Source organism: Furipterus horrens, unplaced genomic scaffold, assembly GCF_987537825.1.
Source record: "Furipterus horrens unplaced genomic scaffold, mFurHor1.1.pri manual_scaffold_10, whole genome shotgun sequence".
Taxonomy (NCBI): Eukaryota; Metazoa; Chordata; class Mammalia; order Chiroptera; family Furipteridae; genus Furipterus; species Furipterus horrens.
Window position 1 is genome coordinate 78,056,795 of NW_028327180.1, and position 144,179 is coordinate 78,200,973.

Genomic DNA, 144,179 nt, shown 5'->3' on the forward strand with positions numbered 1-144,179 from the left:
GTTACCTCCAGACCCAGCTGAAAGGTTGCCTAGCAACACTCATCAGCCTTCTAGCCTCTAAATCCCTCATTTGTGTCTTACATGCACACAGCGCAGTGTTAGCAGGACCCTGAGCACGAGCTTCCTCCCACAACTCTCCACCTAAAACAGGCCTGACCTGCCTGCATTACTAGCACCTTCTTCTATGCCTGGCCCGTGGCTCCGGCCTGGGCCCATGGCTTCTTCTTGAACATGAGTCAGAGGAGGCAAGCAAACTAAGCTTGGAGCACCAGAACCACCATGTCTGATTGGCACATGTCAGAAAGAAGCAAGGAGGAGAGGAAAAGCAGCTAAAAGCCCACGTATGTCCAGCCAGTGCGGACCCCATCAGCCTGGTGGCCACCTCCTTTGAGATTTTCTCCTCTCAGACAAACACTTTATTTTTCAACCAGAAGGGTCAAAAACATGCAAAAGTGTAAATAAATGAAGTGTTGCTTAAGATCATGTCTAAACAGTGAGCAAAAATAAATATTCTTACTCTACAGCAAGACAGCATGCAATATCCATCTGGGGAACCAGGAAAATAAGAAGCAATTTTGGGGGAAATAGCTCTATAAGACCCAAATTTTCTCTGTGGCTTTCCAGCCACCATGTAAAAGAGCCAAGAACCCCAAACTCATAGCCTCCCAAAGATGGGCCAGAGCAGACGCAGACTCTCACCCCTTCCTTCTGACGCTAGGAAAGCTTGCCAGGCAACCTCCTCACTGCCAGTGAGTACAGATCCCACCCTGACCTCTCTAGCTGCCCTGCCAGCACCTGTCCACTCCACAGATGTCAACTGGAAAACACTGCTTTTTTCCATTTTACTCAAAGAGTATGCCACACTTTCTTGCCTTGGGTCTAAAACCAGGCACCATCTGGCCTCTGCCTCTCAGCCAAAAGTTAAAACATTAAGTATTACATATGTAAAAAAAGCAAAAGAGCAATTTAATCTATGATGAAATACATTTTGATAGTGAAATGAAGACCAGACAAGGGGAAAGAATCCAATCAAGACTTTGTCACTGTGCTGGCCAATATGGTAGCTAATTGGTCTACTTAAGTTTATGTGTAATTAAGTGAAATGAAATAGAAGTAAAAATTTAGTCCTTCAGTGGTACAAGCCACATTTCAAGAGCTCAGCGGACACACGTGGCTAGTGACTACTGTGTCGGACAGCTCAGACATTAAAGAGCATTCCCACCACTGCAGAAAGTTCCACAGCATAGCCCTGCTCTGGACCACTCCAGGGGCAGGCTGTGGTCACAGTGGTCTGTCCCCAATACAGTAGACTCTGTCAACAGACCCTGATGGATGCCTATATGTGCCTGGTCATCACTTCTAAGCTAAGCCCTCAGCCTCAGCGGAAAAACAAAACAAAACAAAAACCTATATTCAATGCCCAAATGCTTCTGGGAATTTTCCTAGTACACCCAACCCTCCCGCCCAAGTGCAGTGTCTTAAGCGGACACATCCCATTAAAAGTCACCTTGTGTGCTCGCTTTGGCAGCACATAGACTAAAATTGGAATGATACAGAGTAGATTTGCATGAGAAGTGTCTTTATAAGAAGAGAAGATACAGACAGGAGAAGACCATGTAAGGATGGAGGCAGAGACTGGATTTCCACAGCTACAAGCCAAGCAAAGCCCAGGGTTGCTTGCAGCTGGCAGCTGCCAAATGTGACAAGTGAGGCAGGAGACAGACAGTTCCTCAGAGCCCCCAGAAGGAGCCAACCCCGCCAACACCTACATTTGGAACTCTGGCCTCCAGAGCAGTGAGAGGACACACTGCTGCTGTTTTATACCAACAGGTGTGTGGGGTGTGTTGCAGCAGCCCTGGGGAGTGAACACAATGGGCAGATTCTAACTGAACAGGTTTCTTCTTCAAGGAGAGGTGCGTCCAGCATTTGTCTGGCCTGTGACTCCCAGCCCAGCCCCACAAGCTCCTTTTGAGCATGCGCACTGAGGAGGCCAGCAGACCGGGTTCCGGGCCCACCCTCATGTCTGATCTGTACCTACCAGAGAGAAACACCTGCTAGTGGTGACAGAGAGAATGACCCCAGGACAGTGAGGACTCCTCAAACAGTGGCCCAGGGAAGGCTGTGGTCCCCTTGCCACTCTCCAAACCCGCATCTGCTCAGAGCCCTTCCTCTGCACCACACCAGGCCAGGCTGCACTCCGCCCCTCTCTTCTCTCCTGCTGCTCTCATTCCTACTTACTCCAAAGCTTAGCTCACACCTGCCCCTGCAGGAAGCCTCCTCCAGCCTCCCCATCTCAGCCTGACAGCCACAGACTGAGGTGGAACGAGCCCTGGGTTTGGGGCTCGGCCCAGCCTCACTAGGAGACCCCATCAGCCATCAGCCTCCGCAACGCTCTGGGCCGCAGTATGCCCACCTGCAGCAGGAGGGCTGAGGCTAGAGTGCCCCGAGGATTTTCAGCTCTCATGCAGCACGTTCGCCAATTTGTCCCATTATTCGCCTTTTTGACCTGGCATGCAATAAATGTTAAATAATAGCAATAATATTAATTATGATAATGAAAGCTAACATTTATTGAGCTAGACAGGATACTGAATGCTTTACATACATGATCCCATTTAATCAATATTTTTTGGATGGATGGATGGATAGGAGAGGAGGGGAGGGGAGGAGGGAGGCTGCATTCTAACCAAGTCCCAGAGTCATGAAGGCACAACTCTTGGGCTGCACCCAGCACTGAGCTTAACTTACACCAGGAGCTGAGGAAACATGGGCGCAGACACCAAAGAATTAACAGAATGGAGACCGGACTCAGGAGGCCTCTTACATCTGAATGGGGCACCCCCATTCTCATAGGTCCATCCACCCCCACCTCCACTCCCTCCCCTGGACTGGAAGAGCTTCCCGGTAAGCGGATCCCTTACAGAGGTTGACCAAGTGTGTGTCTGACTTTTCTCTCCAGCCCGCTGGCCTGAGTGCTCTGGGGCCAAGGTCCACAGGAAGTCAGATGGAACCATAAACCAATAGAATTAGCCCTCATGTCAATACCTACTAGTTGTCAGGGATCCTCTGGGTCACCTGAGAGCCCTCTGAAGTGACCCTGCCCCTCTGGGCGGCCACTTTACACCTTCGCTTGTTCATCTCCAGTAACCTGAGCTCAGCGGGCCTCCATGAGCCTAAGTCCTGCAGGGCCCCAGGGGCCAGGACGCTGCTGTGGGCCTTGTTCTCATTACTCCACAGAGAAGGGGTCTCACCTGCATTACCCATCACTCGTGGGGGCACCAGGGCACAGAGCTGGTTCCCGGGAGGGGCTCAGCTGGCTGGTTCCAAGGACACAAGGTAAACTCAGGAACTTACTGAACATAAGAGCATTGGCTTTCCTTCTCTTGCAGGGCCCCAGGGCAGGCAGCCGAGCCCTGCTGCACCTCACAGAGCCCAAGGAAAGGCGCCTCACGCTATTAGCTCCAATAAGGAAACATTATAATGCTGCGGAGACTGAATTTTCGGCAGACTTGTTTAACTTGGTGATTTCTGAGCCCTCGGCGCTGGCGGCCGCGGGGGAGTGGGCTGCCGGCCGGCCATTCACCAGCCGCTTCCCGAGAATACTTCTAGGCTTATTGAACCAGCGTGAGTCACTCTCCTGCCTTCCCTGCAAATATGAATCACGAATCACCAAAGCGCAAAGCCTGTGACTCAATAAGTTTCCTCAGGGCCTAAAGGGTCTAGAGAGCTGGGGGAGGGAGTTGTTAACCCAGGGTCTCCCCACAGCCTATAAGTGGAACTACCCTGGAAGGCACAGGGCAGAGAGAACCCAGGCAGGTGGAGCATGGGGTGGGGGGGCTGGAGGCGGTGGGGAGCGGGGGGGCACCCACATACTCAGGGCTCACCGCTCAGTCCAGCTGAGAGCCAGGCACCCTGCCTGCTGCCACCCTGGGTCTGCCCTCATGGAGCTTATGGTCAAGGGGAAGTTTCTGAAGGGCTTGGATCCCTGTTTCTCTTTCTTAGCTGGGACAATCTGGGCAAGTTAGTTAACCTCTCTGAACCTAGGTTTCCTGATTTTAATGCCCCCTCACAGAGCCACTGTGAACCTTCACCGGAGGAAGGGAAATGACCTGGCACATCCCTCTGAAACACAGGGAGTCCTCGGCCAGCCCTCACCGAACCTCCCTATTGCGCACAGACAACCTGAGTCTGGCCACCAGGCTCAGTCCCTGGGGACTGTGTGTGGCACAGCTGAGGCTCTGGCTGGAGAGGGCAGCTTCCTGGGTCACCCCACTCCACCCCACCCCCAGAGCCCCAGCACTAGTTCCAGGTCATACTTTTGTTCTTCCTGGCAATCTATAGTAGCATTTCTTCCTCTGCAGCCTCTCTTTCTGGTCTTCTCACCAGTGGGTCCTGACTGCACGCCCAGCCTCTAGGCCTCACGTCTCCCCAAAGAGATAGACTGCAATGAGCAGCTTCCTCCCATGGCTCATCCCACCCACCTTGCTCTCTCTCCCACAGACCAAAGTCCAAAGACTCTTCCAAAGGTCCAAAGAGCTGGACTCTCCTGCTTCCCTAACGAACGGCTCTCCCAGCCCCTCACTGTGGAGTCCCAGGCTGCACACGTCACCTCCAGGGCAAAGGCTGTGCACTGCCCAGCTGGGACTGGGTGACAAAGTAGCCCAGGGTCCAGTGCAGGCATTGAACCCGCACTGTTGGTCACCCTTTGCTGAGACCCTCCATAGGCCAGATGAAGTCCCCCAGTCCTCACAGCAATCCAACACGTCCCGGACACTCACCTCCACCTCAGGGCAAACGGGGCTAGGAGAGGCAGGTCAGACGGCCTGAGGTCACCCTGCAGTGGGCGATGAGGCTGAGGGAGGGATCCAAACCTAGGCTGGAAGGGGATGAAGGGGTAAGACCCTCAGGCGGAGGGACTGCGTGCAGACAGAAGAACCAGAGAGGCCCTGGAGGCTACAATGAGGGCAGCGACCTTCCCGAGGCCTGGTCTCCCTCCGCCCCACACTCCAAGGCTGGCCTCTGATTTGCGGAAGCAGCTTTGTGAACAGCAAACTCTCCTCTCTCAGGCCTTCTCTGCCCACCGGCCCCAACTCCAAGGCAGAGAACTCTGTGCAAGCCCAGTGTACCCACAGGTGGGAGCAGAGCTGCCTTCACTGAAGGCCAGTGTTCCTTTCTGGTGACCGAAGCCAAGCGTGAAAACCTCAGCCTGGCGGATACAGCAAAAGAGTCATGGTGGTGACTGTGTTTGGGTGAACGTGCTGCAGATAAGTTCCTCTGTCTACTCTGGCCTGGTTTCTACATCTTAAATGTTATTTAATTTAAAAATGAGATTTAAAAAGAGCAAATGTCACAGGTGAAGGCAGAGGTGGAAAAGGGGGAAGAGGGAAAAAAAGAGGAGAAAGAGAAAGAAAACAAAGAGGTGAGGGGCCGAGCAGGAGGACGCTCACCTCCAGTGGACTGTGTTCAGGCCCGCCTTCCCCGCGAAGCAGACAGTGACGTTGCTGCCCAGCACAGTGCTGGAGCTGAACAGCACTTCGCAACCATCTAGGACAGAGGTCAGGGACATAGACAGCAGCCACTACATGAGGCAAGAAGACAGAGGCTGGCCAGAAATGGGGGACCCCCCTGCCAGCACTGGGGTCCCAGAGCACAGATGGCACCTTGGCTCTTGGGTCTCCTTGACGACTCCTGCCTTTGAGGAAATGTCTGCTGACTGCAGGTGCCCAGCACCTACGGACCTACCTCCAGGAAGGAAGGTGGAACCCAGACCTCCTAAGGCTCATTCCCAGTGTCATCCTTGACCTTCTGCCCAGAGCAGCCCCCTTCACAGCAGAGACCCTGTATTTCAGCAAAGCACCGCCCTTGCTCCCTTCACGGAGGCCATCACTGGCTCTCCACGAGCAGCGGCCTTGCCCCAACCCCCCACACACCTAGGTGGACCACAGGAGGGGAGGGCTGGTCAACGACATCCCATCATTCCAGTGGAAGTGAAGCCTGTCACCCGTTCCCTTTAATGCCAAGCCCAAGAGGGGCCCAGAAAGTGGCGCATGTGTCAAGACAGGGGCCAATGACACAGGCTAATCACAAGTCCGTGCCGGGGCCCGGAGTCACCCAGATGGTGGAGGAGATTTATGGCCTGAACCCGACTTCCCAGAATCCAATGAAGGCAGGAACGGCGAGAGGCAGACCTGACAGTGCTCCCTTCCAGGTCTCACTGGGAGCCAGTGTATTTTTGGAGGGCTCTGGCCTCGCCTGCTTGCTCTACTTTATTGCTGGCAGAGAGACGGGAAATTTATTACTTTACAAATCATACCATTCACAGCATAAATGAACTGTCTGGCTGCGGCACGCTCGAGCCCAGATGATTTGCAAAATGTCTAATGGTAAGCGGAGTTATGCTATCTGCTTACGGCCTGCAAGACAAAAGCCAACCGTAAGGCAGAGCATCTGCACAGTGTAACTCGAGGCCAGCAAATTGGCTGCGACTCATAAATGTTGGCTCAGCAGCATTACATAACTCAGCGCACTCGACCAGGGACTCGGAGGAACACGGGGCAGTCCCCAAGCCCGGCGAGCCAGCCCTGACAGGGCTGTGGATGACAGGCAGGGCACCCCAGGGGGCTCAGGGCCTGAGGTCAGGGCCAGGCTATGCTGCACAGCCTGGCCAGTGCTGGGGCCTGCTAGCAATCAAGAGGCGGGTGGGCTTCTGGGCCAGCCTGGGAAAGGGGGTGCTAGCTCCAGCCCTTCTCCAAATTCCCTAAACCCAGGCTGGGAGAATGGCCTTGCAATCAGTGGACCCTGACACACACACAAGGTGAGCAGCCCCTACAACCCACAGGGTGGTCTACCCTCTGCTGGTTGGCTTGACTGGCAGGCAGAGAGGACTGTCACACAATCCCCGCTGACAGGCTCAGCAGAGTGGCTTGGATGTAGGACATCACTGGGAGAGAGGGGTGGCATGACACTTAATAATCATCGTTGTCACAAAGCTGTGGAAACCACCTGTGACATGGGGATATCATCCTCCCTGTCACACGCAGGTGAGCAAACGAGGGCTCAGAAGAGACACGGCCCCTGACCAAGCTCATATCGTCAGTGAGTGGCAGAAGGCTGGGAGTCAAGCTTGGGATCCTCTGGTTCTGAAGTTTCTGCGTTTCCCATGATATCTTCCTCCCAGGATCTAGGGTGTCATTTTAAGGCTTCACACCTTCTCACATTGTGCTATTTGGGACAACGCCATTAGGCACTCCGTCAATTACAATTTTTTGCATGCCCAGCAATGGGTTAGATAGAGGTTCCAGAAAAGAGGGGTCTGTGCCTGGCCCCTGGGAGCTCCCAGTTTGATGGTGCTCAGGTGTGAGCCCCGAGAGGCGTGGAGGGGACGCTCTCCAGGAGGCCGGGAGGGGATGCTGACCAGGGCTCCTTGAGTCACCCAAGCTCTGCTGTGGCCCAGAAGGAACAGCAGAGACCTCGCTTCCAACAAGTCTGGGGCCTACCTGCAGCTCGGGACTTAGGTGACCTCCACACGTCCGGAGAGGGGCCCAGTAGAGCTGGTCCATTTGTGGGTGCAGAGTCCGTCCTAAGCTCAGGTGCAGGACATAGCACCAGGAAAAGGTGAACTAAGCTACTGATTCTCAACCCGATGAAGTCTTTGGTTAAAACAACAACAAAACACAACCTTCTCTGAACAGTTGATATAAAAACAGAGAACAGTATTTGAAAACACTTTGATTTTCAAAAATAAGGAGGGAGGCTATCTTATTACCATAGAGAACTTCCACTGCGCCACTTGACAATAAGAATAAAAAGCTGTTTACTCAATACTCACCTAAAAATAGCCTGATTTTGGTTCACAGGCCTTACGAGACACGTGCCTGGCCCACTGACACCTTCTCAGTCCTCCCTCACCTCACACACTCATTCACCTAGTCACTCATTCATGCAGCTCATGTTTCCAGCCCCAGTCAAGACCCAGCAGACAGTGTCCTTTGGATTTTCAGTTCCCTCTGAGTCACACGCCAAGTACAGATCAGACCTGATGATCCCTAGAGAAGCTTAAACTCAGTTAATGGACTTTTCATGGCAATGTAACTGTCACCCTCAGTAAGGAAGCCTATTAGCCACCTGAGTAGTACAAGCATGTCCACGTGAAACACAGGCTGAGAGAGGGTGATGGCACCCACTGCCAGCAGTTGCACCCCCACTGGGACGAACGTTTTCCGCCGTTCCGACCAGGGGCATTGGCACGTCTCCATCATAACCTTTTAGGCATGTCACTAATGCCATGTATGACAGCTGCTCAGGAGAGGTTGCAGTGGCATTCATGGCTGGGTCTGCTTTTTTAAGAGAACCTCTTAAAGCCCAGGAAACTTGGCCCTGACCTAGACACGAAGGCACGAGGGGATCAGTCTGGTCACGGGCCTAAGCTGCCTTGAGCCATGATGGCCCACAAAGAGCCACGAAACTGAAGGAGGTTCTCTGCCCTGGGAGCACACACGGCTCCCTTGACCCCCTGGAAGAGGAAGGTAAACACCTCCTGGGCGAGTCTGAGTGCTCTTCCCAGTCAGGTGCCAGCCCAGCCACACAGCAATCCCCTTCTTGGCACAGCGGTGCAACACAGCCCCTGTGCGCTTGGCTGCCAGGCGCTTCCGTGGGGACAACCTCCCTGGAGCAGCGGCCACCAGCAGAGTAAGGAGGGAGGACAAAGACTCTGAGGACACCTCTGCATGCCTTTGACACAACAAAAAAGGCCATTTGCTCCACAGCTGTCACATCTAGTTGATGATACAAGAAACTAAAAAGTTTCAGGAAGCAGTGGGTTTTCACATGACAGGGCCAGGGGCCCCAGGGAGAAGTAATGGCAGTATGGACCCCATTCCCTGAGAAGTTCACACACTTTTCATCCAACGTCACAGTGAGCTCAGATGAAGAAATTCTGTCCTAAAATTCCCCAACACTAAAGACATCCAAGGCCATTAACCCTCTCGACTACCTGTGCTCTGGAGGGCACCAGGAAGGAGCCGCACCTGGGCCGTGAGAAGGTCCAGCCGTCCACCACCCCCGAGCTCCTCTGCAGTCTCCGACCCCTGCACACCCAGAATGAAAAGGAAGACTCCAGCTTGTCAGTGTCCTGGCAGGGTGCCCTCTCTGACCTTCAGTTTCCTTCTCTGCACCTGGGGGCCATGGCTCTCCACCCAGCTCACCCTGCAGGAGATGCCTCCAAAAGATTCTGCCTCCACACACAGAAACTTGCTGTACTGGTCATGGCCAGGCCCTGCTGCCCCACCCCTGGCCCACTGGCAGCTACACTGTGTATCTTTCACCCTCCTACCTGCCCCTGAGGCGACAATCCATGGACTATCATTGACCTCTGGGTCGGCCCAAGCTGATTCCCTGCCCCGGAACTTTGAGAGGGGAAATTGCCGGAAAACTATAGGGCAGCAGCTGATACAGCTGAAATACACGGCGTTTCCCAAAGCTGGCAGCCTGTGGCTCTCCCCAGGCTGAAGGGACAAAGCTTGGGGTGTCAGTGCAGGGCATCAGCTGGGCCACCATCTCCCACCCTTGAGGCCCAGAGCCACCATGACCCAGAATGTGCCTCCTGTAGTACACACTGAGCTGGGAGTTTGCTGTTGGACCGCAGGTACATGGAAACCCATAGGGATTCCATCAAACTTTTCTCCACTAATTTGGGTCCCTGAACCCCAAACAGCCATTGGCAGGGAAAGAAGGGCACTGAAAAGAGCCAACCATTGCAGCAGGGAGGAATCTGGAACCTGGCCCAGCTTCGTATCCCCCTTCAGAGCTTTGTAACAGCAGATGTCTAGATCCCACCCAAGGGCAACTGACTGGGCAGGTGTGGAGTGGGGCTGGGCACCTGCAGTGTTCCACAGTCCCAAGTGATCAGGATGCTGGGCCCAGTTTAGGAACCACTAGTTCGGGCCACCTGTTCCTTGCCTCATGAAAATAGAACCCCCCACTGTTTAGCTGGCAGAGGACAGTGTTTGGGGAGCAATGCTGTTTTCTTGGAAATTCTACATTAGTCTGAGAAAACCTGTTCACCCCACCTCCTCCTGGAAGACTGCCCTGCTTATGTGAACTCCCTCCCGAACCTCACCTTCCCCACTTTCTGACATCCACTGTTTCCTGTGGTTTTTGGCCTATACTACACACAAAACCCTCATTCTTGGGGAGCTCCCATCCTACTGGGGACAGGCCTGTGTCCTCTAAGGAGTGGAGCCATCTCTGGGCCTCCACTGAGCTCCCCGCTAGGCTCAGGCCTACATGTGGGTTGGGGGGCTGACGGTGGGGAGGGATCAACTCCTTGATGTCCTTGTGGATCTACAGTGGCCGCTGTGGCCTGGCACTCTGCTGGAGGGGAGGCAGGCTGAGCAGGTCTTCACAGGCAGACATACACAGAACAGCTGAGCTGGGGCCCCATGACTCAGCCCAGACACCAGGATGTTCCAGCAAAACCTTCACGCTGCTTCCGAGTAATGGCACTCTGGCGGGAGGGCAGGGGATGGGGGTGGGGAGGACGGGCAGGAGTTGGGAAGGAAGAAGGGAGAAGAAAAGAGAAGGACTTTCTGAAGTCTTTCCAACCCAGGATGGAGACTAGGTCCCCCAGAGCCTGGCCCCAGCTCCAGATGCTGCCCTCCCTGGTCAGCCCCAGTTCTGAGCAGTCCTATGCAGCTGGAAGTGTGTAGGCATGGGGAAGGCCCTACCATGCAAAATGTGCATTTGATCAAGGTTGAAAACGTGCTGTAACATGAGTTCTCCTGATCTATTGGATTTCTGCAAAAAAGCCCTGAACTCCTCACTCAAGTTCAACCTCAGGGCTCGGGAAAAATGAGTTTGTTAATTCAAGCAATTCCCCAGTGGTCAGTAGTTTATACCACATGCTTTGAAACAATGTGGCCTGAGTCAGGGGAGAAGCTGAATGACTTCCTAGGGGAGAGCCAAGGCCTATCTGTTAACCTTGACAGGCTCTGCGGCCTCATACACTAGCTGGCCCAGCTCTCTGTGAGCCCCTCCCGAGAGGCTAGGGGCGGGGGGCTCGAGATCCACAGCTCACACACCCACATGAAGCCGCCCCCACTGTTCAGAGAATGGCAGTGTCGCTACAGCCCTGCCTCACAGGCTGGAGAGCTGGGGTCTGCCATCTCCTGGCTCTCTAAGGGGCCTGGGTCTCCAGCAGGCGCTGGGGATCACCAGGACCATGACCCTGGTCCAGCAAGCAGACCCAGGGCAGCGTGCCAGCCACTGTGGATGACAGGCAGGCCCAGCCCCACTTGTGTGTTAGTATCAGGTAGGAAGCTGTGGGGAGGATCCTTTTCTTTTTCTAAATTTATTGAGGTAACATCTGTTAACAATATTATATAAATTTCAGGTGTACAACATTATAATTCACTATCTGTATACTCTACCCAGTACTCACCACCCAAAGTCTGGTCTCCTTCCGTTATTTACCATATATCTGCTCGTCTTTACCCAATTCGCCCTCCCTCCACCCCCTTCCCCTCTGGTAACCACCATTCTGATATCTGTACCTATTAGTTCAATTTTGTTTTGTTTTGTTAGTTTGCTTGTTACTTTTTTGTTCTTTATTCCACATAGGAGTGAAATCATACAGTTTTTCCAATAGAACAGATTTGAGAGCCCGGAGATAAACCCACACATTTACAGGAAGATCTTTTTTAGCGAAAGTGAATGACTACAGGAGACCTCTGGGCCACCTGGTAAATTCCACTCCTTCACACCATGAATATTTACTGGGTCTCTGTCACAGGCCAGTCTCTCTGTATGAACCCAGAGTGCGTGTCCCATGTGGACCTGGGGGCCTGTGCAGAGAGTAACGGTGACAAGAACAGCAGCCAGCACATATTGACAGCACCCTTCTAGGCCCTTCACAGGTATTAACTATTTAATCCTTAGAACCCTTGAGGTAGGCACAGATCAGGAAACTGAGGCACAGATTATCAGTAACTGGCCCGAGATGATGATACAGCTGCTAAGCAGCAGTCTGGGCATTCGGACTGGGGCAGCCCGGCTCCAGAGCCTTTGCCCTTACCACTGCCTGGGTCACTGTCCTCATCATTAATGTTATGAAAGCATTTGCGCTCCCTGCTATCTGTCCCATCTAAGCACAACCTAGCACCCAGGAAGTGGTCTCCTTATGGTCTGAGTCCAGGGCCAGAGCTGCTGGCTACCCTGTTCTGCCTCAGGGAACCTCAGGCAAGACAGTCAACCTCTCAACTTCTGTTTCCCTTACTTTAAAATGGAAATAATAATTACTCACAAAGTTCTTGAGAGAATTACATGAAATAATGGATATTAAAGTGTTTAGTAGTGTCCGCCAATAGAAGTCTAATAGAAGTTAGTTACCCCTTAATAAGTATGATTATTAGTAACATTACCCGATTACTATATTATGCATATGGAATGCTATATAAGCTCTGAGTGGGCCAAAGTTGGGGCAAATTAATGATATCCATAGCACCATCACCATGCCATTATTATTATTTCCAACTGGGCTCCCATTGCACTTTTTACCTAAAGAAAAAGTATCCTTATTTTCTATCTTGATAAACTGCCCAATGCCCCCCTTTTATCCCCCTCTTCCCCTCCCCACACCCCCACAGCAACCCCGACCTCAAGCACCTGGGCGGCCAGGCATGGGCAATGTGCTGCCACTGCAGGCAAAACAAGGGAAAAGAAACGCTTGCCACCTTCCAGGATTTTTAGCATCAGGACCCCAGATGAACAGCCTGTTTCCTGGCAGAGTGTTCATTTACAGCTCCTTCCAATGAGTCCAGCAGAATGGAAACACCCAAGTGACACAGTGCCATGCTGCTCGGGGTGGGAAAGGGACAGACAGGCCACATTGGCAAGGACCACCAGGAAGGATGACCCATTTCCAAATCCCAAACCTCAACAAAAGCGACCCCATGTGGCCCAGACTCCTGTATCTGATTCTTTGCTCCCACACATGGGCAAAAGGTGAGGCCCTTGAGGCCTGGTCTTGCTGGGTCTTCACAGCAGCCCAGCAAGGTAGGGATTAGTGCCTCCCCACAGCCGACAGCAGGCTGGGGCCAGGGCGGTAGAGAGCCGGGCCCTCTGTCCTCTAGACTCCTGGTCAGGGGGAATAGTGGCCGCCCAGACTGCATGTCTCTGGGAGGCTGAGCTACTCCTCGTGCTGGATGCTGGGCGGAGAGGTCATAACCCTGCCTCCTGGCCAAGTTTTCCATGAAATCATCCAAAGCCAACAGGAGTCCCGGGAACCCTCAGTCTGTGGTTGCGCTTCCTCCCTGGCTGTGGGAATCTTGGTTCCCTCGGGCATACGCTAAGTCCACTCTCCACATGTGCAGGGGAAACGTGCCAGAGGCCAGCCCTTGTTCCCAGACAAGCTCCTGTCCCTGGCAAGCCTGCCCAGTGCCCGGGGCTGAGGCCACATCAGACCTGATCTAGTTGACTGCTGTCTCCCCGGCTCCCACTGAGGGACGGACCAGACATGGAGGGGCTGGCCTACATCCCCAAGGCACCCACCCCAGCCCAGTCCCCCATGCTCTAGATACCAAAGGCCCACAGCTGCACCCCTATACAAATGCCTCGATCCCAGCTCAGCTGTGTGGATACATGCGCTTTTCACATCTGTGGCATCGGGCCCAAAAAAGCCAGCAGCAGGAGGAAGCCGCTGGATGCTGAAGGCAAGCTGAGAAAGATGGGCCCTCTGCCCCCGCCCGTCTGCACAGGGTGGCGGAAGGTGTAGGCAATGGCACTGACCCAGGCCTCCCTGCCTCTGGGAGAAGCCCACTCAGCATCTGGTCCAGCAGCAGAGAGCAGAGAGAGATGAGAAATGGGACCAGTTTCCACTCTGCCAAATCCATTCAGGATGACCCCAGAAGCTGCGAAAAATCAATTTCCTACAGCTTCTTCGGAAGCCATGATTTATTCTCTGAGTGCGCAGAGCCTTGGCGCGGCTGTTTCCCATCCGCTGCTGCCATGCTCCCAGGCCATGAACACGGTCCGCCGCCTCTGCTGCCTTCCTTTTCCCTCATGGCTCAGCTTCACTCTCAGGCATGAACCACTGGGGCCAGCAGAAGGCCTCCCTTGGGAAAATCACACCAGGTGTCAGGGGCTCCTCTCCGATACCACCACATCACATTTCTGGATTCCCAAACCATCTGCAACAGGTCCTCAAACTCCCGTGTTGGAAGACAAGACTGAACTGAGGGAGAACCAGGGAAGACAAGAGAAAGAGGAGCACAGAAGCACTGCTCACCCCTGGGATGACGAGGCAGAGAGGAGACATCAGTGGTGGTGACATCAGTGCCACCCCTCCTCAGCATCAGCCCATATTGACCGGGCACTGACCCCAGGGCTATGCCCCACCCCAACTCCATCCATCTCAGCTGACCCCGTGAGCTCCTGACCTTAGTGGCCACAAAGCTAGCAAGGACCTGCTGATGCGTGGGCAATGCCTGTCACATAGATGTGCCTGTGTTCAGCAAGGGGCACTACTGACCTGGTTGTGCCCTTGAGGGCACCAGAGTCAGAGCTGTGACTCTCCAGTAGGGCCACTGAGCCAGTTAGCCGGCTGTGTGACCTGAACTGAGGGCTTCGGCCTCATTCTCCATCCGCTGTTGCGCCACAGATGCCAGAGCACTGTCCGCAGTTGCTCTAGAGCACTGGGTCTCCAGATGTGGTTCCTGGGCCACCAGCAGCAGCATGACCTGGGAACCGGCATGAAATGCATCCTCGGGCCCCACCCAGACCTCCTGAACCAGAAAGCTAGGGGTGGAGCTCAGCAGGCCAGTTTTAACAAGTGCTCTAGGTGATGCTGCAGTAGGCTCAACCTGAGAACCCCCCCTCCTCTGGATGGCCATAGTGTGAGTGGGGGGTATATGATGTGGAGTGTCATCAGCAACTCTGCTCTCCTTCCGCCCAAGGTGCCACATCCACCTCTCAGCTTGCAAACCTGGGGTAACTCTTCTGCCCCAACGTGCTGCCTCTAGGTCTGGGTCTGGGTCTGGGTTTGGGGTCCTCCAGGGCCCCTACGCCAGACTGGCTACTGGCTGCAGGACCCCAAGCCCCAGGTGCCCAGTCTTGCCATGTATTGATAAATAATGAATTTTATTTATACAGCATAACTAAAACAATATTATATAGCACATACTGACCACATCCCTCTCGGGGTTTTTGCACCTGCTGTTCCCTAAGCCAGAACTCTCTTCTCCCAATGGCACACTTCATTCAGGTCTCTGGGCAATGTCACCTCTTCAGAGAGGCTTGTCCAGACCCTCCTTTCCAAGGGCGACTCCTCATTAGCTCTATCCCCTTATCCAGAAAACTGCTTCTTTGTCTCCAGCTAATGTTATAGTGTATATTTACTCATTTGTTTGTGGGTGAGGTTTTTTTGTTGTTTGGTTTTTGTTTGTCTGTAATCTGTTTTCCTCTCTGGATTATAAACTCCTGGGGGACACAGATTTTACCTGTCTTGTTCACTGCCACATCCTCAGTCCCTAGGACATGCCTGTCACACAGTAGGAGCTCAATAAATATACTAGTAAATGAATACATACACAGAGACAAAAATCATATTTATCACTCTTGAACATGTAAAAAGCTAAAACAAATTTGCAAATTAAATATAAACAAAATTGGATGGTAGGTTTTTCTAAAGTTAAATGGTCAAGAATGAGTTTAATATTAATAGTAAAGAGATATGGCCTCAGGCCAGTTCTGCCTCTGTGTTTTTATTTCATTAATACTGATGCAAAGAGTTAATGTATGCAAACAAAGCGGCCTTAGTAACCTAAAGGTTTTGTTCGCAGGAATAACCAGCTTTAATACAAAAACAGAGACCTGCACCCAAGCCTACTGCACCCATTTTAACAAGGGCTCACTTGATCACTCTGTCGAGCTGCGCTGTCCACTAGAAGCCACATTAGCCTACGCTAGTACTGAAAGCTGCCTTTAATAGGCTCAATCTCCCAATCCTCTTTCTAGAATTCTCTTGTTCACTTATTCCCCAGCACAGTGACTGCCAAGAAACTCAAGCTAGGTGCCATGTGTCAAGCTGAGGCCCTGGCCACCAGCAAACGGATGCCTCAGCCTCTGGCACTGCCCAGGGGTGTGTGCTTTGTTCTACCCTCATGGTTCCCATCTCAGCTAATGCAACCAAAATAAACTTCCTTTGTATAGTGGGCCTCGGCTGTGCTTGGCCTTCCCTTGAAACAAACATAAGCAATCAATTACACCAACACCATCATGAAGACACGCAAAGTGTTTCTTAAGTGACACAGCCGTATCGGGTGGTCACAAGGTGGGTACCCAGATAATATAGAGCAGATCTTACACATTCTGAAGGAGAAACAGGGCCCTAAGACCCTAATCTTTTCTCCTACTAGGCACCTGTTACCAAGCACTCCCCCCACCCCCCACCCCCGCCCTTCTGCTCCCCTGCCCGGGAACACAGCCAGGCATGGATATGCTGAATTCCAGCATATGACTACACATGAGCTTACCAGCTGAAATGCAACTACCCGGCCACCAGGGGCTGTCAAAGTTCTGATCCCAGCCATGCCCGCATGGCCCTGTGAACCAGCTCACTGCACTCACACGGGTTTTTCAATGGTTCCACACTTTTGGCACATGTGAGGGCTTCCCATGGATGAAGACATGATGAGTGCCAACAGTTTAACTAAAAGTTTATGGGAAAGGAAAATGTATATTTGGGAACACTATATCCACTCTCTCAAGTTTGGTTTTTATTTCCCCCACTAATAGGGACAAGAGCACCATGATTCTGTTTTATGGGGGACTTCCAAGTCCTGGGTGACAGAGCTGCTGGTTGCCTGCAGGGGGTGTCCTTCAGCAGCAGGGTTGGACTTGGCGCCCTGCCCACGTGCTGATCCTGTTATTGGCACCTATCCTCAGGGTGGGTGCCAAGACCAGCCACCCCTGAGATCAGACCCCAGGTTCAGCTGGTCAAGGGGTCAGCTCACTCAACCTCCTGCCTGTGCACAGGCCCCTAGCACAACCATGGGACTTGACATTCTCCTAAGACTCAGCTTCCTGTGACACCCAGTCTGAAGCAGAAACAACCTTCTCATCCATGCCTTCCATCAGCCCTCAGTCTCCTCCGAGGAGGGTCTCCAGCACAGAAACTGTCCAGGGAGGGAAATCTCTCCTTAGTCTGTACCTCTGCACGCTAGAGGAAGCAGTTCTCCCAGAATCTCTAAGGCCCAGCTAGAAAACCAAAATGCAGGCTGCTTGCTGTCCGTTTAAGTTGAGGGCCAGCTCCTTACCCTCCTGGTGATCAGCGTCTCTCTCTCTCTCACTCCCCCCCCGCCCCCACACACACACACTGGCAATTGCAGCCTCCTGCTTCAACAGTCTCCAAGAGAAGGTGGAAATGCCCTGTTTGCCAAGTAAGTATTGCTCTGGGTCAGTCACCTCCACTCACTGCTCAGGTGTGAGGTGGAGATCGGGAGCCTACCGAGACAAAGGCCTGGCAGCCACAAGTTGGAGGCAGTAGGCAGATCACCCAGGTCATGGCACCAGCAAAGAGGGACAGGCCCAGGACTTGTTCAGTGGCAGCACCATCTCCTCCCAGGGAGGGAGCGCCCCTTCCAGGAGCCCCAGGGCCCAGCCCGGGGCCCATCCTCCTCTCAGCTGACCCCAGAGAGGCCTCTATGCTCTTCCATGTTGCCAGTGACTCTAGCATTCCCATGAACAGGCTCTGACTTTCAGCTCAAGTGCCCCCCGAAAGGAGACTGGGGTCCCAAGAAGAGGAGGGGCTTGTCCATGCCGCCCCCCCAGCTCCACTCTTAATGGGAGAAAAAAATCAATCCTCCCAGAAAACATTTGTCAGTTAATGTCTACATTCTTTCCCCATCTCTTTACTAAGAAGGCTTTCTCTGGAGAAACCTTCTTGACAATCACTGTCATTAAAGGAAGGAGGATTTAGAAATGACAAGTGTAAGCAGCCTGGTCAGGCCACCCGCCACCCGCCTCCACGGCAAATCTCCCGTCCAGCTCCCAAGGCAAGAGGCCGAAGGGCCGACCATCCCGGGCCCAGCCCCACAGGTGAGGGTGCGGCACCTCGAGCCGTGAACCCCCAGTGACCCCAGTGGGTAGAAAGGGCAGGCTGGTTCCTGCCTCATCCAAGTCACGGACACAGTGAGAGGTGACGGAGCACTTCGAGTGGGGAGGGGCCCCGGCAGTCACCCCACCTTGACCCAAGGGCACCTCAGAGAGGTTGCTAAGCACAGGGCCTTGAAGGGGGGATGCTGGGAAGATCCTCAAGGTGCGCTCCTAGACAGGACCCTCAGGAGGGATCACCAAACAGCACAGGGCTCGGTCCCTCCTCTCCACCTCCAGTTACTGAGCACTTTCTATGTCCGCACCAGGTACCAGGCCTGGCCCGCTCCCTCCATCCAACCCTCACAGTTCATTCCCAATTAGCAGAGGCGCCACCTGAAGCTCAGTTTGCTTAAAAAATGAGTAACGGAATGGGTCACTTAGTAGCGCACCCGTGGTGCCAGTCAGCAGGTGGCAGGGTGCTCTCAGCTACCACTTCCTGTTCCTGAGCCCAGCTCATCCTGAGTGGGGAGAGTAGCACCTCCTCAGGCCTCAGGGGCTGGCAGGGGGAAAATGGCTGAGCCTGGCTGTCCCTAGGGCCACTGCCCTGAGCCAGCCCTCTTCAGAGCTGGTGTCTACAAACCGTGGCCTCACCCCAGCCTGCCCCACCCTGGTCTAGCTCCACTCACAGGCTCCGTCCACATCCCTCCCCACTTTCCTGAAGCACATCTCTGGCACCGGTATCCCATCTGCTCCGAAACCTTCCATGGCTCCCTTTCACAGACTAAAGTCTGGGCAGGGCAGTCACTGAGGGCCTTGTATGATCAGGCAGCCACCTGTCCTCCCTGGGTATCTTTTTGGGGACACTCTGCAATATATACACTCTCTCCCACTCAGATGGAATTATCCACCGAAGTCCTTGTTTGGCCTGTCTCTAGGTGCCCACAACTGCAAAGGTGCACAAACCTGAGGCTGCTGCCCAGAGCTAGCGAGTGTGAGGAAGCGTCAGGTGAGCTCGTCAGCCAGGGGCAGGGCGGTGTGCGAGGGGACTGTGTGCGCAGACAGGCAGGCCACCAGCCTGGGCAGAGGGCACTGCCCCCTCTCCTGCAGTGGCGCCCTGCAGGACCCCGCACATGCTGCCTCTGTCCTCAGGAGGAGGGTGGCCCTGCCATGTCGGCCTCCCAAGGCACCTCCCCAGCGGGCCCGGCGCTGCTGAGTCAACCCTCTCCCACACAGAGCGCAGCACGCTCAGATCCGTACAAAGCCACGCAAGCACAACCGCGGCTCGGCTCTTGCGCAATGTGGTGGTGTGTGCTTGGGGATTTTCTGTGGCCGCACCCAGGGCAGGTATTCGAACACGCTCACCCCAAGCTTGGAGAATGGCAGCCGGGGTGGGCCGCTGGGCTCCAGAGAGGCCCCTGAGACCTCGCAGGGGGCCGCTGGGCGCAGAGATTCCTAGGAAATGTGCGCCGCAGCAGCCTGGGCCCAGCAGAGGCCCCTCCAACAGCAGGCCAGCCTCTCAGCAAGGCCACTGTCCTCGCCATGCGCCTTCATCGGCCCACCCCACTCTGCTTCCCAGAGCCACTGAGGTCCTGGAGGCGTGGGCCAGGCAGGGCCACCAGCCTGAGCTCCTGCTCTGTCACTGGCTTGGAGGGACATGGGGAAAGTCCTTGTTCCTCTCTGGCCTCTTTCTTCACACAGGAAACGGAAGCTGGGACCAGGCGGCCGATTTTCTAACTTTGTTCCTGGAAGCCCTGCGGCCTCATTTGGGGCCTAGAAGTCCCTCAGAGCTGAGCCTTCTGTCACTGGTGCGTAACCCTGGGCAAGTGTTTCTCCCTCACTGGACAGCATTCCAGCCCCACCCTTTCTTCCCACCCAGATACAGGCTCCCAAGAGCCTACAGGAAAGGAAGTTGGGGCCAGAGGCCAGTGGGCCCTCCACCCTGGGCAGGGCAGGGCAGGGCAGGGCAGGGCGGGGTGAACAAGAATGGACTGACAAGCTGGCCAGTCAGCATGTGGGTGCTGGCAAGGGGCTTCAGGGGCCAGCTCTGACCCCATTAATAAAGGAACCGCAGGAAAATGGGTCACTACTTTAGCTGAGAACCTGGCCTCTAGAAGACAATCCTGGTGGGATGGCAGACAGAGGACCCTGAGTCAGCCCTGGAAGTCACCACCAAAGCCTCAGAGGTCTGGGGACCCCACAGGCAGAGACTGAGTTGGAAGGCCAGAACAGGCATCAGGTCTGACCCAAGACACCCCCCCCCCCCCAGGAGGCCTCTTCTGCCCCTCACCCCTTCCCACTGCAAGAGACAGGCTGGATCAGTCAGGGAAAAAAAGCCCATAACCCACACCCAGTGAGCCATCAGGGTGACATAGTTACGAAGCTGGAGGGGCTGCAAAGACAAGCAGGGGACAGTGATGCAGGGATCAACCTTAGCAAGAGAAAGCCAACACCAACCCCCAGACGAAAGTGCTTCCAGAGCCCAGAAGCCAGGATCACCCAGTAGGAGATAAAGCAAGTGACAGGTGGCGCCATGGGGGAAGAGCACTGCTGCAGGAGGTGGTGCCACCCAAGCCAGAGAGAGGCAGGAGGTACCCTTCCCTTCCTGCCCTCCAATCTCCTGTCAGTGCCTCCCAATGCCAAACCTGACCAGGGACAGTTGGCAAGGAAACCTGGAAACTGTAGTTTGCAGGGCCAGCCTCTGTGCAGACAAACGAAGCACAAATGGATCTGACAAGAAAAAGGCAAATGGCAGCCACCCAGCCCCTCTCAGACTCCTACCTGGACCCCTCCAGACCCTGCACAACTTCAGGATGCAGCTAAAACCACCTTTCCTTGGGAAAGCTTGGTTGCTGGTCCTGGGCCTGATCTCTTTCTCTCTGGCCTCGGTCCCCCTGCCCACATGGGGTCCGGGCAGGATGCCCACGCCAAACTCTCCCTGATCTCAAAGATGTCATAGCAGCTCAGCAGGCCTCTGTCACAACTGGGCACTAACACTGATGCCCCCTTTTGCCCTAAACTTTCCAACAGGGTTTACTTCCAATAAAATCTTTTTTTCCCAAATGAAAATTCCCAGGCCTTTGCTTGGGGGGAATGAATATATGCTGCTCTTGTTGCTAAATCATTGGCGTGCTCCCCAGTGAACTGCTGCGGGCCCAGCCTGACCTGGGAGGGGACAAGAGCTGGGAGGTCCGGTCTCACTGCCTCCAAGGCCTCCCTCTGAGATAGGCATTTTTAGAGCCAGAGACCCAGAGGGAAAGACATTTACTTCACCAATACAAGGAGATCTGGCCCTTTCCCCACCCACCCTGCCTGTCCCAAGCCCTGTGCCCTCCAGCCTCCAAGGTCAATTTTCTCCAGCTCTCTTTTCCCAACACCAGAGGACCTGAGAGTTGCATTTTAAAAAGAGTCCTGATGCAGTCAATCCCCCTCTTATTACTTCTCTGCTACCTCCCAAACAAACACTAAACAGCAGAGCCAAAGAGATGAGGCTGCTAGAGACAGCTCACACTGGCTCATGGGGACTTAGCGTTCAGTGACATCACGCTAATAGTCTGAAACTGGCCACAGTGGGACCATTTACACCATGGAAATCGGCAAACACTTCAGATCAGGGCTCTTCTTCTTCTTCCTTCTTCTTCCTTCTTCTTCTTCCTCCTCTCCCTCCTGGAAAGCAGGTTGTTCAACACTCACCAGCACACCACTAAACTGGGCCTTTGACATTTGGGGCAAAAACTGCCACCACCAGCACCAACTGCAGCCTCATGTCCTGCCACCTCCTCCCTCCCACCCTCTCCCACCAGCTGTTCACCAGGCCCACCAGGCCTGCCTGCCAGAGCTCACACTTCCTCCCAGAGGGCACGGGCAAGCTTCCGTCCTGAGTCCAGATCCAGGTGTGCAACCTTGAGCAAGTCACTTCCTCTCGCTGTCCCCTCACCAGTGACAGGCAGATAGTAGCCCTGGGCCATGGTGAGTATGAAATAAGAGCCTGAGTGTTACAAGCTCCACCAAAACAGGGTCACCCCCTTCTCAGTCCAGAGAAATCTTTCCATGCCCCAAGGTTCAGCCTAAAGCCCACCCTCTGGTGAAGTCGGACCTGTGAACCCAGCAGAACTCGCCTATTTCCTCCTGGGCAACCCACTCCTTGTGACCATAGCTTAGTGACATAAGATCTGAGCCCCCTGGGAGAGCAGGGCAGGCCGCCATGGGAGTGGGGGTAGGGGTGACTTATATGCAGCTTCCATGAGAAGTGGGGTAACAGGACTGAAGTTGCAGGTCCCTTTGTGTCCTCACCCGCAGACAGGGAAATCTGTGCTCCCTCGATGGCTAAGACACCCCTGCTCAGGATAAGGACACTCCCTCCTTGCCTCATGGGCACCTGCAGGCACCTGCCCAACAGCGGCAGGAAGTAGAGGCACAATGTGGGCAAGTGGCCTCATGTGAACTCAGGGTGAATCAGCCTCAGAGAGCTCACCTCCAACCACCAGTCCATTTGCAAAAGTGAGGGAAATGTCTAGAAGATGGCACACCCATCGGTGTGTGGATGCCACTGCCTGGCCAGCCCATGGGAGCTCTCCTCTCTGTGGGAAACCCAGTTCAACACTCACCATGTGCCCCCAGCCAAGCTCGGACGAGGCACTGAGCAAGCTGAGAGGGACTGATGTCACTTAGACCCCTCAGAAGGTCAAGGCCAGGGCTGCACTCACCTGGCTTCCTGGCAAAACTATAGAAAGGTCACATAAAGCCCCACTTTCCCGAGAAGTGCTCAGCAGCTGGCTATTAAGTGTCATCACTTACTAGCTGTGACCTCGAGTGAGTTAACCTCCCTGGGCCTCAGTATCCACCTCTGAAAAGTGAGGGCAAATAGTATCTCATCCTGAGTAGTTACAAGCAAAGGAGTGCTTCAAGCAGTGTCAGGCACACAGTAGGCACTTTGTACATGTTAGCTATGGTTCCTGTATTCATTACCCAATTTACAAAAGAAGAAAGGGAGCTTTAAAAGAGAACCCAGCCCTGGCCGGTGTGGCTCAGTTGGTTGGAGTGTCATCCCATAGATGGAAAGGTCACAGGTTCAATTCCAGGTCAGGGCACATACACAGGTTGCGGGTTCAATCCCCAGTCAGGGCACATATGGGTGGTAACTGACCAAAGTTTCTCTCTCACTTTGGTGTCTCTTTTTTTCTCTTTTTCCCTTTCTCTCTAAAAGCAATGGAAAAAGAAAAAGTTCTCAGGTAAGGATAAAAATAAAATAAAAGTGAAAGGGAACCCAGACAGGCACCGTTTGGAGTTTTGTCTGGCAGGATCAAATCTCTAAAGGAAAGCCAAGGGCTGATCATAGGCCTGGAGCTTCCGGAAGGGAGCAGACATCTTCTCTTTTGCCTCGAGGGAGGACAGCAGAACAGAGGTCAGTGATGGGGACTGTTTGGAGCCAGGTGCTGTGTCTTCTATCACAGGTATCCTTGTGGCAGTAAAGCTTCAACATAGCCCCGCCCAGACTCCACTTATAAAGTGTAAATTGCAGAATCTCAGATTTTTAAGGAATTTTAGGCATCATCCAGGTCCACAAACCCCCTCCAAAACTCAGCCAGGACATGCTTGATCACCTCCAGTGACAGGGAACGCTGTAGAGGCCACACATTTCACTGCAGATGAACTCGGGGGGAGGGGAAGGGAAAACAAATGAAGGGGCCAGTGAAGGCTGGGCACTGCCGGCTGATTCCACCAAGTTCTTTGATGAGCCTGAGGGGGTCCAGCCTCCGACCTCCCAGCAGCTGCCCGTGCCTGGTGCCTGAGAAGTCCAGTGCTCCAGGGCATCGAGGGCACCTCTGGGAAGCCAGGCTCAGGTGAGAAGGTGTGGAAACAGGTGAGCCATGAACCTGCTGGTTCCACGCCACTGGGCAATGGGAAAGAAGAGAGGGTGGACCCGGGCCGGGCTGGCTCAGCAGCAGCGGCGGCAGCAAGAGCAGCCGCCGCCACCGGGGAAATCAAATCGCCCAGATAATGAGCCAGTTCTCGCAGAGACACCAGCTAATGAAGGCAGCACAGGAAGCCCCATATCAGGGGCCCAAACTGTTTACACAAGTGGTAAAAGTACATTTCAAAAGAAAGCAGGGAAGCCTGAGGAAAACCCTCAGCGGCCCTTGGTAAATGGTTTCTGAAAACCACGTTAATTTGTCTTCTGGAAGGTGTTTGAAGTCTCTCGGTGTACCCTTTGGGCAACTTTAATTCCTCCTCCTAATCCTCTATTAAACTTGATGCTCCCCGGCCCAGCCTGCTGAGGGGATTATGATTTTTATTCTTCATTACACAGATACATACGTGAGTCCATGTGTGCTCCTGTCTTCACACAGCCCAAACGGGCACCTTCAACCACACTTCCCCAAGAGCCCCAAACTGGCCTGACCTTTGTTACAGCACTAGGGGACTTAAAATGATATTTAAAGGGTCAGAGAGTGTAGTTTTAAAAATTAATTTCAAAGCTTTGTAACCTTACAGCCAGAGGTGAATGGGTTTGTGGAAAAGAGTGAGAAGCAATGCAGGGAGCTCTGAGCCTGGGAGGAGCAGGAGTGGGGGTCACCTTTGCCAACGCATGGGACCCCAGGAAAAGTGATAATTATCGTCATTGTCATCAGCAGCAGCAGCAGCAAGCTCCTCTTCTCAAACACCTACTATGTGCCAGCCAGCATATACACTTCACACACCTCAACTGCTTAAACTCAGCAGCCCTCTGAGGAAGGTGCTATTGTTATCAGCCCCACTTTCCAAATGAGGAAACAGGCATGGGACTGTCAAGTGACTTCCCTAACTGAGATCCCACTAAAAAATGGCAGGAACAAAAATAAAATATTAATAATGAAGATGATAATACTTATTGAGTGCTAGTAATGTGCCAGGCAGTTTATATGTCATATCTCATTTAGCTTGCACCAAAGGCCAGTCAGATAAGTCCTGTTATTAACCTTCCTTTACTGATGAGAAAACTGAGGCTCAAAGAGTTTTGGTTTGTTAAGTTGCCAAAGATCACACAAGTAATAAGGACCTCTGACTTAAACCCAGATCAGCGAAACTCCAGGACCTAAGCCCTCAGTCTTTTCTCTCTTACTCCACAAATTAACAGCATGAGCCCTAGCCACAGAGGGCTTCACAACAACGGCACAACAGATGTGACAAGGCATCGCACTTCCCACTGGTCCTTGAGTCCTAATGACCAGGCGTCCGTCTGGGTTCTAGATCATCAGGGCTCCAGTGGCTCAGCTGGGGAGAGAGCCCTGTGGGTTGAAGTAATCTTGGAAGGCTCTCTGGAGGCAGGGGGACAAGAAGTAGACAGAGGAAGAAGGGGTTGAATCACAGAAGACAATAGAAATGGGTAAAATGGGGTGCACAGGTGGGAACAGACAAGTGTGCTCAGAGGCACATGGTTGGAGACATCAAGGGGCAGGTGGGCAGAAGGTTGCAAGGAGAGGTCTGATCTGGGGCCAGACATCTGGGGTATCACAACCATATGAATAGTTCCACCAAATACACTCTCTCCGCCTTGCCTTTCGTGACCAAGCCTGAGAAAAATAGTATCCCTGCTCCTATGCAAGGCCAGCTCCTTCCTCTGTCACTGAGTCCCACCTCCCTGGCAAAGACATTACTCCTGCTAATGTTCACTTTCCCTTTGGGCCATTAAACTTCTCCTCCCTCTGGATCATTCACGCCATTATACAAATTTGCTGTAATTTCTCCCACAACTAAAATAACCCTGCCTTGACCCCCACATCTCTCTCAAAATGCCGCCCCATTTCTCTGAGGGCTGTGGAAGTGCTGGGCAGAGCTGACATCTCTGTCCCCAGCCCAGGCTTCATTCCTGCGTCCCCATTGGGCTGGCTCTTACCATGTCTCCAGAGCTCAGGAGGCCAAAGCTCACTCTCAGCAGCCTTTCCCCAAACCCTCCCTCCGAGGAGGCCACACTCCCCGGGTTCTCTTTCCCCCACTCCCCTGTACCCTCCCAGTCCCGCTTGCTGCTTCATCCCACATCTACAGACTGCACTGTCCAAGGGCTCCGTCTCTGAGCCCTTTCTCTTCTCCCTTCGGGTCCACCATCTCACCCAGGCCTATGGCTTTAAGCACTGCTGCCACATCCGTGACACACAATATCTATCCCCAGCCGCTACGCGCCTCTCAGCTCCACACGCACAAGAGCCAACTTGATATCATCACTTGTATGTCCAACAGGCCTCTCGGACTTAACAAGTCCCAAGCTGCACTCCTGACCTGCCCTCCCCCTCCCCCAAGCCTGCTCGTCCTCTAAGGTTTCCCCCTCTCAGCAAACGGCTATGGGGCCGAAGGAAAGAGGGAAGTCAGGAATAATTCTCAGCTTGAGCAACTGGGTGGATGGATGCCAGCATCAGAAAGTCCTACTAACTCTACCTCCAAAACATGCCTGGACCCACCCACCTCTCTGCATCCTCACTGTGCACACACCATCATCATCTTGTGCCTAGGCTCCTGCACTGACCTTTCTGTCTTTACCTTTGTTCCCTACAATCCATTGTCTATTCGGTCACCAATGGGATCATTTTAAAACACAAATTTAAGCATGTGACCACCCCAGCTGCCTACTGTGCTTGGAATTAAACCTAAATGCCTAGATAACAACCCATACAGCCCCGTATGATCCAGACTGTATCTTACCCATATCTTCCTTCACCGCTCCCTCCTGGACTCCTAAACCCAGCTGCCTCAACCGGTCCGCATCTTCAACACACCAGACTTATTCAACCCCAGGATCTTTGGACTTGCTGTTCCGTCTACCTGTAAGGCTCCCCCCTGACCTCCTCACAGCTGATGCCTCACACGGATCACAGCTGCGCTGTCCCGTCCTTGGGGAAGCTGTCCCTGATCACCCAGGCTAAAAGAGCCCTCCATCACATCACCCACTTCTGATCCCCTATAGTATACTTGTTGCACCTGACAATTTTCTTGTGTATGTGCATCTGTATGTGTTGCCTATGTCTTTTACCAGAACATGAGCCCCAGGAGGGCAGGGACCTCATCTGTCATGGTCATTGCTGCATTCCAGCATCTGGCACAGCACCTGGCTCACACCTGACACTGAGTCACCGCGACACAAATAACGGCTTCCTGCCATCTCTTCATCCCTCCTCCCATCACCACCCAAGCTCCCCCGAGACCTGGCCTTTCCCATGAGGCCCAGAGTCCAAGAGGTAAAGATCAGTGATTACGTCAGAGCTTTGGGTTGGGAGTGAAGGGGAGGGAGGCACAGTGGCTGTCTCTTTCCTCCCAGAATTTATCACCCCCTGCTGCCCTGGGCCACACCTGCCGTGAACCTGGGGACTGATCCAAGCAGGCAGCGTGGTGCTCAGAGCACCGGCTCCACGGGTGGACAGGCAGGGCTCACTTCTCTGCGCCTCACTTATGGTCAGGGGCTCTGGGCAACTCTCCTCACCTCTCTGATACTCAGTTGATTCATCTTGAAAATGGGGATAGAATAACACCTTCCTTTTGTGTTACTCAGGTAATTTGAAAAAGATGGCCATTGCAAGGGGGGCCTGGCACAGAGCACGTGCACAGTCTCATGAAGGGGAGGTGTTATTCAGAGTGTTGATCATATCACGGGGACCAGGACTGGACCCAGAGAGAAGAGGGACCCTACACAGGTACCTGTTGGAACAGGGGGCAAGTGTGGCCAATAGAGCTCAGGACTGAGAACTCGATGCTGTTGCTCTTCTCTACTAATCCCATGAACAGATTCTAACATCCGCCCCTCTTCTCCCCTGCAGTCCCTCTTCGGGGAATGACAGGCCTCAAACCTTTTCCTGACCAGATGGCATTACAAATAACGGCACCCACTTATGCTGGTACTACACTTAATCCTGCACCCTCCCCTGATAGGGGCCTAGCTTCTGCCACTCAGAGTGGCAGGCAGGGCACTGACCCCCCCTTGATGCTAGAGGCTCTGAGAGGACTGACGACTCACCCTCCATGAGAGCCAGGGCCAGATCTGGGCACCATCCCCACCCCTGCCCAGGGAGCAACCATCTGGTCATTGGGGCAGAAGGACTGCACCCAGGGCCCCTTCAGGAGCGACAGTGTCCCAGGCAGCCAAAACCTAGGACCTCAAGAGTATAAAGACAAGCCACAGACTGGGAGAGAATATTTGCCAAAGACCTATCTGATAAAGGACTGTTAACTGAAGCACACAAAGAACTCTCAAAACTTATCAATGAGAATACCCACAACTCAACTAAAAAATCTGGCCAAATCCTTCACAGACACCTTCGACAGAAAAGCACATGAAAAGATGCCCCACATCATATGTCATCAGGGAAATGCAAATTAAAACAATGGGATGCCACTACACACCTGTCAGAATGGCCCAGACCCAGACTCTGACACCACCCAGAGTTGGCGGGGACATGGAGCAACAGGAATTCTCGGTCCCTGCGCAGGGCCTGTCATACACGCAGCGTGGCACGGCCACTGTGGAAAACAGTTTGACAGGTTCTTACAAAACCGAACACACTCTTACCATATGATTCAACAACTGCATTCCTTGGTGTTTACCAAAGAGCTGAAAACGTCTGTCCACACAAAAACCAAGACACAGATGTTTAAAGCAGCTTCATTCATACTGCCAAAGCTTGGAAGCAGCCTTCCTGCAGCCGGTGAACGGATACTGTGGTACACCCAGACACTGGAGTATTGTTTAGTGCTAAAAAGAAACGACCTATCAAGTCATGACAAGACAGGAGGACCCTTAAGTGCGTATTACTAAGTGAAAAAAAGCCAATCTGAGAAGGGCTCTATACTGTATGATTCCACGTATATAAAATTATGGAAAAGGAAAAATTATAAAGACAATGAAAAACCAGCGGTTCCAGGTAAAGCGGAGGGAGGGAGGAGTAGGTGGCTCACAGAGGAGCTAAGGCAGTGAAGCTGCTCCAGACGGTATGATCAATAACCATGGATACATGCCATCGTCACTCATTTGTCCAAACCCGCGCAGTGTGCGACAACACGGCTGAAGCCTAATGGACTCTGGATGACAATGCTGTGTCAACACAGGTTCATCAGTTGTAACAAACGAGCCACTCTGGGGGCAGGGTGGGGGTCATGTTGATAATGGGGGAGACTATGCATGGGGCAGAGGGGGGTACGTCCATGGAATTCTCTGTACATGCCCCTCAACTTTGCTGTGAATGTAAAACTACTCTAAAAACTAAAGTCAGTTAAAACAAAACAAAGGAAAAAAAACAGCACCAAGCCTGGCCCCAGGGTGCCCTTCTGACATGCATCTGGCAAAACGTGCCTAAGCCTCTCTACGCCTTCAGGCTACGGAAGCTAGACCCAGCCCAGTGTCCCAACGCTGTAAATCTGTCGCTCCACGGTTAGAACATCCAGCTACACTTAATACTCGCTAAGCATGAGCTCTAATTACAGCCACACTGACCACGCTTTGGTCCACTCCGCCCCTCCCTGCTGACAATACGTTAGGGACTGGGCCCTGACACTGGTTACCTGACAGGCTGCACCTGGGCCACAGAAAAACATCCAGCTCAGAGCAGCCCTCGGTTCCCTTGCAGCGGGGCCATGATGTCTTGGCCTGAACACCCTTGCCAAAAACCAGTGCCATCCAACCCATTCCCATGGTGCTTCCAGCCTGCCAAAGGGTGTGCTCACCCCAGCCCAGTGACAAAAGGAAAGGACTGATGGCCCCTTTTTACAGACAGGGACACTAAGACCCAAAGACATGCAAAACTAGCCCAAGGGCACACAGAGGCAGCTGAGGCTCACCTCAGCGTTATCCATCCGTCCGTCACCTGTCTACAGCGTGGGACACCTCAACCTGCTCAGCCTGGCCTGGAGGCCTCGCCAAGCCCAAGCTTTACCCCAGGCACTTTAGCCTGGGCATCACAGACTTATAACCCCCATTTCCTGGCCAGTCTGTGATTAATGGTCAAGAGCAAGCACTTGAAACATCTTCACCCATCTCTGATTATCTGGCAGATGATCTCAAGCCATGAATGTAATGTGTACCCAATGGCCCATGGGGCCATGGTTTAGGGAACTGACCCCAGGACGGCTGAGCCTGGCCAAACGGCACTGGTGAAGAGAGTGAGGGAATGCGACAGAGAAGGGACTGTCCTCAGGGAAAGCCCTGGGCCAACACTGAAGGGGTGGGACAAGGCAGGGAGCTAAGAGTCTATAAATATTTGCAAGGTACAAACACCCAAGAGGTACAGAATTACCTTCCCCAGTAGCCAAGTGCTTTAAGATGTCTGACAAGACCTTGATCATGATTCACTTCCTGTCTATACATGAGAGTCTCCCACCAAGGTTGGAGGAGACAGCTGGACATTGGACCCACTCTGGCAGCACAGAGCGGACATGGGAGCTCTGTCTGCAGACACACCCTCCTAGGACTTCCTGGGATGGGGACAATAAAGAACACCCACAGGGGCCGAGTCTCCACATTATCCTGGACACTAGGCTTCTGGGAAGTGCACTGCCCAAAAGTAGGGGCACACACCACAAGTGAATCTTCCCAGAGAGAGACCAGCCACTGCCGGCCTCCTAGAACCCCTGAGTTCTTCATACAAATGGAAAAAGCAAGGCCCAGAGAGGGCCCAGGATCGACCCCAATCACACAGGGCAGGTGGGCGTCAGAGACGAGCCTTGTCTGTCCCGATGCCCAGGGTAGTGCTCTGCCCCATGTGCAGGGCTTTGCACTTCTAGTTTGCCTGTGACGCAACAGTTGCCGAGTGGTCCTCCAGGGCTTGTGACAAGAGCCCTTTGCTTCACCAGCTGCAAAGGGTCCTCACTCCCCTACACATGGTCTCTCCAGGACTGACGGCACAGAGCAGAGCCCACGCCCAGAGAAAGGACGGGGAAAATGGGTATAAAATTACATAATAACGTCTGCTTCACACACAAAGGGAAGTTCTCTCAACCATGGAGACCCACTGGGACAAGTCAAAGCAAGATGACCGAGGGTCTGATGGGCCTTTTAAAGCTTTGTTTGGTCCAAATGTTTGCTCTTATTTTCAAAACTTCTTTGTCGCAGATAAAAATTGTTCTCTAATTTGGTCATACATTTGGATTTCATTATTTGCAGAATGTATTCCAGACATCTGAAATTAAACACATGTCATCAGCCCCATTTAGACCTAAAAGACTTGTAACCAAACAGTGACTTCAGCCCCAACGCAATACCGACTTGGAGCCCCGTGTTTTAGTCATTAAAAGTTTTAAAACTCAGCTCCATTTTTCTCATTTCCTATAATGAGATCTCTTCCCCCTCCTTGAAATACGCCAATTCTGCAAGGGTCAGTGGAAAGTCAAACCGGAGAGCAGAGCAAATTTACATATGAAGAAATGCGAGAGTGAAATATGAAATCCTTATCCACCGAAAGCCTGACCGAGAAGCTGAACCCCGCTCCGTCACAAAGGAGGACAGACGGTAAGGGAGAGCCACGGAGGCCATGTGAGTGCAGGAAGGGGATTTGCCTTCAGAAGCCTGAATTGTTTTATCGTTCCTTTTCTGACAGGGATTAGGTTAGTGAGAACCCGCCGAGCCTACTCCAAGCATCCTGGGCACAGTTAAGAAGAAAAGATAATTCTTTCTCACCTCCTAGCCTCATCACAGAGCTCACCCCAAATGAATGTGTTTACCGACCTTGCCAGGTCAGAGGACAGGGCCTGCTTCAGAGGCCCAGAGCCCACAGGCAGGGACACGTGGCCCAGGGGACATGCCTGGTGGTGGGGAAGGGGTATGCGGACCTGGGGCTTGCAGGCCACCTTTGGGGCTGGGCCCACTTGGCCACATAATGTCTTCAATGTATTGATTTCTTAAGCAAAATGGAAAGAACAAAAAAGAGGGTGAGAGAGGTACAGAGGCCAGAGAGGACCTTTGCCTTTCCCATGGGACCTCTGACTGTTTGGTTCTGAATAGGGAGGCAGGTGCCCCAACAATCAAGCCCCAGCTCAGCTTCCCATGATACAGAGCTGCGGGTCTCTGCAAGGGACGCCCAAGCTATATCGTGCATGCCCACCCAGCTCCCCATGACTGAACTCAGCTCGGGCCCCGTTTTTTGCAGGCCCCTTCCTTCCCCAGACACCTGCCCAGGTGGAGGGAGGGGGGGCGGGCCCTGAATCACTTGCCTACGCTTCCTGATATGCACAGGCAAGCAGCACGTGTGGCCCATTCCCCTCCCACCAAATAACTCTCCATTTTCACTCCTTTGCCCACAGCACTTCTAGGCAGAAAGGCTCCACCAAAGATGGAAAACCAGCTTGCTTCCAAAGGGTGGCACCTCCTAGGGCACACAGCCCCAAACGCCTGTTCCAGGAAGGGACTCAGGCCAGGCCCCAGGGAGGGACATGACCCTTCATCTGGGGACTAGCAGGATCCTCGTTGGGGTCTGCCGTGTTCACCCCAGGAAGGGAGGCAAAGAAACACAAACATGGCAATCTCTATCAGAGGTCAAAGTCAAGGGTCTCCTGCGAGGTGGGCAGGAGAGAAAGGTGATGTCTTTGAAACATATAAATGGCCTGAGATAGACCTATTTAGTGTGTTCCAAACATGGGACGCACCCAAACCGTCTCCCAAAAGCCAGCTGTGAGTGTACAGATAGATGCACTTACCCTCCAAGTCCTGGCCAGTTGGCTTCTCCAGAACTGATTCTCTTGGCTGCACCTGCACGGCTGGCAAACAGCTTCGTCCAAGCCAACGCTGGATGGGTGAGTCCCCGCTGGCTCTCTGCACTGCTCAGTGGGACGAACTGCGCTCTCAGGGCTCCTCAGTGAGGTCCGCCTGGCCTGTGAGAGAGATAGCATTTAGTTCTCCTATGTGCCAGCCCAGAGGCAACCCATCTTGTTCCACAGATGTGGAAACTGAGGCCCAGTGAAGTAAGGCAGGCCTGTGCAAGAAGGTCACCCATTAGAGCAGAAGACCAAGTAGTAAAAAAACACCATACTGGAAAACTAGAGTTTTGCCAACTGGTGTATTTCCATCCTCAGGGTTCCCTGAATGTGAAGGATGTTAAGAGTTTTCAAAGCACCTTTAACCCACAATCTTAAAACGAGCCCCACACTGCTATAAGAGATGTGTCAGGCAGGGGAGACAGGGGCCAGGCAGGTATGGTAACACTCTAGCTTACCCAGAGAACCAGTGACAAAAGCCCAGGCCAACCTCCCCACTAGACCACCTGTCTGTCAAGTTGGCATTTTCACCCATCAATACCGACACGCTGGAGCTGTCAGAGAGTGCTGTATGTCTGAGATGGGAACATGGGGGCATGGAAGTGGAAGCGGGGGCAGAGAGAGAGCGCAACTCGTTGGGGAGTTAGTTACAGTGACAATTTATTTGTGGGAACCACCAAATGCCCTTTATGTCAGTTCTAAGACTTGGAAGGAGAGCCAGCTGACTGAGAAGACACCATACCCCTCAGGACCCCTTGACTGGCTCCCACAAAGCCTTTTTGGCCAGCTAATGCCACCACTTCTCTAACAGGTGGCTGACAAAGCTCTCTTGGTCTATACAATTAACTGAAGTCACAAAAGGGACAAATTAGCTGGCAATTATTTGCTTTCCCAAAGGATTGTACTTTTTCTTTGCCTCTGGGTGGTTATAAATATTGAAAGCCAGCATTTGGGTCTAATTCCACTCACAAAGACTCTGAGTACCCCAGCCATTCAGGGGCACAAAGGCACTCTTGGGTCGGGACTTGATACCTGCCTTGCATAAAGCACCAGGTGAATGGCTTGCGGCTGGTCTAAACACCAAACCTGCCCACAAAGATGACCTGGGCGGTGAGGGGACCTTGACCACAGAAAAGAGGCCAAAGAAAGCAGACATGGGCTCTAAGACAACCCACAAAGGGAAGGCTGGATAAACTCTGGTTCTTGTCCGGCCTCAGGGGTAAATACTCCTTCTGCAGGCGTGGATGGAGCACCTACTGCATGCTAGGCATTGGGAGAAATAGGGAGCAAGACAAACAGGATGGAAGGATGTCAAGACAGATGTCAATCAAATAGCCACACCCACAAATTCCTAACTGTAAAATACCCTAGGGACTCTGAAGGAAAGGAACTCTAGTCTAGAAGAGCTTTTTAATAAAGGAACCTGAGCTAGCCTTTACTAAAAGGCTTTCCCAGAAGTAATTGTTGAGTTAACATTGAAAGGGTAAGTGATAGTTAATGAGGTAGGGCAGAAAGTGGTCCATGAAGAGGCAAGGCCCTGGGGCAGGAGGGAACCTAATCAGTTTGAGGAACTGGAAGAAGGCAGACAACTTGGCTAGGGAGCAGGGAGCCAGGGCAGGAAGCCAGGGGCAGCATGACAACAGGGAAGGGCTTACAGGACATGCCAGAGAGTGTGGTCCTTATACAAAGGACAATGGGACACCACTGGAGAGCTTAAGCAGATGAGTGCAAACGTCAGTCTGTGTTTGCAGAGATGGTTCTGGGTGCTGAGTGAAGAGGGGACAAGGGAGGGCAAGGTGAGGCAGCCGCTGCAGCTGTCCAGGGGAGACACAAAGGTGACCGGATTAGGGGAGCATCAGTGGAAATTGACAGAAGTGGGGGGATTCAAGAGCTATAGTATACAAAACTAACAAGATTTAGGGCTGGGTCACACAGATGTGGGGGGCTAGAGAGGGACTGTGTCAGGGACACCTCCAGGTGTCCAGCTGTGTAAGTGGATGGACAGAGATACATGCCCTGAGATGAGGGACCCTGAGGGAGATGCAAGGTGGGTGGGCTGGGATACAAGGGTCAGAGTGAGGCTCAGATTCCTGACACAGCCACGTGGAGACGTGGAGGGTGCAGATGAGTAATCAAGTTCCACGGGAGGACACGGCCTGTATAGCAGGGACAAGTCCCAGAACATTACACCTCTCTCGCCACAGCACCCCCTCCTCCAGAATCTTCTTGCAATATCCCTATGAAATCACCTTGTAAGGTAGAGCTACTTGCCACAGAAGCCAGACATCTCCTTGCATGAGGGAAACATCAGTCTTTATTCCCCTCCGGAAGCAGCAAGAGAAAATAAGCTTCAAATCGGGCAATGGGGATTAAGTGTAGACACTCAGGAGGACTTCCTGGCTCCATGGGTGAGCTGAGGAATGCATTAGTAAGCAGGAGTCTGGGCTCTCCTCCCCCTGAGGTCTCTGACATCATGGTGGGCTATTCTTGGGAATACCTAGAATGCAGTCCTGCCAAGAAGCAGAGGATTGAACCTGGTGGGTCACTGAAGCTCCCTGGGCCCAGGTGAGTAAGTACTAGTCACAGGAACCAACACACCTGGCAACAATTGGTTCTTTCACCAAGTGCTCCCCGAGCCCAGCTACAGTGCTCAGGGGCTTTACCTGGATTCCTTCATTTGATCCTTGCACCACGCCCGTGGGTGAGCAGTAGCCCCATGTGAAAGACCCGGACACTGAGGCTCAGAAAGGTCAGGCAACCCACCTGAAACCACACAGGGAGATAGGGACATTGCTGGGATTTGAACCCTTGCCTAACATCAAAGCCCACACTTTTTCTTCTCCTTCTTTCCCACCCCACCCCAACTCTTGCCTTTAATTCTAGAGAAGAGCCTGGTGGCAAAAATGCTCTTAGAAATCAGAGTAACATAAGACTACTGGTGGGGCAGAAGTGATCTGTAAAAGGCATCTCAGTACAAATTGTAATATAAATAGTTAATTACATTTTATATATAATTCAAATATAAAATATATTACAACTGGACACACAGAAGGGAAATTTGTTGTGCATTACCAAAAAAAAAAAAAAAAAAAAAAAAAGATGGAGGAAAATTCGGCACAAAACAGAACTGTGTAAAAATAGACAAAAAATAAAGCATTGTGCCTATTTTCAAGGTTACTGAATACCTTTTGCCAGGGCGCCTTTCGGAAATGGTGGTCATTTGCACCCAGCATCACATGAGGGCCTCCTACTCCCTCCATCCTCCAAAAAAGTAATGTCTACTGATTGGTAAGAATTCTCGTGTTCTTAGCTATTGATGATGCAGATGTAGTTTACCCTGTTTTCCTTTGTTTTTATTTTGCTTTAGGTTCCTTTCTAGAAACTGGGCATTAATAAGCTGGTTTACAAGGTTGTTTAAGTTGATAATTTAAAGCAAAAACAGTCAAAGGACCTGTCACCTGCAAAGACACTTCTTTGCAAGAGTGCCATCCAGCTCTCCATGGCTGACCATGCCCTGTGTCCAGGGAAAGCCAGGACCAGCCCTCTGAGGGGACGCAGTCTGCCCTGAGCTCGGGGCTCATCCAGAGAGGTAGCCGGTGGCCAGCAGGTATAAGCCCCTCCCGAAGTGCCAGCCAGTTACCTTGGCCTCTGCCTCAGCCAGCAACTTCTCTCCTGCCTTCTGGGCCCTAGAGCGCCCTAGACTTTTGCCTCCAAAGGTGGTATCATAGCACCCCAGCAAGAGAGGCACACAGGAGCCCAGCAGCATGAAGCAGCTGCCCACCCAGGTCTCGGGTCACAGTAAGAGAAGCTCACTTGGCGACGAGCCCCGATGCCCCCAGAAAGCGCTTGCCCAGGCCAGGGCTGGGAGACTGGTCACCGGGCTTCTCTGCCAAAGCAAGAGCCCGTTCTTTCCCGGAAATGGGGCCTCTGAAGCTCCCTTTTGACTCTGCAGCTCTTTCTCTCCCCAAGCTGCCCAGCTATGCAAACAAAGGCATGTTTAGGGGAAGAATGGGCTCAGGTTTAATAACCCTCAAATCGGGCTCCACATGTGGCTATTGTTAGGTAGATTTAAACGGCAATTATGGAGGTACCTCCTTCCTCCTCAGCAACAATCCAGGCCCTTAATCCAGCTAAGACCCAGAGAGCTGGGGCTGGGCTCGCTGAGATGAAGGCTCCGGGGCTGACGCAGGGCCGCTCAGGCTGGGGGAGCTGGAATGCATGGGACACTGACTCTCCCCAAAGGTTCCCTTATTGCCAGCAAAGGCGGGGGTTGGCAAGTAGGGGGCTGCCCGGCTGCAGTCTCCATGATAATTCACCTTCCAGAGGATTCACATGGGAAGTTTGCATAAATGTTTGGATGAGAATTCAGAAAGAAAGGCAACGTGCCCTCACGGAAGCCGACACACAGGCTGAGATGGGGGGCGGAGGGGGGAGCATTGCCTCCTTCTAGAACTCTGTGTCCATGGGAGATCATCTAATGTCTCGGCTGGGTGTGCAAGGCTGTCACAGCTGACCAGAGGAGAACATCAGTTCCCACAGGGTACTGTCACCAGGGAGACACTGAGCTTGGAGGAAGGAAGGGCCCAATGATGTGCCTCTAAGATGCCATTGTCATTTCCACCCCCTGAATCTTTGGCTCCTGCCCCATCCCCTATCAGGATGCCCTCCCCGCTCTCCACTGTCTGAGTCCCTCCTTCCTGTAAGGTCCAGCGGTCCCCACTGCTTCCCTGGAGCCCAGCCCCTGTGAGTGTGCCCACACTCTCCATACAAGCTTGGGGGGGTTCACAATTTGTCCTCTGGGGCACCAGACCCTCTACCTCACCCAGTAGGGGGAAGAGGTGCAGGAAGACACAGGCTGTCTCTCCGCTGGCTGGCGCTGGCCCCAGCAGGCCAACCTCCACTTTGTCACTGGCCCTGTGTCAGAGGAGAGAGCCTTCCCACGGAGGCCACGAGCCCCTGCTGTGCATGTGGCAGGACCTGGGTAGAGGCTGCCTGAGTGAGTCCCGTCCCTCCTGGCCCTGAGGGCCCAGGACTGTCTAAGACCCAGCACCTCTCCACTTACCCATCCTTTCAAGGCTGGATTTTCTCATCCAAGGTTTCAGAGCATTTAGCTGGTTCTGCTTTATCACAAAATAATAATGAGAACCATTTGATGTCAACTGTCACCCTGGATAAAAGGCCCATTTTGGTCTAAGGCAGGGAGGGGACCGCAGCCAGTGTTTACGGAGCTCCACCTCCCACCAGGCAGGCACCCTGTGAGGACACCCCCACCCCCACCCCCCAGGATAATGGCTCTAGACAGCACAGACCTGGCTTTGAATCCTGGCCTCACCACCTGACGCCTGTGTGACCCTGGGCAAGTTACTTTGCTCTCTAAGCCTTCATCTCCTCACCAGCAAAGGCACAATGACAATAACACCACGTTTAGGGGTGGTTGTGATGACTGAGCAAACAGAGAGCACGTGCAGCAGTTCTCAAAGTGTGGTCCTGGACCGGCAGCACCTGGGCACCCACGAGACGTGCAGAGTCTCAGGCGCCCCCACCCCACCCCCCGAGCCCAGCCCTCTGCAGGCTCAGCCCTTGGGTGGATGTGCTGCACACTCAAGCCTGGGAATCAAGGAGGGGCTTAGGAACAAGCAGCTGGTGAGCAGGCTGTCGTCACTATTTCAGGAATTACCATGGGATCCTCCCCTCTCCTCATGGATCAGAGAAGTCAAGTCACTTCCCCAAAGTCAAACAGCTGGAACCCAGGCAACCTGCCTGGGAGACCTCAGCCTTCCCCAAGCCCTCAAGCAAAGTAAGTGTTCACGGCATTCTCCACACAGCTGACAAAGGCTGCCTGGCTGATGCGTATAAGCGCCTTACACAAACCCGCAAGGGAAGCTCAGGAGCTGGGAGTGGGAAGGACCCTCCAAAATAGGAGGTGCAGAGAGGGCTCCACTCCTCAGGAATTAGGGACATGGGGTGCACAAACCAAGGGTCCCCCAGACAAAGCTGCTGGGCCCACCTTCCCGGCACTAAAAGTAGATATCAGAGCTACGCAGGTAAAGGCATCTCTGCCCTTCAGCACTTTTTGAATGTGAAATGGAAAATACAATTAACAGCTGGTCAAGTGACTTTGTGATCTCTCCAGGACTCAACTTCTCCATCTGCCTAGAGGGGGAGCAACAAGCACCCAGATGCCCTACAGCGTTGGGAGGAGCTGCTTCTCCTCCGCACCTGCCATTCGGGCTAAGGCCTCTGTGCTTTCTGAGCCTTGGTGCAGACCCCTGCTCCTCCAAGGCCAGGGTCTCCTTGGCTCACACTCCGTGGAATCCGAGTGTGCCCTGTGCAGAGCAGGGGCCACATCGGCAGGCAGAACCCAAACAAGCCGGAGCCCCAGGCTGGGGACTGGGAAGCAGTTCTGCAGAGAGCAGTGCCGGTATCTGGGAACCACCGCAGAGAACTCACAGGAGCCATTTCCACTGCTGCTGCTCTGCTTCCATGTGTCACCATGCCACCCAAACTTAACGACCCCTACAGGTTCTGTTTCCAGGAGATGATCCAAACTACGTTTACTCTGCCTCAACACACAGCCCAATGCCTGGCCAGCACTAGGCCCCCAATAAGTGCTTATGAACAAATGTTACAATTGCCCTTAAAGCAACATTCTCAGTGAACCCCATGCTGCCCCATTAAACCAGAGCCCATGAAGCTCCTGGACCCACCACATGGCCCCAGGGCCTGCGATTCCACCACAAGTTGCTTTAATGCGCCTCCACTTATCACATACCAACCACACTGACGGGTTTTAATTCCACAAAGAAACCCAGCTCTGCCCCCACCCCAGGGCCTTTGCACATGCCAGTCTCACTTCTGGAATGCTCTTCCCCCTAGTCTTCACTGAGCAGATTCCTTTTCAGTCTTTAGGCCTCAGCTCAAAAGTTACCTCGTCAGAAAAGCCACTCTATCTAGACAGGTCCCTCCTGCTACCCTCTATCTCCTCTTTGTTTCTTTAATAACACCCTTCCCAACTTGCCCTTATCTTTTAGTTTCTTTAATTTTGTTTCATCCAACTGGGTTCTCCCCTCCAATGAAGTGTCAGTTCTGATAAATCAGGGACCACGTCTGCCCTGCTTATCCCTGTATTCCCAGTGCTTGGCACATTGGAGATACACATATATATGAAGAATGGATGAGTAAATGAATGAATAAATGAGTTCCCAGAGAGAGAGGGACAATAATAATAATGATCTAAAATGAATGAGGAGAGTGTTAGCATTCTCTGGTTGCAAGAGGGTGGGGTGCAGGCAGGGCAGGCCGCTGTCTCCCTCACAGGGCCTGACTGGGAGCAGACAGGCCGCCAGGGTAGCTTTGGACCTGCAGCAGGCAGACAGAGTGGCACTGGAGAGCTTGCCATAAACTGGTTGTGACATTCTGCCCTGCCTGTCACCTGCTGCCCCTGAAACAGGACTTCTGTAACAGCCAGTGGGCGATGACCACCATGAGCAAGCTGGGGACTGGACCTTAGGGGAGGAGACCTTTCCCTTTCCTGCCAACCTGTTCCTTCTCAAGGTCGGTTGTAAGTCCAGGTCAGTGGCAGGAGATGGGAAAGGCACCCAAGAGAGGGAAGCAGCCATTGGCACCATGTTGGCTCCACCAAATAGGCCCCCAAGGGAAGCCTGCTCTTGTTAACTGTTCCCTGCTCCGTGGGTAGGGGGCACTTATAGAGAATATCAGACTCTGAACCTGGTCCCCATGATGGATCCCAGCTAGTATTTCCAGTTTGTGAGTTTCTCTAGACAAATGTGTGCCAGACTGGGCTGAATTATCATTGGAATATTTGCCTTTCATGGGAGTCTGAGCTTCTCCATCCCAGACTTATATTTGAAACAAGCTGTGATGGATGGTCATGCTAACAGGAAGACTAACAGCTGGTCACCATTTATTTATGCAAAGAACCTCATGTTGGGAGAGATTTCTTTATACCACATACATGCCAACTAAAAACCTTTCTGCATTATGCACAGCCAGCTGCGTGTGGCTTCCCACGAACTGGATTCATCACTCCCACATCGGCTTCTCACATCCACGAATCCCATACTGAGGATGAGGAGGGGTTTCCTTCCCGCTCTTGTCCTCGCTGGCTCATGGCCTTAGACCAGAGAACTTATACAGTGCAGACAGCGAGGTCCATTAGTAGGGTGTAAATAGCTCTCAGCTCTTCAAAGGCCAGAGTGAGCCATTCTGTGAGCCCTGCCAGGGGCTCACATTTTGAGCCTTATTCATCTTCCCAATAACTTCCAAACAGGGCCAGCACTGCCTTTTTGGTATGCTGGGCCTGCCAACAGCACCTCCAGTTGGGTTTTCACAAAAAAAAAAAAAAAAAAGGCATTTGGTGAGCTCCTACTGTATACATAACTGTTTCTATGGAAAGGAAATAGAGAGCAGAAAAACATATTCATGGTTTTCTAGGGAAGGGGGCACAATAGTTAGGAAAGACTGTGGGTCAAGTCATACAAATTCTAAGAAACCAAGGTCAGCGTGGCATCATGGGTGGCCGGGAGAGCCAGGAGGGAGTGGCTGAGGACAGGTTCTCACTGTCAGAGAGACAGGGGGTTGAATCCTAACTCTGCCCCTTTCTAACTGTGTGACCTGGGATAAATGGCTTAAACTCCCTGGGCTTAGGTTTCCTCATCTGCAAGATGGTGATAAGAATAGTAACTTCAGTGTTCTTGTGAAGACTAAAGGAGACAGCAGAGGAAAGCAGTTTGCATGGTGCCAGGCAGAGAGTAGACTAAAGAAACATCAGCTGTAGTTTATTCTAAGAGGAAGCTTTTGGGGAAAGGTGAGTTTGGAGGCTTTGGAAGCAGTTAGGGACACAGACCCAGGCCCTCACATGTCATCCTACCCTTGTGGGGTGGTGATGTGGACACAGGCTGCCTGCCTCTGATTGGGAGTCAGAGAAATGGGAAGGACTCCGTTGCTGGTCCTCCAACCATGGATGGAAAAAGTTACTCCCAAGGTTTCTAGTCAAAATGACAGAGTAGGTAAACATGGTACTCACTTCCTCCCACAACCACATCAAAATTACAACTAAACTACAGAACAATCATCATTCAGAACCACCTGAAATCTGGCTAAATGGAAGTCCTACAACTAGGGAATTAAAGAAGCCACACCACACTGGCAGGAGGGGTGGAGATGCTGAGCAGGCTGGCCCCACACCCACGTGTGGCAGATGAAAACTAGGAGGGATACCTTAGCTGTGGTGGTCGCCCCTGAGGAGCAAGGGTTTCCAGCCCCACACCAGGCACCCCCAGCCCAGGGTTCCAGTTCCAGGAAGAGAAGTCCCCATAACTTCTGACTGTAAAAAACCAGTGGGGATAAAGCTGAGAAAGATGGAGGCCAGGCAATTCCTCTTAACGGGTCCACCCATGGACTTACTTGGACTCACTCCCGCTGAGCTCCAGCACTAGGGCAGCAGTTTGAAAGGCACCAGAGATATACAGGGAGGAACTGTATTTCCCAGAATCAGGGAAAGTGCTGGAGGCAGCAGCTTTCTCCGAGACAGAAGTGCTGGCAAAGGCCATTCTTCCTTTTCTGAGCCCTCCCCTACAGAGCCAGCAGGCAGGAGACATAACTGAGACTCCATCAACCTGACTCACACTGTTTGGCCTGTCCTGGTGATTCCCTGAGCCCTGTCCCACCCAACTTTCAGGCCCACCCAAGCTGTTTCCAGTGACTTTTCCATACAAATTGCCAGTCTTGGGTCATGCTTCAGATTTTCCTAAAACCTCTCCAACAAGCAGCATGTGGCCTCAGTGTATCCCATACCTCTCGCTAAATGGCCCCAGGCCCGGCACTAGCAACAGCCAGGCTTGGTTCACAGCTTGGTCTCTCCTGGGCATCTCCAAGCCCAGCACAAGTATCAGTCATATGCAGATTGCTTGTAGCTCATGCTGGGTGGCCCCAGGCAGAACATAGCAGCTGATCTTGGCCTGCACCCCTTGGGGACCCCGGAGTCAGCACACCCAGTGGACAGCTTCACACTACATCAAACCATTAGTACCCAACAACCTCCACAAGCAACACACTCAAGGGGAAGACTGAGTAGGCACCAGAGCCCCAACGAAGTAAGCCCTGATCTGTGGAATGGGCTCCAGGACAGCTGATACTCCATGGTGATTGGGGTGGTTAGTGGTCAGAGCCAGTGCTTGCAGCTCACCAGCCTGGGGGTAAATCTCTCCCATTGACCTGCCAACAGCAATTAAGACTCAACTACAAGGGGAAGGTATACACAGCCCACATGGGGGGCACACCTCAAGTACCCAGCTTGGGTGATGGGGAAAGACCCTACAGGACACCTACTACATTAAGCCACTCTACCAAGCCTGAGAGATACAGTATATAGCTCTACCTAATATATAGAAACAAATACAGGGAGGCTGCCAAAATGAGAAGACAAAGAAACATGGCCCAAATGAAAGAACAGGAGAAATCTCCAGAAAAAGAATTAAACAAAATGGAAACAAGCAATCTACTAGATACAGAGTTCAAAACACTGGTTATAAGGATGCTTAAGGAACTTAGTGAGAATTTCAAGAGCATAAAAAATGACCAGTCAGAAATGAAGGACACACTAACTGAAGTGAAGAATAATTTACAAGGAGTCAACACCAGAAGAAAGAAAGCTGAGGATCAAAACAAGTGGTTTAGACTACAAGGAAGCAAAACAAACAGAGAAACAAAAACCACCCAATCAGAACAGCAAAAGAAAAAAAGATTTGTTAAAAAATGAGGATAGCATAAGGAGCCTCTGAAACCACTTCAAGCATACCAACATCCACATCATGAGTTGCTGAAAGAAAAAGAGAGAGAACAAGAAACTGTAAACCTATTTGAAAAAATAATGATGGAAAATTTCCTTAACTTGGTGAAGGAAACAGACATATAAGTCCAGACAGCCCAGAGAGTCCCAAACAAGATGAACCCAAAGAGGTCCACATCAAGACACATTATAATTAAAATGCAAAATGTTAAAGGCAAAAGAGAATCTTAAGAGCAGCAAGAGAAAAGCAGTTACTTACCTACAAGGGAGTTCCCACAAGACTGTCAACGGATTTCTCAATAGAAACTTTGTAAACCAGAAGGCATTGGCAAGATTTATTCAAAGTGATGAAAAGCAAGGACCTACAACCAAGATTATTCTACCCAGCAGAGCTGTCGAAGGACAGATAAAGAGCTTCCCAGATAAGAAAATGCTGAAGGAGTTCATCATCACCAAACCAGTAGTACATGAAATGTTAAAGGGTGGAAGAAGAAGGAAGAGGAGAAGGAGGAGGAGGTGGAGGAGAATAAATAAAAAATATGAACTACAAAAGGGCAATATACATATCTACATATGTATCAAAAATTGAATATAGCCCTGGCCAGGTAGCTCAGTTGGTTAGAGCATCATCTAAATACACCAAGGTTGTGGGTTCGATCCCCAGTCAGGCCACATACAAGAATCAACCAATGAATGCATCAATAAGTAGAACAACAAGTTAATGTTTCTATTTTTCTCTTTCCTTCTAAGTCAATAAATAAAAATTTTAAAAAATTGAATCTAAAAAACAAAATAAACAAACAAGTAGAACAGAAATAGAATCATAGATAGGACATTTTGACAATTGCCAGATGGGAGAGGGTTGGAGGAAGGGTAAAAAAAGGTGAAGGGATTAGGAAGTACAAATAGGTAGTTACAGAATAGTCATGGGATGTAAAGTACAGTAAAGGGAGTATAGTCAATAACATTCTAATAACTATGCATGGTGAAAGATGGGTGATCACCTAGTAAGTTATATAATGCCTAATCACTGCAGTATACTAATGGAACTAATATAATAAATTATATCAACTGTAATTGCAAAATAAAAATAATTTTTAATGGAAAAAAAAAAGAAAAAATTCACTCTCAAGAGCCACTCAGTCTTCCAGGAAAAAGGAGTCAAAATCCCATAGCAAATTAGCCCCATAGAAAAGATTGCCCAAAAGCACAGGGCCTGACAGTCCTCGGCCTGGGACAGCCCTGTCACTCAGGGAAACTGAGTCTGGGCCATGGGTGTGTGTGCAGGGAGACCACCCCCATTGGCTTGGCTGCAGAAAGAAGCTTGGAGGAGAGGAGCACAGGCTTATACCCTGACAGGAGACCATCACTGGCTTCTGTCTCAAAATGAAAACTCCTTTCCTGGCCAGACTCTAAGTCAGAGAGCAAGAGGGAACATCTGCAGCTGGGTAGGTCTTCAGAAAGCACATTCCTACCCTTTGTCTCAGGACAGGTGGAGCAGGCATGAGTATCACCTGCACTCTGCAGATGAGACACTGTGGATGAGGGAGGTTAAGCAACTTGCCCAAGATCACAGAAGAAGGCAGTGGACGAGCTGAAACTCACACCCAAGCCTTCCAATGCCCGATCCAGTCCTTGCTGCCTTTCTCATCTGACTCTCTCCCACCAGTCTCAGCTCCCCAAATCAGGGCTGTGTGGACAATTAAAGTATACACTACATCACAAAAAGCCTTTCAACCAAGCATAAGACTCCATGGGTGCAAGCAACATATTGCATATGGCAACCCCCCCATATGTTCCCAAGATGGCAAGAGATCTCCCAGGGTGAAGACAAGAAGGTCTCAAGAGGGAAGCAACTTGGGTTTTTTTCAAGAGAGAATGGCAAAGTAAACTTTGTGTGTGTGCGTTTATGTATGTGTCGGATGCCACACACACACACGCACAGAGGCTGATGTAGATGTACTGCCATGGAAAGAACACCAAGACATTGATGAGTGAGAACCATCAGTTGCTGAACGAGGCCTGCTATACGATCCCATGGGCATTAAAAACGCAATGAAAACAATGCCACATATTGTATCTAGATTCATAAACACATGCAAATGCACAGAAAAACATCTAGCAAGGACCACACTCTACAAAATATCTTCCATGAGCCCCTGCAGACCCATTTTCCACCTTCTTGGTGCCCCGGGCAGCAGGTCTGAACGAACTCCATCAGTGAGTCACTTTCCCATCATCAGGCCAGTGGCAAGCGCCAGCAAGGGATCAAAGGAAGGGAGCAGAATGAGATTAGAATAGTTGTTCTGCCCGTTCCTTCCCTTGGGTCTTCGGACACTGGCCACATTCCTCAACCTGAAACCACAGCTCCTTTTCAAGGCACCCATCCCCTCCTCTTCCAAGCTCTGCTTCCCTGAGCCCAGAGGCAAGAACAGCTTCCTGCTATAGGGAGCCTGGGGCTGCTGCACTGAGCTCTGTGAATTCCCCTCCCACAACTTTACATGTTGTTTCTACATTAAAACCTTCTCAAATTATCCTACTTTGAATGTGCCATCTGTTTCCTCCTAAGACAACATTCCAACTGATAACAGTGATCAGCCAGGGTGAGAAGCTTGGGAAGAGAGGAACAAACACCAGGATCTGAGGCCGGGTCTCCTATAGTGACCTCAGCCTTTCCAGTAACCATGTGCTGTGTGGTTGCTTTTTATTGTGAAATTTTCAAGCATATGCAAAAATAGATAGAATACTATAAAAAAGTCCCAGCTTCAGCAGCCATTAACTTATACCCAATCTTGTTTCAACTACACCCACGGCCCCTCACCACCCCAGGTTGTTTTAGTGCAAATCCAAGGCATCTTATCACTGGTGATCCTTTAAATTTATAAATAAATTATTTCTGTATTGCCTGGGTAATTAAAAATTAATTGAAAACAAAAGAATGCTGGAAGCCAGAGCTTCTCAGGGTGAGGAGACTGCCCTTGTTTTCAGTCTGTGTTCAGTCAAGACCTTTCCTCTCCCAGTGTCCTGGTACATGGCTCAGAGGCTGACCACCCTGGCCCCTTCAGGGATCTGGGGGCCAGGCTAGCATGGAAGGTCCTTGCCAACCTGTCCTCAACATGGAGGGGCTCATTACTGACACAAAGCCACAGGGGATACCTCCCATCTGAGCATCATATTTTAGGTTCTGCTCATCTAGTTTTTTGTTCTTGTTTTAACTTTTTACTGAAGTATGATTGTATATTTGTGAGCTTTATACTATATTGCCACATTCAGTCGAAGACCATTCATTTTTACTGCAGTATAGTATTCCACTGTGTAATTTATACCATATGTCATTTATCCATCCCACTCTTGATGGGAATTTGGGTGGTTCCCAGTTTGGTGCTATTACAAACAGTGTTGTTATGGACATTCTAATACATGTCTTTTGATGTTCACATGCACACTCTTCTGTTGAGTATATACCTAAATGGAATGGCTGATCATAAGAAGGCATGTGTTTAATCTTGGTAGATACTGACAGTTACCAAAAATGTACGTTATTTCTGGTATTCAGCATCCTTGCCAACACCTAGATATTTCCTGGTTTCTTTGTTTATTCCACTTCAGTCATTCTGGTAGATGTGATGTTTCTCATTGTGGTTTCAATTTGCATTTCCCTGAAGACTAATGAAGCTGAACACTGTCTCATATGGTTTTTGGCCATGTCGATACCCTCTTTGATGAAGTATCTTTTCAAGTCTTCTGTACATTTTTCTAGATCTTTTTATCAATTTATAAAGTTATTTATATATTCAGGATGCAAACCATTTATCCAATGAAGGTTTCACAAATGCCTTCTTCCATTCTGTAGATTGCCTTCCACTTTCCTAATTGTATCTTTTGATGAAGAGACATTGCAAACTTGAATATGGTCCCGTTTATCAATTTGGTTTCTGGTATGGCTAACAATTTTTATGGCTTGTTCAAGAAATCTTTGTCTACACTTCTTCAGTTTATATGAAGATTCTTTTAGAAGAAAGACACCTATTGGAAATTACAAAAAGCCCTAGGAAACCACTAATAGAAACACCAAATCAGCAGCCCCAAGAACCAATTGATACGTGGTTGCCTCGGTTAGAAAGACAATCTCCTGGTTTTTTATTACTTTGTTAGCAGCCACTTGTAAGAACCAATGCTCTCCTTGCCTGTAATGGTGAAAGAGACAGCAATTCAGGCTGAATTCATCTTCATCAAGAGAAAAAAATGTAAACACTTAGAATATTTTTTTTTATGCTTAAAAATAACTACTGAATACTTAACAATAGACCAATGACCAACAAAGAAGATGAGAGCTGGGGTTTTCGAACCATACGGAGTAGTAAAAAATACCAGCATTGAAATTGAAGTTGCTTCTACAGAATAAGTGATTTTAGGAGGAGCAATGCTCTTGGTCCACCGGCCTCCTCTCTCCCAGAAGTTTGCATCTTAACTTGTATGGAAACGTTTCTAAAAACTTCCACTAGGGGGCACTTCTCCCACTGAAATTCATAAGTAAAATATGATAAACACACTTTGTGGCGATAGCACAGCACCAAATATGTTAATCTGAGAAATTTTAAGTATCAGTTGAAATGATAAAAGTTCCTTTAAAAAATACATTATTTTCATTGTTTAAACAGCAATAAGTCTGGATTGTAATGGTAGCCTCCTAAACCTACAAACCTCTCCTCACATCTAAAAATCAAAACCAAGTTATCAGCATAAAGCTAAGGTCCACAAGAGGAAACAAAAACAAGGAAAAAAAATTTATACATGACCCATGCCTTCAGCATTACTAGGAGCTAGATAATACTATAACCTTCAAATTACATGTAAGCACCAAAACAACACAGCACCTACCACTGTGGCAAGTGTGTGGGTAGAGAGAGCAGAAAAAGGGAGTTTTAAGAAATTCCATTAAAAAAATGAAGGGAAATGAAGAACATAGATGAAGCACAGACAGACTCATGCCTAAAAGAACACGCGTAACACTGAATGCAGAATATTTGTCATTTATACCTGAATAAAGCTGAAAAAACACTATATGCAAAATAATGAGCCTAATTCTGAAAGTTAGTAGCTCACAATACTGGTTGCAGGGAATGTAGTTGAAAGTGAATAGTGTCGGAGGTAGCAATGTCAAAGAACTATGGCTTCTAGGAAGAGAAGAGAAGAGAGAAGAGGTGTTGCCCTTTAGAGCTGAGGCAGTAAAGAAGTAATAGGAAGAAATTAATACTCCTGCAGAAAACAAATCATAGAAAGAAAATACACCAAGCCCTCCCCCTGCGCTTTGCCAGCACTACCCACTCAGTAAACTGCACTTCACTACGCTGACAGAAGAGGGTGCTCTTGAAAGAGGAACCCTCTCCACAAAATGTCTGAGTAGGAGAGGGAGGAAATCAAACTCCACACTAAGCTACTGAAAGAAAAAGATTAAATATGAATCAGGACATTTCAGCTAATGAAAATTCTCTCCCTCCACCCACCCCCCCACAAAAAACTAACCATGAATAAGAAAGCTATAAAGTAACATTTCAAACCAAATTAAATATTATAAAATGAACACTTGAAGTTTTGTTTTTTTTTTTAGTAGAACCACATAAAAACTAAGAATAGAAAGTGACCTCCAAAATCAGGACTAAATGCAATGAGAGTTGATCAAATTCAGGAAAAATTTTGAAGATAAAGTCAAAACTATCTCAGAGATGAAGACTAGGTTACAAGGTGCCCAAAATAGAACAGGTTCAAATGAAAATTTTAGAAGGGATGTTGAAGAAAGGTCATAAAACAAACAAACACAAAAACAGAATGAAAATAAGTTTTTAAAGAAGTAAAAGGTGTCAGAAAGGAAGTAGTGGAAATGCAAAGCAAAGAAGGTCCAACATAAGTATAATTGGAGTCCATGAAGAAGAATAGTAGAACAGTGGACCTGAAATAGTATTTAGAAATACAATCAAAGAAAACTTTCCAAAAATAATATCAATCCTAAATCAACATATTAAAAAGGTCCACTGTATGCCTTGAAAAACTGATCAGGAATGATTAATCTGAAATATATCTAGTAAAACTATTAGACTTTAAAGGCAAAAAAAAAAAAAAATCCTCAGGTTCTGTAGGCAAAAAGATCAAAATTTTATTCAGGTAACAATTTAGGTTGACATCAGATCAGACTCTGTAAGGACAACATACAGAACAGTCCAAGAGTGAAGTAGTATTCTCAAGACACTGAAGAAAAGAGAGTAAAAGCCAAATATTTTATATCCAGCATTCATCCAACCAAGTTTCATCCAACAAAGAGATAACTGAGAAAATTTCAGCACTAGGACTCATAGTGATAAGTCAACATATATAATTATAGAGCTAAGAATAAAACAAGGGTTTGGTCATAGTAATACAAGACAATTTAAACATTACATGTTCTGACAAAGTAGAAAGATTGTGACTTTTGAAATGATAATGAGTGGAGAGAGAAAAGGGAAAGTGAAATATAACCACTGATTATTATTTAGTAACAGGTGGGAACCAAAGGGCACCATTTAAATCTGGCAGACCAGATAGTAAATGTTTAAGCAAAGGGGGATGGTGGTAGGGCAATATAAAAAGTATATATACAAAGGCAACCACCAAATCAAAATTAAAAAATAAAAAATAAAATTTTAGACACCAACAGAAATGCACCAAATAGAGAAAGAAACCCAGTCAACACAATACACACAGCCATAAACCAGCATCTCAGCATATTACTTAATGGGGAAAGCTAGAGGCATTCCCACTGAAGTAAAAAACAAGGCACAGACCCCCACTTTTCCACGACCAACAGTGTTACTGGGAGTATTAGCTAATGTAATTGGATAAGAGAAAAGAATAAGAGGCTTGAGAATTAGAAAAGAAGAAGGAAAGCTAACTCATGTAGGACAGGACAGTATATCTAGGAAACCCAGAGAATGAATAATGAAACTCACTCAGAATTTCTCAAATTCTTTGATCTCTGAATTTCTTTACCCCCTTAAAAATCATTAAGGCTCTCAAAAGTCTTTGTTTATATGGATTATATCTATTGATATTACCTAGATTATAAATTAAAATAGAAAAATTTAAATATTTATTAACTTTAAAGTAACAACAATAAACATGTTAACATAAATAGTATATTTTAATATAAGCATAAACAGAAACTTTCGGTGAGAACAATAACATTGTTGTACATTTTTGTTGTATCTCTTTGTTGTTGAGTTTAATAGAAAACAGCTGGACTTGCACATCTGCTTCTGCATTCAATCTGTTACATCACACACCATGTGGCCTCTGGATAACTCCACTATAGAGTCTTGGACCATGTATTGAGAGGCACTGAACCAACTCAAAACAATAAAATAATTCAGCTAGATAGAATATAAAATCAACAACAACAAAAATCAACAGCATATGTCAATAGCCTTCATAGAATCATAAGATGAAACAGAAGAGAAACCCCCCATTTACAATAGCAATAGAAAAGATAAAATACTTAAGACTAAACCTAACAAGAAATATTGACAACCTATAGAAAGAAAACTATAATATGCTCCTAAAAAACACAAAAGTAGACTGGAACAAATGAAACAGACATCCTTTACTCATGGTCAGGATGTCTCAACATCATTACGATGTCAATTCTCCCTAAGTCTACACAATACTTAATATGACCCCCCAAAAAAATTCTAAGCAATTTTTTTTCTATAGCTGAACAAGTGAATACTAAGGTTCATATAAAAAAGTCAAAGTGTCAGAATAAGTAGGCAAACACTGAAAGCGGAACTAACCCTCCCAGATATTTGTAAAATATTACAAAGCCTCTATAATTAAAACAGTGTGGTAACGGCACATAAAGAGACAGACAACTAATGGAACACACTATCAAGTCCAGAAATCAACCAAATGACATGTGGGAATCTAGTATATGATAAAGGTGATATCTCAGGTCACTCAGGCAAAGATGGATTTTATAATACAAGGGTATTGGTACTCTGGATAGACATTGGACAAAAATAACAAAATTCCAAATAGACTAGAGCTTATAGTGTGAAAAACTAATTATGCTTATACTAAAATCAAACATGAGTGAATTCTTCTATAACCTGGATGTAGGTAGGGAAGCTTTTAATTATGAATCAAAATCCAGATAAAATTTTAAAAATTGACAATTTTGACTACAAATAATTTTTTAAAGATTTTATTTATTTTTAGAGAGAGGGGAAGGGAGGGAGAGAGGGAGAAAAACATCAATGTGTTTGCCTCTCGCAGGCCCGCCACTGGGGACCTGGCCCACAACCCAGGCATGTGCCCTGACTGGGAATAAAATGAACGACCCTTTCGTCTGCAGGCCGGGACCCAATCCACTGAGCCTCACCAGCCAAGGCTGACTACAAATTATTTGTTAAGTTTTGCATGGCAGAAAACACCACAAGCAAAATCAAAAGACAAACATCAAACTGGGAGAAAATATTTGCAAAAAAATATCACAGATAAAGGGCTAATATTCCTTTTAAAAGACCCAAAAATATTCTATAGGAAATTCACCAAAAAGACGTAAGTATGCTTCTGAAACCTATGAGAAAATATTCAACTTTATACATGCTCAGAAATGCAAATTAAGACTCCACTGAGATACTATTTTTCACCCATCATATTGGCAAAAATTCAAAATCTTGGCAATACACTTTGTTGGCAAAGCTGTAAGGAAACAGGTAATCTAGTACATTGCTGGTAGGAATGCATATCGAGGAATTTGACAATACTAACAAAACTGCCTATTTATTTACCGCGACTCCGCAATCCTACTTCTAAGAAATTACCCTAAAGACACACATACAACAGTCAGAATATACACACCTAAAGTTTATTCATTGCAATCTAATATTGGAAACTGCCTAAATTTTCAAACACAGGAAATACGCTGCTGGGAAAAAGAATGGGAAAGGTCTCTACGAACTGGTATGGAGTAATTTCTAGAATATATTGTTAAGTTTTTAAAAAGCAAGATGCAAAAGAATATAAATAATAGGCTAGCTTTTGTGTAAGAAAGAAGGGGAAATAGGAAAACATGCGTGTGTTTGCTGATTTTTGCAAAAAAATTAAAAGAAAGACAGGAAGGAAAAAAGAAAACAGAAAAAAGAAAAATTGGTTACCACCAAGGGGTGGGGAGGAGACAGAGTGACCCAGCTGTGGAAAGCAGCGACACTTCTCTAAGTACAGTCACACCTGCGTACTCGGCGGCTTCTGAACTCGTCAAACCTTGTACTCGTCACACTTCGACGAGAAAAAAAAGTTTCAGCACTTGGCACTTGCTCGGAACCTGCTGCACTTGCTAGAACTTGTGAGTCATGAGGCTGCCCCACCAGAGAAGATGCTTCATCGCTTGGTATTCATCGGTTTCAGCACTGGTCTCGAGTTCCAGAACGAATTCACGATGAGTACCGAGGTAGCACTGTATACTTTTCTGTATAGACTTGGCCTTTGGAAGCACATTAATATTCTATATAATCAAAACAAAACTATATCAACAAGGATGGAGGGGAACAGAAACGAAATAGAAAGCAAACAGGAGCAAATGAACCAAACTGTATTTCAAATAAATCTAATCACAAGAAAACCTCTGACAAATCCAGACTGAAAACCACATGGAAGAGGAAAAGAAATAAGCTAATCCAAGCCATTTTGAACAAAGTATATTGAGGAATATACCCTCAGTCTAGAGGGGAAAAGAATTACAAACTTAATCATGAGCTCTTTTTAATTAGGCTTATTTTCCATCATGGTGTGGGTGTAGCAATTTTAAAACTATCTTAAGTATACTGTAGGATTGACGATACGAGTAAATGTGCAGTGTTGTTGGGAGCCAGGGTTCTCCTTGTGGAAGAAGGGAGATTCAAATAGGGGGTGAGGGGAGGTAAGGAAGAAAACGTGGGGATGGAATGGATTTGAGGGTAATACCATGGAAAAACATGTATACATATATGTATAATATATAAAATTTCAACTATGTATACATAAATGTATATATTATTTCAACTGTGCGTATGCATTTATATATTTCAAAGCAAGGATAAAGGAGTGTGTATGTGTGTAATCTATTTCTCCTAGATTTTAATTGGTCTTGAATCAAAAACACTCAGGAGCATTGGACATACCTAGTACCTAGATATTGTTTTTTAAATACTATTCCCAAGAAATAAGAGACCCAGGGTTTCTTAGTAAAATTGTTTATTCCAAAACTAGAGCAGGGAAGGTACAAGGTAAGTCTGGACTATCTTGTTAGTGCCAGAAAGTAAAACTCAAAATAGTGATGATAGCAGACCAGAAGGATGCCAAGCTTGAAGGGGATCTCCCTGGCTACATGCGAGGCAATCGGAGCATCAAAATAAATACTGATAGTAGTCTATTAAGTAAAACAGAAATCTATGAGACATGCTGGTGAAACAGCAGCAGAAGGGAGGAGACAGGCAGGAAGGTGGGAAGGATGGATTGCTGGTTCTTCATTAAAGGAGAATGCCAAGTGTGATAAATAGGGAGAAAGCAGTACAACTGGAAAATCATCAGTTAGTGACCAGCGTAGTAAATACCAGCTGAGGCAAAACCATTGATGGATGCTAACTTGGGATGGGAAATGGACCTGAATAAGGAGCAGGATATTTGCATGTCAAAGCATCTCCCCCACAGATTGGGTATGTTACAAGGGGAAAGAGTAACCACACAGTGAGGTAACCAGGCAACACTCTGACCAGGATATCAGGGTGTTGCCTGAGGGCAGGTAGGTCACAGGTGCCTCCGGATTTGACCTCCTGAGAAGATACAATGGTCCAGCAGGGGGATGCAGAACCTCAACCCAGCCATGAGAAAACATCTGACAAGCCCAAACGGAGGGGCCATCTGCATTCTGACCTGTTCTGCAACAAAACATCGGTGTCATGAAGACAAAGAAAGACTGAAGCACTGGCCCAGGTCAGAGGCTGTTTAAGAGAGACCTGAGACTAAATGCAATGTGGGGTCACGGACTAGATCCTGTTGTGAAAGATTTGGAAGAGGGACCATGGAGTAGGGTGAATGATGTAGGCTTAGGATTAACTACTCAATGGCAAAAGTCTTCTAATTCTGAAGGGACTTCTGAAATCTTGATTTGGCAAACGCCCCAACATATTCTTCCTCGTAGCCACATCACCTTCACTAGCAAATAAGCAGGAGTTTCCAGGAGGGCCGCTGTCCGGGGCCTGGAGAGAGTAGCCCCACACTCATCAGCTTTAATCTGCTCAGAGAGTACATATGACTATGGTGGACGCACTCGGAAAAACATACCCACCGGACCTCCTGGAGAAGCTGTGGCCATTGTGGAGGCCTGGAATCAAGGGATGTGCTCTTCCTCTGACCCTCAACTACAATGGACATGGTTCAAAGGGCAAAAACCCAAAACTCCCAAGCTGGGGCTTAAGGACCTGTGTGGATCTGGCTGCAACCCCAGGCCTTAGCACGTCCCTGTGACCATCCCCCCAACCCTGGAAGGCCACCTGAAGCTGTCAGCAGTCACTCCAGTGACTCACCCAATATAAAAATGGGTGAGGGAGGGGAATGGGGAATGAGTGATCATTCACGTTTAGATGAATGTTTCTTCCTGGAGATTTATTCTGGATTATTGCATCTGACACCACTCACAGACTGAGAATGGCTTTTGTGCAGAAAACAAAAGGAAAATGTGACAGGGCTTTTATTTTACGGTCTTAAAGAGTTATTTGGTTGGGTTATATCTGGCATTGGTACGCCCATGGCTCCATCAGATCTCACTGGCAGAAGACAGGACAGACCGAGCGAGGAGTTTGCATTTTCCATGTCTTCAAGTTGTTCCAGCAAATCTGGAATTTCACAATGTTCTCTCCCACAGCCAGGTGAACACCAAGTGATCGCAATGGGGCAGGTGGGGGTGCGCGAAACAGAGGGAAGAGGGGGTGTGGAAACTCCAGGAGAAGGCCTGACATCTGCGGCGAGAGCTGTGTCATCCCCTTCAGTTCTTCCCAAAGCGTTTGTTCCTACGCTCTTGACTCTCATTTGGGGTCAAGATGCAATTTGGGTTCAAGCTAATAACAAGGGCTTTGATTGAGGAGGTCTGCTTACGGGGGTCAACGCAACACTCAGCTGCCTGGGCCAAGATCACACGGAGAAGAAAAGCAGGGCGGAATTTTATCTCTGAGATGGGGGTGACCCAGAGCATGGCCTCTCCCTCAGATTAAGTGGCTAATAGCAGTGACACTCAACAGCCAGAGCAAACGCTAAGTGATTGCTTGACAACAAGCAACCTGACTGTCTCCAAGTCCGTTTCGTCTTCTCCTTCCTCTACAGATAAACACAAGTATTTCCCAACTGATAATAACAGAGGATTCAGCATATTTACAAAAAAAAAAAAAAAGCCTTATCAGCCCCAAATCCAAAGGGCCACTACAGCCTCATCACTTCTCAGCTTTGTGACCTGGGAAGACATCAATGTCTTCCTGAACAGCTCAATCTCCCAACCAAGAATGTCCCCACTTAAAAGACTTTTCCACACACCCCTGGCCTCTGGGATGTGTTATCTCAGGAGAGGGAAAGTTAAAACAAATGAACTCGCAGCAGCTGGGGAGGAAGACTAAGAAAGACTCAGGGTCATCCCCCCACCCCCCACGCTGCCGGGGGTGAGGAAACGCAGCTATCTCCCAGGTCAGCGATGGGAGAGAATTACTACCAATAAAGGATTTTCTCTCTTTGCCACGACTCTGGGGAAAGGCTTGGAATTCCAGTTGCATTAAACTGTGGGGATGGCCCACAGCTCAGATATCTGCCCCCTCTTCGAGGTGTCCACAGAGGCGAGAGGAACTGAACGCTCGGTGGGATCACCTGGGAACCTTGGAAAGTTGTTCTGTTTGCTGAAGGTGAGCAGAGAGAATCCCACAGTGCCTCTCCTGCTCTAGAACCTTCTCTTAGCTGAGCAGCTTTAAGAACTTGATAAGGGTGCTCACCAGACGGGTGGCCCCAACTCCCCTGAGGCAGTGTCATAGCCTCATTTTAGAGTACCATGTGGCCACAGAAGAAAATCAGCCTGTCGAATCCCTCAGCAGCGTGTGAGGATGGAGGACCGGGCAGCCAGCCAGCGGGCGGCCATTCTGAGCACAAAGGCAAGAGACGGCAGGGTCAGGTGTGTCAGAAGTCGTCTTGCCTCTGGGCCCCAGTGCCTGCACAGCGGACAGTTTTGTGGAAGGCCATATTCATCCAGTGACACACTTCTGTCCAAGCAGATAAGAATGAAAGGGAGGTGAGGGGAGGGAGGCCGCTTTGGTGGCGGGTAAGCACCCAGCTGGCTAGGGTTAGTGTTCACAGGGCCGGGAGGACTGAAAGTTTACTGACTCCTCGAACATTCCTTCTTCTCCATAAAAATGTGAGTCCTGGCTGAGGAGGGCTGCCCTCCCTACATAGCTGGCCAACCTGAGAGGTTGCAGCAAGCCACCCGGCACCTCCCGAAAGCCCAGACCTGGCGCAACGAGACATCGGGCTGTGGGGCATTGCTCTGTACAGAACTGCCCCGAAGGCAATCGGCACCCAGGAGGAAACATGGCAAAGAATTCCTTCTATATTAACTTACGCGCTGAGCTGAAAAAACACAACGAAATCACCCTGAGTCCAGGACTCACATGAGCCCCTTGACTAAGAAAATAGCTTTGCAGGGCTGGGTTCTCAGCAGCCATTTGGCCGCATACCAGAGTCTCTGTCCATGACTGCAGAGACCAGGAGGCAAGAACGTGGTGGCCTTAGAGACACCGGGAGACAATCACCTAAACAGGCACCCTTGGTTTCCAGGGCCAAGCTCCTTCTACAAGGTGGAGGAAAAGTGTCGGCGTTAGATATAAGTTAGCCAGGAAAAAAAACCCATATGGAGCTGTGCTGGCGGAATGAGGGTGCCCGAGCAGCCCAGCCACGCTGCTGAGCAGCAGCGAGCATGGACGCCGCTCTGGCACTCAGCCGCTGTGTTTAATGCTCACGCACGCTGCAGGCGGGTGGGGCTGGCAGTGACGCAGACTTTGTGTATAAAACCGCCGTGGAATGAGAAAACATTGCATCCCGACGGGGCCAAGGGCCGGTCTGTGGGCCAACAGCAGCTGTGATTCTCAGTGCTCTCCAGCAGGGCCAAGGGGAGAGCCTCGGCCCCAGACCCCTCGCCCAAATGGAATGCGAGCATCACCACCACAAGAGTCCTCTGCCCTCAGCGCTATTAAACTGCACGTGACCCTTTCAAAGCCAGGCCTCATCCAGTCTTAAGACTTGGCCCATTCAAGACCTGGAGAGAGGGTTAGTTTTCCCAGCTGGTTCAAAAATGTGACTGCTGCACTGCTTTGTACCAAAAGGCCCCAAACAGCCACCGAACATAAGCCCCCCCCCCTTTGTTAAAGATGGCCTTTAGAGCCATTTGCATGGTAAACCCAAGCCTATCTGGAGTGGTTCAAAGCAGAATTGCTCACTTGTGACCTCTGGGGATGGTCTATTGTGCAACGAAAGGTCCCTGACTTCCAGTGAGAAGGCACTGGCCTCTCCTACACGCTCGAGCTCCTACACCTTCTTCCTGACCTCTGGCTGAAGTCCCAGGTGCTGCCAGTCCCTCCACACCCTGGGCACTCCCTGATGAAAGGAGGAGAGAGACCTAGGCAGAGCCCTCTGCCCAGTGGCCACAGTGGCCAGGCTGGTTTTCACTCCCTTTGCTCCACTGTTTCATGACAGATTGGGGGCACTCACCTGAGCCTCTCACACAGTACACACCAAGCCTCCCCAGGGCCACTGCCACACGAGGACCCAGTGCAGGCTGGCTTCTGCTGTCAACGACCCCCTCAACCCTCGTGGGCCACGGCTGCCTCAGAGTCAGGGCCCAGACTTCGTACTCCTGGCAGGTGGGCTCGTTTGTGGTGGCCTGGCCAGGTCGGGGCTCAGGAAACATAGGGAGTCAGCCTGACGGGGCTTCAGAAGACAGTTGTAGGTTGGCCAGCCTGCATGCCTGGGCCAAACCTGGAGCTGTGCGGTGGAGACATTATTAACAGTTCTAGACAGGGTTTGGAAGCCAGGCCGTGCAGGTCCCACAGGCACTGCTTCTCCCGGCGTCACCACCGCCAGCGGCCAACAGGTGGCAGGAGAGCTTTGGGGAGCGCTCACCTGAGGACCAGGGCCGGTCTGCCTGCCACAGCTGCAAAGGCCGAAGTCTGGCTGAAACACAGGGGACAGAAGAAACACTGGGGAAGGAAGAGCCAGAGAGAACAGAATAGGTGCGTGAGAGCCAGCTAGGGGGTCTCTTCTTTCAGTCCCTGAGCAGAGAAGACACTCCAGGCCTTGAGCCTCACCTGGGGGCCAACCTGGCATGGTACAGACCCCTGCAGGGTGACCTACCTGCCCCCCCCAACCCCCACCGATGCCCAGGCTCCAGGCACAGGTTCCCCCCAGGCGCCTGCAGCACCCACTCCAGCCTGGCACCCTGGGTCAGACCACAGGCCATGGCCGGTCTGATCCGACTTGTCCCCTATCCACAGGCGGGTTTAGAATTACTTGTAAATAACAATAGTCTGGAGGGGGAAGTGGCTGATGGAGGTGAGAGAGGCAGCCCAGAGATATGGGTCCTGGCTGTCCTTAGCACCCCTTCTTAGCTCCTTGCTACAAGCGCTGACGATAAAATTACACTTTTTGAGAAGCAGAATGGTAAGAGGAATTTTTCCTCTTTATAAGTAACAGTTCCTACCACCGAATTCCAAAGCTCACGGAGGGAACCCCTTCAGCAATGCCACAGCACTTTGTTAGTACGGCCTCACACATTACCGACAGTGAAAGGAATCCATCACGTTTAATTGGTTCTGCTCTGGTCAGAACTGAGGTCTCTAGAAGCCTCCCATACACTTTAGAATTTTAAGTTTGAGAACCCTAAACTAATGACGTGAAACTAATGTAGTGTAACACCAAGTGCCCTCTCTGCCAGTAGGAAATAATTTCTGCAGTGCTTCTAAAAACCAAACCAAACAAATAAATCAAATAATTTTACAACGTGGAAAAGCCGAGAGCAGCCGGGCTGAAGCTCTGTTTGGGGGCAGCAAGCGGCTGGGGCGGCTTGGAGCGTCTCAGCCGCAGGCCCCCGAGCAGCTCTGCTCTGGCTTCGGGATGCCTGCAGCCAGGAGCAGCAGCCGCGAGCAGCACCCGAGCCTTGCTCAGGAAGGCGACCTGGGCCACAAATTCAAAATGACAGTTTTAACAAATACGATTTTGGCTATTATATTTGGATTTAAGAAGGGGATGGTGGCCTTACCCAGGAATCACTATTAAATAATAAGCTTGTAACATATTTGTTGACGGCTCTGCACTATAGACCTTGTTTCAAATTAATTTTAAAATGTGCTGCTGATACGGCATGTACGCGGAAGGAAAACAAAGCTGGCGAGTGGGAAGATTTAGTCAAGGGCCAGACGGACAGAAATGTACGCAATGAACGGCCAAAGGAGCACTTAACATTCAATTTGCTTCTTTAAAGATTTTTTTTAAATACACTTTTCCATAAACTGATTAAAATATCATTTTTTAAACACTTAAAGCAGGCTCAAGCCCTGACAATTTCAGCTTCTCAGACGTGTCGACATTTTTTAATGCATTTATTTTATTGTGAAATTGCAACAGTTGTTAATGAAAGAGAATTGGTTGCATCTGTTTGTTTACAAGTTTTTAATATCCACCCATCATTTGACCAATGCAGAGAGCAAATAAATATTCCCTCCATGACATTTTTTTTAATTTCCCAGAAACAAGCATTCCTTTATTATCTGTGACCTACTCAGATGAGAATTATTGTTAAAGACTTGCAGGTTTTTATACCTGCCAGAGTATTTAGAGCCCAAAGTGCCATATTTCTCAGGAACGTTTTTGTGGAACTTAAATACAGTCTTACCTGCCTATCTTATATTACTTGGAGCCGGGGAACATATATTGCTTTGGAAAAGATAAACAGGCTACTGTAAAAAGGGGATATAAATAAGGAGTAAGGATACCTTTGGTTGTAGCAAGCAGAAAGTCCCTACTAGGCTAATGCTAAGAAAATAATTGTTTATTTTGGAAAATGCACATACAGGGGCAAAGTTGTGATGGTTAACTCAAGACTCAAATAATACAAGCAGCTGCCTCCTGCCCCACGTCCATGTTGGACTTCAAGGGAAAAGTTCACACACTGTGGGGGTTGCATTTAGTGAAGAAATTAAGGTGATTTGAATCAACGCTGACATTGTGGGTCTACAGACCATTTGTTACTCTCTCATCCGTCAGAAGGAGAGTGTCTATGGGAACCTTTTGTGTGGGAACCTTGGTGTTTCTAAGAGCAGAGGCACAAAAGAGAGGCTTCCTTGCTCTCTGTTGTTTAGAACTGACTGCAGCTAATACCTGACTACGGCCGCCTTCCCTGCCGTTCACCGCTTGAACGTTGGAAGCATGTGATCGGCCGTCCAGATGCCCATTATTAATTGCATGCTCTTTGATGTCAGAAGGTCGATGGAATCTACAAAGGCATTCAAGTAAGAAAATAATGCCTCCTGAAAATTTCCCAGCTTGCTGACTGCGGATGGCCACGGGTTCCCCCTTCACTGGCTCACCTTCAGTGGCTCTGTGAAAATACCCCCAAACCCCAGACGCTCTGCCAAGAGTTTTGGCAAAAAATGAATTTCGAAGCCTTTCTAAAATTTCTACTTGGCTTGAGGGGAAAAAATGGCACATTCACTCATTCAAGAAGTAGTTAAGTGATTAAACTCAACAAACTTCTAAAATGCTGACGGTTCAGGAATTTGCACGAAGAGAACTATAAAGAAAAAAAAGGACAGAGAGGGGACAGGACAAGAAATGTTAAACAGTTCCACCGGACAAGTGAATAAAGGTCACCTCGTTACAAATACCTATACCTCTCTGATGTTTATTTTCTCCCAAGAGACAACTTTATTTTTTAAAGGCTTATCATGAAGGAAATTGCTGATGATAGGTCAATTTCTTTTCTCAGGCGCAACTCAAAGAGAGAGAGAAAGAGATTGTTATAACACGGTGTCTTGTGTGCCTTTTAAAAAGAAATAGACTTTTGTTTTTACAAACCATTTATTTGGGGGGATGGATTGGAAGAAAAAATTTCCTTCACAAAGAAAAATGTATAAAAAGCTACATGTGCAGATCACTTGACCCACTGCCTATCATAACATCTTTACACATCTCAAGGATTTAACATCGGGAAAGAAAAGAGTAAAGTGGGTTTGAAGGGCAGCCCAGGCGCTTGCATGGATGGCTGCCTGTCTATGCAGATCTCAGGGATACATCCACCTCAGAACTATTTGTTTACCAAAAAAAAAATATTTGAGCCACCAAATATTGAATTCTTTCACATTTGGGGCAAGGTCCTTTTGCCATCTGGAATTAGGTATGTTATTGAAGCTTGTATTTCCAAATATTAGATTTTCTATCATTCTCTGAAACTCTCTCAAGCACAACCCTGGACAGTCTCACCTTTCCAAAAACAGGGGTGGAGACAATGAAGAACGAGAATTTTTACAGAAAAGGAGTGAAGCTGAAAGAAAATTATCACACTATGTATCTTCCTCTGAGTTCAACTAAATAACCTCTGAAAGATCATGAAAAAAAAAAAAAAGATCAGGTTTTTGCTATCTGAAATGATGCACAATTAAATGTAAATATTTAAAACAATTTTTCTGCTCAAAATAAGAATTGGAAAATGAAACATTTACTGCCAGGAATCTTGGAACCTCAATTCTCTTACTCTTATACTTTGCAGGGGTGCATAAATCAATGTGGAGATGCAGTTCTCAACGATTTAAAGATTCCCTCTGCAAATAATATTATGGCTTCTACACGTACAAGACCTGCAAACATACAGTGTATTATCCTAATGTAAACCCTCTGAGATCCCAGTAAATCTAAATACGTACAAAATTAAAATCGAAACAAGGAACAAATCTAGTATTAGTTCTTTCAAAATACTAATTTAATAACTCTCCAAGAAATACTGTTTTAGGAAAGGCAACCCAGATGTCAGCATATAAAATCAAGCTATAAAGTGCCCTTCAAATATACTTCAATCATTTTTAAATATTTACATTTAATAAGGACAAGTTTTCATGGCAAGAGAGAGGTAATTACATTTATCATTCATGGAAAAAATGTAGCTTTAATGGATTGTATATTGATTTGCAAAGGTGAAATAGTCACCTAAAATATGTCATTGTCTTTTTTTTCTTCTGTTTAGCAAATCATTGCTTCTGCAAAAAACAAATATGAAATGCTCGATGTGCCGGTGTTAGGACTGAGGAAGGTAGCAGCCATTGTTTAATAATATTCACGCTCACACATTCTCTCCTCTTTTCTCAATGTCTCCTATTATCCTAAACTGAAACCCCAAGTATTTGTGCTTTGGGGGATAATTAGAAGAATCTTATCAGACTTTTATAGCCCTTCCTAATGAGGCTATTTATTTGGCAAACATTAGCCAAAGGATTAGTAACACCTTGATACAGACCTTATTGAAGCCGGTACCCCTCCTGCCTGCTATACAAAAAAGCCTATCTTATCAGCAGAACAGGCTTGGTGCAGGCAAGTAGTGGCTTCTGACAATTCACCAGGGGTCAGCCTTCATTAGCCAGAAGTTCTGAGGCAAATTCAGGTTAGGCCACTTTGAGGCCAGCAACCCTGATGCAACTCAGGGCGGTGGGTTGCTGGGAAGACAGGGAGGGGCAGGAGACCAGGAATCATCGGGGTGCGTCTCGGGGAAAAGATCGCTGCCTTTCAGCATGCAGTTGCCCTTGGGAAAGGACCCAGGCCTCTGAGTCCCAGGGGCCTGCCTCTCTACCAGGAAACAGACACACTTCAGAAAGCAAAATGCAACGGGCTTTCTCTCCTCGTCCATGGCAGCTGGGAAAGCAAGCCACAGGGAACTGGCTACCTGTCCTCAAACACCTCACTCGGAGCTAATGCCCTCTTATTTTGATGCTTGGACACTATCTCAGAGAAGGAGTATTAATTTGATTTAAAGTGATTTTAGAAGTGATCTAAGATGAATTCATAAGTAAAATACTCTCACCTCTGGCAGGGAGGGCAAAGGGCTTTGCATGTCTGGACTGGGAAGTCCTTACACATTCTGGAACTCTAAGAAGGGTAGACTAGAGAAATAAACAAACCATTCGGGCCCGCTTTTCAAAATCCGCCAACGTGGAATTCCCAGTCCAAGGCTTCTGACTTCATTCTAGGCAACGGGGCTGGAGGGGACAGGCTTTAGGTGGGATGACAGGGTTAGGATTGCAAATGACCTAAGGTGGATAAATATTTGTAAAACACTTTGAGAGTTAATGAGCTACACAAGCACCCCGGCTACAGAAAAGGCCTCCGTTCTGTCACTTAGGAAAATTTTCAGGGGAAAATTTTCAGGCCAAAATGTGGCCTGAAGGAGCAGACCCCAGTGGGCCCATGGCCAGGCTCTGGGTGGCAGGAGATTCCGTAAGAACACTGTCTCGCAAGTTTGCCCCAAGAGAGCGTACTTTCCAAACTCTAGTTTCTGCCGTAACTGCAAAGCCCCTTCTCCATGGGTAAGCCCACCTGTGGGTTCTCTCTGGGAGCGCCAGGTCCTTGCTCCTCTCTGGCCCAGTCACAGGACCCACAGAATAAGGTGAGGGCAAAACAGCCAGTCTGGGAGGCTGTGACCCCTCCTCCTGAGGCCAGATCTCGACAATATCCAATCCTTGGAAGGGAGGAGAACAGAGACTGTCAGCTCGGCCTCACTCTCTTTGTCTAAGGCACCCAAACCACAAAACAACTCTCACAATTGACACTGCTGCCATCACCATAGCAACTGGTGCCTCTAGAAAGGCTAACACGTTGGTTTGGGACTCACAGCCAAATTAAAATCTGTGCAGCTCAGTTTGCCCCTCCGTCATCCCCTACCCCTCCTCTGGAACCTGCAGGAACACAAGCCCTGGGTGGCCCGGTGACTACACAGTGACACAGGCCCACAGTTGATTGGCACACTAGTGTCCCCGATGCTAAGACAGGTGAGCTCCCAAAGGTGTCCACCAGGTTTCGGGGGCGACAGAATAATTGCCGGAGTGAGGTCTCCCTGGGAATGGGGAAGCAGGAAGGTCAGTGTTCCATTTTTGTTATGGAAGCAGCTGGGCCAGTGAGCATTTAGGCCTCATGGGGCCAGAGAAGGGTTCCTCTCACAAGGGGCAGTGGGCTTAGGACATTTAGTCACTGACACTGGCAGGCTGGGGAGAAGGAAGGCATTTAGGACCCCTCCTACCCCAAGCAGCCACTCTGACTAGATGCCACTGAAGTATAGATGTCCCCTCAGACCCCAGGTCCTGCCAACAACATGACCTGACACCCAGCACCCCTCAGACACTCCTTAGCTTGATTGGATAGGCATGCTCGTCTCTAAATTCCCCCTCCCCCAAAACAATAAGGAAATACTAGGAACACTCAGGCTCAGCCTCTGGACCGTAAGCTGTGGGGTTGGCGAGGACGTGAAGCACAGCCTGGTCTAAACCTTGGCCTGGTGGACACGTCTTTGGCCGCGTCAGTCTCGCCAGCTGGGTGAGATGTCTGTTCCTGAGGGTCTGAGTCAGTACCAATTTGCAGTGACGGCCTATTCCGCAAACGAAGAGCGACTGGAGATGGGTTATTAGCTACAGCTCTTTTCATGTGGGATTGCTTCTACTGGCACTAATACGCCATCATTTGAAAGCCTTAACCCAAACGGACGGGCGTCCGCCCAAAGCCGGGGCTGCCTGGACCGAGGCAGCGGGCCCCATGTGCTAGCTATTACCAGGTTGTTTGGTCCTGTCCCCGATCGGCATTTGTTGCTGCGCACTGAGAAACTGCTGTCAGGAAATGTTCTTTTCTAAATTACATAATTAGGGTATTGGGGAGTGTAGTGAAGGCAGATTAGGGGCATCACTTGTTCTTACTGCAAGCTATGATTCAAAGCACATAAGTAAACACTTAAACTACGTGAACGGTTTAATATTGGTTAAACAATGATCTCCAAGACTAAACTCTAAGCATGGTAGGTAGAAGGAGCTGGAAGGAGAAAAAACAAAGAGTGGGCTAAGTGGGGTGCATTGATTTACAGAGAAGTGTGGACTTTGACCCAACAGATCAAAATCAGGATTTGGAATGATTACCTAAAATCAAGTCCTAGGGTCCCTCCCCTATGAGCTGATGGTAGGGCTAGGGGCTAAATGGTCAGGGTCGGGGGTCAAGTTCTTCCCTCAGAAAGACCAGCTTCTCACCCACACCCACTTCCAGAAACGGAGACAGAGACGCAGGCAAAGTGCCGGCTCAAATTGCGTTTCATTTATTGTTTCTAACTACGGGCCACGGACTTCAACTTGATTAGAAAATTGTGCTGACGCTTCCTGTGAAGTGTGCCCTGGCCTTCCAGAGGAACTTCAGGAGGGAGTTCTGTGCGTGCACATGCGTTCTCCAGCAGCACTGACGTTGCTGGGCAGCACCCGCGGCCACACGTTTGCCCAGACGCCTGGGCAGGCGGAGCAGCCACCCTCAAGAAACAGAAGCCCAGGCGGAGACTCAGCGAAGGAGCCACTGCTGACCAGGGCGGGTTCTCAGAGTCCCTGCAGGTGTGGCCCGGAGACCAGACAACAGCTCCCCACTCACCTCCGGGACCACATGCCCAGCTAGTCTCAGGGTCTCTGCCGGGGGCAGGCCCGAAGGCCAACTCTGGCCTCGTCTGCACGGAGGCCTCAGCAGCCCTGTCACCTCCCTTCCTCCTGGCCCAGCTTTCGTGTTTTATCTCCCTTCCCCTTGTCTGAATTCAGGTCAGGAGATACCAGCTGAGCTAGGAGAGGGTTACCAAGTAATAATAATACCAATAATAAAAACCATCGATAGTTTTTAAAAGCCTACTCCGCACAAAGCATCCTAAACACATTATGAGTCACGCTGAGTCACCACAACAACCCTTTGTGGTGGGTGTTATTATCGATTCCCATTTTTCAGATGATAAAATTGAGGCTTAGTAAGGGCAAGGTGCCCCAAATCACACAGCAATTTTATAAATTTTATTTAACAAACACATAACTCTAATTCTGTGCCAGCTGTGCTACTCCATATGTCTTATAAACATCAGTGGAGTAAATCCTCAATGCTACCTTGAATAATAGGTATTATCATCCCTATTTTAAAATGAACATACTGAGGCACAGGGAGTTCAAGTTACCTGCCCAGGTCACACAGCCAGTATAAGTGACTAAGCCCATATTCTCACACCAACTCCAAATCCCAAGTGCCTAACCTTCCCACAGGACTAATGGCCGTCCCTGGGGAAGGAAGGAAACCAACCCATCCACCATCCACAGCGCCACTGTGCTTATATGGAGAGAACACTAGTCTGAGAGTCTGGAGGCCTGGGCCCCAGCCCCAGCTCTGCTGTGTGGTGACTGGCCCCTCTTTGGGTCTCATCGCCTGGAACCTAAAGTGACTGGAGTCCAGGGACCCTCCAATGTCACAAACTCGGCCTCTAGATAGTAATGGGTTGCAGGTAAGTCTGCAGCGAGGCCTAGGAAACCAAGGAGTTGGGGGGAGGGGGGCCGCCTTGCTCCTTCCCAGCCCTCCTCTCTGCCCTCCCTCACTTTTCCCTTTGAGCCAAGCCTGAAGGGTTCACTACTAGGGATTATTATGCACACCCTTCCTCACTTCCACCTGCACAGATGCTCAGGTGAGATTTCCACCTCACCGAACTACAGGTACAGGACACAGAAGGTGGGGAAAAGTGAAAATCTTGCTCAGCCCCAAGGCCACCCTCTGCTCAGGGCTGGGCCAGTAGCTGGTCCTGGGGTCATCTGGGGTCCCTTCTCTCCATGTTCCCTGAGGGTCAAGGGCTCTGCTGCCACTGCCCAACCTTGAGCAGCCCCAAACAGCTGAGCCGGGCCAGAAGCTTGGGTTAGCTACCACACACCCCAATCCTCCTTATTCGCAGGTTCCAGATATGCAATTCACCTACTTGCTAAAATCTATTAGTAACCCTCAAAGTCAATGCCCACACTTCACGGTCAGAAGTGGACACGCAGAGCAGGGAAGGGGTTGAGTCTGCTGACATGCCCCTTCCCGGCCAAGGTCAAACGAAGCCATCTCCTGTCTCTCTGTTTCCGCTCTCACACAGTAAACACCTGTCCCATCCATTGGCTATGTAGCGCCACGTTCTTCACATGTTTGTGTTCTTATTCATGATTTTGCTGCTTAAAATACCACCTCCCCAGTGTAGTGCTGAAATGCTGCCTAGTTTTCCTAAGTACAAGAAAGCTGCCGTGTGCCCACCAGAGAAAATACCTGTTAGATAAGTTTTGTTCAGGCTGCTATTATTAACTGTGCATTTAAGGTTAATGAATCAAATATATATATTATATATCTTATATACATGTATACATACATTATATGCATGTAGACACATTATATATCTTATATGCATGTATACATATTATATGTGTATAGATATTCTAATTATATGCATATACACATTAAAAAGATGATATCTTTAAGCAGAAACTTACAAACAAGTTTATCTGTGGTCAGTTGATGAATGTTGGAGCAGAGGCTCACAGGCACTGAACCCTTTACCTCCCCAGAAGCAGTAGTTCCGTATTTTCTATTCAGTGTTCGTGGAGACTTTCCAGAACACAACCACTATGCGTGAGAATCGATGGTGTTTCACCCCCACTGAGGGTGGCCTAGGCCTATCAGGGTGCAAGACTAAAGGAGCTACAAGGCCCAGCGCTGGTGTCAGCTGCTATTCGTGCAGCACTGCCTTCCCAGACTAGGTCTACCTCACAGAGCCCCATCTTTGTCTTTGATAATAGTGTTTAAACCCTAGCAATGGCCACTAACAGCAGAGGAACGCTTGCTGGGAGACAGGCACCCTGAGGACTTCCCATCGATCACACCGGCCCTCGTCTAATCCTTTCGTGCCCCGCGGAGCCTGGGTGGCTTCAGGCCTCAAGCCCACGGGAGCTGTCACAGAGGGTGGCCAGCACCCTCTCTGCCCTGGGCTCCTCCAGGGGCAAGGCTGGACCTGCCTGCAAAAAGGCACTGCTCCAAGAATTTTTAGACCATTTTCTAGCTCTGGGGTGCACAGCAGAGAATGGGGGATCCAGGTTTCAGTCCAGCCTTGGGACCGTGGCCTTAGAAGGCAGCTGGCCTGTTCCTAAGCAGGACCCCAAAGCCCTCCATGACTGAGCCCAGCCTATGGCAGAGAGACGCTACCTTTCTGCCGACTGCAGTGGGCGCCAGAGTGACTGGCCCACCTGGCCCCAGCCTGGCACGGTGGAAGGACCCAGCCTCGGTGCCGGGTCTGGGCCTCAGCTCCACCTCAGCTGGGATGTAAAAGCGCTTGGCAGACAGGTGGCCCTGGGCCACTGTGAGCTTCCTCATGTGGCCCCGAGCAAACACTTCACTTCAACCTCTAGTTTTTTTCTGTCTGTAAAGAAAAATGGAAATAATTACTCTTCCACTTCCAAGTTCTCCCATCTACGCTCACAATCTTGGGAGATATACAGGCAGGGCTGGTAAAGAGCAGAAGGACACTCATTAGTCACCTAATTTTATCAGCAACAATAAAAAAGTACTACTCCTCAGACACTGAAAAAATACAAAGTGCCAGCATTAATCTTCTCTTTTTTTATATATATCTTTTTCACTAAGGCTGGACAGGTTGGGCTTCTCAAAAGGAAAAGTCAGATTCTCAGAATATTCCTGCCACTGAGCTTCCTGTGGAAGGAGGCATACAAGGCACTCGATGATGAGTCATGGGTGCTGCTTACCTCCAGGACATTGAAAGTGTTACTCACAGGCAGCGAGAGTGAGAACGGCCAAGAACCAGACCCCTGAAAGGTAAGCAGAGGGCACAGCGACTGAGTGGCAGGAGGAAGGCCCGGACAATTCTCTCCTCCTGCTGTGAGGTGGGAGCTGTGGCTCTGGAGTCCCAACAGCCCCTCCTGCCTCCTGGCTGCCTCTGCCGGAAACTACGCGGGGCCCAGACCTGGACAGCGGGAGCCCAGGTAAGCCGCCGCAGGTGCAGAAGTGACCTTGGCTGCAGGAAGTCCTGTCTCCTGGCTGCAGCTAATTGCAGCTGCTGCAGAGGAGCCAACCTAATTACACACAACTATGTGGTTCCCACATTCCTGGGCCACCACCACACACTCACACATCTCACGGGAGACGCTGCCCTGGACGCCTGCTCTGGCCCAGCCCCTCACTGGTTCCGCTGAGCCCCCCAAGATGGTCCCCGATCCCGCAGTGCTCTAGAAGCTCTTTGGGGCTGGCCTAACGGCAGTTTCCTCCACTCTGCCTTGCCTGTCTCCGAGGCACTTAACCCTCATCTTTGCCTAATGTAAATATTTAATCCTGCACATTTAGGACCTGCCCATCACCTGCCCCCACCCTGTTCTCTGCTCATCCAAATGGTCTCCCTGTCAGACCCAGGAGTGAGGGTAGGACTCCAAGGGGACGCCTGCCCCTGGCACCCAGCTGGCACTTAACCATCATCCATGGGGGTGACAACCTGGGTCACTATGTGTTCTCTGAGCTTCAGTTTTCTCACCTGTCAAGTGGCACTAACAACACCCCTCTCAGAGTTTCTTAGAGATAAAAATCCAACATGGTGCTTTGGCATACAAGAGGTACCCCATGAACATTTTGGGGAAGCCTTACATCACCGAGCATTAACAATCGGCCAGGACCTTGTGCCTCTAATAAGGCTCAGCCATCTGTGTGCAGGTACCCCCTCCCCATACACTTTGAGAGACTTGTACTTCTGCCAGCCTGTTCCTGCCCGCTCTGTGACGCAGAACCAGGACCTGGTAGGCAGCAGAGGAAGTGAGACTGGAGGAAGGCTAACTTGGAGGGTGGGCCTATCCATGTCACAGAGAGCTAGTGGGGGGGGACAGAACAGAGGAAGAAAAACCTCGGTGTGGAAGGGAAGCTGGGTACAGCAGGGGACAGGACAGGGACTCCCAGCCATCAATTTTCTTTCAAAGGACAATGAAGTGACAACTTTCTCATTACTCCTGGCTGGATGACTGTGAAGAGACCTGGCCGTGTAGAGCCCTGGGGCAGGGAGGGTTAAACACCATTACCTCTTGTAATGCTCAGTGCACCCCTGAAGCGTGCTTTTGTCTCCATTAATGAGATGAGTAAACCAGGGTTCAGATAGATTAAATCACTTGCCCAAAGGGACACAGCAAGCAGGAGCTGGAGGAGTCTCCCCTAAGCCTGTGCTCCAAACCACTTCCCACCACCACTGCCTCGCATTCCACTACCACTCAACTCTAAACCAGTGGGATGGGTAGGTGCCCACTGAGCAGCACCTGCCAGTTCTTGAGGAAAGGCTGCCTTATGAACCTACCTCCCCTGCCTCAGCAAACGGGGTTCTAAGCCCCAACAGAAAACACCTGGAGGAGGGACAGGCTGCCTGGAGGAGCCCCTTGTCTAGTACTTCTGTGATGGCAGAGCCAGTTCAAACACAAGGTGACAGTAGGGTGAGTGGGGACAACCACCAGAACCAAAGTAGATGTGCTCTGTCCAAGAGGGCTAGAAAAGCTAGGGAGGCTTCTGGGACGAGGTGATCTTTGTACTTGGATGGGAGACCGCCTGGGAATACCGGGTGCTGTAGGCTTGGGTCTGCTGCATGGGCAACAGCAGACCCTCCATATCACCCTGCCCAGGCTCTGTAGCTTCAGCTTCACTGGAGAGGACACTCCAGCGTCATCACAAGATGTCGATTCAACACGGGAGGAGACAGATACCGTGTCACTCCCGAGTCGGACTGCACAGCCATTCTCGGCGGTGCAGATAGACTCTTAAGAAGCTACACCATCGTCTCTCGAGACGGACGGCTGGCGACGACGATCTTTGTACACCTGGAAGGATGAGTAGGCCTTAAATAAACGAGATGGAGATCTGGTACAGGAAGCAGGACAGGCAAAGGTGTGGAGGTAAGACAGCTCTGGTTTCCATGGGTGGGGCAGGAGGGAGGGCAGCTGGAGCGGGCATGCAGGGAGCTACCACCTGAGATGTGGGGCAGGCAGCTGGCAGCAGAGGGCCTGCGTGCCTGGGTGAGAAGTCTGGCTGTCCCCCTGAGGCGATGGGGAGGGACATGATGGGAGTTGGCCTTCACAAAGCAGCTGGTGGGGGTGGGATGAGCGGAGCTGAGCAGGAACCTGTCTCCTCCCTGAGCTAAAGTCTCCCTGGGGAGCAAGGCGCCTCTGGCCCCACCTCACCTTGAGCCCTCAGGCCCTCCTGAAAGGGGGGGTTGGTATACAGCATGATCTTCTGAATCCTAAGAAGTGTTCCTTCCAGCCTTCCAGATATGCACTAGACAAGATTGGATATTTCAGAGTAGAGAGTGTTCCCCTTCCCACACCTGCCACACCGCCCATGGAGGGGAGATCCATGACACCACCAGTAGCACCACAGGTGGGCAGCACCCCCTTCCTCAGTGTGCCTGCCCTGCCTGGTTCCTTGAGCCAGCCTCCGGCCCACCCGTGGACACCCTCCCAAGGCCAGCCCCTCCCCTGGGAAGCCTTCCAGGACTGCCAGAGGCCACCCATCAGACCACCTCCAATACCCCACCACACAAGCCCAGGCACTCAGGGCCCTTACACATGCTCTCCCTCCCACTCCCACGACCCTCCCACCCAGTCTCTGCTTCTCCTTCACTCCTCAACCTAGATGTGACTTGCTTCTGGGGCATCCCCTGAGGCCACCCTCCTCTATGCCTCCACAGCCCTCAGGGTTCCTGTGGTCAGAGCGGCCAGCAGGTCACCACTCCCTAATTCTGACTGGCTGTCCTCGCAGGACTAGGACCCCAAGGGCCGAGCTGGGTGAGCCCCTTCACCCAGGCTTGAGAAACACCAGCTGAAGAAACAAGCCCATGGTCCCTACTTCCTCAGACACCACTTCCTGACCTCCGGACCGAAGGGGTCCCCTCTCATCTCCCAGCTGGACTGTCACCCAACTGGCTGAGGTGGAGCACCTCCTGCCTCCCCAGCGCTTGCTCGGGCCTCCAGCTGCCCCACAACGCAGGAGCTCACTGACGATTCCGCATCAGAGTCCCCATGATGCACATGCACCGGGCCTGGACAGCCCCTGCTCACTGCGCTGACCAGCCTCCCTGGGAGGGGCCGTGGGCTGGAGGGGGCCCATCCAGGGCTCCCTGGCTGCGTGGCCACTTGCCACCCTGCTCCCCTCACAACCAGCCCAGAGGCCGCTCCTTGTCTCCCAGGTCACTGGGGTAGGCCCAGAGTCAGGTAGTCCCTCACACCACCCTAAACGCCTCTGGGTCTCCCAGGCCACAGCCCTGAGGCCCTCCTCAGGCAGACACACTCAGTCCCTTTGCCTTCTCAGACCCCAGTACCTTACCCGTACAATGGATCAGCACACTCCTGCACCCCATGGGGGCCTGGCGGGCCTTGGGCCCCCGGAGAGCACACCTCACACTGGCCCCTGCTCTGCACTGTAAGCAGGTTTCTCTAGAAACTTCCAGCTGGGCCTAGGGAATGCATGCAGAAGTGGGAAAGGACTGTTTTTCTTCTACTTGGCTCTGTCCTACACGGACCCAGAGAGGAGAGGGGAGACCCCCTCCCTGCTTCATTATGACTCCCCCTTCATTCACCAGGTTGCCCTGAATAAATCTGTTTGGGCCGGTGCAATCCTAGGCCTATGACTAGGCTATTCCGAGCCTACCTTCCTGGTTCAGCCCTACTCTCTCTCTCCTAGAGTGCCCTCCTCACCCCACACCTGAAGACCCAGCTCCCAATGCCACCTCCAGGATGCCCACACCAGCCTTTCCTTCCCCATCTCCTGATCAGCATGGACCACTGTGGTAAGGACCAGAGCAGATTATCCCACATGCTGTGAACGCCTCTGAAATAAGGGACATATAAGGGCTAACTCTCCAGGACACACACACCCCAACAGAGTGCAGAATTTTTCATGCAGTTCTAAATGACTCAGTATATGCATGAATGAGCTGTTTGGCAAATATTTAAACATTCAAAATTTATAAAAATATATGAAACATCATCCTTAACATATAAAGAGCTCTTATAAATCATTCATAGGAAAGCATTCAATGAGAAATGAGAAAATTATGTAGACAGCTAATTCAGACAACAGTAAATATAAGTGGCCAGTAATATACAAAAAACATACTTATTGTCTCAGGTAATCAAAATATGCAAATTAAAACAATAAGATAATCATTTTTTTCCTCTAGGAAAGCAGAGGAAAGATTTAAACTTTAAACATCTGATACCTGATGTTGGAGATAGTAAAGGGAAGCCCACACTGTCAAACAGTACTCGTGGGAATATAAATTAGTACAAACTTCCATGAAGGCAACTTAGCGAGAGGCCTCTCAAGCCTTTTTCAGAAATTCAACTTCTAAGCCCCTGTGCTACAAACCGTTGTGTGGGTGATGCTCGGATGGGGACGTTCGAACATCACAGTGCAGCTGATGAGAGCTGACCCTCAGAAATAACCTCTGTGACCAGGTATTAGAGAGCAGTTTTGAAACCGTGGGCGCATTCAGTCGTGGCCACGTGCAGCCCTCACTAACAATGGCGTAGCATGTGAAAGGCCACCCTGACCTACTGAGGTATATATGCAACGTATACCACGATACATCGCTGCATGAGAAGGAGTTACAAACACGGATCATACTGCTCTGTAAGAAAACAAAATATGTATACATAGAAAAAAAGAGACCAGAAGACTCCAAAATGTTAACAGTGGTTACCTCTATTCAAATATATTACAGGTTTTTTTTTTAAGTTTAGCATATAGTACTTATGTAGAATAATACTTGTAAATCAGTAATTCACTATCGATAGAGCCACTGATCAGGAGTCAAGATGGGGAAAGCCCAATAATATCTCTGCCCGGCCCCCAAACACGACACACACAGAGGAGCGGGAAGCAGGCACCACCTGGGTATACGCACGCACTTATGCTCCCCACCCAGCCGAGCTAGGTCACCAACCCAAGGCTTGTTTTGATCCTGAACTGAATCTGTTCACTAAGCACCACTGGACAGTCTTAACAGCCACCAGCTTACGCCCTTTCCCAGAAGTCCCCGGTAACCCCCTGCAGGAGGAGGTAGCAGACAACTGCCCTCCCGGGGCTGGCCACTGACCACAGGCTCCCAGGGAGCCCCAGAGCTGTGTGACGATGAAGATGACAGGGAGGAGCCCGCCATGGGTGTAACCCAGGCAGTTACAGCATCAGTCTATTAATTGCAGCCTTCATTCACTTAGGAGTCGATGACTTCATCCGTCACACTGAGGCCCCGTAAGCACTTCCCCTGAGTCTTCCTCATTCCGTGAATGTGGAGCGGAAAGGGCACGGAGTGGGTGGTGACCCCGGCTGCTGGCCCGGCCCAGCCCAGCAACAGGCAGGAAATGCACAGCAATGCAATGCTGACCCCATGCCCGGCACAGGGGTGGCACCTCACACGTAACCCTCAGAGCAGCTCAGCAAGGAGATGCAGGAATGTGAGTGCCCTTGTCTCTGAACTGGGGACATGAAGCAGTTAGGTGACTTCCTCAAGGTCACACAGCTAAGCGACTGAGCTGAGGTCTGAACTCTGACCCTCCTGCCTCTTCCCTGACACCACACGTCCAAGATGACAGGACTGACTCAGTCCTCCAGCCACAGGACCCACAACCCACAAAGCCCATGGCAGTGACATCAAAGCTGGGTGACACAGGCAAACCGAGGGCCAAGTCCCCTCTCCAAGTCCTGCATTTGCTCAGAAGCGGAAGAGCCTGGGGCTGCCCCCTGCCACACTGTGCTAAAGATGTTGCTGTGGATCAGGGAGGTGTCAGGCAAGTGCTCACAGGGCCCAGAGGCTGGCAGCCATTTGCTTTCATCACAGCACAGTGAATGGGTCCAAACCATCTCAGGTGCCCAGATGCTGCTGTGCAGGCCTTGCCCCCTGCTAGTAGGGTGGGCCCGGGCGGGTGGTGCTAGGCGAAAGAGGAGAAAAAGGTGGGGCCCACTGTACAGGGCTCCACTGCTGAAACCTCGAAGCAAAATATTTTCATTCATGAGTTCCTCCAGCCTAAACATGCATCTAATCCTGGGGAATTGACAGCTCAAAGCAGCTCCCCAGTGGGAGGAAGACAGTGCTCAGTTCAAAGGCAGGAGGAGCCAGGCTTTACTGCTTGCCACCCAGTGACAGTCAGCAGAGTCAAGAGCTGCCTGGGCTTACTGCCCCCAGACCATCCAGGGAGGCCAGCTTCTGCGAGGGCCCAGGGTCCCGCAGCATCCCCTCAGCCTGCCCAACCTCCTCCTCACTTGGACCCCAGGGCAGGAAGAGGAGGGGCCTTTCTACTCAGTAGCTGCTTTATTCTCAAAATGGGTCCTAACTTGACGCAACAGCAGCAGTCTGGGGCAGGGGTTGGGGGGCACAAGTGGGCCCGGATATGCCTTCTGCCTAAGCAGACACCTGGCCTCTGCCAGGAAGGGCCTTCAGCTGGCCAGTGACCTTGGAGAAAGGGGACGGGGGGGCGGGGGGGGGCAATGGCTCAATGAAGCCGTGCTCAGCACCAACTGGGCACAGGCAGTCAGCAACATCCCCGCCTCTCCCGCGAGGCTGGCTGTGAGTTCAATGAGGCAGGCTTGGGCCACTCTGGGCCTCAGGGGCCTTCTCTGCAAGGCTGGTAAGGTTCTCTACCTCGAAGGCAGGAACAAGGAAGCTCTCCACAGATGCTTCCTGGGCAGAAAGTGTTTACACAATCCAGAATTTGTACTGTCTTCTGGGAGACCAAACTGCCTTAGGGACTTTGAGAAAACTGTCTGCACTAGCAAGCCAGCCCCTTGAGAAACTAATTTCACATGAAGGCAACGCTAGGAATATATTTTCCCATGGGGGTCTCTTCCCTCCGGCTCAGTGGAAACAATCTCCGCACTCGCTGGATTTCTGCAGCCTTGCCAACCCTCCCCAGCATCCTGGTGGTGCCACCGGATTCTATGGGGAGGAAACTAAAATACCTGGACTGGGCATGAGATTGGTACCCAGAGAGAATTTCACAGCTCTGCTTTCTGCCTCCTAGGCTTGGGATGCCCACACTGCAGCTTCTTCCTGGGCCTCCAGTGTCCCACGGAGAGGCAGGGAGGGCCCCAAAGAACAACAGGTGCTTAGTGCCATTGAGCCATGTTGACTGTATCACCAGGTGCCAGGCATTTCACAGGCTCTGTGCTAACCAGCACCCTGTGTGGAAAAGCCCGATTTTACACATGAGGAAACTGAAGTCCAGAGAGGTGAAGCAATGTGTCTCAGATACCATGGGTAGGAAATGGGACTGTCAGGATGCAGCTCAGGACTCTGGAAGCCACGTGAGCCCAGAGAGAAGATCCAGTCAAGCCCAGGACCTACGTTCTCCACGGAAGTCTGACCTGCAGCCCTCTGTTCCCAGGCATCCCGAGAAAAGCAGGAGCCTCAGAGAAAGAGGACTCCAGCCTCAGGAATGGCACAATGAAGGCCAAACATGGGTGTGCAGGTGACCCACCCACGTCCCGCAATCTTTCTCATCCTGAGCAGCCCAATCTCACCCACCTGCCACCTGCCCTGGTCTCCATCCTGTCACATCCCCACTGCCCTTTGCCCATTCAGAAGGAAACCTCACACTCTGGCTGGTGTGGCTCAGTGGATTGAACGCTGGCCTGTGAACCAAAGGGTCGCTGGTTCAATTCCCAGTCAGGACACATGCCTGGGTTGCAGGCCATGTCCCCAGTTGGGGGTGCACAGGAGGCAACCACACATTGATGTTTCTCTCCCTCCTTTTCTCTCTCCCTTCCCCTCTAAAAAAAAAAAAAAAATTTTTTTTTTAAAAGAAGGAAATCTCACTCACTCAGAGACTGACCAACCCAAAAGAAATGATGTCCTAATGGAAATACTTCTAGCCCATGACAGGCAATGACTTCAGGCACCATGAAGGTGATATGCTGGGATTTCCCCTAAAATATATGCCCTATGAGAACTTTTACTTTATCTTTGTTTGGAGCCAGATTTAATTAGTAGAGAGAACTCTAAACTTGAAACTAGAGCCCCAGGTTCTAGTCCCAGCTCTGACTGTGATCCAAGAGAAGTCACGTCACCCATCTGAGGCTCAGTCTGTTCATCTGCGAAATGGAAATGGCAGCTCATGATGCTGGTGACAACCCTCGGCCCCAAAGTGGGTCAAGGCTGTAGCTGGCATGTGGGCTTTGGCTAGGATGCTAGACCCAGAGACTGTGCCCTCGGGCACCCTGTCCCCCTCAGAGCAGGTGGTGGCACTCCCCAGTACCTCCTCTCCCTGTGAGCCCTCAGGGAGAAACCCAAGGTCATATCCCAGCCCCTCAGATTCTTATGGTCCTTGTGGTCACCTGCAGATCCTGCTCTAGGATACCAAGCCCCAAGGTGGGCACTGAACTCCTGGGGTTGGAGTGGGGCAGCGTGGTATAGAGATCACGGGGGGCTGGTTAACGCAGGCATGTCTAATCTTAGGGGTCCCAGCTCTCCTCCATATTGGCTGCATGACCTGGGACAAGTTACGTCGCTGCTTGGAGATTCAGTACCCACAGATTTTAAATGTTTTACATTTTATAAGTGTTTAAAGGTCTTAGTATCCTTATATTTTAAATAATACTATCTACCTGTCATGACTCTTGGGAAGACTGAAAACACGTGGAGGTCTTAGCACAGAGTCTGGCACTCCTAAGTGTCCATAAATGGTTGGCTCAAACCCATCCAATTATGTAACAACCTCAGACCTGAGCAAGGGCGAGGGAAGGGTCTAGAACAGTGCTGTCCAGTAGAATACAAAGCGAGTCACAGCTCTAAGTTTTAGTTTTCTAGAAGCCACAGTTTAAAAAGTAAACAGAAACAAGTGAAATTAATTTTAATAACACAGTTCATTTAACCCAACATACCCCAAATATTATAATTTCATTATGTAACAAATATTTAAAAAACACTACTGTATATTTTGCATTTTTTAATATTATGTCTTTGAACTCTGGTGTTCATTTTATACTTAAGAGTACACATCAATTCAGATGCTAGATTTTCCTCAGGAATACCCAATCAATATTTAAGTCTCATAAATTTTACATTTGCGAAAAGTAAGTTTATATCCTCAAGTTGTTCCAAAAATACTTAAAGATTTCTAGTAACTTTTTGAGTCCTTGGATCTGCCTTTCATAGTTTTCTCTCTCCTCCCTGCTGACAGGCTATCCTCATTTTTTAAATTACATTTAAATTGATTAAAAAGTGTGAGTATTGAAAATTCAGCTTCTCAGTGCCACCAGTCACCTTTCAGTACTGGCCACTGTCTGGGACAACTCAGGTTAAATGCCCCAGAAAAATGAGGCCTTGAGAGGACCGCTCACTCGGGTCCCCGTCACAGCAGAAAACGGGCCCCTTCTGCAGGGCTGGGACCAAACACAGCACGACAGAGGCAGGCAATGCCCCGAGGCTCTGCAGACCCTCCACTCCCACCGGGCCTCCCATTACCCCACTCCCTCCCAGAACAGGCCCCTGAGCCACCCACCATGCCAATCTCACAGCTGCCATGGCCAGGAGAGTTCCCTCGACTCTTAACATAGATGTGCCTCTGTTTACAGCCCACAACTTGGCTGACAGATCACAATTCTTGGGACATCAAGGTAATATGATGAAGATGCTTTTCAACTTGCTAACTAGCCTTCTGTCTGAAGACGTGAGCCGATGCTGGGCTGTGTCTGTGTGTGCACTGTCAGCATCCTGATATGAAGAGAGGAGGATGGAGCACAAGCTAGCGGGGCAGCCTGCCAGCAGGGAGAGGGGAGGAAACTGCAGACCCGAGGACTCAGAAAGTACAGCCCCTGGGACCACTGAGTGCGAGCAAGTGTGCTCCACGCTCAGAGCCTAGCTCTAGATCACAGCCCAGAACAAGCCTGACGCCAGCCCGGAACCACCACGAAGTATATCACACGCTCTCTTGCCTTCTGAACCAGAGATCATGGAACACAGGGAAACATCACGGGAAGATTTCTGTGCAGAACAGTAAAAGGGAACCTATAAACTATCTAGAATGCTGGGAGCTGCCCCTTTTCCAGAAAACCAAGATATGACTATTCTGGACACTCTGAGACATGTGTCTGCATGTGTATCCATTTTAAAACAAAAGTAAAAATAAAAAAGGATACAGAAATCATTTAAGTTTGGTTGGTAAAACTACTCCCATGCACCGCCTGGTCTCTGGATACATTATGTGTTCATTTCTGATATTTAATTTCTCCAAGAGAATGTAAGCTCCATGTAGGCAGGAGTTTTTCTTTCACTCACTGCTGTATCCCTAGTACCTGGCATTCAGTACATCGAATGGGTGGAAGGGCGTGTGGGGGATGGGTAGAGGGGTGGACGGATGGATTTACTCCAAGTGCTCCCTAACCTCAACATCCTCTGGTCATTCAAGAAATATTTGTTTTCCCACAGGTCACCTGCCCAAAGTTTTGTAACGAACAATTTTTCATACAGAGAAAGTTCTAGGTGTTCAGCTCAAAACCCCCTGTGCTTTGCTCACTTGCCAACATCGGGCTCCAAACCGTCCCCAGACAGCGTAGCACCTCTCTCTCCAGCCACAGTAGGAGGGGTCCGCACAGCAAAACCCTCCGCTGTGAGCACCAGTTGCACACCCCCTTACCTGGGCAGTCAGACCCTGGACTTGGGTGGAGGAGAGAGCTGCCCCTACACACACAAACGCACACACGAACACACACCACCACCGCGCAACACCACCAGCCACAAACACCATGCAGCCCCAGAACTCCCTCTTTTATCTCAGAGGAGCCGAGTCAGGGCCTGGTGGATCCATGTGATCTGCGTGTGGGGGGCCCAGAACGCGGAGCTGCACATTCAGCAATTTTTATACCTGTGTTTAATTTCTGGTTAATAAGACAAGCCAAACACTCTGCCGAAAGGCCAGCAGACTGCAGGATGCACATTTCCGGATTAACAGCTCTGTTAGAGATGGTTCCAGCCAGCAAATTGCTTCTCTGTGATGTCCAGTTATATCCACATAACATTTACATCTCAATACACTTTTAATAAGCAGTTAATACTCTGATCTAAAATATTTACATCTCAACCAATTCATCCTGCAGGGAGTAGCCCTGGTTTACGGAGTTATTAAATCCACAGCCATCCATCAGCAGTCGCCCCAGCTACACAGAACTGAGGAGCTAAAGCTGCCCTCACTCTCGGCACACCTTTCCAGCCTGGAAGCTTCGACAGCACCAGATGCCTCCAGTCCATGGTTCTGCCCTGAGTGGCAGGACCTCCGTCCTGGCAAAGCCGTACTCCTAGCACCGAAGCCGGAAGCCTGAGGAGCCCCACGGGCCATCCACCTTCACTCCAGCCATGGACTGATATACCGTGGGGACCGGCAATAGGGCCAAGGCAAGCTTCCAGGGATACCGGGGTGGAAAGACGAGACGCATACAATCGCTGCAGAGTTCGCAACAACATCGCCAACCAACCACCTTGAAGATTCAGCTCAAATGTCACCTCTTCTGTATAACCTTGAGCAGCAGCCACCACATCTCACAGAGCAGCTAGCCCGCTGCAGAGCTGTCCTTGATGTCTCTCTCTCTCACCACTTCCAATATAGCAGCAATTTCTAGCCACCACCCCCTTCAGAATATATCCCCCATTCAGATTCACCCCTTTCTTGTGACCTCCACTGCTACTGTGCTGGTCTGAGCCATCCCTGATCCACATCACTGTAACAGCCTCCACCCTACACATGCCAGAATCATCCTCTTCAAATGTCAATCAGATCGCACATCCGTGTTCGGAAGCCTGCCTGGCTCCACATTCCACTCACTCTTCAGGTGAATGAATGCTCAGGCTCCACAGCAGAGCCTCTCCACTGACTCTGAGCTATGGACCCGGTGGTCTGCTGAAGCCGAAGGACACTGTTCTAGAGAAATGTCTGACATGCACGCAAGGGACAGATCATGACAAAGGAAGCCACTTACATTGAAATGGTTCATTGCTAAAATCTATGACACAATGATATGTGGGCATTAATTCATAAGCTCTTGTGGCTCCTGTAATTTCCAACTGTGGATAAGCAGAAATATTTCAAGATATCTAGAATCATTTTATTATATAATAAAAATATCACTAATTTCCACTGTTGATAAAGGGACAGACGTCTCTCTACTTCTGCAGAGTTTTTTGCCTACCACCATAATCGAAAGGTATGCTAAATTTCAGTTGAAGGTTGATAAAAATAAAGGTGTCATTTTTTTCGCATCCAAGCTCAGAGACCACATCAACACTATGCATGAAGCCCTAGAGGGCCCAAGGCACCAGGATAAGGACCATAGCCCCTTGCCTACGCGCCATGACCTGTAGCCCCTTGCCTAGTCTCCCCAGATAACATTTTCAGGTCCTTCAAGTGTCTGCTCAGATCTCGCACTCTCCTGACTTCCTTAATGGGACTCTGAAGGCTCCCCACAATGCTGGTCCTGCCCTCCTGTCCAGCCCCACCTCGACCTTCTACCTGCAGCGCGCCCATCTCTCTGTGCCTACCTCTGTGTTACCATTTTGCAATCTTCCACTTGTCCCTGTGAGACCCCATCTGGTTTGGGGCACCTTCGGGTCCCTAGCACCCAGCCCCAGGCCTGAGGCCCACCTCGCGCCCAGGAACTGCTTTATGGATGGATGAAAGAACGAACTTGTGGAAGGACCAGGAGCAGAAGCTAGTCTGGCTGCCATGCAGGCAGAAGGCTCATGGATAACAGGCACACGCCCCAGGTGGGGCCCGTCACCCTGGCTCTTGACTGAGCATTTCACAGGGGACCCACAGAAGCTGGTTCTCAGTTTGAAGAGATAATCCACCTAATAACAGGATTAGTTCAGGCACATCCCCTAAACCTTACACTTGAAACCTCTACCTGGGCAAATGTTTGGCCGGCCTCTGCCAGGATCCCTCCCTGTCCTCAACAACCACAGGTCGTTCCCCATCATGCACAGCTCATTGGCTCTGCCAAGCCACCCCTGGGGCCACCAGCAGGGGCTCAGAGAAGAGCAGCCTGCCTGAGGAGGGCCCAGCGTCCCTGGTGCCACGAGTCCCCACCACACAGCCCTGCCAGCTTCCACCACATATTCTCACCTGTGCCAAGAAAAGTGATTACGCAGGCAGCGCAGAAAAGGAGACCCCAAGAGGGCCAACACCAGTGGCTATGAGCTGACAAGTGACATGCGGTAGCACCTGGGGAAGCAGGTCCCAGGCCTGTGCCAAGCCCACGTGGGGCAAAAGCACTGCGATGGCATGTCAGGGGCCAGCACCCAGAGGCTGTGCCGAGAGGGTACCCGCCCGGACCACTGTGGCTTCTGCTACCTCGTACACTCCCCAGTCTTTTACTGGCTCCCTGAGAATCATGAACTGACAATAGAAGACCCCAGCTGTGGGGGGCAGTTGTGCAGGGGCCATGACAAGGCTTACAGGGGTGGGGCCAGCCAATGGCTGGACAGTGGAGGGAGCTGAAATGTTCCAAGGTTGGGCCAAAGGTCATGGAGAGGCAGCCACGACAGTGAGTCACAGAAAGTGTAATGAGACAGGACTGCCCCACTCCAAACCCCACAATGAGACCTCAGACAACTTAAGCCTATCGGAGCTGTGCTGTACAATATGGTGACTGCCAGTCACATGCTGCTAATTTAAATGAACATTAATCAAAATTAAACAATTAGTTCTTCAGTCTACTACCCACATTTCAAATGTTCCATAGCCACATGTCACTACCACATGGATCAGCACAGAATAGAACAATTCCTTCATCATAGATTAAGTTAAAAAATATAATTGAAATTTTAAAAAGCCCTGTACAATGCCTAACAGTAAATGTTCAATACTCTTCACCCTTCCCATAAGCACTCCTGCAGCCTGTCCCTGCTCATGCTACCTCCTTGAAGGCCCCTTGGGTAGCACTTGCTCAGTCCCCATAGTGTGCCTCCCTCAGGGTTCGGGGATGGGTTACCATCCTCAGTGATCTCCATCGCCTCTTCACTGCTGGGATGCTGCCACCCCATTTTACAGATAAGAGACATGGAAGCCCTAACAGGATGAGAAACTTCCTCATAGCCAGGAAACTGTATGCTTACATCATTGAAAGATCTAGAAAAACAGGCTGTAGGTGGACCTTCAGAAAAGACTTCCAGAACTACATCAAGCCTAGCTGACCACCTGAAGCTGGGTGGGGCTGCCAGAGTAATAGCCTCCCAAACATATCCAGATCTTAAACCCAGAACCTCTGAATATTTTACATTTCATGGGGAATTAAGGTAGCAAAGGGAATTAAAGTTGTACATTGGCTGACTTTAAGATAAGAAGATTATTCTGGATTATCTGGGTGGGCCCAGTGTAATCACAGGGGTCCTTAAATGTGGCAGATGGAAACAGTGTCAGTATCAGAAGGATGCAATATGGGAAAGATGTGACCAGGGACTGCTGGCTTTGAAGATGAGAAGGTCCATGAGCTAAGGAATGCAGGCAACCTTTAGAAGCTGGAAAAGGCAAGAAAATGGAGCCTCCAGAAAGAAATGAAGCTACCCTGCTGACACCTTGATTTAGCCCAGCGGGATCCATTTCAGATTTCTGACCTCCAGAATTTGTGTTGTGGTAATCTGTTACAGCAGCCATAGGAAACTAATACATATTGATACTTTGGTATCAAAGGTGGGGAAAGGGGTATGCTCTGACAAATACCTAAAAGAGTAGAAGTGACTTTGGAGCTGGGCAGTTGCAAAGATTGGAAAATTTGAGGAGCATGATAGATGAGGCCTAGATTGCCTTGAACAGACTATTAGTAGAAATAAGGATGTTAAGAGCTCTACTAGCAAGGACTCAGAAGGGATAAGGAATATGGTTAGGAAAATCTAAATCACCATAGATAATAAATTGTTGTGAATGAACTACTAGTAGAAATATGGATATTAAAGGTGTTGCCAGTGAGGGCTCAGAAGAAATGAGGACATGTTAGTGGAAACTAGAAGAAACAGGATCCTTGTTTTATAGTAGCAGAAAACTTAGTGAAATTGATGGGACTAAAACATTGGAGAAATCCTAGTTTCAGGTAGTAGCTATTAAGCTTAGTAATCAATGTATATAAAAAGCTATTGTTTCAGGAACTGGAGGTAAGATCCACCTTGACTCCAGGAGACCATAATCGGTTCCACCTTTGTGCTTCAGGAGGCCTGCAAGCCATCAAGATGGCATCTGAGCCATTGTACTCCAGGGTGAGGCGACCACTGCCCAAAACACAGATAAAGACCACAGCCCAGGATACAGATAAAGACCACCACCCTGGACAAACATGAAAGAATGCTGAAGCTTTTATCCAATTAACCTTTTCCCTGAATTCCAAACCCCTTGTCTATACTTCTCCTTATAAAAAAGGCCCGTTTATAATGGAATTTAACACAAGTCTGTTAGGGTACAAACCTGCTGTCTTCTCAGATTGCCAACCATCTGAATAAAGTGCCTATAAAGATTCAATCCCTATCTCTGCTTATTGGGTCTGGCAGGTGACAGGCAGCATGAACAACAGCTTTTCCAATTTAAAAATGGTGCCCTGAAGTTACATGGAAAGCAAAACTTGCAAGTGATGAACTTGTATAGAATTCCAAAAAAAAGTGTTGAAAGTGTGGCCAGGTTTACCCTTGCTGCTTATAGTAAAATGCAAAAGGAAAGAGATAAACTGGAGGATGAACTGGTAAACACAAAGGAATCAACACTTGATGATCTGGGAAACTCTCAGCCTATCCAGATTGCAAAGGACACTAAAATTAAGAGATTTGCTGTCAAGGAAGCAAGTTCTAGGGTAAAAACAGAGGGTGTGGCTGGGCAGAAAGATCAAAAGGTCAGAGTATTCAGCCACACAAAAGGCTCTTTGAAAAGATTAAGTGTGTGACTCATAGATCCCCTCAGCCAACTATGCAGAAGCCAAATAGAAATGAGATTGTCTAGGAAAGATCTATGGAAGAGGAGACCTACAAGTCTCTTGAGAATGTTATACCAGCAAAAACACTTTCAGCTTGTACTGAAGGGAATGGAGCAGGGATAAAAATGAAAACAAGGCTGTATGATCTCTAAAATTCTCCATAAAAGAGGCAGGCTGATAAAACTTCTCAGCTACAAACACATGCTACTTTTAATGAAACAGAAGGATGACTCAGAGGGTAGAGCCAAGATTCACAGAAGAGGCCTTGAAACCAAATGGGAGTTTGCACAGCTGGATTTCAGAACTGCTTGGGACCAGTGACTTTTTTTCTCTCCGTTTTCTCCATAACTTTTTTTTAATTTTAATTAAATTTATTGGGGTGATATTGGTTAATAAGATTATATAAGTGTTGAGTGTACAATTCTATGATACATCAGCTGTATATTTCATTGTGTGTCCACCACCCAATGTCAAATCTCCTTCTGTCACCATATATTTGACTTCTTTTACTCTTTACTACCCTTGTACACCCTCTTCCCTATGGTAACCACCATACCATTGTCTGGGTCTGAGTTTTTGTTTTCCTTATTTGCTCATTTGCTGTTTTCAGTTTTATATCCCACATATGAGTAAAATCATATAGTTCTTAACTTTTTCTGTCTCATTTATTTCACTTAGCCAAAGGATACATGAAAAGATGCTCAACTTCACTAGCTACCAGGGAAATGCAAGTCAAAACTACAATGAGATACTGCCTCACACCTGTTAGAATGGCTGTTAGGAACAAGACAAGTATTAAACATTGGAGAAGTTGTGGGAAAGAAAGAACTCTCGCTCACTAAGGTAGGAATGCAAACTGGTATGGCCACAATGGAAAACAGTGTGGAGGCTCCTCATTTTCTCCCTTTTTGAATGGAAATTTCCATAACTGCTATCCATGCCTGTTCCACCATCATATTTTTAGAGCAGAAAACTTATGTACTGAATTTCACAGGCTCATAAATGAAACGGAATTGCGCTTCGGGATGGATTCTACCCAGAGCCTCACGCATACCTGATTTAGCAGAGAATTAGGAAGCTGCCACTGGAACTACTGACTTCAAGAACACACTGCCATAGCTGCAATCCAGGGACATAAAAGTGCTAACACTGTCCCACTGCCTCTTAACACCCACAAAACTGGTGACTGGACACTGACTCTGATGTGGAAAAGTTAACAGTGTCAGGGCCATGCTTACTGATGACAGACTTGTTGCCCAGACATCAGAAAGATGGTCTCTACCTTATTTCTGCCTTCCAAATCCTGCACAAATTCATCTAACTGGTAGGTGCATCAGACATTAGTTGTAAGAAGATTTGAGACATATAGTCTTTGCCTTGTCAACATTTGTATATAGGAAGATACACTAGGAGGAGGTTGGAATAGATGCCTAGTGCCAATTCACTTCACCTACAATAGATATCATTTCTTCATCCTCAAGGAAACCAAATAAAATAAACACAAATATTCCCAACTTACAGATGAGGAAATCCAAGCTCAGAGAATTTAAGAGACTTACATAAGACCATAGAGCTAGGAAGGAACAAAAATGAAAACCAGGACTCTCAAGTTAAAGTTCATCTTCTGAATCATCACACGCATGTTAGAGTCTCCTAGTCCTAGAGGAATCCAAAATATAAGGTAAGAGATAACTGCATGTTCCAAGTAATGGCAAAAAGTTGTATAAAAACAAACCTATGGACAAAGTGAAGGAAGTGGAGGTCATTACAATAACACATAGTACTCAAGTACATACCACATATCAGGCACTGCTCTAGGTACTGGGCATGCAGTGGTGGCCAACACAGACCTGTGCCCTGACTTTTCCTGAGTGGATTTACAGTGTGGAGATGGAGAGAGGTATTAGTCACATAACCACATGAATAAACCCATAAGTCAAACCTTGTGAGAACTAGTAAAGAGAGAAGTTCATTGTGTCAGTAGAGGATATAATGGGGAACCCAGACCCATGCTGGAAATTAGAGAGAGCTGCCTTGGGGAAATCATAGTTATACCAAGAGACTTTGGCTCTCATAAGAGGAGCTAATTAATTTGAACTGGCCTCGCACAGAGGATACCTTACAAAACCTGAATGATAAATAAGTCATGGGGATGTAATGTACAGCATGGTGACTGTAGTTAACAATACTGTATATCTGAGAGTTTCCAAGAGAGTAAATCTTAAAAGTTCTCATCACAAGAAAAAAAAATTGGAACTATGTATGGTGACAGATGTTAACTAGACTTATTGTGGTGATCATTTCACAATATATACAGATACTGAATCATTATGTTGTACCTGAAGCTAATATAATGTGTGTGTCAATCATACCTTGATTAAAAAATAAGATTAAATTAAAACTCTGAATAAAGTATTTTTAATCCTCTAAAAAGAATCAAAAAGCTAATAAGATAGTGAAAGATTACTACTAAAAATCAACATAAGGTGAGGATAAAGACAGATAAGTTAAGCACTTAAATCTACTTTTACCCTAAGGTCATTTTCTGATCCAAAAGAAACAGATGCAATGTTGACCTATAGCTGTGGTGACCTCCTAGGATGACAGGGACAAAAGTCAAAGACTAGGTCCTACCTGTGGTGAGGAGTTTAACTCCCCACATACAGTAAAGCTGAGCCTCTAATGGGCTTCGCTCTCAGACTGAGGGTGAACCAGAAATAAACTAGCCTCTGGTGGGCCTGTAGCTCATGGTTCAGGAATCTCAAGTTTAAATTAACTCGTAGTACCCCCAAAGCCCAGCAGAAGCAAAGGAAAATCTGTGAAACAATTGCTCCTAAAGAATTTTTTCAAAATTAATGACCAGCACACAGTCAAAAATAACCAGGCACATAAGGGAATAAGACACGATAAATCGAACAAATTCACTAACACTTCAGAGAACAGAATCCTCTCACATTTTCTAAAACAATTATGTTTACAATGCATAAAAAACCAAGATGGACTATATCTACAGGAACAACTTCTCGAAGAACTGAAAGACTGATGAGAGTTAACGAGGTAGAAGAGGCCAGAGGGTTGGGGGTAGGAGGGCTGGGAAAGGAAATGCTTCCTAGCAAAGGGCCAGTGGGTTCCATGCTCTCTCCCACCACAAGGCCTCTGTATATTAGACATTGCAGAAAGAGGCCAACATGGCTGGAGTGCAGAAACCAAGGGCCAGGGGCTCAGCAGGACATTTAAAAAACAAGATGACTCGAGACTGGACTCTAATAAGCATTTTGGTCTCTGCCCTGAGAGCAACTACTGAAGGAGCATTGAAAGGTTTTAAATAGAAGTTGAAATGAACAAACTCTGGTTTCTGAAGGTCTAGTCTCCTGTCTGGCTCTGAAAGGACCCTTTCTCCTTGTGCTCCCTGGGAACTTGCACCACATTCCTGAGTTCCACACTGAGCTGACATTACTGCCCTCACTGAGTGGATAGAAACAGCGAGACCCTAAGAGAGTCAGTGACCTGTCTTGAGGGACATGTTGTGTGACTTAAGTCTGTTTGGGCTTATTTCATCTGAGGCTACATCACAGGAAAAAATGAAAAGTAAGTGGGGCAGTTCCTACTGGCAGAGTCAAGCAGGGGCAGTCCCACCGCCTGAGGCCTGCTAGGCCTCAATACCACCATCTGTAGAGAGAGTCTCCTAGCACCATGGCCTTGGGCAGCCTGAGCTCCTGGCAGACATGAATCATGTATCCCCAGCAGGAAAGGCAGTGTGTACGTGTGTGTGTATGTGCGCACACACACATGTGTATGTATAGGAGGAGGGGCGGGGTGAGCAGAAGGATCAAGATTTTCATCCTCGGTGCTGAACTGAGCTCAGAAGTGCAGTGTGGCTAAGGTTTCAGGGGAGCAACCCCCACGAAGTGAGCCACAGTTTTCTGGAAGATAAACACACCTCCCCAGCAGCTCACAAAGCTCCCCCCTCCTCAGGCCAGGTGGGAGGCACTGTGGCTACATCGCCCACCCATAGCCCAGCCACTCTTACCCACAGAGTAGTCATCGCCCCCAGGCCACCGGGCCTTTGTTCGCTATCCTGCCCCTCACTTCAGAGCAGGCTCCAGAGATTCATGGACCAATACCCAGTCCTGTCCCCTGCTCTGAGCCTGCCAAGGGTGCCCCCCAAGGGGAAGCAAGCAGCCCACTGTCAGCCCCGGCACCCCAGCAGTGGCGGGCCTTTGAGGGGAAAGTTCATTTCATCAATCAGCCCATTGTTGGCCTGCCAAGCGCAGGCTCGTCCTCCCCCGGTGTGTCACTGGGCGCTGTTGACACAGATGTCAACTGTCAAGGGTGCCCTCCGCCTCCCTCCTGGGGAGTCCTGCAGGCCTGGCACAGGGCCTCTGTCGCAACGCTCCCACTGGCCCCTTGCAAGAACCAAGATTGCCACACCTTCGGAATTGCCAAAACTTGAATGGATACTTCATCATGCGATTGGCCATGGCGGCTGCAGCTGACGCGGACAGGTATGGCAGATACTTGACTGTTTGCCAGGTGACAAATCCCAACTGAGTGAAACCTGCAGACTTCACAGTATCTGCAGTACACGCTTCCTCCTGTCCTCCCAAAGGACAGGCGCATGGTAGCATTCTGGGGCCCATTTCCAGCACAGGAAGAAAGGGGCCCCATCTCCATAATCTGCACATATGTAGGCCCAGTCAGCAGGGAGAAATCACAGCACTGGCTGAGCTGCCTCCATCCTCTTCAGACCCACCCTTAACCTGTCTCTGTGAAAGATTAGGGAACAGTGGGCACCAGGGGGGCTCCAGGGGGGCTCCAGTGGCCCCATCCCCCTTCCTGTCCTTCACTCGTCCCAGTGGATCTCAGGATAGAGGACAGCTGTACCTCAGCAACCCATGGGTGGAAGAGACCATAAAACTCCCGGAGTATGCTAGATTCCTGAAACTCACTTAATGCCGTGTCCCGAGGAAAGCTATTAGAACTCGAGGAAAATATGTGATCCATGGGCTGGTTCACTCCGTTGGCCACTGTGACTCTGCTGAGTTGTTTTCATGTTTGTGGTCTCCAAAAATGTCCACAAACCACAGCTACGGCCACGAGAGAGATCTGAGAAGGAAAACAGTTTGGGGTCCATTCCTAGTGAGCTCCTAGTCTGTCTAGGTGGGAAGAACACACACAGACTGCAGCACAGGGAAGGGGATGTGCCCAGTGACTGGGTCAGCAAGAATCCCAAGGAAGGAAAATCACTGTGTGCTGGAGCGGACGAGGCAGGCAGGTTTCCCAGTGAATCTGGGTTTGTTCCGGTTTAGCCAGGTGAAATCTAGGAAGGGCAATGGCTAAACAAACTGGCAAGTGGGAATGAGTGTAACGCTGTGTAAGGACATTCAGCCTGGAACCACAGGCTGGTGGAGACCTGGTGTCGGCCACCATCACCACTGTTGTTCAGGTAGGGAGACTGAGACTTGCAGGAAAAGGGGCTTCTCCAGGAGCAGTCAGCCAAGGTGGGGGGGGGGGGGGGGCTAGTGCCCAAGGCTCAGCTCCAAGGCCATTGTCCTGGCCCCCACCAGTGGGCCCTGGGCTCCTCAGAGTGTGCTCTTCTGTGCAGCCAATAAGCCCTTCCTAAGAAAAGGCAAGGGTTCATCCCTGGAGCCCAACCCTCCAGAGCTGTAGCAAGAGACTGGGGGGGGGTGGGGGGGGGCAGGTGTGAGGAACTGAGCAGCGTCCTGGCTTAACCCAGGCCAAGAGAGGTTGACAGCACAGGGTTTTAGGTCTGCTAGTTTTCAAACATCTATGAAATAATTATTTTGAAATCACATTCAATTTTGAAATTTCCCATGATAAAACCAAATCTGGTTTGACACCTTGGGCAAAGGCACAGGATTTGGTAACTTGTCTCTCCTGTCCTCGTGACCTTGGGGGCTGGCTCCGTAAGGCCTCCTCTGTTGCCTGTCAGCAGGATGAGAACTGGCACAATGTGGGACTCTGCCCTGGGAAAACGCTGCTGGCAGGAAGCAGCACAGGTGGGAAGCAGTCAAGGCTGCTCAAGACCCGGGTTCCCAGTGTCTAGCACAGTGTGTGACACACAGGAGTATCCAATGGATGTGTTCTTATTGCAGTCCTGACACTGACATTCTAAAAGCTATTCAAGTGCCTCGGTTTACCTATCAAGTGAAGTCAGCCCACGGTTTCTTCCCTCTGAGAAGCTCCCCCAGGTCGAACAAAAGTATTGCTAGGGAAGGCCTCTGAGCTCCACAGACTGCACAGCCTTGGCCCGTGACCTGGGTCTATCCATGTAAGACAAGTCTATGAGGGGCCCTGAGCCCAGAGAAGCTACAGTGGCTTCCTTTTTCAGTGCAGGGAGCAGGTGCCCTGGCAGCTCCCACAGCAAATCACAAAAGGGCACGTGGGAAAACTACAGAACTGAGGCCACCAACCCTTTAACCCAGAATGTCCTTCAGAGAGCACATGGCACCAGGCTGACACCAGGAATGAGCCCCAGAGGAAGACAGCAATTGTAGTCTGCTATGCAGTTGCAGTGAAGAACATTCTGGAAGACCAGCCTGTTTTCCAAGTTAGGATTTCTTCCCTGGGACACAGGGACCAAGAAATCAAAGATGATGATCTACATCAGTGATTTTTAACCTTTTTCACCTCATGGCACACGTAAAATAATTACTCAAATTCTATGGCACACCAAAATATTTTTTTTTTTGCTGATCTGACAAAAAATAGGTATGCTTTTGATTAATTTATGTACCCTTTTCACTCTAAGGTGTTTTAAAAATCAGGTATCTATACTTGTATATAAAGATTTCCAGTACCAAGAATTAACCAATTAGATGCAACCTTATTATGTGACCAATAAGATGAGACTCTATTATATGAACTATATATTATGGTTGAAGACAGGGCAGTCACACCAATGGCTATTGTTGTGTTGACTATTGTCATTTTTTTATTTGACAGTCTAAGGGAAAAGAGCTCAGTGCCCCTGACTAAATAGTCAGATGTTGCAGGTTTTAAAAATTCTTGCGGCACACTGGTTGAGAAGCGCTGATTGATAGGAACAAGGCGGGGTGGGGGGGGGATCTTTTGGGGCGGTACAGATTGGTTGGGTGCAGTAGCGGTAGGTCGCACAATAAGACACCTCGGTTGACAACACTTGTCTTTTTGTCCTTCCCTGGTGGAAATTTACCCATTTTTCCCCTGAAGCAGACCCACATGTCTACAGGTTGTGCAGCATAAGTCTTGATTCAAGTTCTGTTGAGCAGTTCAATCATGTCTGAGAAATACATCCAAGCACTGTTCACTTACCCAACAAGCTTCTCCTCAGTGCCTAATAAAGAGCAGGCATGAGACTGAGAAGCCCCCAGTCTGATGGGGGCAGGCAGAGGCCTTTCCACTGGAAATGGAGCAAACAGGACACTCTCACGCTGAGCCCCCGGGCCCTGCTCTCCATCATGGCCACAACCCCCTCCAAGGCCACCTGAGAAAGATCTACAGACACCTCCGAGCACAGTCAAGAGACCACGGGTTCGGACCCTGAATCAGACACACAAGCATCTTCCACTCCCCGGGCCTCAGCTATCCCATCTGCGCAATGGGAATAAAAGGAGTTGCCCTGAGTATGTCCGATGACAGCTGATGAAAGGCAGGGGACTAACAACAAAGGTGATGCCCTATCACAACTGTTCAGCTCCTGCAGGGCAAGGGAGGGGGAACAAGGGGCCAGGGTCCGCTCTTCAGAAAGGGTCCTCAAATCTGTCCTCACGTCCTGTTTGTCCACAGCCACTCTAAACAGGCCTCCTGGCTGGGCCACCACCTCCTCCTCTCACCGGAGCTGTGCCACAGTCCAGGCTGACAGCTAGTCACCCTTCCTGCCCCAGGCGGAGGCAGGAGAGTGGCACAACTCAACACCCTGATTAATACTCAGGGGAACGACGCAGATCTCCATTGTGACTCACCTGCAGCAAACAAGGTCATTACCCACAAGACCAGGGCTGGTCTGACCCGGAGTTGACCCTGGGAGTCTGGAGGAGGGCCCTCCCTCCACCCTAGACTCACTCTCCCAGCACCTATCATGGCTTCAGTTCTCACAATCAGAATGAATTCCTTGGGATGCTGGAGACTTTTGAAAGCTCAGGGGTTCCCTGTTAATAATTGTTAACTTTGTAGCCCATGTGTCATTGTTTTTAACCCTCTACATGGATTAACTAATTTGATCCTCATAACAAATCTGTGAGGTGTGTTCTTATTAAGCCCATTTTACAGACAAGGAAAGGAGACTTAGAGAGATTAAGAAACATGCCCACGGTCACAATAACTAGCAAGTGGCAGATCCAGGAACTGAACCCAGGCACCTGATTCCAGGGCCCATGATTTCATCTCCATGCCTTCACCCAGAGGGTGCTGGGCCTAGGAGACTGGTTTATGAGCCATTTTCCAAAGATCCTAGAGTTGGGTACCTCGGGAGCTGCCAAAGGTTGGGATGAGGCTCTGCCCTCCACCCCCAATTTTCACCAAAGCAGCTTTCTTAGGCAGCATCTCAATCTCAAAGAGACAGTCTAATTTCATTTATAAAACTGGATCCCACCACCAAAAACAGTTCTGAGAATTTTCTTCTTTAGGGAACTCCCAGTTTATACTTTAGGGGGCTTCCTTCCCAGGGGCCTTCTGATTTGGGGGATGACATACAAGGGAAATCAGCAAGAAGAACTTGAATGACTTCAGAATCCAGCTGAGGGTCATCTAACTTGGGAGCCTTGGAAACCAAGAATCGCTCCTTTCATCCCTAACCCTCTCAAGACCAGAAAAAAAACAGGATCACAGGTCCAGAAATGTAAATGACACCAGCGAACGGGTTGGGGAAGCCAACCTAACACACATTTACATACTCACACATCTACACTCTATTTTAGCCCATCCTCAGCAATGGACCCAGGTGAATGACCTGCCTGTGAGTGGTCTTCAGCCCCTGGCCAGCCACACCTGTGTATTGGGCACCCTTGGACATCCCGCTGGGAGCCATGAGCCCAGGCAAGGGTTCAGGTATGTGTGTCCTCCTTCCTCCCCTCCACACCCACCCCGGCCCATCAGCAAGCTTCTGAAGAGCAAGGGCAAGTCTCTCTCACCTCAGGCTCCCCTGGGGACGAACACAAGGCCTCATGGGCAACATCTGCTGGACAAATGTATGTGGCTGGGCTATAGTCGGCCACCTGCAGAAGGTGACCCCAGGAGCAAGCAGCCGCACAGGGCTTGCCACCAGGTGGGCCCGAGGTCAGGCACACTGGATCTCCTTGGAAGCCCAGCAGATTGGTGACATCCTCAGTCTCTGCTTCCTGTTCTTCCCTCTCTGGCAAGTGCTTCTCCCCTCCCTCCCTGCCCACCCGCCCCCCAACTGAAGATGGGTAAATTTCCATCAGGGAGAAAAAAAGGACAAGTACTGTCAACAAGGCATCTTATGGTACGAACTACCACCACATCCAAGTAATCTGTAGCCACCCTAAAAGATCGCCCCCTGCCTTGTTCTTGTAGATCATCATCTTTGATTTCTTGGTCCCTCTGTCCCAGCAAAGAAATCCTGTCATGGGACCTGAATCTCTTCTCCCTTTCACGGAAACAGTGGTGACCATGGAGGACAAGGCAGGACTGAAAACTGTCCAAGGGCAGGCAGTCAAGAGCACCTCTCCCTTCCCAGCCCACTGCTGGGGGCACAAGGGACCCTGGAGCCCCGTGGACAGAATCCCAGGGGACCTTACACGGCTCCCAAGTGTGCTGCATCGCTGCACCCCTTCCCTTGCTTGCTCCTCGCCCCCACCCCCTTCCACAGGGAACCTCCACTCAGCCTGGAGCTCTGACAAAAGAGCCAAGTTCCTTCCTGTCTTTCCACCTCAACCCCAGGAAGGATGCACCAAAATCTGGGGAGAGCAGGTGACACATGGGGCTGAATGGCAGCCACGCAGGGAAAAGACAGAGAAGCCCCAACACAACGTCCCCAAAGTGCTTTCACTTCCCTGTGACTCAGTGATTTCCTGGAGGGCTGAGGGTCTCCCCGCCTCCTTGGCCCCCATGAATAAGTGATGCTCTGGCCTGAGGGGCATTTGCGCCACTGTGGCCTGGCAGCCACCCTGCACCAGACCCAGAGCACATGCAGGTGGTGGGAAGTGGAGGGGTACGGCCCTGCGAAAGTTATTCCCAGTGGGAGGCGAGCCCTCCTGGCCCAGCCACGGCTCTGACCCCCTCCCAAGGAGATCACATCAATCTTACCTCACCAAAGCTATCGCGGGAGTCAGCTCAGAGGAACTGAGGGCCTCAGGTCAGACCCTCGGTCCCCAAAGGGAAGAAGGGGCTGTGGAGTAGAAGCACCCAGGAGGTCTGAGACACCAGGCCTTGCTGTCCCCATCTCCCACCACACGTGCAGCAAGCAGCCTCCAAGCAACACCACGCTCCCCTCCGACGGTGCCCAGGTAAAGATGCTCCAGACGCACCCCTCCTATTCGAAAGGAGGAGCCCAGTCTCTGGGCTCAACCTGCCTCCACACAGCAAGGGTTCACACGAGGCCCCCACCCCCAGGCCCAGAATGGGCTCCTTTCTCCAACCCCACACTGGCAATTACTCCCAATTACACGTGTGACAAGGCGCTGGGGCCGGAGCACTTAACTCGGGTCCTGCATTAGGCAACGTTTCTAATCCTCTTACTTAAGGTGGAAAACCGATATGGCGCTCTGAGTTCACGTGAATGACTGGAAAAATAATTCTAAGAAATAAAAACACCACCATCAATATCACCTTACATGCTCCCTGAAAGGATTAAAAGAACGCCTAGGTTGAATTTTCAAATGCACTCTGCTGAACTCTCCTTGAGCCTTTTCGATGCAAAGCCTCCTCAGGGGGAGAGGGACAGAGCAGGGATTCCGTGGACAGGAGAGCGGTTCCTTTGTGGCTTTGGGGTGAGCTCCATCAGCTAGAATCCTGGGGCCCTCCAGCCTGTGCCCATGGCCACAGCCAGGACTGCCTGAGCCCCCCAGCCCCACCCCGGTGCACCCAGAACACAAAGGCTGGTGCTCCCCTACCCATGCAAAGCCTCCTACAGCCAAAGACCCACCCTTCCTGCACCCTTGAGGCTGGGGAAGATCCTCAACTGCCTTGCCCTCCAGAATGTTCAGCCCTTCTGGACACACACCCAGCCCTACAGGCCACACAGATAACCACACAGTGAGGATCAAGAATCCTGAGCAGCTCAGGACATAGCAAGGTACGGGAGCCCTTGCGCCCCCATCAGAAAGTCCATAGCACACATGGGCTCCGTCTTCTCCACGATGCGCCCTGTTGTCCATCCTTGCCAGGCTGCTATGCCACATGGAACTCACCGAAGGCTACTTGATACTCCAATTGCCACCCAGCAACAGGTGGGCAAGTGGGCAAGCAACAGGGCCTGCCCTCTGATACCTACACCCCAGCTCAGAGCCTGCCCCTTGGATGGGGGGGAACAGCCTGACACCAGGGGGGTACAATTACAGTGGCTGGGCCCATTAAAGCCTGGGAATAAAGAGCAGGCCTGGTAATTACCCCTAATCCCCTTCGAGCCTTTGTCTGCTGGCAGCACTGCCATGAGCCTAATGGTGTGAGATAAGTGGCCGGGCTCTCCAGCCCTCCCCAGAGCTGCCTCAGGCAAGTCTGAGAGGGGACACTCAGTCAGCTCAAGCCCACGAGGATGCCATTCCTAAAAGTCTCCTTTGACAGGACCCTCCACGAAGAGGCAGTCCCCATGGCCCCACAGGCTGATGAGGTCCCTGGGGCTATAGACAGTGGCAGCTGTGGTAGCCAGGCAGAGGGAGAGGATTCCAGTCCTGGAGTGAACCGGTGTTTGGCCAGAAAGTTTGGGCAAGGAAGCTTCATGCTCCCTGGACCCAACAGGCATTTCCATAAGCATACTCTGGCCATGTCCAAGCTAGTTCCTGCACTCGCGGTACTGTGCACAACGTGGACTGTGGTGCAGGGCAACTCACCAGTACAGTTGATGGGGGACTCAAATGGTGGAAAACTTTAGTTTCAGGTAACAGCTAATAAGCTTAGTGATCAATGTATATAAAAAGCTATTGTGTCAGGAACTGGAGGTAGGACCCACCTTGACTCCAGGAAACCAGAAGCAGTTTCACCTTTGTGCTTCAGGAGGATTGCAAGCAATCAAGGTGGTATCTGAGCCATTGTACTCCAGGGTGAGATGATCAAGACCCAGGACACAAAGACCACCGCCCTGGGCACAAAAGCCACTGCCCAGGGCACAAGGACCACTGCCCAGGGCACAAGGACCACTGCCTAGGACACAGATGAAGGAATGCTGTAGTTTTTATCTGATTAACCTTTTCCCTGAATTCCAAACCCCTTGTCTACACTTTTCTTCTCCTTATAAAAAGGGTCTATTTATAATAGAATTTAACACAGTCTGTTAGGGTGCAAACCCACTGTCTTCTCAGATCGTCGACCATCTGAATAAAGCATCCATAAAGATTCAATCCCTGTCTCGGCTTATTGGGTCTGGTAGGTGACAGGCAGCAGGGACACCGGCTTTTCTGGTTTCAAGTGTCTGGCCATCAAAACTGATGAATGGATGACCAGTCTGTTACAGAGGACTCAGTGGAGGGGACACCCAGGACTCTGGATCCCATGGCTCCACTCAGCATTTGCATCCCAAGGGGCAGGGGTCATGCTCAGGAGCCCCAAGCTGGACCTCAACAGGACAAGACAGATCCAGCCTATTCAGTCTCTTGTCTTCCTGAAAACACAGTCATCCCAGCCTCTCTCTTTCAGTAGAGACTTGGGCCTTTGCCTATTTAAAGAGGGGACTCCTGGTGACTGTGGCCAAATCTTCCTATTTGCCTAGAGAAGTCAGGAGTCCAAAATTGTAGGGCAAGTCTACAGGTGTTCGTTTGCAAGCTCTTTTGTCCTGGTCCCCTCTACACCACCTCAAACCAAGATCCTTGAGAACAAGAACCACAGCCCTCTAGTCCTGACACCTAGCACAGGGCCTGGCCCATGCAAGTGCTCATTAAATGTTGGGTCAATGAATGAATGGTGAATGAACTGTGAGGGCAGACAGGCTGAGTCGGCCATGCAAGATGATCCAGCTGATGAAGATACAGATGAGCAGTGAATCTCAGGTTCAAGGTTAAGTGTGCCTGCCATACAGCTCCATGTTGCTTCCCTCAGTCCCTGTATACAACATTAATAAAAACAGCCCTTCATTCATTCTGTAGTTCTGTTTCCACAGTTGGAGTTTAAATTCCAGTGTTTCAAGTTAAATGTTGCAAAGCCTCCCCACACCACCCAGCAGATAATAGCTGGGCTACAGACCCCTTCCAGGCATGACAACTGGGGAGGCGTAGTCCATGGGTTAGGTGCAGAGGTTTCCGGGCCTCATTAATCCCAAGCCAGGAAGAGAGGAACTCATGAGGAGGAGCCCCTCTCTGAACCTATGAGGCTGCTCTTGTCCAGCCTGCTGAATTCTGTAACCACCAGCAGAAAATGTAAATGGAGCCTTTAGGCAACAGAATCCTGACCTGAAGCTCCATGTTGCCAAAGGCTGAATATTCAGCTACACAAGGCTATCAGCTCATGAAGACAGAGCACAAGAGCATAACTTCCAGTTCATCATGGCCCTGGTATACTGCCTGTTTTAGTTATCTACTGGTACAGAAAGCATTACAAGGCTGCAAAAAAAGGTGTCCACAGAGGCTGCGATCTCATCTCAAGGCTCAAATGGGGAAGGGCTGGGCTCTTTTGATCTTACATGGTTGTTGGCATCACTCAGTTCCTTGCAACCTGCTGGATTGGGGGTTTCTCTAGCTTTCAGCCAGAGGCCATCCTCAGTTCCCAGGTGCTACTTGGCTGGAGACTGCCATCTGCTCCCTGTCACGTAAACTTCCCACATGGCTTCATCCAAGCCAACAGGGAGAGAGCCTTCTAGCAAGGTTGATGTTACAGTCTTATGTAAGGTGTAAAAAAGTGACATTCTGTCACCTTTGCCACATTCTATTCATTAGAAGGAAGTCACAGGTCCCTACCACACTCAAGGAGAGGAGGGGATTTGCACAAGGCCATGAGGACCAGGAAGAAGGTCCCCCACACTGCCTAACACAGAGTAAAGAATTTTTATTGCCTAACTCCAGCCTCCAAGAAGCAAGCAGCTGTGAGCACAGAACCTCAGAAAGGCAAGCAAATCAGAGTTTGCAGGTGCCGCTGAAAGCAGAGGTGGTCCAGTCAGAACAGAAAACGGGATGGTTCAAGTCTTTAAAAGGCGCATTTACATCCCCCCACCCATGCCTTCGTTGATCCTCATCATCCATGCATTTCTTTTCCAAACTTTCAGAAGATAGTAGGTCTATGCTCTGGATTCAGGGGCACGAAGCAAAACTGAGGGAAGTGGTAAGATGCCATCTGAAAATAGGGATTCTGTGAAAATTGATATACTGGACAGCAAAATCCCTCGGTCACCATGCCCCTCTTGGCTCCGAGGGTCACATGTGTCAGGCTGGAACATTCCCCCTTGAAACTACCCAGCCCATGAAGAAAACTAACAATATCATTATCCAAGACGCCCCCACCACCACCCCATCAGCAGAGCTGGCTCCTATGTAATCACATTAGAGGGGAGCCCATTAGTGGACAAGTCCCACCCATGCCCACAAGACTTCCAACCAGCATGTTGGTACCTCATCTTAAATGGGCCAAGACTCAGCAGACATTGTGAAGAGACCCCAACACAGAAGACAGCACTACAACCAAAAGGAGGAATCAAAAGTGAACCCAGAGAAAAAGACACAATAAGGAGCAAAGGAAAACTCCAGAGAATCTGCAATTACTATCTTCAGCAAAATAAGACAAAGTGAAGCATATATCAAATAAGAATTGAAAGCTACAAAGAAGGACAAAGGACAAAGCAAGAGCTCTAAGAAGTAATAGAAAAGCAAGAGTAAGAAACCCAATAGAAGTTTGTAGGACAGCATTGAAAAGAGTCTAGAACATCAGTTCTCAGAGCATGGTCCTCAGATGCCTAAGGGTGCCTCAAGCCCTTTCAAGGGAATCTACAAAACCCAAATCATTTTCATAATAATACTAAGCCATTAATTGCTTTGTCCACTGCCTTGACGCTTTCACTGATGATTCAAGAGGAATTGTAGGTCAGATTCCTGGTACCGTCACAGAAATCAAGGTGATGGCAGCAAACTGTGTTAATAGTTACTGTATTCTTCTCCACCTCGCATCCACGGTAAAAATAAGTGACAAGAAATTTTCTCTCAAAAATAAAAAAAGTAAGCCTTTCAAAAGGACTACTGCTGGCAATGTTTGTTACTAACAATAAAATTTGAGCTTTCAAGCAAAGTTACAATTTAGGGAAACTTATCTACTACCATCAGCCTGGGAGCATACTTTTCTGTTGAGATCAGTGATGATATTTAAAAATCTAATTGTTTGATATTATATAAAGAAATGGGTTAACATTTTAAAGATCTGCATAACTCAATGAACCAATATTTGCCAAATGATCGCTGAATGACGTTACAAAATCAGGCAGAGGTAAAATTCAAAGTGCAAAACAGACCAATGGATTTTAATGTAACAGAACAAAGAATTCACTGATAAGGTTTCAGATCAATAGTGAAACTAACCTTTAAGAACTTATTGTAGACTTCTGGCCAAGATGGAGGCGTAGACAGACATGCTGCGTCTCCCTTCACAACTAAGAAGGAATACAACTACCTCAAAACTAGAGACAACCAGAAGTTCTAGAAAATCGAGCTGCATGGAAGTCCAACAAACAAAGATATAAAGAAGAAATACTCATCTAGACAGGTAGAAGGGGCGGAGCCAGGGCAGAGAGGATGCTGTATGGTGACGGCAGCAGCAGGCTGGTGGAAAGTGCAGTCACACATTTTTAAAAGTTGGGAGGGACACCTGGGGAGCAGCTCCTCACTGGACCTAGCAGTTCATGGTCACAGCACTGGGGAAAATCAAGCGTCATTGCTTCTGACTGTGCAAACCAGTGGGGGTTGGGGTGGAGGTGGAAACTGCTGGTCTCAGCAGAGTCCACTTGTTTAAAGGGCCCCCACGGTCCTAGAATGTCCACAGACCCACCCACTCTGGAAACGACGGCCAGGGCAGCAGCTAGAGGGGTGCCAGGATGGTGCAAAAGTGGGAGAGGTGCCTGGAAAAGGGGCAAGTGCTGGGCAGGTGGCATTGTTCCCTCTCAGACCCCTCCCCCACATACAGCGCCACAACGTGGTGAAACAGGTCGCCCTGCACTGACAAATCCCTAAGGCTCCGCCCCTTACAACATAACAGAGTGACAGCTCTACCTGGGACACAGAGGCAAACAAACACAGGAACCTGTCAGAATGAGGAGACAGAGAAGTATGGCCCAAAATGGGGAATGGATCAAGCTTCCAATGGGAGAACTAAGTGACAAGGAGATAGCCAACCTCACAGATGAGGAGAGAGACAACCTAACATATGCAGAATTCAAAACACTGGTGATAAAGATGCTCACAGGCATGACAGATATGCTTGAGTATGGCAAACACATAAGAGAAGAAGTGAAGGCTATGCTAAGTGAAACAAAGGAAAATCCACACAAAACCAATGGTGAAGGGAAGGAAACTGGGGTTCATATCAATGATTTGGAATATAAGGAAGAAAAAAAGTCAACCAGTGAAGAATGAGGAAGCAAAAATTGAAAATAATGAGGAAAAATTCCCAAATTTTGTGAAGGACATGGATATACAGGTCCAGGAAGCACAGAGGGTCCCAGGCGAGCAAGACCCAGAGGGGACCACACCAGGACGCATCATGATAGAGATGCCAAAGGTGAAATATAAAGACAGAGTCCTGGGGGCAGCAAGAGAGAGGCAGAGAGTTGCCTACAGGGGGGTGCCTATTGGATTATCAGCTAATTTCTCAGAGGACACTTTGCAGGCAGGAAGGGACTGGCAAGCGGTATTCAATGTGATGAAAGGCAACCTGTAACCAGGATTACTCTGTCCAGCAAAGCTATCATTTGGAAGGGAAGGGCAGAATAAGTGCTTCCCAGACAAAGTAAAGCTAAAGGAGTTCATCATCACCATGCCATTATTATGTGAAATGTCAAAGGGACTTACTTAAAAAAAAGATCAAAACTATGAACACTAAAATGACAACAAACTCACAAGTATCAACAACTGAATCTAAAAAATAAAAACAAAATCCAACTAAGCAAACCAGAATAGGAACAGAATCATAGGTATGGGGATCATTTGGAGCAGTGGTTCTCAACCTTCCTAATGCTGCGACCCTTTAATACAGATCCTCATGTTGTGGTGACCCCCCAACCATAACTAAAGCATAGTGATTAATCACAAAAACAATATGTAATTATATATGTTTTCCAATGGTCTTAGGCGACTCCTGTGAAAGGGTCGTTCAACCCCCAAAGGGGTCATGACCCACAGGTTAAGAACCACTCATTTGGAGGGTTGTCAGCTGGGAGGGGGGAGGGGAAGAAATAGGAATATGGGGCAGGCATTAAGAAGCATAATTGGTTAGTACAAATAGACAGGGGGAAGTTAAGAATAATATAGGAAAGGGTGAAGCCAAAGAACTTATATGCACAACTCATGGACATGAACTAAGGGGGGTCGGATTGCTGGAGGGAAGGGGGGGTACTGGGCAGAAGGGAGCAAAGGGGAAAAAATTGTAACTACTGCAACAACATAATCAATAAAATATACTTTAAAAATACAAAAAAAAAAAAGAACTTATTGTAGAGTTCTAGTATACAGTAGTCCCTCTCTATATCACAGTTCACTTATTGCGGCCTCACTGTTATCACGGGATTTTTAAAAATATTTTAAATTATTTATTGCAGATTTTTCGCTATATTGCGGGATTTTGCGGTACTGTATACGTATGTTGTTAAAATTACGTAGGTTTAAGAGTGTAGAATATGTTTAAGAACATAAGTAGTGTTTATAAAAGTGTGGAAAAGGTTAATAAGGGACTGGGAACGGTTTATAAGTGTGTGGGAAGGGTTTCTAAAGCCTTAAAATATATATAAATACTAAAATAAATGTAAGGCTCCTACTTCATAGATTTTCAGCTATCGCGGTGGGTGGGTGGGGGGGTGTCTAGAACATAAGACCCGCAATAAGTGAGGGAATACTGTACTATCAAAGAAGAATATCCACAGTTATCTGAAAAGGCAATTAAAAATACCTCTCTTTTCCAGCTACACGTCTGAATGAAACCAGACTTTCTTCATATACTTCAATCAAAACAACATAACAGATTGAGTGTAGAAACAGTTGCAGATATAGCTATCTGTTAAGCCACACATGAAAAAGAATGGCAAAAAATATAAAACAAGGTCGATCTTTCCACTAAATAATCACTTTGAGGAATCTATTTGTATTTTTATAACTTATTTATGTTGACATGTAATGGCTTCATTATTTTTAATAAATAACTTTAAATTTCTGATTTAATTTCTAATATGGTAATTGTCCATAGGTATAATCTATGTAAACAAAAGTCTTTGGGATTCTCAATGATCTTTGAGAGTGCCAACAAATGCTGAGACTCAAAAGGAACCTGAAACTAAAAGGTTTGAGAAATACTGGTCTAAAAAGATAAACAACAAAAAGATGAAAATTAGAACATAAAGTTAATTAGAGAATCAGATCAGGAGGCTCAGCATTTAAAAAAAAAAAAAATTCCAGAAAAAAGAAAATGGAGAGTAGAAAGTTTTTAATCAAAAAAATAATATAAGGCCAATTCCTAGAGCTTAAGTTTCTAGGTTTAAAAGCATGTACAAGTGCCCAGAGCCACAAATTTTAGAAATCATATTAAGCTGTGGGAGAAGCGGAGGGTGGGGGAGCAATGGGAGAAAAAGTGGGACAACTGTAATAGAAAAATAATAAATTTTTTAAAATAAAATAAAATCATCTTAAGCAATGGAAATGTAACATTTCAGTACCCTGGTGATAAAGGGATGAACCCTCATGATTCTGGGCGAGGAGAAGCCGGAGAAGGCAGCATGGCATGCAAAGGGTCACATTCCAAGGACTGAGACAGAGTAGCGCCTGCTTCCCAATAGCAACATGGGAACCTGGAAGACAAGGCGACAGCTCCAAGTGTCTAAGGGAAAGCAATTTCAACCTAGAATTTTATAGTCAGCCAAACTACTAGTCATGCGTAAAAGTCAAAGATAGTTTCAGACATGCAAGATCTCAAAACTTCTGCCTCCCAGGTGCCCTTTCTGGGTAAAGTACTGGAAGTTCTGCTACTTGAAAGAGAGCAAGTAAACAGGGAGAGAGAAAAAGGCACGGAACTCAGGAGACAGGGGACCCTGCAGGACGCCCTGGATGACAGTGAGGGGGAGACTCAGATTAGCAGCAGTGCCTGACAGCAACCATCCAGATGGAAGGAAGAAAACAAAATAAAGGTTACTTGGTGCTTTGGAACATACAGAAAACATGTCCAGTGTAGGCAGAGAATAGGAGGCTCAATAATAGAAAACCACGCAAATAAAAAATCAAATGGGTTACTGCGCACTTAATTCCAAGGAAAACAAAAAATATATATTAGGAAAACAAAACCAGATCCCACTCCACTCCATGGATATGTTTACACCACTGTGGATATTTATGCTCTTATAACCTGGGTGCTGCCATGTTCCAGAAAGACTGGGAAAAGGAAAGTATATGCGCACCTATTTAGTCAGAAAAGAATTGGTATTAGGAAACTCAATCCCTATTTTCCATAATTGAAAGTCAAAAAAAGGAGAAAACTGAAAAAAAATTTTTTTAACAAGATAAAGGTAATATAAGCCTGTTATTTAGAAATATGGTAAATAACAAAGGGAACAACTAAAAGAATTAAAAACAATTACCTCTAGAAGGCAGAACCCAGGGTTGGGAGGCGTGGGGCAGAGGGCTGCTGCTTTTCATTATAACCTTATTACTGGTTGGCTATGAATATATACATTCCTACAATAAAAATAAAAGTTAAATTAAAAACTACCCAGGCACCAGAAGAGCCAAACTCCCCTCCTCTCGGCCTAATAAACATTCCTTGAATTTTTACTTGCCTCTACCCAGGAAGTACCAGCCAGCTTTAAGTACTGTCGTCGGCAGCCGTCCGTCTCGAGAGACGATGGTGTAGCTTCTTAAGAGTCTATCTGCACTCTCCAGTGAAGCTGAAGCTACAGAGCCTCGATGAAGCTACAGAGCCTGGGCAGGGTGATATGGAGGGTCTGCTGTTGCCCATGCAGCAGACCCCCCCTCTCTTCGCAGCTGAAGGATCCAAGGGAAAGACGGAGTCAATACAGCTTGGCTTCAGGTGCGCCGCAGGAGTTGCCGGTGTTGACTACAACGTCAAACCGCCTTAGGGACTCCGGCTCCGGATTTTCTGTCGGGGTTTACTCCCTTAGCCTTTCCCCTGAAGAGGTATGCCGCAAGGCAGCGGAGGTTTTTTGGAGTCAGAGTTTTCCTTCTCTGTTTAAGTACTGAGTGTAGTGCAATTTGAGGATGCAGGAAGTTTGGGGTCCCTCTATCCAAATGTGCTACCTCACTCTCCTGTGGCTGATACTGAAGCCACCCCAATAAACCTGCCATTGTCATCACCATTCACCGAATCTAATACAGGGCCGGCCTGATTCACAGAAAGGGCCTTATGAGCATGACATCACCTGGCGAGCCAGGTGCTATTATTCGTCCTCTTTGTCCAGATGAGCCTGGTGCTCAGAGCAGCTAAGGAGCATGGCCTCCTCCCTGGGGTTAGCGAGCGGCCGAGTGTGAACCTAGGTGCTCGGCATGTCTCTCAAACCCACCCTGTACTTCTGAGCTGAACCTTGCCTCTCCCCCACAAGGATTCCACACCCCCTACCCTCAAACCTCAGAAGGTCACCTGCCCTCCTAAGGCCTTCATAGCAGTCTGCCCATCATCCTGGATACCCTCAATCATTCCCCCGTGTTTAGAGACAGTCGAGACACTGCCCCACTGGAGCTCCATCACCAGGAGAGGAGGTAGGACAGGCATTATCAAGCGCATCTGACAGAGGAGGAAATTGAGATCAGGAAGAAGAAAGGACTTGCCTGAAAGCACATATCAGGAACCCAGGTGGCCTGACTCACCTTCCAGCATCCCTTCTGCTACACCCCAAGGTGCCCCTTCCTGGTCCTCATTCCCACACTGGGATTAGCCTATTTGCAAGGAGGAAGAACCATTGATGGGTTTCCTAAGTCCAGCTTCAACTATCTTCAGTGAAAGTGGTAGCAAGTGGATGCAATACAGAGCCTATCACACACGGTGGGTTGTCACGAGGGGAGGTCAGTGAAGCCTGGCTGCAGGGGTTCAAGGCTACCATCCAGGTATGAAGACATCCAGCTTGGGAGTCTGCTGTGGGGGAGCCCAAGAGGACAGACACACACCTGGGTGCCAAACTGACCCCTAGGCTTTAAGGGAAATGCCTGGCTTCCCAGAGGGGTCCAGACCTTCTACAGTGGAGCCAGGGCCATGGAGGTTGGCGGGGGGGGGGGGGGTGGGGGGGGGCGGTGGAGCATAGAGGATAACCAGCATCCCCATCACCACTGCTCTTCCGGGCTCCCGCACAGGGCAGTCCCGCTGGGGAAAAGGAAGTGTTCACCCAACGTTCATTAGGCTAAACTGCTGGACTGAAGACTCGTCACACACAGGGCTGGGCACAGAGCAGACACTGGTGCATGCCTGCTGAGTGAATCTGTAAACCCAAAAGCCAGTCGCTGCTCTGTGTGGCAGCAAGCTGGCTCTGCCACATTAGTGGAGGTCTGGCTTCTTTGTAAAAACAAGGAAATGGTTCCATGGCTACCAGAGAGTTTTCTTTCCCTCCACCAAGGCATGAATGGTGAGTTCTCAGAGCCAAGGAAGTTCTATAAAGGATTCCCCTCCCCGCTACAAAAGCCCACAGCTTATCATGATCTAGATCAGTACTGCTCAAAGCTTGGACCCCCCCATCAATAGCAGCAGAGTCACATGAAACTTCTAAGAGATGCAAATTTCGAGGATCCACCCCAGACCTAATGAATCAGAAACTCTAAAGGTGGGTGGCGCCCAGAAATCTGTTTTAACAAGCTCTGCAGGTGATTCTGATGCAAGCTACTCTGAGAACCAGCGCTCTAGATAAATTTTCCACCGGTACAAAGCCAGCTTCTTCTTCCACCACCACCCCCCCAAATTAATTGATGTCATAGATCACTCATCATTAGTATCAAATTCCTCCAAAATCATTTATTCAGCATGTGTTCTAAGTATATCTACATAATCTGCATAGGATGTATAAGTATCTATAATATATAAGAAAAGGGAAAATATAAATAAGCTCCTAACTTGTTACAATTATGTGTGTTTGTGTGTTTTTCCCCCCTCCTCCCTAAGATCTTCTGAACTCCCCGAGCCTGGGACTCAGCTGGCCCTGGGACATCCACCCACCCCTGGGGATTTGCCCACAGGTTGCTGAGCCCACTTGAGATGAGCTGGGAGCTAAACGGGCCACCATCCGGCTGAGTTCACACCCAGCCTGGCCCCAGGGCTGACAGTCTAAGACTTGTCTGAAAACCTCAACCCCAGGATGTTCCATCCTTCTTCCCTCCTGGACATTTTTTGCTTCCCCACTTGCCTTCTTCCTGTTCCGCAAGTCACATCACAAAGTGCATTTCTCCTGCCCCACTCCCGCCATCCACAGCCTCCGCATCTGGCTCCTCCCTCTCCTCCTCCCAGACTAACCTCACCCCATCAGCTTCAGGATGCTGGTAGCTCAGGGTGCCTCATTGTTCAGGGCGCAGCACTGTGCTTCCTTGTTCCCCATGTCACACGTGAATCAGTTATGGGCCATGGGAATCCAAAAACAGCTTGGCCCGGCCTGTGTATGCCAGCGGGGTCCCCCTAGGAGCAGTCCACAGGCCAGCCCAGCTGGAGACCTGGGCCTGCCACAGGGACCCCTCGGAAGGCCTCATGAAAGCATTCCAGGATGTAATAAACCCGTCAGGCCCCGGCTAATTTATATCTAAGTGGATGATTTCCCATTTTTCAGAATGTAAATGTTTAGATTGCAGCATTCCCCTGCCTCGGCATCCGGGGTCCTGGCACGTAAGTGGTGAAATCAGCCTGCCTTCCACAGGGATCCTTAGATGGAAGAGCCACAGTGCCAGCACCCAGCGGCTGGGAAGACCTCCTGCTCTCAGCAGCGCATGTGCACACCCCTCCACATCCCCTCCCCAGAGGCAGCGCACCAGCATTTGCTTAATGTCAGGGAACAGGAGGGAAAATGGAGCTTTCAAAGGCAGGGCCTCAGAGCCGGGAGAGCAAGTCAGATTAGCTAGGTATTCCTAGATAGGATTCCTTTTATAACTTCTTTCCAAAATGTTCCTCGCTTGCTCTGGCCTCAAATACATTTTATTAGATCTTTGCACTGTGTAAACAGGCAAAAGAAGTAGATTAGTGGAAATAAATATAACACAACAATCCAAGGAAACAGTCCAGTTTGGCTGACCGGACCCTGAGCATCCCACTGCCCGCTCTGCCCAGGGCTGCGTGCACTAACCCAGGATATCAGCTGACACCCTGGGTGGTCCCACGGCACAGGCAGGCTCCAGGAAAGAGAAGCCCCACTAAGGGAGTCATGAGCCCAGGGAACCACTAGCACCTCCTTGGGCTCCAGACATAGAACAAATAGCTCTCTGAGAACAAGGAAACTCCAGGCAAGAGCCCCCGTGACAAACCACTGGCATCTAAGGACTTTAGCTACTTCAACCCGAACGTACCCATCATCCTGGCACGTTATTGGGTTGACCAAAAGGTCCATTTGGTTTTTCGCTATACAAGGGCTCTCATAGTGCTTAGCTGACTTTAACTTCGTTCGAAACAATTTTGTTAGACTGTATTGTGACAGCTGTCTTATCAGCATGCATTTGTTTTAAAAAACATCAAAATTGGTGAATTTTTATATAGCCATTTTAATATGGAAGGTGGAAAAAAACGCAACATTTTCGGTGTATTATGCTTTATAATTTCAAGAAAGGTAAAAACACAACTGCAATGCAATAAAAGATTTATGCCGTGCGTGGGAAGCTGCTGTGACTGATGGAACATGTCAAAGTGGTCTGCGAAGTTTCTTGGTACTATTGACATTTTGGCCAAAATAATTCTTTGCTGTCTTATGCGTTAGAAGATGTTTAGCAGCACCCCTGGCCTCTACCCACTAGAAGCCAATAGTGGGAGATAGCCAACATACTCAAAATATCCAAATCAATAAAGTTATTGGTGAAAAATAAAGATGTGTCTTATTTTATGGAAAAAAACACAACTTTTTGGCCAGCCCAATACATAGACAGATGCTGATTGGTGCAAGTATGAGCCCCACAAACAACTTAGCCTTTCTCCTTCCTCCCTGGCAAAGTGAGGCAGAGAATGTCGGACCCTCCCCACTTACAAAGAAGGATGGGAGAAGTCCCGAAGTGCTGCAGGGCGAAGGCTTGAGAGCCCTAGAAGGAAAGTTGCTTTATCCACCTAAGAAAGCAGCAGAATGCTCAGCCTCCGAGCACCCGTGTGACTCACGCTGTCCCGTTCTAGTCTACCACCTCCTGGCTGTGTGTCCCTGGCCAATCACCTCACCTCTCTTGAGCCTTAGCTTCTCTACCACCGAGATGGAGATGATGTTGTATCAATCTTCTAGGTTGTTACAATTAATGCGTATTGAATATTTACTGTCCTAATCCAAGAGCAGCCAAGGGACATCGACTGAGTAGATTGTGCACCTCACTGAATCATCCTCTCCCTTGAGTGCACACTGGCTGGACGGTGGCAGATGGTGTTCAGGTAGCATTTGTGAGAATGACTTTCAAGGTGAGAGCGGCGGGGCATGGCTGGGCAGAAGGCCCACAGGGACCAGACCTGCTCCTGAGCACAAGCAGCAGGCTCTGACCAACCCAAGGGCCAGGACTCAGCATGCGGTTCTCAGCTCAAGCCAGTACCACTCCCTTTTTCATCAGGAGGGGCAGCATTGGACAGTTGGTATAATCAAGACTCTGACTAGCACAGCCCCGGTACCCCACACCTGTCCCAGGGACCTACGGCAAACGAGGAGACAAGCCCACGTGGGGCTGCCCTTCGCAATCCTGGTGCCTGACCTTCATTCACCAAGTCGCACGTTCAGGTACATGCTCAAAAGTGAGCCCGAGTGCCATCCCAGCTTCGTCCCAGGTCTGAGGCTCACTGGAGGCTGGCCAGGGCAACAATGGGCCTCTGGAGACCTGTCTCAGGTCTCTGCAAACTAGGCCTTGTCCACCTTCCTGTTCGGCCCCATTTCCCTTCCTGGTCTGCATCAAGGGGACAAAGGATTAACAAGGACCACCCCCACTCCACCCAATCAGATAGTCCATGTGACTACCCCAACACATCCTGGCCAACCTGATGGTGCATCCAAAGCCCTCCCTGCTCCGCCATCAAGCAAGCCTGTCTAGAAGTTTCATTCCATTCCTTTTCATCCTGGTAATTGGAAGCAGCTCTCTCCCGTGCTCCTGTAGGATTTAATGAGCTACATAACTTCACTTTTCCCACTGAGGCAGCTTCAATCTGCCTTTCTCCCAGAGATGCTGCCTCCCCACGGATACCAGGTTGCCCCAGACCTCAGGACCTGCCCAGAGCCAGCATTTCCCCTTCTCTGGGGTCCAGCTGCCTCAGAAAAGGGCCAGGAGCTCCAGCCTTCAGAGGGGCCTCAGACAGACCCCTTCATAGAAAGTAGACTCCTCCTTGGACCCACATCCACAATAAAGGGTAATAAAGGTCTTTATGTGCCTATAAAGCAAAATTCCTGCAAAGCCTTTCCATCTCAACATGCCACGTGCAATGAAATGACTATTGCTCGTACATGGCCCGTACGCGTGCCCAGGCCTACCCACACACACTGCAATCAGGTGACACACAGATCCCCCTGTGTACATGGGGGAGGGGCTCAAATTCCACCTCTGGCACCTATCAGCTCCCAGGCCTATTCTGAGCCCAGGCAACATCACACTGACTGACAAGACTCATGTCCTCAGGGTGCTTCCATTCCAGCAGCAAGTAACAAATGAACTTAAATTTCAGACACTGCAGAGCACCTTGAAGACAGTGGGACAGGGATCCAAGGCAGTGCTGGGAGGGTTAATTCAGACTGAGGACTGGGGTCCAATGCGTTCATGTCGGTGAGTACCACCTAGCAAGCAAATACATCTCCTCTAATATGCTGTGTCAATGTTAAGAATCATACATTATCATTAGTTATGGTGTCTGGTGCAGTATTAACCTGTGCCACAGCACTGAACTGTGAGGTGCCTGCAAGGCCCAAAAGCTCAGGCACCCTCAAGAGAGCTGTTGCTGCCACTTCATTATCAGGGGTGATTTCTTGGGGGCCTCAGCCTGGAGATAGAGCATACCCCTCCCACCCAAGTCTTCCTGTCCCTCCTCAGAGAGAGTCTGTATGACCCATCCCTCCTAAGGGCCAGGACCTTGTCTGTTCTGTCCAGTAACCAGCACACAGCAGGTGCTCTGAATGGGTGAAGGAACCAGGTAGGACTCAGGAGATGCTGCAAGTGCTGCCCAGCACCCCCCAAAAGACCCACCCCATATACAGGGGCAGATGGAAGGTATCCCATTTTGTCCATGTTTAACAGAGATGTTCAGCTAAGACGAGAGACTCTGCAACTCCTCTCCACTTCCAGCTCTGGCTGGAGTGTGTCACCCACTTCAATAACCTGCTCAGATGGTCCATCAGCTCACCACACCCCAGCCACCAGGGTGAGGAGCCAGACCCACTAACCCCATCCTGTAGCTGAGGCCACAGGTGCAGCGAGGACTCCCAGAGGTCACGCAGGCACACAGCCAGCCAAGGGAGAAGCCTGGCCCCATCCACGTCTCACCTCTTGCAGGTCCAGACAGTCCCTCTATTGCACACTTGGCCTTAGGCTGAGCACCACAACCTGCATGGGGACAAAGCAGCCCTGGCCTTATTGTCAGAGGGGAGATGGTGACTTGTGCCTTTGTTCTGCAAATTTCTGGTGCCTACGTCCAAGATCGGTACCACACCCCCCCCCTTCAAGAAGTCATGTGCAGCAAGGGTTTGCTGCGAGCATACTGAGAGTGAGCAAAGCTATAGAGGTGGAAAGTGGTATTGACAGAATGCAGAGGAAGCCAGACTGGAGTGGATAGAAGGAAAAGAACAGGGTCAAGGTTAAGACAGGAGACAGGGGTCCTGTGGCTGAGGCCTAGTAATGCTGACTAGGATTGGGCTGGGCATGGTGAGCCGGGACACGCATTCAACAGGTAGCCCAGAGTGGACCAGTCCAAGAGCAACGTAGTGAGAGGGGTGGGGCCTTTTCTGAAGCCACAGTCAGGAGAACTGAGTCCCAGGATCAAGAACAGCAGCCTCATGTACAGCCTGGAGCCCAGGGCTCACAGAGGCACTTAGCCTAAGCTCCCCATTATATATCTACAATCTGCCATCTTGGGGCGCCTCTTCCTCCACCTGCCCTAGGGACTGTTCAGAAACCCAGAGCTAGGGGTAGGACTGCAGGCGGTCATCCATATGCCGGGGGAACCTTGGGCCCTTTGAGGAGAATAGAGCAACTGCTTCCCTCAGGAAACCCCACCAGGACACAGGAGAGTGGAGATCCCAGGGGGCACGGGGCTGGCATGTGACATGGCCATGCCTGGGTTGCCCATTCTGCTGCAGAGGACATAGAACAAGTATCTGCACAATGAGCATGCACCAGGCACCCTTCCCCCCCGCCCCCCTGCAGGGCTCCAGGTGGCTGGACCTCTCAGTGAAGTTGGGGACCCTTGGACCACACCCTTGATATCAGGGAAGCACCTGGGGCCCTTCAGCTGCCTGAAGACAGCAAGTCCCTCATCATCAGTAATCACTGACAGCGTGGCAGCCACATGTTGGGCGGTGAGTAAGGGGAGAGAGAGGAGCCAGCCCTGCCCACCTGGTTGGGACCGAGTGAGGAGGAAACTCAGGTCAGCAAGAGAAGCGCCCCCACAAGGGTGAGCCAGGAATTCCAGGGTCACGGAGGAGGGGCTGCCAGCTATCAGCAGTCAGTGCAAACTTCACATGGGAGGCTGCACTCAGAGTGGACCTGAAGTCACCAGGGCAAGTCACCACATGGGGAAGAGTATTTCAGGTACAGAGAAGAACAGGTGTCCAACAAGGCCCCAGGCTGGGAGGTTCTGAGAAGGACATAGACCGGGGACCAGAGCAGGACAGGTCTGGGACCCTCTTCCCCTACCCCTACTCCAACCCCACGTGGTCACCCGCTCCAACTTCCTAGCCCTCTTCCCAGTGCTCTTGGCTTCTCATAGGCTCCTGAGCAGCCAACGATCCTCCAGAGGTAGAGAGCTTGCAAAGCTGGCCCTGGTGGTGCTCAGCATTCATATTCTCTCTCTCTCTCCCTCTCTCTCTCTCTCTCTCTCTCTCTCATACACACACACACTCATTCTCTCTCCCACTAAAACCACAAGGCTCTGCTTTGCAGCCTAGGAGGCCTGTCTAGTCAGCCATGCCTCCTCTCAGCTCAGTGGACCCTGGTGCCACGTGACTTGAGACGTAGTGGCAGGGGCCAGCCCAAGTCACCTCCTAATAACTCTGTCCCTCCCTAGAGGAAGCCTGGCAGCTTCTCTGCTCCTTGTGTAGACAGCTGGCTAAGGACATGGTTCTTGCCCTTGGAGGTCTCAGTCTTCATTCAGATTCTGAAATGGCACTGCTACCACACCCACAACAGAGCTCATTCTCCCAGCAAATATTTATCAAGCTCCCCATTCCATTGTCAGCATTGAACAATGAGATTTAAAAGTTTCCACCCCAAGAACACAGCAATAAATCCCTGTGCCCCTCATAACTCCCAGTCTGCACACTCAATGAGTATGTATGTACGGGCCCCCAGCTTGGGCCCTCACCATTGTTCACTCCAGGAACATGGATATGAACTTGACACCCGGGGCCCTGGTCTTCATGGAGCTGACTTTCTAGGGGCAAAGACAGATAATAAGCAAGTAAGCAGATATGGTAAGAGCTATGAAGATAAAGATAGTAATTCGATGAGTGACAGCAAGAGTGGGGGCAGCACTTTAGACTGGGTGGTCAGGAAAATCTAAGAGGTGGTTTTTGAATGGAGATCTAAATGACAGGGGCTTTTTCATGCAAAAATATGGAGAAATGGTGCTTCAGTGGGAAGAAACAGGAAGTGCAAAGGAGCTAAGGTGGGTGTAAGAGTGGCTTCTTCAGGTAACGGAAAGGCCAGTGGAGCGGGCCCTTAATGAGCAAGAGGAGCCGTGAGATCACCATCTGCTACCTTTAAAAGAGCTTAGGTTCTGATTCCAGGCTAGGCGTGGGCTTCTCCCCTGTCTTCCCCTTTGGTACCATCAGGATGGGCCAGATTATGCTGCAATAACAAACATCCCTGAAGTTTCCATGGCTTAAACCCACACAGGGTTACTTCTTCTTTACGTGACACACCAATCACAGGTGAGCTCGGGTATCTGCCCAGCCTGATCCTCACTCTGGGGCCCGAGCACCATTCTCTGCAATTCTATTCTGTGCCAGAGGGAAAGAGAACCAAGCTGATCGCATGCTGCGTTTTTACACAGCCACACGTAACAGCAAGGGGAATCCTACCACATGGCCAGGAGAACCAAAAACATTTGGTGGGCAGGACTTAGGACTACCACAACAAATACACGTTTACTGAATGCAATCCAGGGGCCAGTGGCAGCACAGGCCTGTGAGCTCTAAAAGCATCATCACTGACTGACAGGCGCCAACGGCACTAATGAAAGCAACAACTCAACTTGACCATGAGCGTGTAAGTAGGGTCCTAAGCCATGCGTCTCTTCTCTGTCCACCCTTGGTGAACCTTCCTCCAGGTCTTCTGCTGAGACTGGATGGAATCCACATGAAAAGCCACCCACGAGGCCCTGCAGAAGTCAGACTCTGGTCCTCTGACTCGGCTCCCTTGCCCAGATCAGCTGCCAAATGCATTCTGTAACCCCCTGCAGGAGGCAGAAGGTGGTCTCAGGCAGCAGGTGGTCCTCAAAGACTCTGGATCTACTCTTCTTGCTCTTCTCTCTCTCTACATGGGCCACTGAGGAGAGGACCTCAAATTCTGATGCAACCATGGTGCCTCTGGGTGAGGCCAAGAAACTTCCCAAACCATAAAGATGTCCAAACATTGGCCCAGCTTCCTCCAAACAGACATAAACTGCCTCGCTCATATCCGAGGCCACCACACCCCACCTCGGGGCCTCAGACAGCCCACGGCTACATGGCAATAAGAGTGGGGACAAGGGAGAGGGACTCAGCCACATCCGACCCCCACTCCCACATGGCTTCAGGGGTAGAGGTGCCTTTGATGGTGTCTACCTTCAGCCTCAGCTGAGCAGTGACAGCCTGCACGCTAGACTCAGTGCCAAGCCGCCAAAATCCAGTTATTTTTAATCTGTTTATCCCATTTCAAGCTCTGTGTCACCACTTGTTATCATAACAGAGAGCACCTGGATGTGTCTTGGAAAAGCAACAAATGCACTTTGGAGAGCACCGGGGACTGCCAGGAACGTCAACTGTGTTTCTAGCATGATGCCCCAGTTGCGACAAACCAGATTCCTTTCTTCCCTTCACATACAAAGCCTAATCCAGGTAAGCCAGCCAACAATGGTGACCTGCTCTCCCAAGACCTTCCCTCCCCCTCGTCACCCTTGTGCCTGGTGACCAGACCCACCCGGTGACTTCAGGCTGGTGCAGGGCTGAATGCATATCCTGGCCAAAGACCAGCTCCCAAGATGTTGTCAACGATGCCCCTCCCCTCCATGTGCCAGCCTCTGGCCAACCTGTCCAGCAAAAGCCAGAGCAGCTGGGGATCAGCACAGTCTTGAAGGGCAGGTAAGTCCATGACATGGTCATCTATTTCGACAGGCCAAGAGGGCATAATTATTATCCTGACCAAGCCCTGCCAACACGTCCCCTGTGAGGCCACTGACAAGTGCAGCAGGGCCAGCCTTCTGCTCCCACAGCCAGCTGTTCCAGGACACACAGCAGTCCCCAGAGGGGCTAAGAGGAGGAGTGCTCTGGCAGCTGGTCCAGAGTGTTGCCCTCACTCTGATCTGACTCCTATGGGTCCCAAGACGCAGACTCTCTCTCCCAGCATGACTGCCTTCGTCACTGTCAATGCCATCACAAGGGCACTTACAATGCCAAGACCCTGTGCCAGGCTCTTCAGACAGTGCCTGAAGGGACCCCAAGGTAACCCTCATCATCGTCACATCAGCTAAACAAGGGGCCTTGGTCTGAGAAGCAGCAGGACCTGAAGTCATCCTCGATGTCTTGCTCTGTCAGGCTCCTGTCTCTGGTTAAAGAGAAGAAAGGGTGACAGAGGGCCACCGGGAACACCTTCCCACCCAGGGTTCAGGAGTCCGGGCCCAAGCTCAGCTTCCATTCACACCATTGGTACCTGTCAGTCAATGACGACGCTCTTACCGCTCGCAGGCCTGTTTCACTGCTGACCCCAGGATTCCACCCAGTAAACGCGTATTCGCTGTGCCCACCAGATGTTCCTGGGTCTCCTCCTAGCCATGTGGTAAGGGCTTCACATCCCTGTTCCCTTGCTGTTACGTGTGGCCATGTAAAAGCCCAGCATGTGATCTGCCAGTACCTCTCCACTGAACACCTACTGCAGGCTGGCTGTGGGCAAGGGCCCATGCAGGAGACATACAGGAGAAAGTAGCCATCGCTGCTCTCAGAAGGGTCGGCCTGGTGCACAGAGCTGTGCCTGGCACACAGAGGGGGCCCAGAGGCCCCAGGAGGAGCACCCGTCCTCTCCACGCCCACTGTCCTCCCTGATGGAGGTCCTCATCACTTGGAGTCTTTCACAGGCTTTGGAAGAGCCTCCTCACTTCCAGGCCATCGCCACGAGGCCAGGCAACTCTCTCTGACCTTTAGCAGTTCTCATCACCCCGCACCCATTCATTATTGAGTGTCCACCATGTGCAGGCACTGCACCAAGAGCTGTAGCTATGCTGGCAGGCAAGACAACAAAGTCTATGTCCTAGTTGAGGAGACAACCCTTTTCTCCAGAGTAAGTTTAGACCTTCAGTGTCGGAGGGCACTGGCTCTGCCATCAGAACCAGGAGTTAAAGTCTCATGTCTACCACTCACTTCATGTTTTGCTGTTACTATTATGACAACCACCACTGCCCCTGCTAGTCCCTTGTGCCCTGGACACTGACGCTGGAGGGAACCGTGGGCAAAGAGAGCAAGTTAGTGTGGCCAGGGAATGCCTGCTTGGCAGTGCCCTTGACCTCAACCTCAAGGGATACGAGTGTAAAGAGGGAGACCCCAGGCCAGGGGAGTGGAATGTGCAGAGGCCAAATGTCACAGAGTACACATCTGGGGAGGGTGGGCTGGCAGATTTGGGTGCAGACTGAGTTTGGAGAGCAGGACGTAGGGACCAGTCACCTAGGGGAACTTTGTTCTTTATCCATGGAGGCTTCTAGGTGGGAAGGAGTCAGCCAAGGCACCGAAGTGGTCAAGACAGATGGCCTAGGGGGGAGGCTGTGGCCGCAGAGGTGCCTTAGGTGAGAAGTGCCAAGGGGCTGCCTTTGCTGGGAGTGGAGGGAAGACTCCAGCACCTGACAAATAGGCGGTTGAGAACTGAGAGCTCAGAAGGACAAGGGAGGTAGAGCAGGTCCGACACAAGGTGTCCCATAAGCAGCTACCCACAAGCATCTACCTTAGCACTGAGTCCAACAGTGAAGGAGCTCTGAGCAAAAACATGGCTTCTATCTCCCTGCCTCCAGGGGGGACTGTCCGCTAGGCCAGGCATGGAGAAGGGTGCCCCCTGTTCTTCCCTTGGTGTAAAGTGTCTCTCCAAGGCCCTGGCCAGGTAGCTCGGTCAGTTAGAGCATCGTCCCAATATGCAAGGTTACAGGTTTGAACCCTGGTCAAACCATATACAAGAATCAACCAATGAATGTTTCTCTTTCTTTCTTTCTCTCTTCTCTCTCTCTCTCCCTCTCTCTCTTCCCTCCTCTCAAAATGAGTACATAAAAAATTAAAGTGTGGCTCCATTTCCCCATCACCATGGAAAAATGAAATCACAGCCATGCCCCCCCCCCGCCAGCACTCCAGGCAGGTATCCCCCTCCTCAATGACCCCCAGCAGAGCAGCCCTCCCAACCCTGCTCCCAGTCTCCTTTGCCCCTTCTCGGCCGGTGTGTGTGAATGAATGAGCACTGGTGACAGGTCTCTGGAGAGAGCTAACCTGCCTGCCACATAGCAGCACCCTAATTAAACCTGCCTCAGAGCTGCACGTGGCTTTTAACACATGGAGGAGAAGAGCTCACCCACACACTACCATATCAATGCAAAACAACACCACAGCAAGACACAATTTTTCACCAGTCACGTTGGCAGAGATCAGCACATTTGCTACTGCTCTGCATCGGGGCAGGCATGGGAAGAGATCTGCTTGTACTCTGTTGGTGAGAGAAGAAATTGGTACAACCAATATGGCAGAATCAATCAAACTTGGAAATGCACACATACTTCGATCAGCATTTCTACTTGCAGGAATTTCTCCTGTGGGCACGCATGCTCACTAAGACCCCCACTGCAGCAGCATTGCCTGTTACAGCAAAGACCAAAGGCAGCCACAGGGCCCATGAGTGTGGCATGGTCAAAAAATGGTACAGCCCAGCTACATAATGGAATACTATGCAGCTGTCAAAAAGAATGCAGTAGCTCTGTGCGAGCTGATAGGAAATGGCTGTCATGATAAGCTGAGCATTAAAAGGAAAAAAGAGCAGAACACCTAATGAGGGGGCAGGGCGGAGGAGAACTGACTTGGCCAAGTGCTGGAAACACACTCTGGTCACCCAGGGCAAAGAGAAAAAAAGATGAGATTTTAACGAGTTTTGCAATCTTTCTCCAATCCCACATCTGGGCTGCAGCCCATCTGCCTGCCTGTCCCTGTCCCCCCATCCTTCCCAATGTGAAGCCATGTGAACAGTGGGCTCAAGGGCTCTGTCCCTGTGTCTGCCCTTCCCGGCCATATGTGTTCCTCACTGGTGTGTGATGTTCACAAATCTGTGAACTGCTGGTAGTAAAACACTTTCCTGTCTCCCCAAAAAAGGGAAAAAGGAATGGCCATGAGAGTATGCTGCTATTCATGTAAATGGAAAAGTCTGGAGGCATCAAATACATGGCCGAGCACTGACCCTGTATGCTTGACTGAGCACATCTCTGAGCAGCACAAAGCACACGCTGGAAACTGGGGAGGGGGACTGACAGCTGGAAACAGGTGGAGGGATGCAGCTGTCACTGTCTGCCCTTTTGTACCACAGGCCCTTCAACAGTTTCACCAGGTGTCAACGTTACCTGACGGAAATCAACACGTGAACCCTCCTATGGGACAGCATTTCTCACGCCTGCATCCATGTAGTAGGTTCTTCTACTGCAGGAGGCCGCTGACAAATGCGCCCGTGTGATATTTTCCTCACATCCTTGGTGCCTGACACTGCCTGGCACACAAGGTGCTCGGCCAAATGCCAGGTGGGGAAGCACCGGCGCGTCGGGTTCGGGACTCGTCACTTCTCCCTGGCAAGTGGGCAGAGGCCAGAGCCTGCTCTCCTGCCCAGGGTGTGTGGGCTCTGCAGTGAGCAGGCCCCTCCCCAAACAGCACACCCATGAAGGCCAGTACTGGGCGCCATGGAAAGCCCCCCAACCCTGAAACATGGCAGCTGCCCAGTGCCCACAGAGAGCTGCATGTAGTCCCGGAAACAGCCTCCATTGACTAATTTCTCTACAAAATCCACCCAGGATGAGTCAACAGCAGAGCAGACAGGGTGCTCCACAGGCTGGCCCCAAAGCTGTTGAGAAGGGTGAGAAGGCAGAGCCCTGGGTGCCCCAGCCACTGAGAAAGAAGCCCACCCAGGCCCCTCAGATCAGAAGCTCCTCTGAGAATCCCCTCAGCCCCCCAGACGCTCAGCCCCCTGGGATGGGGATAGGGGCCCTGCTCCCCAGCAGCACCCGAGGCTGGCCCCTCACTGTTGTAGGCCTCTGCTCCATCTGCCAATACCGCCTAACCACCCTGTAGAGGCAGCCACTAATGATGCAATGCCATTTATCAAGCCCTGTGTCCTCCAGCAAGTCACCGTGACCTGGCAGTAGGCCCAGGGGCTGACCCTTCCTATCCCTACGGGGTACTTGCCTGAACAGGCAGGCTTTTCCAGACACTCACATCCCTTCCCACCACTTACTGCCTGGGACAGCTGGGCCCAGCCCTTGTGTTTCTAGGGCCTCAGTCTCTTTGCATATACAATGGGCTCATGACACCCTTCTCTCAGCACAGTAAGGTGAGGCTCAAATGGGCTCATACAGCCAGTGCAGTTAGCACACGGTCAGAGCTCACTAACTGGTGGCTGCCATCAGCATTCCCAGGAAATCCATCCCATTCTACCTCCCACACTTCAGGGCAGGGAGGGGCAACAGAATGTCGCAGGAGATGAGGGCCCTTGGCATTTTGCAAAGACCAGTAGCAGCACCTCCATCCGCACCTTTGTTTGCTCTCAGTCTCCTCTCCTGGCCAGCCAGGCCTTCCCGTCCCCAGCCCCTGCTCCTGGAGCTGCAGCAAACCCTTGTCAGCAAACAGCACATTAATTGCTTCTTGGCCAGGTTTCAAATGATATCACAGAACCGGGCTGCTCAATTTGAGCGAATGGAAAGGAGGAAGGAGGGGCACCCGGCAACTGGCGCAAGAGCCCGGGACGATGGGTAGCTCCGATTTCTAATTAATTGACTGCTCAGATGGAACAAATCTGAAACCCCAACAGGTTGGGTGAGCAAGCCCCGGGCTCCCCGCCAACCCCTTTCATCAGAAGCGAGCAGAGCTCCCTGGTCTTGACCACCTTCAGGAGGGGGAGCCCTGGAGTCCTGCCTCCCGCTGTCCAGAGGAGCTAACAGAGTGAACCCTGCCCCTGCCAGGAGGTCCCTGGGCTTTTCACTCAATCACTTGTTTAGCCGGCAAGTACTGAGCTCCCAGACAGTAAGCTCCAGGAGAGGGGGGACTCAACCCTAGTGCTCACAGCTGCACCCCAGTCCTAGTGCAGCATCTGGCATAAAATGAGAACAAAAGTTGCTCGATCAGTGTACACTGCAGAAATGAAAGAATGAATGAGTTCCTGAGTGCCAGGCACGGTGCACAGTTCTTTGGATACAATACTAAGCAAACAACATGGGTCCTGGCCTCACGGCACTTACATTCTGGTGCCAGGACTGCTGTTCACCAAATAATGAGACAGTTAAAAATAATTCTGTAACCCCAGTCAACGCCAAGAAGTCCCCAAAGGCCAGAGGATGAGGCTAGTGGAACATATCCCTGACAGGGAGGCCAGAGACCCCAACACTGGCAGAGAGGAGGAGCTTGCCACCTGTGTGCCAACCCAGGGTGGCTCCTCCCAACCCCATGCTTCCTAGGGTCCCTCCAACATGGGCACCGGCACACCCTTCCACCACAGAAGATCACCTACTCAGCGGTCTCACCATCCACTACATGGGGCCTGGTGTTGACTGGGGACAATTTCCTGAAAAACTGTGCTTCCAGGGCACTGCCCTGAGGCACTGGCACAACGGGCATGAATGACCAAACAGGGCCTAGGGATGCCCTGACCATGTGGGACACCCAACTCCCCCAGCAACTTTTCTTCCTAGCCAGGTCCAGGGTCTTCTGAGAATGCCAGACCACCACTCCCAGATGAGGTCTCTGGCCCTGTCGATACCTGAGTGTTGAGACGTGGCGCACATGCCTCCATCCACCTTGCACTCCTAGAAACAGAGAGAGGCACATTTCCAAAAGCATCTGGTGGAGTGCAGGGGGCTGGGGGGTCACAAGCCTGGGTTTGAGTCTCAGCTCAGCTCCTTCCAGTGAGACCTGGGGAAAATTACTGAGGCACCCTTCTTCTGTAAGTGGGAGTAAAACTCTCAGCAGAGGGACAGCTACCATATCACATATACAAATATATAGGTACACAAACCCCTGAGGTTGACCTCGATGATTCCTGATACCCTGGCTTCCTTTACCAATTATTATGGGGGTGGAATATGGAAAACCAACCTGGGCCCCCATTTCTGCTTCTCTCTACAGGTCTTTCCACCTGTCCCACCTTACAGTCCCCACAACCCCCAGGTGTGTGTGTAACCAGCTCCCACCTGCCTCCTCCTTGAACTAGGAATCATGCACCCTAGGTTCAGGGTCTGCTTCTACTCAGAGCTGCCTAATATTTGGAAAGTGGCAAATCATTGCGAGATAGGATCCGTATCAATATTACTCAGTGACGGTTCCAGAATTTCCATAAAACGGGGGTTTAAAGGTGGCCATCTGCTTAGGAAAAGGGCTAGGAACTTGCCTAGAAACACGCTGGTTTTGCATGGATTATATTTATTTGGGGTATCTTCAGGAAATGTTGATGGAGACTTCAGGGGGCGCCCTCAGGACCACCATTGTTATTAATGACAGCAACAAACACTTGATTGATTGTACCAAGCACTGTGCTAAGAGCCTTACACACATCGACTCATTTAATTCTCTTAATAACCAATGAGATGTTATCTCTATTTCTACAGATAAGTAACACCGAGGTTTAGGGAGGCTAAGTAGCTTGCCCAAGATCTTGCAGCTAGCTCAGTACCACAGGCAAGACTTGAACCCATGTCTGGCGGATGGCACATCCACCACTACCATTCAATGCAACTGCTACCCTCCTGGCCTTGCTCCCAGCTGCCCCCTGCTCCACTCAAGGACACCCGTCCCACCCGCTCGACCACCCAGGCCGCCAGGCTGCAGCTGGAGGGCTTCAAACTTCAAACTTCCCACAAATGGATTTCTGAGCAGGGTCTTTTTTTTCTTTCCCCCTGGCGGGAAGCTGACAAGGCTATGCCTCTTGGATCCTGCTGTCTAGAGCTTTTGAAAACATTAGTGGGGGGCTTAGACTAACTCAGGAGGCTGCTGGGTGCTGGCTCCAGTCTGAGCCCCTTGCATGGGTCCCACCCCCGACTGAGGGAAGAGTGGGGGCTCCCAAATTCCCCTGAGGAGTGTGCCCCCTCCTCCCTGTCACACCTGACAGTCTTCTGCACAGATGCCGGCCAGGCCCCTGAGACTGGGCTTCACAATGAGGCCGCACCTGCAAGGAATGTCTGCAAATCCTGCGGCTCTGCGCAGGGCAGCCAGATCGCGGGGAACGGCAGCAAATCCCAGGATAAAAGCAGAAGCCATCCTGTTGACAATTCATTCACGTTTCTCCCCCAAATCCATCCACAACAGAACTGTTAAGCTCATGTTTCCTCTCCTGTTGCAAACAATTGTAAAAATGATTGGTATCTGCCCTTAGCATAGAGCCCGTCTGCTTCATCCCCAGGCTAAACCTTTCTGGAAGGGCCGCTTTTGGGAAGAGCATGCATTCCCCAGACACACGCAGATAATGGTTACTCTTAGAAACCGTGATCGCTCCGTTCGGAGCAGAGACATGCAAAGGCTGGCCAGCGTACTGCTGACATTCTGGGTACCAGGGCCCACTGCAGACCCCAGCTGGGCACCCGAGGGATGTGTCTGGGCACTGGGTTGTTCCACCGGGCGACATTCTGCCTCTCGACCTTCTGCATGAGTCTCCCTGCCTCTGTCTATGGCTTTAAAATCTCTTCTCAAAGTAAAAACGGTACCGGGGGAAGAGATCAGGACCCCTGGTTCCGATCCTGGCCTTGACACTGACTGGCTGCGCCTTCAGGGGCTTGGTTTTCTCACCTGGACATGTGGAACAGACAGCCTCAAAGGCCCCATCCAGGTGACACCCCATGAGTGAGACATGCAGATTGAGAGACGTTTGAGCCAGAAAACACCAAAGAGCCCAGCACCAGCAGCCAGGCCCCAGCTAAGCAAGGGAGCCAGCATCTGGGGGCAGTTTGGCTCTAGCTAGCTTTGTAATATACACATGGGCTTGCAGGGGCTTGAAGGAGCCCAGAATTGATGCCATGATACCCATTATCTTTTAAAAAACATAAGTTGTATGTATAATGAAAACGCCCTCCATTTCCCTGCATATCCATCTCCCCTTCTTCCGGCAGCAGCCTTAAGTTTATTGAAGGGTCCATCTCTCCACACTCTCGCTCCACCTATGGTGGAGCACAGGCCCCTAGCTAAGCCAGTCAGTACCTGGTCTCCCCCGGCCCAGCAATGGGTTCAGGGGAGGACATGTGACCAACGCCAGTCCCATCAGAGCGAGCCCCAAGCCCTCCACTTGGGTTGCTGGGACAAAGCCTCTCCATCTATCCCACTGGACAAAAAGGAGAGGATGTAGGGATAGAGCTGCTGCCACCATCTTTTAACCACGTGGGGTCTGAGACTAGAACTCACTCTGCTTAACGGAACCAAGGAATGGCACAAAGTAAACCCTGTCATGGAGACAGCTGGAGTTCTGGATCAAGCCCCAGCAGATCTATCCACAGACTACACAGTGAATATTAAGAAAGTGTCACATCTGATTCCTCACTTCCCTAATCCCCTCTTTAAGAGTCCTTTGCTCCTCAAGAGATCAGCATAGACCCAGGAGCACATCCAGCCAATTCCCTGGGTTAAGAATGGATTCATCCAGTCACCTATTATTCAACAGATATGTACTGAGTGTCAACACTGTGCCATAGACAGTGACCAAGGCACAGTCCCTGGCCTCAGGGCAGGCAGACACAAGCCTCCAGACCAGCAGTTCCCTGCAGAGTGATGACCACTCTGGTAGAGGACTACCGAGGCTGTGTGTCTGTCTACACAGCCTCTAACCTGGTGCAGGGATCGTGGGAGGTGTCCAAAGGGAACCACGTACCCTCTCAGATTTATGACCAGCGACCTTTCCCTCACTGACCTCAGTGGTCCTCAGAGCTACCCTGTGTCAGAGGCTGGGCAGGGAAGGAGGCAGAGGCCCGAAACACAGGGAGCTACCTGCTCAGGCTCACAAAGCAAGCTTGGGGCTGAGCAGAGTGAAACCCAGTCTCACCAACTACCCTCGGTTACATACATCACCACATACGTTCTCACTTGGGGCTGCACAGGACCCCAGAGTTGGCAACAGGACAAAACTGGCCATCTTCCCCCAGAGTATGTCAGGTGTCCATTGGGAAGGTGCCACAGGGAGTCAGAAGGGAGAGGGTCCGTATGCCCTCTGCCATGACAGCAGCCCTGCTGGGCATCTCATCATGGGCCTGGGCCAGGCTCCAGGGCAGAGCTTTGTCACCACCAGGGCGGCACCTACAGAGGGACAGCGTTCGGAGTCACAGACACTTCACACCAGAGCCCAGGTGGAGCCCCTACCATTTGGCCACATTTAACGTGGTCTAGGAGGATGGTAAAGGGTCTACAGCTGCTGACCCGAGGGGAAGGGCTAAGTGCCAGGGTCGCCCCCACACAGTCCTCACTCAGAGGGCAATGAGGGCCGGGTCCTCTCCTGCCTCTGTTCTGTCACAATACGAGGAAGGCTGAGAGAAAAACAAGAGCTATTAAGTCAGAGCAAGAGTGTGGACTTTGGAATCGAAAAGTCCTGAGTTTGAGTCCATTTGCCGAACGGTATTATAACCCTTTAAGTAATATTAACAACTAGTAATGACACCAGTCACTTAGGGTTTCTGATACTCAGTTTCTTCATCTGTAAAATGGGGAGAACACCCACCTCCTAAGGCTCACAAGCAGTATGTGTAAAGCACAGGGGTACAAAGTAAATGTTGAATGAACAGTAGTAGCAGTGATGTAAGGAGCAATACTGTTTTTTGATTAGTATCACTGTTCTCACATAGAGACAGCCAATCTGTGTCCCCTGGAGAAAATAAACACAGCTATAGAATAAAACTGGAGACCCGAGGGTTTACTGAAAACAAGGGGGAAAGAAACTTAGGTCTAGAATAACACCCCCCCTCCAAAGCAAAATAGAACGGCGAATGTATAATTTCACAAAAGCAGCCGATGTCCCCCAACACCCTGTCCAGAGCTCCGGAGCCACAAAGCCAATGAGGACCTCTCCACCAGGAGCCCCGGGCTACTCTCAGACACTAGCATCTCGTGGCCAGCCCCAGGACAACACTGTAGTATAGTCGTCCCACTCAAGTCCCCCAATCCTACAGCCCACAAGCCATCAGACCAAGGCTTGGGAGACCTGGTAGGTTTCCCCATCTGAGGTCTTTTTGTCTTCTCAAGAACAGGGCTGCTGGCCTCCCAGAGGCTCCTCCTGGGGACTGTCACAGCGCAGTAACCCCAGGGGCTGGAAGAGGGAGGGCTAAGGTCAGCCTGCCTCCCAGTTCCCACTGGGAGCAAGCTGCCTAGCCGTGAATCTCCCTGCAGAGATTCACTTCAATTCATGGCAACATGTCACCAGGCCTGATCAGAGCATTTGTGCCCAGTAGGGCCAGGCAAGCGACTCAGGCTGAGACACCACTTTGTCCTGCCTCTTCTCACACTTTCCCCAGGAGACCTGGTTTCAGACTCCAGGCAACCTGAAATCCCAGCCATTCTTCTCCCGGTCCATCCACACATGTCTCTCTGAAGCGACCCAAGCTCCTTGGGCAGCAACCCCACTGACCTTGCACCTCAGCTCAGAACAGATCCCTGCAGAATCTGGGTAGCATCTTCTCCATTCTGGGCACATCCAGTGCCAGGCTGACTGTATATGGCCTCATCCCTCAGGGGCTCACGGGGCATTTGGAGCAGCACCAGCAATACCAATAACATCACAATAACTGCCACTGGGTGCCTCCTATATGCCAGTCACTATGCCCGGTGGGTCGCATGTTTAACCTCACGACTCTGCAAGGTGAGCACTGCATTCCCTATTACACAGATGAACAAACTGGGAGAGCAAGTGCAGAGCTTAAATAGAGACCCAGGACTGTCTATGCAGAACAAACACTGACTTTGGGATGGGCTGTTTACATATCATCTTTGCTATTATATAATATTATTTAAATATTATTAACAACAGTACTTGACAGTAAAAATAATAGCTAAGCCCAACAGAGAAGGTACTATATGCCAAACACTTTTTAAAGGCTTCCCCTGTGTTAACTCACTTAACTCTCCCAACCACCCTAGAGGGAGAGTCTGTCCCCAGAGAGACAGGAAAGGTGAGCCACAAGCCAAAGGTCCCAGAGTCTGTCAGTGCAGAGCCGGGGCTTGAACCAGAGCCCTGTTCTCACCAGCAAACTCTGCTGCCACCCACCCACTCAGGGTCTCATCCCTGGTTCTACCACCTGAGAAATCTAATGCCGAAAATCTCCCACACTGGTTAACATCTTCTAATGCACATCAAACACAATCAGAACTATTAACTTCAAAATACATTCCCTGAGAGGCCCCCTAGAGCCTTCGTGGGTACCACCAGTCACCCACAGACCACACTCCAGGAAACTGCCCTGGGGAGAGGAGGGCCCTGTAGGGTCCAGAGCCACCGCAGGGCCCCTATCGCTCTGGCACTGAGTGGACAACAGCCTGAGGCTCGGGGATCCAGGCCACCAGGACAGACGGCGAGGAGGCAGAACCACGAGGACTTGGACCAGCCGCTCAGAGGGAAAGCAGGCCATCGGATCACCTAACCTCCACACCTGGGGCATCAGCCATGCAGAGGCCATGTCGCAGAAAGAACACAGAGGGGACAGGGACATGCCTCCGCTCCACCTCCCCCAAAGGAGTCCCATCACCACACACCCTCCCCTCCAGGCACTCCCCCCCTTCCTTCCAGCTGTTTCCATGGCAACAAGGCGATCCTCTTGGTAAACAAAAAAATGTATTTCTTTCTCTCAAAGGTCACCTAAAGGAGACACCTCTGCCTGTCCTTTACGCAGGTATTTTTAAGCCTTGAAGGACTGTCACCACATCACCCAAGCCAACCCCTCCACCCCAGAGCTGAGACGTGGTGTCATGTCACACCACGGAAGGGAAGGCACCACCTGGGTCCCTCCCCAGCACCAGCACAGCAGCACCGAAGGGTCCATTTCAGGGAAACAAGAAATTGGACACTTTAGCAAACACTCCTGCTATTTCTTCCTCCTCCGCCGTTCCCTGGCTCCGCAGCTGCACTAGGCGGCCCACCGGTCATTCCTTGGGGAAAAGAAGCTACCAGACCCACGACCCCTTACTGGGCTGCTCCTGGGGAAGAGCAAAACCCTGCCCAGAAGTGGAAGGGAAGCATTAACGCTGGAAGGAGAAAGTCTTTGAGAGGCAGATAATATTGTATATAGAGCTCTACATTTCCCTCATCCCTGGATACACCAACGGTCCTGTGTTTTATTCATCAGCTTCAACACTGTCTGCTCTTAGCACGCTGGGAGAAAGCTGCGCTCCCCAAGCTCTCTATGGGCCACTTCACACAAGGGCTCAGTTTCCCCCCAACAACTCTTCCCGCAGCCCCAGACCCCAGGCTGAATGTTCTCCGAGGAACATTTATCTAGTGGAGGAATACGTCCATTTGGCAAGTCACCCCATGGGCAGCCCCAGAACTGTTTCCCCAACCAGACACATGGGCTGGAGAGTTCCAGAAGAAACTGTGGGCATGCACACGTCCACACCCTGCAGTAGCAACAGAAACAGAGGCTGCCAGTGTCAAGGCCCCACATTTGTACAGAACAGGACCCACATGTTTACATAAGGCCTGAGAGCCCTTTCTGCCTGATGCAAGACACCAGCCACAGCCTCGGTTTCCACTGCATAAGGATTCCTCGAGCAAGACCACAGGGCCCACACCTCTCTTTTCCACACGGGTGACGCCGCAGGGAGGGCCAGCCTCTGGGATGAGTGAGTCTCCTGTAATGCAGACTGAAGGCAATTGCCCTTACCAAGGGGCCTCTCTCACCTCCCCACGTGCCTTTGGAAGGGCTCCTGCCACTAACGAGACTTCGAGCGGAAGCAGACATGCAGAGAGAGAAAAAGTTCCTGCACTGAACTTTTGAGCCACAGACTAGCTCGTAGATCAGTGAGAGCCCAGCTATGCCAGGAACATGAAATCAGGGCTCGCGGTCTGAAAGGCAGCCTTGAAAATAAGAATGTGACCTTAACCCTGCTGAACCCTTAGACCACGTGACAGCTCCCAAGACATGCCAGTTAAATATGCTAAACTGAGCAATTGCAACTAGTAGAGGACCCAAGTCTTTGCCATTTTATTCAAAAATGTTTACTTCATGTTTCCCTATTAAATATAAGCAACCTCCCCCTTGTATATATTTGCACCGCGTTCACACAATGTGTTCCCCATCAACATGTGAATTATGGGCACAGGCCCTGAAATGTTAGTTTTGGGCTAAGATAAATATTAGAATAATATTCACTCTGCTTTTTTGAAGTAGTCAGCATCACAATTGGGGGTTGAAGAGTGAAGGCACCACGGTAAGTCAGCAAAGGATAACCAGTGATCCCCTCGGGGGAATGGGGTCACCGTGGCCTCCGGCGACACTTTCACTGCCTTTGTGTTCGTTTTATCTGTGGACAGTGGACCGCACAGCTCTGATGGCACTAGGCAAGCACCCTGAGCCTCCGAGCCTGGCCTGTGACAAAGACAGTGCTCCTTGTGTGCCCAGCACCTGTCACCACCAGCCCCAGCACCGCCACCAAACCCAGCGTGAGCTTCCTGATGACTTTCCATGAGCTCTGGAAAGAAAAGGAGAGAGAAAGGCAGAAAGAGGGGGGAGGGAAGGGAAGGCTTACATACGCACCCCCTGGGAACAAATCCCCTCTCTGATCCCCACACAGCCACGTTGGCTAGAAAAAGCCTGGTCCTCTGTGTACGTGGCCCTGTACCCTCACAGGAGGTTCACCCAAAGGCCTGCCTCTGTGGGCTGACAAAAGCGAGCGGCACTGAGGGGACAGCTCAGAAACAGCACACGCTGCTCGGCCAGACAGGATCCCCATGCGGGCCATGTCTGAGCACAGCCACAGGGCTCAGGTCCAGGCCACCCACAGCCGGCAGCCCACCCCTGGTCCTGGCTGTTTGGACCTCTCTGGCCACTTTGAGCTCAGAAAGATGCCTGGGGGGCCAGGAAGCCCTCTCTCTGCAGGTGAGAGTGCTCCGGAGGGAGGGTTCTACCAGCCTGGCAGCACCTTGCTGTGCCCTCCTCCCTGGATGAGTTCTCTCTCAGGTGTCATAACCAAGTGTAAGGGAATCAGGGTAGGTGTGAGGATGCCCATCTTACAGATGTGGAAAGCGAGGCTGAGAGAGGCTTAGCTGGTGAGTGACATCTCTCCACGGCCCCCTCCAGAGCCTGCCCATTGTGTCTGCCCAAGGGATCTGTCTGTGAATTGCATCACTCAAATCTTCCCTCTGTGCTTGGGAACGTCTCAAACACTGCATCCAGGGTCTGTCATGAGCAGCATCGCTTTTTATTTGTTTTATTTTTTTATTGATTCCAGAAAAGGGGAAAGAAAGAGAGGGAGAGAAACATCTATCAGTTGTCTCTTGTACACACCCTGAATGGGGACCAAACCCACAACCCAAGCAAGTGTCCCGACAAGGAGTTGAACCAGTGACCTTTCAGTTTGCAGGACAATGCCTAACCCACTGAGCCACACCGGCCAGGGCAAGCAGCATATCTTTTAGCCTCTCAGGACTTCAATTCTCTCAACTGTAAAATATAGGTCTTTCCTAATTATCATTATGATTAGTGGTGCTACCAAAAGTATTAGTCCTTCACAGTCCCTTCAAGCTCTTACCCTCATCACGCATTCAAATTACATGTACCACCTAGAATGCATCTGCTCCCCTGACCCCTCAAAGCCCCTCAGTGCCCCCAGCCCAGTGATCTGCATCCCCTGAAACTCGACCAACAAGGCAGGGCAGCGTAGGACACCAGCAAGGTCTCCCTTCCCTGTGAACACACTTGCTTCCCTGCAGGAAAAATGTGACATGGCTGGACCTGCCTTGGTGAACATCAGGTTATGATCATTTGAGCTCCATTCAATTATTCCTATGAAATGTACGAGCAGAACACTATAGCTGGTAGATTGGATTCTTGTTAAGAAAAATAAGTGGGTTTGAATTTCAAACTGGAAGACATCTCTGACCAAAAGCTCCAAATGAATGAAGTAACTTTATCCTTGTCCTCCTCGGTCCTGGGTTGCTCAGAAGGGGGTGTGCCTCATTTACCAGGACTCCAGGTCTACCCTGGTCATGTGCCCAGCTTAAACCCAGCTAATTAAATTAAGCCACAGCCGCCTCACACCAAACCAGGGGAGAGGGGGCCCATAAATCACGCTGCCCTGTGCTCCCCACAAATTGCCTCTCCTCAAAGAGAACTTCTCCGTTTGAGAAAAACGCATCCAAGGCAGTGTGTGGTAATTGGCCCTCCCCTTGGCGTGGCCTCTCCCACTCACCCGCCAGGGAAGATAATGAGCCGCCAGAGCTTGGGGAGGCTCAACAAATGGGGAGAAAAAGGCTCTGCGCTCCAGGGCCCAGACCAACTGGCCAGTCTTACTCCAGCCGGCCCAGAGTGGCAGGGGAGCAGAGGGGGCAGGGAGCACCGGAACCTTATCCCGGGTGTGACCTCCCTGTTTCATCTTAGACACACTTCTCACAGCCAGAAAGCCACACTGGCAGGTAGTTACCTGGACCCTGCAAAGCCAAGTCCTGCAAGTCCTCTGGAGAGTGCACTCCGCACAACCCCTGGGGTGGCATGTGTGGACAGCTCTGTCTGCTCCTCAGAACCCCAGAGTAAGTAAACCAGGAAGGACTTCCTGGAGGAAGAACCAGAAAGGAATGGCCCTTGGGACTCTCGCATGGTTACCTCTGCCTGGGCACCTTCACTCAAGTCCCCCTGCGTCTTCCCCAAACACCCAGGGTGGGGGACGATGCAGGGTTGAGTGCTCCAGAGAGTGTCTCTGCTTCTCTGTATTCCCTGCACAAGTTACTATTTTTCCGCCCAAGGTAAAGAAAAAACTCTCCATCCTTTTAGCAACAGGAGTGGCCCACTTTATGTGCAGGAAATCCCTGCAGGTACGAATGGAGAAGATCAGCAAGAGACAGCAGCAGGGAAAGTGAAAATGCAGGCAGGCCTGGGATGGGAAGTTTGCAGAGCGCTAATCCCCCGCGCCAAGGGACTGATTTTAACAAGGCAGGCGGTTTGCAAGATGCTTCGGGTTGACTCACATGTGCTGTTGTGGCAGGCTCTTCTGCTTTGTTCTGCTTTCAGAATGTTCTCATTTCAGGCTTTTTTTATCCAAAAATGACTGTGCTGTGAAAACCAGCCCCATTTCCGACAACTCCTCGATTTAAGGGACAGTTTTTACACGTCATTTTTCAGCACTATGCTGCCACTCAAAAAGGTAGGGTGGAGGGTTTGATTTCAGGCTAACACCCCATCCACATCCGCCTCTGCCCCCTGCTGAGCTGGGGCAAGGTCCCTGGGGAGCAGGCAGCGCTGAGGGACAGGCTGGGTAATTGGGCTCTGCAGCACGGAACCCTGGCAGGCTGCAGGGGAGCCCAGGCAGGTCCCTCCCCACACGGCTTCCTCGACCCTCTCTTGCTGGATTTGGACAATAGCTATAACAGTGAACATGATTGCACCCCAGGCACCAGGCGCCGTGCCAGGCACTTTACATGCACCATTTCATTCTCGCAGCCACTCGGAGGAGGGCACCATGATCCCCTCTTCGAGTCAAAGAGACTGAGGCTTCAAGGAGCCAAGGAAGTTGGCTGAGTTCCCACAGCTGACCTCTGTGGCGTTGGGTCTCCAATCCAGGACTGACTCCCTATCAAACGCCCACCCTTCAGCCCCCTGGCTCTCAGGCTGTGCATCCATCTGCTCCAGCCTCTGGCTGGGTTTGGGGAGCTGGTGAGTACAGGAAGCTAGGCCGGGAAGAAATGTAGGTGAACACGAAGAAAGGAATCCAAGTCCACTGGGTCTCCCTGCTTTCCTGGTAAGCCAGTCCCGGCACGTTACCGGGAGGGTGGATTCCCAGGTGTGCCTTGGACAAAGCTGCCACAGTCCATCAGTGGATCCCAAGCTGGGGAGAAGTGCAGGCCTGTCCAGGAGCCAGAGGGGCAGGGTTGAGGTTGGTGCCAGAAGCAGCGGGGACACCAGAAGGCCCCTCTCTATATACAACTGATCATGCCTACCACAGGGCTGGAACTGGAGGCAGCTGGCTGGGCCACATTCTGAGTCACAGAGGGGTGTGGGAGACGCCGGGAAGCCGATTCGAAGAATGACCTTCTCCCTGAGGTCACTGCCAACACAGTGCTGGTCACATGGCAAGCCAATGGCTTAGCCCACTTCAAATGGGGAGAGGGCAACTGGATGGGCATGTGACGGGACTGGCATTGGAATCCACGGATCCCTCCCGCCAGAAAGGAGGACCAGCCCCAAATGCAGGATGCAGGCACCCTGGCACATGCTCCCAGTCACTGGAGCCGGGGGATGAGTAGGCCACACCTTCCAGGCCTGCCAGCATCGCCTCTCACTCCCCCTAGGGAAACACATGCCTGATTGGCACGCACTTTGAAATCTGAATCTCTGAGTTGGAAACCCAGTGTTGTAAGCGATCAGACTTGGTTAATTTTGCCAGGCATCACCACAGGACCGAGCATGGCTCTCAGGGTGTGGCCACCATCGGCCAAACCAGCCACATCTGCTTGCATTTCATCACCAACATGGTAAAGTTTGACTTTCAGGTGACCTTGAAATTCACAAACTCCAGCGGGGGCGGGGATGGATGTGGCAGAGAGGAGCCAAGAGAAAGCCGCTAAAAGGAAGCAGAAATAAAACAAGCTGGGGCTGCCCTGTGCCCCCCAAAATTAAAACCAAATGAACATATCAAAGGGCACTTATCCCAGCCATTTAGGCTCCAACACTCCTCAGCTTTAATCAAGTCCCTGGGAGAGAGAGCCTCAAGTGGCTGTAATTTCCTACCTGCCTTCACCTGCACGGCTCAGGCCTGGATCTGGGAGTTATTTGGGGTGGATTTTCCCCTAATGCACAAACCTTGCCACGAGGCCTTTTCTCTAAGCCGGGATCCCTGGGCCCTGACACAGGACCTCTGCCAGTCTGAGCTGCCCAGGCCCTAAGGTAGGCTGCAGGGTGAGAGGGAGAGTTCTTCTCCCTCCAGGGTGTCTGGAAAGCTCCCAAGAGGGCCTCGCATAGGCCCCAACTCTGACAGACCAGGTCCCTCAGACAGAAGACCTAGTCACTGCTGGCAGGGGCTGTGTGTCGAACTGGGGATGCGACAGACAGCTGCGGGTACACCTGTGCCTTCCATCCAACTCATGGTGGGGAGAGCATGGGGGGGCCCTACCTCTGTCCCCCTCACTGTGCAAGTTTCATCCATTTCTGAGCCCCAGGTGCCCCTCCACAGAACAACACCAGGAAAAGTAAAGAAAGACACAGCTTTTCCTAACACAAGGACACATGTTCACAGATCAATGTAAATACAGCCTTTCACTTCACAAAGGCCCTTTCATCTGGCCTCCCAAGAGTCCCACTGGGTAGGAGCTGTTGAGGCATCTGCTCAGAGAGGGGAGGTGCACTGCTGAAGGTCACACAGCCTGCAGACAGAGAGCTGGGATGGGACTCAGGTCTGCCTGGCTCCTCTGTCTGCTTTGAGCCGTGGCCCCGTGATACCTCTGGGGGCCGTTCCAGCTCTGGCATTAACATGTCTGCTCAGAGACTACCATGAAGTTTGCTCCTGGGGCACCTCCCCAAGAGAAATTACAGAGTCTGCTCTGGAATGAGCCTCAGAGTCCCAGAGCAGAGGGCAGCAGAGGACGGTGGAGATGGACAAGTGAGAGGCGCCATGAGAGGGGCTGGGACCCAGGTCCCCCTGCCCCACCTCCAGAAAGAGATTTGAGCACTTAGTTCCTCCCGAATACCAGGTGCTTGCCGCACCCCATCTCATTCCATCCCCCACAAACCTGAGTTAGGAACTATTGCCATTCCCCTTGGACAGATCCCTCAGAGAACTACGGGACTGCTTACCATGCATCAGGCGTTGGACGAGACAGCTGGGGCTCAGAGAGAATCAGGGAGGTGCCCAAAGTCCCACTTGGGCTACAACCTCAAGAGTACCGAGGTCATATCCATATCATTACTTGTGGGCAGAATCCCACAAATATCCCATTTTTTTCTTTCTTGGATTGTCCTCCCTCACCCAAGAGACTGTCTTTTTGATGGTGTGTTCTAGAAAGCAGGGACTGTGTGCAAGGAGCCCCAGGCAGATGCTTGTGGGCTCTCAGGCCTCAGCTGGACTCCATGGCCAGCTGCATTTGGGCTGAACCCTGCCACGAAGTACAGAGGGATCACATCGGTGGCAGCGCCCCTGCAGGGCATGGCACACGGGGGCTGGTGGCTGCGTGGGTCAGCACAGAGCCACCGCTTGGGGCCGTGTCAGCAGGCAACCTCAGCCCCAGCTTAGCAACCCTGGAGGCTGAGGCCAGAGCAAAAGCCCAGCCCCCACAATCTGAGCCCGGTTCCCCTGTCCTCCTCCTCCAGCCTACACCCCCACACACACTTCCCTGGGCTGCCCTGAACTGTGGTCAGATAGGGCATCTTTGACCCTCTTCACAGAAGAGTCAATACCCAGGTCAGGTGATGTGGACTCTCAAGGTTGGCAAGCTCTTCAAGTTTACAAAGTCCTCGCCCCTAAACCCCAAACCTCTGCTGCCCCCAACACGCAGAACCGCCAGGAATAGGAACATGGACTCTGGGGTCAGAATGCTGCTTGGACCTTGACCTCTCTGAGGGCCAGTTTCTTTGACTATAAAATGGGGATATTAACAGAGCAGGTGGGGCTGGGAGAGGGCTGGCTGCACCAGGTGAGACAAAGTCAGGACACCTGTGAAGGGAGCACGGAGTCAGCGCACAGAGGGCCAGAAGTGCCAGTGAGGCAGGGGACCAGCATGCCGTCCAGGCCCCCTCAGCATTGGTAGGTGGCTACAGAGAGGCCCCAAGAGGGTGAAGACAACACCAGGGAAGTGAAGGGGTAGGGCAGGCCGGCCACGAGCCGTAACTGAGCACCTACCGAACACCTGCAAGTGAACAGGAGCAAACCAAACGTGCAAAGAACAACGTCTGTCCTGTGGTGCCCACAGCTCAGTGGCGCCCCGACACAGGCAAAGGGCCTTGAACCCTACCCTGAGGTTCGCCACTCAGGGAAGTCCCTGCACTGAGCTAGTGGCCCACGTGCTCTGCCCTCCTTAGCCAGTTCTGGCTTCCATGCTGCAGCATATGGGTCCAGCAAGTGTCTCCACAAACTGGGTCACCTCTGCCACACTCACAGCCCTGCCTGGGGTCTCACACTCTTGAGGATACATGGGGAGAAGGGGTGAAGACATGGTGGGAAACAGGGATCCTGTTTATCATGAGAACTCTTAGGGACCCGGGAGGCCTCATACATGCTCACCCAAGACCACCCCAGGACCCAGTCAGGAGTCACTGCCGTCCCCTCCAGTGTGCTGGACAGCCTTGAGCCCACAGGGATGTGACACTATAGAATGACCTAGAGGAGGTGGAAGCCAGTTCTCTCCACCCTGCAAGTGTGGCCCTTGTGGCTCTGGGCAGAGCCATGCAGGAAATGGAACAGTCTTGTCCCAGGTTCAAGTCCAAAGCCTGGCACTTGCCAGCTGTCAATAAGGTCCTGGGCCACAGTTCCTCACCTGTGAAATTAGGGGATGCAGGGGGTGCACAGGCTTCTTGGAGGAATGGAGGAGGTGATGGGCATCCCCTAGTGGGTGTGGCAGGCAGGACCCTTCTCCCACGTCCTCTCACCGCCTAGTGGCAGAAAACCACTAGACCCAGAGTGTCATGCTGAATGGTGCCAGAGCCAAGGCAGTTCCCCTTTGTAGGTTGAATCAGAGTCAAATCAAAGACCCTCATGAGCGGTCCCTAACAGTGAGGTGAGCACCAGTGTGGGAAGATCCCTGGGCAGGAAGGAGGGCTGTGCATCCCTCTAAGATGAGGGCCTGGAGGAGCAGCTCTGAGGGGTGTAGTGGGGATTCCTGCTTTGGTTAAATCCTTTCTCAGAAGAGGAAACCAATCCTCTCCCCTCCACCTCCACCAAACAAGGCTGCCCCAGCAGGACCCAGTTCCTCAGCTTGCAGCCTGGGACCAGCCTGCAGCAGAGCAGGGCCCTGCCCGCAGCTCAGCAGCTGGATGGCTCCCTGACAGTTATTGGCAGGGCCTCACTACCCGAGGATGAGTTGGGGGAGGGGAAAAAGGAAGAAAAGCCAATTTTGTTTCCCACAGAGAAACAATTGCTGCTGACAGCTGTCCATAGGAAAGCGGAGGCGCATGCCCACGTAATCTAAACTCAAGCCGCCCAGGTCTCCCCTCAACCCAGAAATGAGCTTGTTAGAAGAGCCTGGATCCCAGCCGTTTCCCTTGACGGCTTCCTTCCCCTAATACACGCAGCAAATTGGCAACCTGTCCTCCGGCATTTGCATCCCACGTCCCTGGAGGGAGATATCTCTATTATTCCGTTTTGGATAAAGGAGGCCATTTGAGATGACAGGTAGCAAACGCCTCTTTAATAAACCACGAAAGCAGCCAGAGAGAGCCAGGCCGTGGAGAGGGGCTTGACAAATAGGTAGATTTGCAGCCCCGGAGCATTAGCGGGGCCAGGCGCAGCAGTGAGCTAAGGGAATGTTGGGCAGTGAGATAAATCACCCCTTGTTATTCTTCTTTAACCATCTCCCTGCTGGAGCCCCTGCCCACCACCTCAAAGAGGCAGGCTCAACGCCGACGCCAGGATGGCTTTCTGACCCTGGCTTTGCAAGCTGCAGCCTGGTTCTCAGTTCATCGTGTCCCTGGAGTGGCAAACTCCCAGGTCCGTCTGCAGATCTCTGAAGGCTGGTCGATGCCCTTCCCTCATCTCTGTCCGAGCCTCTGCTGCCTTTTATTTTAACACATTGTATGCGCGTGTTCAGTGCCCACGCATTATGGCAGGAGCGGGCAATTTTTTGAAACATGCGCGCGAATTTTATCGTTATGTAAAATCACTATAAATTGAAAACTTTGAATTGTTTTATAAAACTTTGTTTTTCTTACTTTAGAATGTATTCTTCACTGTTATTATGAAAAATAAAGGCACTCTATGCAGTTTGAGAAAAACGTGTCCTTCATACAATTAATAATCTCAATTTTAAGAGAAATAAACATTTCCTCAGTTCCAACCACATTTCTCCCCTAGGTCACCAGGCGTTTGTTCCCCTCTCGTTTCATTTGCCCTCATGTAGCTCTTGCCTCCACTGCACAACCAGCTGCTCACCCAGTTCCCCCTCCCTGAGACCCAGCTTCTCCCATGTTCCTGATCCAAGGGAGCTGGGTCTAGGATGTTGGGTTCTGTCCAGCCATGTCCTGGCAAAGGTTGAACAGCCAGCTTGCTTAGAAAATGAATAAATTAAAACCTGATCAGTAGTGTTTGCCAATCTCTGTGGTATAAATACTCACACGGGAGCTGTTTCAAGTGTCCGACGGAATGTCACTGAACTTGGAGATGGGAGGACATATCCATCGCAGGCTCGTGGGAGCCGACTCCAGCACCTGCTGATTCCGGTCCTCCTGAGAGCCACCCCTCCCCTCGGCCAGAGGGAAAACTCCCCCACTGCTGACTTCGTGGGTGAAGCGCATACGCATACATGAGCCTCTTCCCCCCAACCCCCGCCACACTCCGCCCCCCACCCCAACACTGCTCCTGCCCCATGAGCAAGATGGCTTCCACAGGTACCATGCCTCACACAAGGCAGATCACTGCCCCATCACTTAAGAACACCTGTGTGACTTGGGGCACATTCCATAACCACGCTGCGTCTTGGTTTCCACATCTACAAACGGAAATCCTAGTTCGTGAGGAGCACGAGGGTTACCTGAGGCACTGCGAGGTACAGTACCTGGCACACAGGTGGTGCTCAGTGATGCTGACAGTCCTCCCCCTCAATGCTGACCAAGGCCACTCCGAGGGCACCACACACAGCAGGAGGCTCCCATCTCCTGCCCAAGGGGCTTGTCACCCCGAGGGCTGCCAGAGCAGGACTGTGGGTGTGTCTAGCTCTCAGGGACAAATAGACAGAGTGTGGTTGACCCCAGAATAAAGTCACGCACTCTGCTGCCCCTTCCAGCAACACCAGCGTTCCTTATGAGGCCCAGTGGGTGGTTCTCCACCTGCATCGTGGCTGTGCACTAGAATCACCTGGGGAGCCTGGCCATCTATCTGGGTGGGGCTTCCCATGCACCGGAGCCTGATTGAACAAACCCAGGGTGCTGGTGGAGCATCCAGATTTGTTTTAATCTCTCCAGGTGATTCTAATGAGCAGCCCAGATTGAGAACCAGGTGAAGACAATGAGCATGCCCGTGAGCGGTCCGATTCTGTCCCGAGCAGGCTCTGGCCTCACACCCCATTTGGATGTCTCCTTCCTGTTGCCCCAAGTTCCAGGCCCAGAGCATGCCTGTGGTGGGCGTGACCCACAGAGACCATGTTGCAGAGGGGATTCCAGCAACTAACACGGCACCCAAATGCTGTGTCTCCGTGCAGTGCCCTGTGTGCCCCCCTCAACCGCCTGGACTCCTTCCTGCCCAAGACCCAGGCAAGGCTCTAGTCATGTGAAGAGCATTCTTGAGGGTTGTTTGTACACAGCCAACATGACTGTGCACGGTGACCTCAGCCCACGGCAGCAAACACAATGTATGGGTGGGTGGCCACAACCCACAGCACACCCTGCAAATAAAAGGGAGTGGGATTTCTGTCACCCCACATGTTTCCCAGAGAATGCTAATTCTACGGGATATTCGTCAAGATTATGGGAGGGGGGCGCTTAGATGCAGATGCATCCGAAGGAAGCTATATAAGTTAGAAAAAGGCAAATCAATTTCTTTACTATAGATAATGTATATAATGTGTATGAGGAATCTCCAAGACAGGAGATGAGACACGGTGCTTCCCAAACTCATTGGAGCCTGGAGCCTTCTCCCACACAGTAATCTCCCAGGACCAGCAAGCCACAAAACACAGCTGGCAAAGGCTCAGAGAGATCACACGACTGGCAGGCCCCTCCAGGACATCAGGCCCCCAACCTGTGGTCCATACATGCATGCATACTGTCACAAGAGCCTGCCTGTTCCCATCCACACCAAAGGACAGTCCCCAGGAGGAGAAGCTGCTCTGGATGCACAGGAGGGAGACTCTAAGCCCAGGATCCACTCCAGATCCCACAAATAGGCTTGAACAGGCTTGGGCAAAGCGTGGATTATGTAAATAAGTATTTGGGGACTTTTTAAACATAGATTATTCACCCAATTAACTCTAACAGCCCCGCCGAGCTGAGAGACACTATTGTGTAAACATGTGGGGCTGAATGTGGCCTCAGCCCCAATGTTGCCTCAAAACACAGGGTTTACGAGTCCCCCATAAGGGTTCTCTCTGGGTCCCAACTTGGCAGATAAGTTCATTGCCCAGAAGGGAATTCCGGCCTCAAAACTGAAAAGGGTAAGAATAAAAGAAAGGATCTAGCCCCCTTTAAGCATGCAGAGAACACTCTGGGTATGGATTTTATATATTTTTTCATGTGCCATAAAACATACATTATATGACACAGAACATGTGGGAGCCTCCGGTAGCCTAGCTCTTTCCCAAGAAGAGGAGAAAGTGTAGGTTTCTCTCCAGCAGCCACTTACGCTCACATATTCTAAATGTTTCCCTCTGGATGCAACACAGCTGTGAGGGAGGCCCACCCCAGCTGGCTCTGCCCGAGACCAAGGAGGCTGGGCACCCCAGCCCCAGCACGGAGCCTCTGAGGGTAGCTGGGCATCCTTCAGGATGTGGGGCCAGAGGGCAGCACCCCAACAGAGAGAGCCTTGGATTCTAAGAGGGACTTGTTCATGGTCAAGTCTGCTGACTGACAGAAGACTAGGGGCTTGTTTTCCAACCTCGACCAGAAACAAGTCTTCTGGAATCCCTCTGGCACCAAAGTCCAGAGGGGATGTCGACAGTCTGAGGACCTGTCTCTGCTGCAAGGAGCTTCCACGCCTACAGGGAGATGAGTTGAGGACCTGTTTTCCCTCCGTCCCCAACACCCTCTCCACACATAATACATCCTGTCACAGAGCCGGAAACCTGGAGTCATTGTTTTCTTCAGTCCCCCTCACTGCTCACCTCCCACCCATCAGTGTACCTGTTACCCGACATCCAGAATCTCTCCATGGCCGCAGCCCCCCTCCCCAGCCTCCCTTGGACAGCAGCCCAACCTCACTGGTCTCCCAGCTCCTTCCCAGTGTCTTCCTCTCTGCTCCTTCTCAGCCCACTGTCTATTTTCAGGGGTCCAAATGTGACTGTGTCTCACGTTGGCATAGAGTCCTTCCCATTGCTCATACAATGAAGGCTTTAACACTCATGGCTGATTGGGTCTCACTCAGCCCATTGCTTCCCTTTGCCTAGAACTCCCTTCCCTCCTATCTTCTCCAAGTGACCTCTCATTTAGCCTCCAGAGTGCAGATCACACATCACTTCCTCTGGGAACCCAGTAGGGACTTGCATAACTCCTTGGTAGCAAGTACCTGAACAAAAATTATTCCCAGCACCCAGCACTTGGTACACAGTAGGTGTTCAGTAAATACATGTTGTCACAGAGACAAACAAGCAGGGGGACTGGGCATTTGCGGGCCCAGCATTATGAATGCTGTAAAAGCAGGAAAAGAAGAAAGACAGGCTTGTCCCTGATTTAGTCCTCCCAATAGGCCCTTGAGGTCAATGCTAAGTCCATTGTAAATGGTCCCAGAGAAGTGATATGCAGAGCCAGGAAGTGGTGAGGCCAGGATTTGAACCCACATCTAACTGACTCCAAAGCCCACGCGCTCTCTCCTGAAGGATTCAACTCAGGAATCAAATCAGGATGACAGGTTCAGTCATACTGATGTTGGAGGAGGCAAGTAGGGTCCAAACCAAGGAATCAACATGAGCAAAAGCAGGAGACATGGTGGCAGGAGACATGGTGGCAGGAGACAGCCAGTATGCTTGGAAAATGCAAGAGGTGCAGTAGGGCTGGAGGAGGTTCTAGGAAACAAAAGCTAAGAGCCAGAGTGGTCTACAGAGCCAGGGAAGAAGACCACGGCAGGCCAGCCTTAGGAGCCTGGGTGTTACCCTGGATGACAGAGAGCATGATCTTAAACTTGTCCCCCATGCCAGAGACCCTCACTATCTGCTTGGACATTATAAGGAGGTGAGCCTGGTTAGACCTGTTAGCAGATCAGCAGGACATCATCAGGCCCAGCACTGAATGAACAAACCAAGCAATGAAGGCAAGCACAACATATCAATACCTCTCTCTCAAAAATGGGCCCTCAATTAGCACTTGGCCTCCCTTTAGGATCTAAGGGGAAAGTAGATTCTGTTCCTGGTACAATCTTCTGAGAACTCCTAGGACTAGAGGTGGGAAGATTTGGGCCCAAAGACAGTTCTCGAGAATGAACTACATCCCACTGGCAATTCCAACCCCTCCCCAAGTCCTCCTTCTCCAGGAAGCCTTCCAGGTGCAAAGGGCAGTGAAGCTCTGCTAACCACGCTCTGTTTCATGTGCCACTCCACCGCCCTCCCTCTCACCTATAGCCCAAATGCCCTTTTCCACTTCACAGGAGAATAAAGGACTGTCAGATTGTTAACAGCAGATCTGTATTATCACGTTAATCCCTACTCCTCAATATTTCTTTCTGGCCCATCATCATCCCGGCTCTCTCTTGCATTATAATCTGCAGGGATAAGCAACCCACTTCACGCCTTTGAATGGCCACCAGCGTGTGCAGGCAAGCACCTCGTGTCCGCTTAGACCTGAAAGCATTTCAGTTTGTTTATGTATTGGCTAACTCCAAATCCACCAGGCCACCAACATCTCCTGAGGGCCTACTATGTGCCAGACACTCGTGAGAATACAAAATGGTATGAAATTTGAGATTGCTGCCTCATTAGATCTACAGGATTTCATCTCATGAAAAGTTAAAGCAATACAGGCTCTAAGGGGAAGTTCAGGAGAAGGAGTGTCCCAAGGCAGTACCTACTTTAGTATCATGTGAATGACACAGAAGAAAGATATAAGCATTCAGAAGAGAGAGAGTACCAGAACTTTGGGTAGGCTGGGGAGAGAAGATTTCACACAAGAGCCACAGGAAGATTATATCTGAGACTTAAAGATCAACCAGATCTTTGAGTATGTGGCAGAAAGGAACATGTCAACACAACTGGGCAGAAGGGCCAAGGCAAAAGCACTAACAAGAAGACTATGATGGAAAATTGGACCCACAGACCTAGCCAGCTGACTCTGTGACTTGGCCCAGACAGCACTTCCAACGACTAACAGCTCGATGCACGCACATGTGTGTGTGTGTGTGTGT